This window comes from Grampus griseus (assembly GCF_964374135.1).
Source record: "Grampus griseus genome assembly, chromosome: 3".
In the NCBI taxonomy this organism is placed as follows: domain Eukaryota; kingdom Metazoa; phylum Chordata; class Mammalia; order Artiodactyla; family Delphinidae; genus Grampus; species Grampus griseus.
In genome coordinates this window covers 62,943,796-63,087,974 of record NC_139019.1, presented here as the reverse complement: position 1 = coordinate 63,087,974, position 144,179 = coordinate 62,943,796, and the positions used below count along the sequence as shown (strand labels likewise).

Sequence of the window (144,179 nt, the reverse complement as noted above, 5' to 3'; positions counted from 1 at the left end):
CACCCACAGAACGACATCCAAGGAACCACCCCTGGAAGCATCATCCACAACAGGACCTGACTTAGTTCTAAGCCCCACCTTCTGGGTCATCCTTCTTTTTACTTAAAAAAAGGCCTGGGGCTTCCCTGGTGGTGCAGTGGTTGAGAGTCCGCCTGCCGATGCAGGGGACGCGGGTTCGTGCCCTGGTCCGGGAAGATCCCACATGCCGCAGAGCGGCTGGCCCTGTGAGCCATGGCCGCTGAGCCTGCACGTCCGGAGCCTGTGCTCCGCAATGGGAGAGGCCACAACAGTGAGAGGCCCACATAACGCAAAAAAAAAAAAAAAAAGGCCTGATTTGTAGCTGAATAGTTTGCTCAGCCTGCTTCCTGCCCGTAAGTGGTTGGGAGCCCAGTGGCTTCAGTTTGAACCGTCTCTGTCCCTGTCCCTATTGGTACAAGCTGGTGGTGCTTTTGTTAGTTCAATTCTCTTAAAAACATTGTGTGACTCTTACTGGGATTCACTATGTTAGGTAAAACCATCCCCACCAATCTTTTCCAGATACACTCCCCTCTACTTTGGGCTACAGGTCAGAGTGCTGTGTGACAATACCCTTATTCTTACAGAAGCCCTTTTATCTAGCTGAGATTAGGAGACGCACTAGCCAGGAGGATTTGAGACGCACCTCCTTAAATCTTTGAGGTCATAATAAGAGGCTTTATCTTGACCTTGAGGCTACACTTTATTTGTGGCATCTTAGAAATGATGAGTAGTTAAAAAAATAGTGTTGTTGAAAAAATATTTCATTGAATGTGTTTCAGTGTGTTGTTAAATGAAAAGTAATTTAGAAAACCATATATACAGTGTGATCCAAATCCTGCCTGTGTGAACTCTTAAAGAGAAAATTATTCTCATACTTGTTAAAACAGTAATACTTGGGAATTCCTTGGCAGTCCAGTTGTTAGGACTCGGTGCTTTCACTGCGGGAGCCTGGATTCAATTCCTGGTCGGGGAACTAAGATCCTGCATGCCCCATGGTGTGGCCAAAAAAAAAACCAAAAAACAAAAAACAATGACAACAACAACAACACAGTAAGACTTTATTCAAGTCCATTCAATAGGAGTTTTGCAATAGGGCAGAGAGATCAGGCTAACTCAATACAAGGACAGTGGGGATTGATAACCAACAAGCAGAGGGAGGGGGTCCAGTAGATGGAAAATTATAAGAGGAGACCTCAGGGGGTGGAGAGATTCTTGCTAAAGGTAGGCCAAGTGTAAGCAGGTAGGGTAGGGGGCCCCCAGAGGAAGAACCAGACTTAGCTTTATTAACATAAGAAGCCATTTTAGGCCTCAGCCGTTTTGTGATCTAAGCCTGGCCACAGTGCTTGCCCTTGCAGAGGGATAGGTCTCAGTAGTCAGTGATATTAAGGGAAAAAAAGAAGGTAAAAACAGTTACTACCAGGACAAGGAGATAACCTAACTTTATCAGAGACAATATATCAGTTGTAAAGACTACCAGTTCTGTTTGAAAGGTAAAGATTACCCTGAAGCACGTTCTTGAGTTGTTTTGCAGAATTCAAACCCCTGGAGTCCTCAACCATCAGATTAACTGGAACCTGAGGGATGATAATGTTGACATTTTCTGACCCTCATGACTTCTGTCAACTAGGGCCTGGACTCTTGTCAACGTTTGTCCCAAGTCTATGCTGAATTCTCTGCTCACACCCCTTAATGAATATGCATATACCACACAAGCCCTTTCATGAATATGCAGGAACCCTTAGCTTAAAGCTTCCCCAAGTTTGCTATTCAGGGAGACACTGCTTTGAGAAAGATCCCTGGTGTTCTCCTTACTGGCTGCAAGTAATAATCAATCCTTCCTTCTCTCAATCTTTGGCTTGGTTGTGTCTTTTGGCTCAACACCCATGAAGAGGCGAACCCAGTTTTTGGGTAACACAAGGACTTATACATCAAAGGTAGAGGGGATGAAGAACTTGGTCAGATATCAAGGGTGGGGAGTTTTGCTAAGACTAGGCTGTGCCACCTGGCAAGGACAGGCTGGATGTGGAAGACTAAGGTTGAGGTCTAGTCAAGAAGAGAGCTCAGAGGAGCCTGACTATTTGGTCAAGGAGAGGGACTTGGTTAGAACACACATGCATGCTTGCGCGCTCAGAGAAAATGCACCCAAAGTGTTCACACTGTTTTGTCTTCATAGCAGCACCTCCGCCCTGTGTTTCCCTCTCCACATTTTGGGAACTGTTCTCATGCCTGTAGCAGGAGCAGCTATTTTCTTTCCACATAATTGTCATAGCTACAGTTAATTGATTGAGGAATGGACTTCCCATTTAAGTTGGGCAATCAGCCTCTCTGGAAATTTGGACTTGAAACAAGGAGTTGGGAAACTTAAAAGATGTTGCTAGTGACTAGTTAGAACACAGGGAGAAAGCCAATTTGCAGGAAGATCTAGGATTAAAATGGATGTGTAGAGGGGTAGTTGTGAAAGAGAGAAGGAGTGGGGCAGAGAGAGAGAATGGACTTCTGGATTTCTTAGGGTGTTCTTAATGTTCCCCACTTGAATTCTGTTCTGGAACCCCAGCTTGAAATAATAATGATAGCTCTTATTCACTGAGCACTTGATGTATGCCTGGTACAATTCTCACAATGATCCTGTGGAAGTTACTGTTCTAATTCTCATTTTACACGTGAAGGAAAAAGGCGAACTTTTCTTAAAATCCTTACTAAATGCAGTTGTTTTTACAGAGGTTGCCAAATCTCACCTCACCTCACCCATCTTTCCCATCTCCTTTTCTCTTTACCATTCTCCACCTCCCAAGGTTTCCTTTGTAGATCAGTTTTTCCTTTTAGCATATAGAGCTTTCTCTTGGTTTTTCTATTTGCATAAGGATTATATCAGTAAGGACTTGCATTTGAGTAGCACAGTGAACCTCAGTGTCATAAACACCTGGGATTTTGGTTCAGCATCTCAGTGTCAGGCCAAAGGCTACCGTGAATTTCTGGCTTTTCTTTTGTGGACTCCAGGGACTGCTTTGCAGATCCATCCTATCTACATTACAGACAGAAAACCAAGGAAGGGTGCAGGGCTCCCTGAAGAGAAGCACACTGCACATGTTAGGGCAGGAAATATAAAGGTCTGGAATATCTTGTTATTACCAGAAGACAAGAATAATTTTAAAGACGCTCTGATGACAAGCTAAGTTATGTCTAGCAATGAGTATTATCTAGAAATAAGGTTTGTAATCATTATAGTATGTTATGCGTTTTTCTGCCTTTTAAGGTGAGAAAGTGAGTGAAGAGACTCTGATGAATTAGACTTATAATATTAATAAAAATTCAAAAGAAGATACAGGTAGTTAAGTTTAAAGCCAATGTTTAAGTTATTATAGTTTATTAAGTTCATAAGGTTAAACTTTTTAGGTGTCATGTGTTTTAACTGTTTAGAGAGTTTTGTCTGTACTAATGTGAATCATCTTTATTGGGGTTTTGAAGGGCTTGAGAAAATCAAATGTATTAAAATTAGATTGTACTTTGAAATTTCTAAGACTTAATTTTTAAAACGTGATAAACATTTGGGTGTATGTATCACATTTATAAGCCAAGGAGACATTAATCAAAAACAAAATTGACTAATAATATTAACACAAAATTAATCAATTTGTAAATAAAATGACATGAGTTTAAAGGCTTAAAAATTATTTTAAAAATACATATAATTTATATAAAATGTAAGTTGAAACTCTTTCAATGCATAAAAGCGGTCTTCAGACATAAGAAAAATTTAGTTGATACTTTGGGTGTGTCAGTCAGTATAGGCTAAGATATGCTGTGGTAACAAGCAAGTCTAAAATTCTCAGCGGTTTACAATGACTAAAGTTCAGTTCTCGCTCACATGACATTTCAGTTGTGGGCTGTCTGCAGCTCTGCTCCAAGTTCTCTTCACTCTGAGAGCCAGGCTGATACAGCAGCCCCTATTTGGGACATTGCTGATGAAGGTGGGTGAATTTGCCACTCCAAAATATGCTACTTTGTAAGAAGAATTCTTCTGAGCTGAACACAATTGAGAAGATACAAGAAAACTTTTTTGCCCTCCCCCATTTGCCTAAGAGCAGAACATAAATTTAGAAAAGCATCCTTCCTCCCCTCTCTACCGGTAAGGACAAACATTAATACCTGGGGACAACTTTGGACCCTTATCAATGGAGAAGACATTGACTTAAATCTGCATAATAAAACTTACTCTAGTTTACCATGCTTTTCCTGGTCACCTCCTCATACTTGGCTTCTCCCATACTTTTCCCTTGTCTTTAGCTAAAGATGGTATATAAGCCTGAGTTCTAAGCTACTTCTGAGAACTACTAATTTTTCCAGTATATCTCCCATGTATACATGTGGTATAGAATGAAGGGTAGCAAAACGTGCCACCACAGAATATGCCACTTTGGCATACTGATTGTTTTGAGCTATAGCAAGTAGGGAGAAGCTTTCTCTGAATGCCCCTTGCCTGCCTACAGACAGATCCTCCAAAAGAAGCTCAGTAGTCATAGATCCCTTCCCTGGGAATTTCATCAACCAGAGGAGACTAGAAGTTGACACCACACCCAGACAGACTTCAACATAAACTCCCATCTGTTCTTCTAAAGGTCCATTCATCTTTCCTAAAAATCATTACTCTCCCCTAAAAGGCCTACATCCTCTTTCTTCTTTCCCTATTAAGATGGTATTTAAGTGAGTTCTAAGCCACTTTGGGGAGCCATTTTTCCCTTGGGTATCTCTCATGTATACATGAGGTATGCATGCTAATAAATGTCTTTGTCTTTTGTTAACTGTTTTATTACAGAGGTCTCAGCTAAGAACTTAGAAGAGTAAAGGGAAAATTATTTTTCCTCCCCTACACTGGTCTCATGGAAGAAAGAGAGAACATGGCAGAATCACATGGTGACTCCCAAAGCTTCTTCCTCTGGTACACATCACTTCTGTTATCACTGCATTGATCAAAGCAAGTCCTATGGCTACTCTTGAGATCCACAGGGTGGGGATATCTAATCTTCCCACAAGAAGGGGTGCCTCAAGTCATAGCCAAGGCTGATGCAATGAGGCAGGGAAGTATTACCCTCCCCCAGGGTGGGGCAGCTGATATTTTGAACAATAATACAACCTACTATAATGGGGAATAAGGATATTTTTAAAAATTCTTATAATTTACTTTTTTCTCCTGTCATACATGATGTCAATGTGTCTTAAATTACAGAAGTGATTGGTTCTGGGTATTGGAATTAGGGTGATTTTAATTTTCTTCTTCGAAAATTTCTATAATGAATATATAGTTATTTTGAAACCAAATTAAAAATTTTAAGTTTTAATTAAAATTTTCATAGCCAGATTAAAATTTATAAATTTTATTTGGACAGAAAAGGCAGTGGATAACTTGTTTTTAATATAGGAAGGGTGATGTGTGTAAAACAGTGTTTTAATATCTCACAACATAGAAGGAAAAAATGTATGTTGGAGAGCTTGTGTTTTAGGTATCTCTCTATCCAACCTGTCAGCTCAGAAAGAGTGTGGCTGTAAAATGGGATGTGTTCGTTAAATACATACCTCAGTAACTGATGAATGTTGGTTAGTTGAGTGGGGAGAGCATAGTCTCATGATGGCATAGAGGCATTTTGTATTATAAGATACGTTCTTTTGTGGTTATCTGGCTGATGTCATGAAATTCTCACTTTTGCCACCAGGGAAGATGATATTTCTCTTTGGCAGGAAACTTACAGTTAGTACAGCTTGGATCTCTTTGCATATTATCACAGCGAAGCTTTTGTGCTTAATTGACTCTTCATTTGCTTCTGATTTTTACAGTCAGTACTGATCTTACTGATGAACTAGCTTTTTGTAATCCAAATTGGATTTCTGCCTAATTGGTTGTTTCTGTCCCAAATCTACTTGGTGGTTGAGATGAAATCAGATTTTCAGTTCTCCCCTCTACCCCACCACTTTGGTTTTTCAGTATATTTAAATGAATTTTCATAATTATAATCCTAAAGTGTTCTTCTCTTCCTTTTTTGTCTCTTGGAGACAAGAAAGCTCACAAGACCACATTGACAGGTGACTGACTCATTAGCTCCTCCTTGCTCAGATAGAATCTCTGAACTGAACAAACTTTAGATTAGGTTGCAGGAAGGCTCATGATTCAGCCTGTGATCCTGCCGAATAAATGGTGATAGAATCAATCTCTCTCAAACTTTCCTCCATTATTTCAAGTAATAACTTTATTTATATATCTTCCCCCCACCACCTCATCCACTACATGGCCTTTTCTTGATCCATGTGGTAACATCTCTTGAATCAGTTTGCCTTCTGTCTTAGTTCACCTTAGAACCCCAAGGTTACTGCACAAGTTGCCCACCTGGCTCTCTCCATTTTCAGGTACACCTAATCCTTTACCAGCCGTGGTGACCTTTCAGGAATGTAAATCTAGTAATCTAGGTCACTCCTGTGTAAGGGGGCCCATTGCCTTCGTCATATATTTATGGCATTCAAGTCCCTTTGAAACAGGAGGGAAGGAGGCAGGGCACAACTTTTGAAAGAATAACATAGCCTGAGGACATGACATAAACTGATTAGAACCAAATGGGTCCAAGATGGCAGACAAGTCGACTTTTTCCACTAGAACTTGAGCTTCAGTATATGCTCACATCAGCAAGCTAAATGACACACCCACAGGCGCCATGACAGTTCCAAGGCCGACCATAAGGATCAAAAAGTGAGCCCTGGCCCAATTCCTGGAAATCCCCGCCCCTTCCTGAAATAGCTGGAATACTCCTCCCACTCATTAGCCTGGGAAATAACCCACTTGTATAAAAACTGACATCTCCTTACCCTCGTGCCTTTCTCACATTCTGAGATGACCCACACTCTGTCTGTGGAGTATGTTTCTCTCTAAATAAATCTGCTTCTTACCTATCACTTTGTCTCTCACTGAATTCTTTCTGCAATGAGACATCAGGAACCTGAGCTTCATTAAGTCCTGAAACCGGGTGTGCAGTATCAGTTGGAAGACTGTGGGTTTTGGCCAGGTTTGAGTCCCAGCATGTGGCTTCAAGTCCCAGTCTGGGTTTTGGCCAGGTTTGAGTCCCGGCAGTGTGGCTTCAAGTCCCAATCTGAGGGTCATGGTTTCACCTTTAGACTTGGTCTCTGACCCCCTCTCTAGTCTACCTCCCCAGTGCTCTCACCCGAACACTCCTCGTGTCAGCCTTACTATTACTACTTTCAGTGTTCCTAAATGCCCTTCCTTGACAGTGAAACTTGCTTCTGCCTGGAACATTCATCCTTCTTTTATTTCTACCAACCTCCCTAATTTTCAAGATTTCCTTTCAGATATCATATTCTTTTTTTTTTTTTTTTTTGCGGTATGTGGGCCTCTCACTGTTGTGGCCTCTCCTGTTGCAGAGCACAGACTCCGGACGCGCAGGCTCAGCAGCCATGGCTCATGGGCCCAGCCGCTCCACGGCATGTGGGATCTTCCCGGACCGGGGCACGAACCCATGTCCCCTGCATCGGCAGGCAGACTCTCAACCACTGCACCACCAGGGAAGCCCCAGATATCATATTCTTTAAGAAAGCATTTCTTGAAACAGCTCCCTCCTCAGCCCCACCCGGATCAGATTTGGGTTATAATTTGAGCATAATACTCTTCACCGTATTTAATTTTCCATTTATGTGGTGATATCCTCCTCTCCATGAGGGCAGAGATGATGGGTTTTTTCACCATTGTACACCTAGCACCTAGCGTAATGCTGGGATATGTGCACTTGCTGTCTGTTAAATGGATGGATGAATCTCTTCCCAAGGAAAATCAGTGACTAGACCATGTCAGTTAGTGATACTGGGAGGCACAGAATCTAGCACCACATAACTACTCTCTCCCTGTGCCATCAGGAATGGAGTGAACCCCTACTGGGTTGTCTGCCCCTGTACATTTTCTCTGGGAACTGTCCCCATCCCCCGCTTCCCCTCAAACAGTTACAGTGATGGATTCCTGATTGCAGTGGTCATAAACAAGACCACCCACTGACCACCTGGGTTCGGGGTTGGGGACTATTCTAGGATGAATTATTTTATCCTAGAATATAGAATTATAATAGTTGGTGAACTGTTCTAAGATGGCCCTAGACCCAGTGGCCTGGTCTGTGTCCCTTACCCTGGAGCTTGCAATTAGGACCGAGACAGAGAAAAGAGAAGAGAAAAAAGAGGAGGAGGGAGGGGAGGGGAGGGGAGGGGAGTTCTCTCTGCAGATAACTCCCCCTTGGCTGGACAAGAACCATTAAACACAGGCCCTGTTCATGGTCACGTTTTCTGCCCTGTGGGCCAGAAAAGCAGAGATTTCTGTTTGCAACAAGATAAGGTAGCGGAAACTTTCTGAGATAAGATGCAAGATAGAGAGCTCTGATGGCTTTTCCAGACTATGGTTCTAGGTCTTCCTGTGGCCCAGATGCTCTCTTGACCCTGAGTTTCCAGTAAACACTCCTGTAGCCTACTGTGAAATTTTCCTTTTATTATTGGAATTAGTGTGAATAACATAACACTACTAAAAACAATCAGTATGTCACTTTATGTCTCAAAGCTCTAAATCTGCTTGAAAAATAAGTACATAAATGAAGACTACCTAAAAGAGAACAAGCAAAGGCTCTCCAGATCTTGCTGTATCGCAGGGGAGTGAGCCACCGTCAACAGTGCTTGGCAGGCTCAAAAAACAAAGGAGTGGGAAAGCTTTGTAGTGGAGAAAAGAGAAGACTTCAGTGATGCTCTTATTGGAAGCTGCTGCCGTGAGGAAACTGTTTGCAGGCTAACGGGCTAACTAGATGCAGGCATCCTGTGTGATTGGTGAAGGTGACTATTTAGCTTTCTCTGGTTAGTCCTAAATTGGAAGTGGGGGCAAAAATTAGGGAAGCTATCAGTTATTAATCAAGTCCTGGCCATTTTGAGTCATTTGCTACAAGGGTTGTTTGGGTTCCTGGTCTGGTTGCTGCATGTTGTGTGTCAGAGTTCCTTTGTTTGTTTGTTTTTTGGGGTCTTTTTTTGCCACACCACACGGTTTGTGGGATCTTAGTTCCCTGACCAGGGATCGAACCCAGGGCCCCTGCAGTGAGAATGCTGAGTCCTAACCACAGGACTGCCAGGGAATTCCCCAGAGTTCTATTTTTATATATAGTCTGGCCATTGTCCGTTTGTATATTCAGTATCTCATGATGATACTTGTATGTATTGAACTCCTTTACTTCAAAAAAAACTTCTTAAATTCATCTTGGTCAAGGGCATAATATGTGCGGGAACACTTTCTGCTTTTGGAGGGTGTTTTAGGGTAAGAGACATGGAAATAAGATATATGCATCAGGCTAGGAGGGTTCCAGGAGATGTGATCAGAATAAGCCACCTTCCCCGTTCATGACACCCAGAGCTGGAGAACAGTGGTAAAGGCTGGATCCTCCACCTTCATCAGGCTTGGAGATCTGCTGGGAGATTGAAGGTCAGCACAGTAGGCTTTGGAATCACTTTGCCCAACTTTGTTTCCTTTGACAGCAGTGCTACTTTTAAGATTTGGATTTGGGGGCTGGTGAAGTGGGAGTGGATCATCTGCTCATAAAGCTACAACTAATACCCAGACTGTGCCATGTTCACACCAGATTCCAAGTGCCGTAGGGCCATGGGGCTCCCTAATATACAATGGAGACATGGAACTGAACAAATGTAAAGCTAAAAGGTTGCCTGGATATCACCTAACCTACTCTCTACCACCACCCCACAGAATTCTTAAAGACATAGGTGAGGAAACAGATTTAGAAAATGTATTGGTTTTCTGTGGCAGCTGTAACAAATTATCACAAATTTAGTGGTTTGAGACAACACAACTGAATTCATTCACAGTTCTGGAGGTCAGAAGTCTGGGTGGGCTTGGCTAAGTTCTTTTCTCAGGGTATCACAAGGCCAGAAAGCAAGCGTTGGCTAGACGGGGCTCTTATCTGCAGCCTCCGGGAAGAATCTGCTTCCAAGCTCTTTCAAGTTATTGGCAGAATCCAGTTCTTTGTGGCTGTAGGTCTGAGGTCTCTGTTTTCTTGCTGCCTGCCAGCTAGGGGCCACCCTCAGTTCCTTCTCAAATGGTGCTCTATCTCCAAAGCAGCAAGGACATATGGAGTCTTCTCACACTCCAATCTCTCTGACTTCCGTATCTGTCCTTTAAAGGACTCCTGTGACTGGATCAGGCCCACCCAGATAATCTCCTTATTTTGAGGTCAGTTGACTTGGAACTTCAATTATATCTGAAGAATTCCTTCACAGAAGTCTCTAGATTAGTGTTTAATTGAATGAATAAGGGGGGGGAGTGGGGGGACAGGAATCTCAGAGAGGCCGTCTTTAGAATTTGCCTACTACGAAGAAATTCCGAGTGGAGATAAACTCTTGAACCAGTTCTGGGTAACGTGTAATTATTATCTGAAGGCCGAGAAAGAAGATGAACATCTTCTGACCACCTATACATTAGTTGTAAAAAATAGATTCCCGAAGTATAGGAACTTAGTTCTCATTTGCAAAAAAAAAAGTCCAAGGCAGGTATTCTGGTTGGTGGGTAGCTTTCCTCTACCCAGTGATTCAGAGACCCAGGCTCCTTCCATATTGTATCTCCTTCCATATTGTAGCTCCTCACTTCCCTAGGGCCGTCACCTACATCCAGTTGGTGCAAGATGAAAGAACACGAGGGAGATGCATCTGTCCCTCAAGCCTTTGTCTAGTGGAAGTACACATCACTTAACAGTCTTCCCTTGGTGACAGCTAGTCACATGGCCATGTCTAGCTGTCAGGGTGCTTGGAGATATAGTCTAGCTGTATATTAATGAAGAAGAAATGGATTGGTGAACAGTAGCAGTCTCTGCTTCAACCTACTGTGTACTGGCACCTTACATAATTTTCATTTAATTAACACCAGAGCCCTGAGAGGTATATTGGTCTGCTTTACAGAACTGGGAGCTGAGAGCCAGAGAAATAATTTTCCCAGGGTCCCACAGCTGTTATGTGAAGCACCTCAGTTAGGATCTCAATCCTATTTGACTCCCAAACTCTTACTCTTTCCAGTTTGACATATAATAGTTCTTCAGTAGAACGTTTGGAGATCAAGCCCATGTTTAGGGATGTGTTGGTTGGATTATAATTTGATTATCGTGGCTGGCTTTCTCCAAATGAATCAGAATTACCTAAGTGGTTTGTTTGAAATGTTTAGTTCCTAGCCCCACTCCACTAAAGTTTTATTCAGCCAGTCTGGGGTCGGGGAGGGGGTAGGAATCTGCATTAACTAAGCACCCTGGGTTATTCAGATGTGTTGAAATGAACATGAGTAGGTGAATTCCCAGTTCTGGTCTGGAAAAGTGCTCCTTGCTAGGAATTGGGGTTCTGATCTGTTTATGAAATTCTGGGGCTTCTCCAGAGTAGCTTCCCCCGCCCCACTCCAAGGAATCATGTCACTGGGGAGGGATTTTTTTTTTAATGGTAACAACAGAGGTGAGTGAGGCCAGTTGCATGCCTGCCAAATGGTCCTATTCTCTGCCTAAAGCCCACCCATCTTGGCCCTGCAATGCTCAGGTTCGGGTGACTGTTGGACTCCTCTAACAGCCTCCTTCCGATGTGGAGAACATGAACCCAACTCCCTATCATCTGTAGAATCACATGTCATTGGTGATGTTGGTTGCCTGGGTTGCTTATTCAGCCAATTTCTCACCCTGTCTTTACTGAGGATGGACTGCTTGCAGACTTGTGCTAGAAGGACCCATGAACGAAGCAAAGCAAGATGTTGCCTGGTCTTATAAGCTTTTAGCCTGGTAAGGTAAACCTACCATTAATGAGAGGCAGTACCATTTACAGAGGGAGTTTACATATTAGCTTATTTAATTCTCACAAAAAACACTGAGGAGTTGGCATTGTTTCCAAAAACTGAAGCTCAAAGATGTTAAATAATTTAATCAAGGTGACTCAACTAGCTAGTGGTTGTGGATCTGGTATTTGAATCCAGGTCAGTTTGATTCTAAAGCTCATGTTCTTAGTTTCTCTGAGCAGCTGAAAGAATATGTCCATATCCTAATCCCCCAGAACCTGTGAATGTGACCTTTGCAGAAGTAATGAAGGTACAGATCTTGAGTGAGAAGGTCATCCTGAACTATCCAGGTGGGTAACAAGTGTCCTTATAAGAGACACACAGAGGAGAAAACAGACACAGAAGAGGAGATGTGACGTCTAGACAGAGATTGGAGTGATACAGCTACAGCCAAGGAATGCTGATGGTCACCAGAAGCTGGAAGATGAAAGAAATGGATTGTCCCCGAGAGTATGGAGAGTATGGAAAACACCTTGATTTCAGATTTCTGTCCTCCAGAACTGCAAGAAAATAAATTTCTGTGTTCTAAGCCACCAGTCTATGGCTGTTTTGTTTTTGTGTTTTTAACAGCAGTCACAGGAAACTAATACACCCTATTTGTTTTAAGCAAAATCCTCAGGGAGCATATAATTCAAGGATGAATTATGTTGTGTGCTGACAGATGGAAAATCAGAGACAGACATCACTGAAATTGGGGGTCAGTTAGCCCTATGTAATTATCTGTTAGTACCTGCCTGTCTCTTTCTCTGTGTTGGACTTACATCATCATCACCATCATCACCTTCATCATTTCTGATATTGTTGACTGCTTAATATGTGCTAGGTACCAGACTAAGTGCTTTACTTGCATTACCTCATTTAAAACTCCCATCAATTCTATGAGGTAAGTACTAGTATTATCCTATTTTGCAGATGAGGAAACTGAGGCTCAGAAAGGTGATTTCCCACCTGTGGTTGTACAGTGAATAAGTGCCAGTGGGAGGCCTGGAACTCAGGTCTGTCTTGCTCCTGAGTCTTGGCTTAAGCAGTTCCCTACACCATCTTCCCTTTTAGTAAATTCTTACATCCTTCGTCATTTGTAGTTAAGGGCTCCACCATTTTGGGTGACCAGAGCCAGAGGGGTGGACGGAGCAATGGGCTCCATGAGCCTGAGTCCTCTAGTGTATGGCATGCCCCTCCAGGCCACAGCAGGCGTGCCTCCGCAGATGTTCGTTAATGAGTGAGATGTAATAGGATGGGATGCCAGCTGATCTCTGGCTGCTACAGGGCCATTGGAGAAGTGTATGGCATCCTCTTGGAGGTGAGCCACCGGTTTCTGCATTCAGTTACGGAGCTGCTGCACACAGGGGTGGGGAGAAAGCAGGTGAGTGCTGCCTCTCACTGCCTGGAGGGAGGTATAGCATGCAAATCCCAGTGAAGGAAATAGGGAATATGGACTGAAGTTTCCTCTGGGCTGGTGGTGATCTGGACTGACTGGGCCTGTCCCACCCTCTGTTCAGTTGAGGAGAGGGACACGAGGCTGGATTTTCATTTCTATTCCTTTCTCAGAAGCTCTCAATGTTATGGACTTAAGACCCAGGTAAAATACCCTCAGTGCAAGAGGGAATGGAAAATTCCTGGGCCTGATTCTGACAGGAAAGCCTGGTTTTAGAATTTGAAAAGGTGATTGAATACAGTTTGCTTTTCTCCAAGTAGCGGAGAGACAAGACGGAGTGCTGTGCTGGAGGGGCCAAAGGTAAGGGGCCTGATTTTGCATTTTGCTGCAGCCAAGAAATGGCTTTCTGCTCTGCCCCTACACTCCTCCCCCATCTGCCCCCGCCTTCCCCAGCATGGGTTTCCATGACGCCAGACTGTTGATTTCTTCTACATTTGTGTGGAATTGACATCTTCTATCCTTCCAATGTTGAATTAACTTTGTGAATAATCTGTTAAGCATCCCAATCAAAAAGACTTCCCTCCTTTCTAGAATTTTCCCCATTTGTCAGTGGAGGTAGGAATCCCACTGAAGGTTTGTTAAAGAGCCATAGAAGAGTTCTAGATGGCCCTGCTCGCAGATGGTAAGTGCACTTTATATTTTTTGTAATACTCGTCCCTAGCCTTCAGGGATTCAAGTGGGATTGAAATTATATTTACCAAATTTCAGCATATTGATACCTTAAAAGAAGTAAATGTAAGACAGCAAAAATGTATAGACTTTTATGCGGTAAACATAAACTCAGGAAAGTTTCGTTTATTCAACAAAGTGTTGTTGCGTACCTATTGTTTGTCAAATTCTAGGAATATGGAAAAAAACAAGTTTGCCTTCAACTTGCTCAAGGTCTATTTGGGGAAACTATTATGCAGCTATTGAAAATCATTCTTTCTGGTGAGATTACTTAATGGTTTCTCCAAAGTGGAGAAAAGGTATTAAAAGAATGACAGTAGAAAAAGGTAAGGAAGCTAGAAAGTAGCTGGATTTACTGCACGATATGCAATAGCCAATATTATTTTGAACTAAATTCCAAGAGAACGGTGTGATCTCTGTTCTCTTGGAATTTAGTTCTCTGATCTCTGTATACCTAATGTATACAGGTCTATCTATGAAAATACTGTGGAATAAGCCCAGGAAGGATGGATAGTGTTCCAGCCCTTCTGTAAGTATAAACAATCAGAACACAGGCTTTAAATTGTCAAAGTGTGATGGGAAGCTTTTATCGAGTACTAATCAGTAGAAAGTTAAGCAACTGTCTTAGTGACTTATTCAATGCCACTTCTTGCCATCATTTTGAAATTGATAAACTGGGCATAGTTCAGAAAGTAAACCTGATGCCTTTATGGGGGTTGGAGCCACATTCATGCTCTGGGTGGGATCAGCTCTGCGGGAGAACATTACATTTTTTCTTGAAGGCAAACTGCTTATAGGTTTTTTGCCTCTTTATTGTGTATTTACTTTTAATGTTGCACTTGTTCACCTACCAGTGTTTACAAAATCCTGTATTTGGGATGCTTTTTCTATAATAAAATGTTAATCATTTGAAAAAAAAAAAACGCTTTCAAAGAATTTGGGGAGCCCAGTGCGTAACTGTATGCCGATGACATTTAAGCACATAAAGAACTGGAAGGACATTTTTCAAAATGTTAAAATGGATTATTTTAGAATTGTAGAATTGCAGGCTTATTCCTTCTATTTTCAATGTTTTCTAAATTTTCTAAAGTGAGTTGCTGCATGATCTTGATAATTAGAGGGAAAAAGATGTCATTAAAAAAATGATTGCACCTGAGTAGCTGCAACCCATGCTCTCTGTTGCCAGCTGATCCTCTGCCTTTGGCAAGAGATAAATTTCATGAGCCTGGAAGCCCTGCCAGGAATAGTGCAATTACCCAGAACGAATCCACCCTAGGGCCTGGCCAGCCCCCACTGGAGGGAGGGAAGGTGCAGAGAAGCCCATCTGGAGAGGGGCTGCGTCGTTTCTCAGGGACACCCCAAAACTGAGCTGCGCCCGCCTATTGATTCCCAGGTTCCTAACTTAAAGATGAATTGCTGGTGCTGGACTGCCAGCTGGCTAGACGCTGCTTTGACTTGGGGGCTATGTGCCCACCTGGAAGTGCGATGAAAAGCGGCTGGGCAGAAGCCTGTGTGGATTTGCATCCCCCTCGGAGCTGCGGGGGAGAGCATCACGTTTCCCTCCTAACAGTGGTCAAGCTTCTTGACTGGGAGTGCTGGCCTCTGCCAGAATGCGTTGGAGACTATAATTCCCTCCTGCTGTATTGTCTAGCGCTATTCCACTCTGACCAGTGACATCTGCATCACCAGGGGGAAAGGCAGAAGCTCAGGGCCTTGGGGCAGATTTGCTGAATCAGACTCTGCATTCTAACAAATCTGCAGGTGACTCAAGAGCACAGCTGCCTTTGCATAGCTCTGCCCCAGTCACCTCTCAGGTGGCTGAATCTCAGACAGGCTGCAGGGGAAGAGGGGTAGGAAGAGGACACCCCTGAGGAGCGGAGCCGGTGGGAAGCCTCGCCTTCAATCGGGTGGCCTCCGAGCAGAAGCGGTTCCAGAGGCCAGGCCAGGGCAGCTGGCGAGAGCCCTGATGAGCGTCTTACTTCTGCTATTTAGGGCGAAGGAGGTTGGGCAAGAGCCCATTCCAGGGCCACCTTCTCCAGGAATGTGGGGGGCTTAGTGGATAATCTCTCCCTGTCTCTCGCAGAGTCTCTGGAGCCTGGTAGGAAGCAGAAGCATTATTTTCATTTTCCAGATGGTTTGTGGGTGGTGGGGAGGAGGCAGGCGGGGATGCTGCCAGCTACTGAGGAAGCTCAGAGCTCTCTCCTCAGCCTAGCAGTGCCAGCTGGCTCTCGGGCCAGATATGAAGGCTGTGTCCAGACACATCATCCTTCCAGATCTCCAGAGAGTTGCTGTTTGGGCTGCTGGATTCTCTCAGGGGCTGCCTAGAGCTACAGACTCCTGGGCCGCTTTCATTTTTTGAAGAGGGGTGGTGGTAGTTTCCAATACATTAAAAATGCTGGGGAAAAACAGGTTAAATGTTATAGTGTTTAAAAAATATATTTACATTAAAAAAATTAATGTTTAAGACTTCCCTGGTGGCGCAGTGGATAAGAATCCACCTGCGGGGCTTCCCTGGTGGCGCAGTGGTTGAGAGTCAGCCTGCTAATGCAGGGGACACGGGTTTGAGCCCTGGTCTGGGAGGATCCCACATGCCACGGAGCAACTATGCCCGTGAGCCACAACTACTGAGCCTGCGCGTCTGGAGCCTGTGCTTCGCAACAAGAGAGGCCGCGATGGTGAGAGGCCCGTGCACTGTGATGAAGAGTGGCCCCCGCTTGCCACAACTAGAGAAAGCCCACGCACAGAAATGAAGACCCAACACAGCCAAAAATAAATTAATTTTTAAAAATGTTATTTAAAAAAAAAAAAGAATCTACCTGCCAATGCAGGGGACACGGGTTCGAGCTCTGGTCCGGGAAGATCCCACATGCTGCGGAGCAACTAAGCCCGTGTGCCACAACTACTGAGCCTGCGCTCTAGAGCCCATGAGCCACAACTACTGAGCCCACGTGCCACAACTACTGAAGCCCATGCCCCTAAAGCCCGTGCTCCGCAACGAGAGAAGCCACCACAATGAGAAGCCCCCGCTTGCCGCAACTAGAGAAAGACTGCCTGCAGCAATGAAGACCCAACACAGCCAAAAATAAAAATGAATAAATTAAAAAAAGAAAAGTACACTGGAAATAAAATTTTTAAAAAAGTTAATGTTTAAAAACACAGACAATGTGAATATAGATTTAACACTGTATTAGTTTGCAAGGGCTGCCGGAACGAAGTACCACTAAGTTAGTGGCTTAAACAGCGGAAATTGTCTCACAGTTTTGGAGGCTGGAAGTCTGAGATCAAGGTGTCTGTCTACAGGGTTGCCTTCTTTGAGGGCTCTCTGTTTGGCTTGTAGATTAGCCGTCTGCTCTCCATGTTGTTATGTGGTCTTCTCTCTGTGTTTGTGTGCAGTTGTCCTTTTCTTATAAGGACACCAGTCATATTGGATTAGGGCCCACCCTGATGGCCTCATTTTAACTTAACTTCTTTAAAGACCCTATTTCTAAATACAGTTACATTCTGAAGTCCTGGGTGTTAGGAATTTTTGGAGAATACAACTCAGCTCATAACAAACATTTGGAAATAACATCGAAAGTCTAGAATAAAGCCCTTTCATGAATGTAAGACCCAGGCCCGGTGGCCCTCCTTCCTCCACCCTGTCTGTGTCCTGGACCCATAAACCATCCAAGTGGGCAGCAGGAGGTGTCTGACTTTTCCTGTGTTTGTATGCGGGGGTGGAAACAGGGAGAAAGGTTCTTCCCTCCCCCTTGGCCTACTCTGGCTGCTTGCTGCCCTGTAAACCAGTCTCCACTGTGGTCCTCGTGTGGATCCCAGAAGATTTCCCCTTTGGTGGGAAAATCTAAAGGCTTGGCTTCAACCATTGCACACAGCTGGGGCCAGGATTCTGTTGCCCCCAGACTCAGGACCTGCGTGAAGAAAGCCTGCCCAACCTGGTGTCCTCTGGTCCTGATGTTCCTACAGGATTTCAGTTCCAAATCCTGAAAGTACTTCCCTGTGGGATTGTTCAGTAATCGTAACATTCTCACCCATGCTGGGGGACCTGATCCTTCAAATGGGCAAATTTTTTGAGTCTTTTAAGTCCTCCCTGAAGCCATCTATTTTGGGTTGAATTGTGTCCCCTAAAAAAGACATATCGGTGTCCCAACCTCAGGTACATCAGAATGTGACCCTATTAGAGATAGGATCTTTACAGAGTTCATCAAGTTAAAATGAAGTTATAAGGGTGGGCCCTAATCTGATATGACTCATGTCCTTATAAAAAGGGGAAATTTGGACACAGATGTGCATAGAGGGAAGATGATGTGAAGAGACAGAGGTAGAAGATGGCCATTGACAAGCCAAGGAGAGAGGCTTGGAATAGATCCTTTTCTCAAAGCCCTCGGAAGGATCCTTGATTTCCAAACCCAATTCTCCAGAACTGGGAGACATCAAACGTCTGTTGTTTAAGGCAGCCAGTTGACAGTACTTTGTTACAGGAGCCCTAGCAAATGATTCACCACCTGTGGGAACTCCTACCCGCTACCTCTCCTCTCTCCTTATTTGCTCAGCTCACTTTCCATTACACACAGACTTGACTTGGCCAAGGCCTTGTTCCGCCCCCCAACGGTGTCTGGCCTAATTTACTTATGGACAGTCTTGGTTCTCTTCAGTAATCATAAGCTTCCTGAGGGCAAAGACCAGGATTATGTTCCTTTAAAAAATTCCACTGGTCCTTGCCCAGTGCTGGTCAGAAGATCAATAAAACCATGTTGATCTGAAGAACTTTCCTCCCTTCCTGTTCCCTTCTGCCCGTAGACTTTCTGGCATGGTTAGGGTGAGAGGCTGAGCCTCATGTGGTCCTTCCAGGTGGGTCTGGGCACAGCATTGCATTCATCGAGGCTGCAGGTTCTTGTGACCTCATCTCTCTGCCCTTCCAATCTGATCCTGAGAACAAGCCCTCTTGGTTGTGGAGTGCGTTGCCATGACCTTGAAAGGATATCCAAGAAGCCCTTGGCTCTGGAGAAGGCCTCTATGGGTGTTGAGTGGGGTGGGGAGAGCAATGGCCTGGTTGGTTTGCAGGGCCTTTTGCTGCCCCCTCCTGGAAACCATCTCTAGGTCCTGGAGCCTGAGCTGTCACAGAAGCCCAGTTCTGCTCCAGTGTCCATGGGCACCCTGGGTCTCCCTGCAGGCCCTTCTAGGAGTGTGTCTGGTTTGAACTATGATGATGGCATCCTCGGAGTCTGGAGTGCCAGCCTCTGCTCCATCCTTAGGGGCAGCCCTTGCAGCTGTGCATTGTGTTGGGGGGAGCCGAGTGGGACAGCCAGAGCCTCAGGAGTCCGGGGTGGGAGGCAGGGAGACACTCAGGGGACCAAAGAGGATGAGGAGCCCCTAAAGGAAGCGGTGGTGGCATTTCTGAGGTAGAGACGGGCTGAGAGTTGTAATCCCGGTGGAGGGAGTTGTAATCCCGGTGGAGGGAGTCTGCTCCGAGGTTGCTGCTTGGTTGGTTTTGATTTAACCCAGGCCGAACCCCCTGGCTGTGTGGTCAAAAACAAGTCAAAGAGCTTTGGGAGCCCAGAGTAGGGAGTGCTTACACTTACCTGAAGGGAAGGAGAGGCCGCACAGAGAGGTGACCTCTGAATTAGGCTCCAAAGAGTGAACAAAAAAGACAAGAAGGTGCAGGCCTCAAAGCTGCCCACAGCCCCTCCTGGCCCGGCACAGCCTGAGGCTGGGGAGACGCTGGCTCCAGCTTAGTCCCGCAGGATGGACTCCTGTGATGGGCCGCATGCCAAGGGCATTTTAAAGAACAGGCCAGGTCAGGAGAGTGGCGGGAAAACATGTTTGAAATATTAACTCAAGTATTTCCCTGCTTTGCCGTCCCTCTCCCTCCCTTCGCCTCCTACCCCGGCAACTTGAACTTTAAAGCAGCCATCTTCCAGCCCCTTGGCCCCAGGTGAGGAATGTAACAGAGAGGAAAGCAGGACTGGACCTCCGGTTCTAAAAGCCTAAAGCCGCTCCTGAATGGACAGGACTCTGGATGTAGCCAAAGCATTTGGGATTTGGGGGGTTTGGTGAGAGGATGATTTCACTTAAACACGAGAAAAGATTCCTCTGGGATGGGGGAAGGGAGGAAGAAGGAAAGCCATGACAGTACAGAAATGGGGGTTCCTATGGTGGGGGGGATGTCCTATGTCCTGTGAACTAGAAAGAGCCCTGGGAGACCCCAAAAAGGAAGTGGCTTGTACAGTGTGTTCAGGCAGAAGTGACACCTTGGCCCCCAGAGCTTCCCGTCCCAGTGTGGTTCAGAGCATAGCAAGTTCCTTCCTGAGATGGCCATGAGAGTAGCAGCGAAGCATCAGCCTTAAGAGGACCATGACCTTGAAAGGAGGTCTTGTGTTCCAGGGGCTGTGGGCTGAGGGGGCAGGTGATGTCTCAGTGGCCATGCAGGGTGGCCACACTGCATCCCTCCCCAGGTGCCCTCACAGGGTTTGTGTGGTAGGTGGAATTGCAAAGATACCTTTGCCTTCCCTGAGCCATTCTCCCATCCCCTGGTTAGTCAATCAAGCATCAATTTAGTACAGCTGGGAAGGGACTCGGCAGGTGAATTAAGGTAACTAATCAGCTGACCTAAAATAGGGACATCAGCCTGGATTAGCCAGGTGGGCCCAATGGAATCAAGCAGGAGAGGAAGTCAGAGCTGGTCAGAGAGGTGCAGAGGACGCCAAGTCAGAGAAGATCTTCCAAGGGTGAGGAGTGTTTGCTGCCTCTTTGCTGGTGCTGAGGGGCCCATGTGCAAGGCCCAGAGAGAGACTTTTAGGAACTAGGGGTACCCTGGTGGACAGCCAGCAAGGGAATGGGGATCTCAGTCCCTTGACTACAAAGGACTGAGCTGGGCCAAAAACCTGGATGCACTTGGAAGTGATTCTTCCCTAAGATCTCCAATAGAAGCCCGGCTTTGGCCAACACCTGATTTTAGCCCTGAGAAACCCGTGTTGGACTTCTGACCTACAGAAACTGTGAGTTAATATATATTTGTGTTGTTTTAAGCTGCTAAATTTGCGGGAATTTGTTCCAGCAGCAATAGGAAATGTTTGGATGGTGAGCCTGCAATTGTGCAGGCCACAAAGTGACAATATGTGACAACATCCAGACACACGGACAACCAGAACATTGAAGACCCCATCCCTCAAAGCTTAGGGGGACTTTGACAAGATCTTAGGTTCAGGCAGGGGGTAAATGCCAAACTGAGATTATGTTTTTGCCACATTGGTGGGATGGGGATCAAAACAAATTAAATTCAGTAATAGAAAAAATGTGTGTATTCTGCACACCTGGACTTGTGGCCTGAGATTGGGAGCCACTTCAGGAACTTTTATAGAGAGCTCACATTTGATGGAGTTAGAGTGAACGTTTCCTAAGTGCTGAGAGCTTCTCTGTCCAGGTCAGCATTTTAAAGAAAAGGAACACGGAAGAGTAAGGCAAAAATAAGGCAAGTGCTCCAAGGCGGGTCTCCACCTGACCCACAGCCTGTGCCCATGGAAGCTTCCACCGGCTCAGACAAGGACATCAGTGTGCTCTTTGCGTAGCCGCTCTCATGCTGGTGGAGCACTGGGGCCTTGTGTGTTGCAGCTTGGGAGGAGGTGTCAGCCGTCTGGGGGCTCTCAAAACTGCCCGAGCTTCTTTCTGCTTTGTCTGGCTTCCCAGCTGGGAAGGAACAGGCGTTCCTGTTCCATAGCCTGAGCAAAGCCGCAGGCAGAGCCCCTGAGTGAGACCTGAGATGAGAAGGAGGGGTGAGACTGGGGGTTACCAGAGGCGGGGGTGGGAGTGTGGTGAAAGGTGTGAGAGACGTCCAAAGGTACAAACTTCCAGTTATGAAATAACTAAGTCATGGGGATGTAACGTACAGCATGGTGACTATAGTTCTTTTTTTTTCCAGATTTATTGATATAATTGACATACAGCACTGTATAAGTTTAAGGTGTACAGCACAGTGATTTGACTTACATACATCATGAAGTGATTATCACAATAAGCTTAGTAAAACATCCATCATCTCATATAGATAGAACATTAAAGAAATAGAAAAAAAATTTTTCTTGTGATTAAAGACTCTTAGGATTTACTCTTTACCAACTTTCATATATAACATACAGCAGTGTTAATTGTCTTTATAATGTTGTACATGACAGCCCTAGTACTTATTTACCTTATAAGGGGAAGTTTGTACCTTTTGACTGCTTTCATCCAATTCTCCTTCCCTCCAACCCTCTGCACCGCCCTGCCCCCCACCCCGACCCCGCACTGCCTCTGGTAACCACAAATCTGTTCTCTTTTTCCTATGAGTTCATTTGTGTGTTTGTTTATGAAGTATAATTGACCTACAACACTGTTAGTTCCTGTTATACAACATAGTGGCTTGATATTTCTATATGTATCAAAGTGATCACCATGATAAGTTTAGTTACTCTCTGTTATCATACAAAGATATTACATAATTATTGACTATATTCCCCACAATGTACATTTCATGCCTGTGACTCATTTATTTTGAAACTGAAAGTTCATACCTTTTAATTTCCTCACCTGTTTCTTTACCCTGCCCCCCTCTGGCAACCACCTGTTTGGTCCCTGTATCTATAACTCTGTTTCTGTTTTGTTACTTTGTTTGTTTGTTTTTAGATTCCACATATAAGTGAAATCATATAATATTTGTCTTGCTCTGTTTGAGTAATTTCACTTAGCATAATACCCTCTAGGTCCATCCATGTTGTCACAAATGGCAAGATTTCAATTTTTTTTTAATGCTGAGCAATATTCCATTGTGTATATATATATATACCATATCTTCTTTATTCATTCATCTATCAGTGGGCACTTAGGTTGCTTCCATATCTTGGCTATTGTAAATAATGCTGCATTGAACATAGGGATGCATATATCTTTTCTAATTAGTGTTTTTGTTTTCTTCAGATAAATACCCAGGAGTAGAATTGCTGGACCATATTGTAGTCCTATTTTTAATTTTTTGAGGAATACTGTTTTCCACAATGGCTGCACCAATTTACATTTTCACCAACAGTGCACGAGGTTCCCTTTTCTCCACATTTTTGCAACACTTGTTATTTGTTGTCTTTTTAATAATAGCCATTCTGAGAGGTGTGAGGTGATATCTCACTGTGGTTTTGATTTGCATTTCCCTGATGATTAGTGATGTTGAGCATCTTTTCATGTACCCATTGGCCATCTGTATGTCTTGGGAAAATGTCTATTCAGATCCTCTGCCCATTTTTAAATTGGGTTGTTTGTGTTTTTTTGCTGATGAGTTGTATGAGTACTTTGTATATTTTGGATATTAACCCCTTATTGTATATATCACTTGCAAATACCTTCTCCCATTCAGTAGGTGGCTTTTTCACTTTGTTGATAGTTTCATTCACTTGGCAAAAGCTTGTTAGTTTGATGTAGTCTCATTTGTTTATTTTTGCTTTTGTTTCCCTTGCCTGAGGAGACATATCTGAAAAAATATTACTAAGACTGTCAAAGAACATACTGCCTGTGTTTTCTTCTAGAAGTTTTATGGTTTCATGTCTTACATTTAAGTCTTTAATTCATTTTGAATTTATTTTTGTGCATGGTGTGAGAGAATAGTACAGTCTGACTCTTTTGCATGTAGCTGTCCAGTTTTCCCAACATCATTTATTGAAGAGGCTGTCTTTTCCCCATTTTATGTTCTTGTCTCCTTTGCTGTCGATTAATTGCCCTTATAAGTATGAGCTCATTTCTGGTCTCTGTATTCTGTTGATTCATTGATCTACCTGTCTGTTTTTTGCTAATACTGTTACTTTGTAGTGTAGTCTTTTTTTTTTTTTTTGCAGCACGTGGGCCTCTCACTGCTGGGGCCCCTCCCGTTGCGGAGCACAGGCTCCGGATGGGCAGCCTCAGCGGCCATGGCTCATGGGCCCAGCCGCTCCACGGCACGTGGGATCCTCCCGGACCGGGGCACGAACCCGTGTCCCCTGCATCAGCAGGCGGACTCTCAACCACTGCGCCACCAGGGAAGCCCCTGTAGTGTAGTCTTAAATCAGGGTACGTGATATCTCCAGCTCTGTTCTTTCTCAAAATTGTTTTGGCTATTTTGGGTCTTTTATGTTGCCCTATAAATTTTAGAATTATTTGCTCTAGTTCTGTGAAAAATGCCATGGATATTTTGATAGGGATTGCACTGAATCTGTAGATTGCCTTGAGTAGTATGCTCATTTTAACAATATTAATTATTGCAATCCATCAGCATGGTATATCCTTCCATCTGTTTGTGTGGTCTTTAATTTCTTTCAGGAGTATCTTACAGTTTTCTGAGTACAGGTCTTTTACCTCCTTAGTTAGATTTATTCCAAGGTATTTTGTTCTTTTTGACGTAAATGGGATTGTTTTTTTAATTCCTCTTTCTGATAGTTTGATGTTAGTGTATACAAATGAAAACAGATTTCTGTATATTAATTTTGCAAGTTTACTGACTTCATTGATGAGTTCCAGTAGTTTTTTGCAGGCACTTTTAGGATCTTATATATATAGTATCATGCCATCTGCAAACAGTGACAGTTTTACTTCTTCCTTTCCAATTTGGATGCTTTTATTTCTTCTTATCTGATTGCTGTGGTTAGGATTTTCAATACTAAGAATAGTATTGGAATGTTGAATAAAAGTGGTGAGAGTGGACATCCTTGTCTTGTTCCTGATCTTACAGGAAATACTTTCAGCTTTTCACTGTTGAGTATGATCTTAGCTGTGGGCTTACCATATTTGGCCTTTATTATGTTGGGGTATATTCCTTTTGTACCTACTTTGTTGAGAGTTTTAATCATAAATGGATGTTGAATTTTGTCAAAAGGTTTTTCTGCATCTATTGAGATGATTATATGATTTTTATCCTTTAGTTTTTTAATGTGGTGTATCACATTGACTGATTTGTGGATATCAAAACACTGGGATAAATCCCACTTGATCATGGTGTATGATCCTTTTAATATATGGTTGAATTTGTTTGCTAATATGTTGTTGAGGATTTTTGCATCTGTTTATCAGGGATGTTGGCCTGTGATTTTCTTCGTGATATATTTTTTGTCTGGTTTTGGTATCAGGGTGATGCTGGCCTTGTAGAATGAACTCAGAAGCATTCCTTCATCTGCAATTTTTTGGAATAGTTTGAGAAGGATAGGTGTTGACTCTTCTCTAAATGTTTGGTGGAATTCATCTATGAAGCCATCTGGTCCTGGACTTTTGTTTGTTGGGAGTTTTTGTTTTGTTTTGTTTTGTTGTTAATAAAAGCCAGCATTTATTGAGCTTTGCTTCATGCCAGGCATTGTTCTAAGCATGATCCATGTGTTAATTCATGTAATCCTCAAAATGATCCCATGAGGTGGGCACAGAGAAGTTGTGCCCAGATTACATAGCAGAGCTCACATCCAGACCCAGCCTGTCTGACTCCTAAAACTGCATTCTTTTTTTCTTTCTTTTTTTTTTTTTTCCAGTACGCGGGTCTCTCACTGTTGTGGCCTCTCCCGTTGTGGAGCACAGGCTCTGGATGCGCAGGCTCAGCGGCCATGGCTCACGGGCCCAGCCGTTCTGCGGCATGGGGGATCTTCCCGGACCGGGGCACGAACCTGCATCGCCTGCATCGGCAGGCGGACTCTCAACCCCTGCGCCACCAGGGAAGCCCTAAAACTGCATGCTTAACCATGATGCTTAAGGTTATCAGATGAGTAGCCCAGGAGAGACTGGGGACTGGGAAAGCCTGCCACAGTAAGTGGTGGTGGGTAGGGCTTTCCTCTTCCTGAGGTGCAGCTGTGTGGGCCTGGGAAGGCCCCTCGGGGTGCCTCTGAAGCCTGGAGAGGCACACTGGCCACCTTTCTCCTGGGAGGCCTGGGTGAGGCCCCCAGGCCAAGTCTGCAGAGCCAAGAGCCCTCCCTACCCCTAAATACAAAGCACAATGATGACAGTAGTCCTCGTCATTCATGATGATCATTCTTATTAAAATACACATAGGAGCCTCTGGGAGGCTGATGGGATTTTTGTTGTTGTTGTTGTTTGGTTGGTTGGTTGGTTTATTTTTTTTTTATTCAAACATTCACAAAAATTATAATCATCCTCATCACTTCACTCAGTCCCATGTAATTTTTTTTTTATCTTGATCTTTTGTTAGCACTTTTATGAATTCATAAGTTTTCCATTAGAGTTCTGAAAATGCTTATTCATTCAGTTCAGCAGTATAGTCAGTTACCAGAAACCTGTACTTGTCAGAGTCTTTTCCATGAATTCCTTGAAGATGAAACTCTTTTATAGGAGCATTTTTGCAAAAGCATCAGAGTACACCCAGAACTGTCTGTAAATGACAAAAGACATAAAAATGACCATGGCTAGGGCTTCCCCGGTGGCGCAGTGGTTGAGAGTCTGCCTACCGATGCAGAGGACACGGGTTCATGCCCCGGTCCGGGAGGATCCCACATGACGCAGAGTGGCTGGGCCCATGAGCCACGTCCGCTGAGCCTGCGGGCCCGGAGCCTGTGCTCTGCAACGGGAGAGGCCACAACGGTGAGAGGCCCACGTACCGCAAAAAAAAAAAAAAAAAAAGACCACAGTTAAAGATTTGATGAAAGTTCATAATAATGCAATTGACAAGGAAATTTAGTTATTTCTGAGACATACATTTTAAAGGAATAACTAGAATTATGACTAATTATACCAGAACATATAAGATTTTTAGAAGTTTCATGTAATGTCTGAAACATTTATGTTAACATATTTCCATACAAATAACCCAAAGAAAGTTTAGTATTAGTTGCTTTTTTGTTGTTGTTTGTTTGTTTTTTTATACTGCAGGTTCTTATTAGTCATCAATTTTATACACATTAGTGTATACATATATATCCCACTCGCCCAATTCAGCACACCACCATCCCCACCCCTCCGCGGTTTTCCCCCCTTGGTGTCCATACGTTTGTTCACTACATCTGTGTCTCAACTTCTGCCCTGCAAACCGGTTCATCTGTACCATTTTTCTAGGTTCCACATACATGCGTTAATATACGATATTTGTTTTTCTCTTTCTGACTTACTTCACTCTGTATGACAGTCTCTAGATCCATCCACATCTCAAAAAATGACTCAATTTCATCCCTTTTTATGGCTAATATTCCATTGTATATATGTACCACATCTTCTTTATCCATTCGTCTGTCGATGGGCATCTAGGTTGCTTCCATGCCCTGGCTATTGTAAATAGTGCTGCAATGAACATTGGGGTGCATGTGTCTTTTTGAATTATGGTTTTTCTCTGGGTATATGCCCAGTAGTGGGATTGCTGGATCATATGGTAATTCTATTTTTAGTTTTTTAAGGCACCTCCATACTGTTCTCCATAGTGGCTATATCAATTTACATTCCCACCAACAGTGCAAGAGGGTTCCCTTTTCTCCACACCCTCTCCAGCATTTGTTGTTTGTAGATTTTCTGATGATGCCCATTCTAACTGGTGTGAGGTGATACCTCACTGTAGTTTTGATTTGCATTTCTCTAATAATTAGTGATGTTGAGCAGCTTTTCATGTGCTTCTTGGCCATCTGTATGTCTTCTTTGGAGAAATGTCTATTTAGGTCTTCTGCCAATTTTTGGATTGGGTTGTTTGTTCCTTTAATATTGAGCTGCATGAGCTGTTTATATATTTTGGAGATTAATCCTATGTCCGTTGATTCATTTGCGAATATTTTCTCTCATTCTGAGGGTTGTCTTTTTGTCTTGTTTATGGTTTCCTTTGCTGTGCAAAACTTTTGAAGTTTCATTAGGTCCCATTTGTTTATTTTTGTTTTAATTTCCATTACTCTAGGAGGTGGATCAAAAAGGATCTTGCTGTGATTTGTGTCAGAGTGTTCTTCCTTTATTTTCCTCTAAGAGTTTTATAGTGTCCAGTCTTACATTTAGGTCTTGAAACCATTTTGAGTTTATTTTTGTGTATGGTGTTAGGGAGTGTTCTAATGTCATTCTTTTACATGTAGCTGTCCAGTTTTCCCAGCCCCACTTATTGAAGACACTGTCTTTTCTCCACTGTATATCTTTGCCTCCTTTGTCATAGATTAGTTGACCATAGGTGTGTGGGTTTATCTCTGGGCTTTCTATCTTGTTCCATTGATCTATGTTTCTGTTTTTGTGCCAGTACCATATTATCTTGATTACTGTAGCTTTGTAGTATAGTCTGAAGTCAGGGAGTTTGATTCCTCCAGGTCCGTTTTTCTCCCTCAAGACTGCTTTAGCTATTCAGGGTCTTTTGTGTCTCCATACAAATTTTAAGATGATTTGTTCTAGTTCTGTAAAAAAATGCCATTGGTAATTTGATAGAGATTGCATTGAATCTGTAGATTGCTTTGGGTAGTATAGTCATTTTCACGATATTGATTCTTCCACTCCAAGAACATGGTATATCTCTCCATCTGTTGGTATCATCTTTAATTTCTTTCATCAGTGTCTTACAGTTTTCTGCATACAGGTCTTTTGTCTCCCTAGGTAGCTTTATTCCTAGGTATTTTATTCTTTTTGTTGCAATGGTAAATGGGAGTGTTTCCTTAATTTCTCTTTCAGATTTTTCATCACTAGTGTATAGGAATGCAGGAGATTTCTGTGCATTAATTTTGTATCCTGCAACTTTACCAAATTCATTGATTAGCTCTAGTAGTTTTCTGGTGGCATTTTTAGGATTCTCTATGTATAGTATCATGTTATCTGCAAACAGTGACAGTTTTACTTCTTCTTTTCCAATTTGTATTCCTTTTATTTCTTTCTCTTCTCTGATTGCTGTGGCTAGGACTTCCGAAACTATGTTGAATAATAGTGGTTAGAATGGATAACCTTGTCTTTTTCCTGATCTTAGAGGAAATGCTTTCAGTTTTAAACCATTGAGAATGATGTTGGCTATGGGTGTGTCATATATGGTCTTTATTATGTTGAGGTAGGTTCCCTCTATGCCCACTTTCTGGAGAGTTTTTATCATAAATGGGTGTTGAATTTTGTCAAAAGCTTTTTCTGCCTCTAGTGAGATCAGCATATGGTTTTTATTCTTCAATTTGTTAATCTAGTGTATCACATTGATTGATTTGCGTATATTGAAGAATCCTTGCATCCCTGGGATTAATCCCATTTGGTCATGGTGTATGATCCTTTTAATGTGTTGTTGGATTCTGTTTGCTAGTATTTTGTTGAGGATTTTTGCATCTATATTCATCAGTGATATTGGTCTGCAATTTTCTTTTTTTGTAGTATCTTTGTCTGGTTTTGGTATCAGGGTGATGGTGGCCTCATAGAATGACTTTGGGAGTGTTCCTTCCTCTGCAATTTTTTGGAAGAGTTTGAGAAGGATGGGTGTTAGCTCTTCTCTAAATGTTTGATAGAATTCACCTGTGAAGCCATCTGGTCCTGGACTTTTGTTTGTTGGAACATTTTTAATCACAGTTTCAATTTCAGTCCTTGTGATTCATCTGTTCATATTTTCTGTTTCTTCCTGGTTCAGTCTTGGAAGGTTATACCTTTCTAAGAATTTGTCCATATCTTCCAGGTTGTCCATTTTATTGGCATAGAGTTGCTTGTAGTAGTCCCTTAGGATGCTTTGTATTTCTGCGGTGTCTATTGTAACTTCTCCTTTTTCATTTCTAATTTTATTGATTTGAGTCCTCTCCCTCTTTTTCTTGATGAGTCTGGCTAATGATGTATCAATTTTGTTTTTCTTCTCAAAGAACTAGCTTTTAGTTTTATTGATATTTGCTATTGTTTTCTTTGTTTCTATTTCATTTATTTCTGCTCTGATCTTTACTATTTCTTTCCTTCTGCTAATTTTGGGTTTTGTTTGTTCTTCTTTCTCTAGTTCCTTTAGGTGTAAGGTTAGACTGTTTACTTGAGATTTTTCTTGTTTCTTGAGGTAGGCTTGTATAGCTGTAAACTTCCCTCTTAGAATTGCTTTTGCTGCATCCCATAGGTTTTGGATCGTCGTGTTTTCATTGTCATTTGTCTCTAGGTGTCTTTTGATTTCCTCTTTGATTTCTTAAATGATCTCTTGATTATTTAGTGACGTAGTTTTTAGCCTCCATGTGTTTGTGTTTTTTACGTTTTTTCCCCTGTAATTGATTTTTAATCTCATAGCATTGTGGTCAGAAAAGATGCTTGATATGATTTCAATTTTCTTAAATTTACTGAGGCTTGATTTGTGACCCAAGATGTGATCTATCCAGGAGAATGTTCCATGCGCACTTGAGAAGGAAGTGTAATCTGCTGTTTTGGGATGGAATGTCCTATAAATATCAATTAAATCTATCTGGTCTATTGTGTCACTTAAAGCTTGTGTTTCCTTATTTATTTTCATTTTGGATGATCTGTCCATTGGTGTAAGTGAGGTGTTAACGTCCCCACTATTATTGTGTTACTGTCGATTTCTTCTTTTATAGCTGTTAGCAGTTGCCTTATGTATTGAGGTGCTCCTATGCTGGGTGCATGTATATTTATAATTGTTATATCTTTTTCTTGGATTGATCCCTTGATCATTACGTAGTGTCCTTCCTTTTCTCTTGTAACATTATTTATTTTAAAGTCTATTTTATCTGATATGAGTATTGCTACTCCAGCTTTCTTTTGATTTCCATTTGCATGGAATATCTTTTTCCATGCCCTCACTTTCAGTCTGAATGTGTCCCTAGGTCTGAAGTGGGTCTCTTGTAGACAGCATATAGATGGGTCTTGTTTTTGTATCCATTCAGAAAGCCTGTGTCTTTTGGTTGGAGCATTCAATCCATTCACATTTAAGGTAATTATCGATAAGTATTTTCCTATGACCATTTTCTTAATTGTTTGGGGTTTGTTTTTGTAGGTCCTTTTCTTCTCTTGTGTTTCCCACTTAGCGAAGTTCCTTTAGCATTTGTTGTAGAGCTGGTTTGGTGGTGCTGAATTCTCTTAGCTTTTGCTTGTCTGTAAAGCTTTTGATTTCTCCTTCAAATCTGAATGTGATCCTTGCTGGGTACAGTAATCTTGGTTATAGGTTCTTCCCTTTCATCACTTTAAGTATATCATGCCACTCCCTTCTGGCTTGTAGAGTTTCTGCTGAGAAATCAGCTGTTACCTTATGGGAGTTCCCTTGTGTGTTATTTTTCATTTTTCCCTTGCTGCTTACAATTATTTTTCTTTGTCTTTAATTTTTGCCAATTTGATTACTGTGTGTCTCGGCGTGTTTCTCCTTGGGTTTACGCTGTATGGAACTCACTGGGCTTCCTGGACTTGGGTGGCTATTTCCTTTCCCACGTTAGGGAAGTTTTCGACTATAATCTCTTCAGATATTTTCTCGGGTCCTTTCTCTCTCTCTTCTCCTTCTGGGACCCCTGTAATGCAAATGTTGTTGTGTTTAATGTTGTCCCAGAGGTCTCTTAGGCTGTCTTCATTTCTTTTCATTTTTTTTTCTTTCTTCTGTTCTGCAGCAGTGAATTCCACCATTCTGTCTTACAGGTCATTGATCGGTTCTTAGCGTCAGTTATTCTGCTATTGATTCCTTCTAGTGTAGTTTTCATTTCAGTTATTGTATTGTTCATCTCTGTTTGTTTGTTCTTTAATTCTTCTAGGTCTTTGTTAAATATTTCTTGCATCTTCTTGATCTTTTCCTCCATTGTTTTTCTGAGGTCCTGGATCATCTTCACTATCATTACTCTGAATTCTTTTTCTGGAAGGTTGCCTATATCCACTTCATTTAGTGTTTTTTCTGGGGTTTTATCTTGTTCCTTCATCTGGTACATAGCCCTCTGCCTTTTCATCTTGTCTGTCTTTCTGTGAATGTGGTTTTTGTTCCACAGGCTGCAGGATTGTCGCTCTTCTTGCTTCTGCTCTCTGCCCTCTGGTGGATGAGGCTATCTAAGAGGCTTGATGGGAGGGACTGGTGGTGGGTAGAGCTGACTGTTGCTCTGGTGGGCAGAGCTCAGTAGAACATTAATCCACTTGACTGTTGATGGGTGGGGCTGTGTTCCCTCCCTGTTGGTTGTTTGGCCTGAGGCAACCCAACACTGGAGCCTACCTGGTCTCTTTGGTGGAGCTAATGACAGACTCTAGGTGGGCTCATGCCAAGGAGTACTTCCCAGAACTTCTGCTGTCAGTGTCCTTGTCCCCACGGTGAGCCACAGCCACCCCCCACCTCTGCAGGAGACCCTCCAACACTAGCAGGTGGGTCTGGTTCAGTCTCCCCTGGGGTCACTGCTCCTTCCCCTGGGTCCCGATGCACACACTACTTTGTGTGTGCCCTCCAAGAGTGGAGTCTCTGTTTCCCCCAGTCCTGTCAAAGTCCTGCAATCAGTTCCCACTAAGCTTCAAAGTCTGATTCTCTAGGAATTCCTCCTCCCGTTGCCGGACCCTCAGGTTGGGATGCCTGACATGGGGCTCAGAACCTTCACTCCAGTGGGTGGACTTCTGTGATATAAGTGTTCTCTAGTCTGTGAGTCACCCACCCAGCAGTTATGGGATTTGATTTTACTGTGATTTTGCACCCCTCCTACCATCTCATTGTGGCTTCTCCTTTGTCTTTGGATGTGTGGTGTCTTTTTTGGTGAGTTCCAGTATCTTCCTGTCGATGATTGTCCAGCAGCTAGTTGTGATTCTGGTGTTCTCGCAAGAGGGAGTAAGAGCACAGCCTTCTACTCCACCATCTTGGTTCCTCTGTGTTGGGAGTGTTTTGTTCTTTCCCTCTTTTTTTTTTTTTTTTTTTAACTGATTCAGTTTCATTACTGGTAATTGGTTTGTTTGTATTTTCTATTTCTTCCTGGTTCAGTCTTAGGAGATTGTACATTTCTAGAAATTTGTTAACTTCTTCTAGGTTGTCCATTGTATTGGTGTGTAATTGCCCATAGTAATCTCCTATGGTCCTTTGTATACCTGTGGTATCATTTGTAACTTCCTCTTTTTTATAACTGATGTTACTGATTTGGGTCCTCTTTTTTTCTTGATGAGTCTGGCTAAAGGTTTATCAATTTTGCTTATCTTTCCAAAGAACCAGTTCTTAGTTTTATTGATCTTTGCTATTGTTTTCTTTGTTTCTATTTCATTTATTTCTGCTCTGATCTCTATGATTTCTTTCCTTCTACTAACTTTGGGTTTTGTTTTTTTCTTCTTTATCTAGTTTCTTTAGGTGTAAGGTTAAATTGTTTATTTGAGATTGTCTTGTTTCGTGAGTTAGGCTTGTATCACTATAAACTTGCCTCTTGGAACTGCTTTTGCTGCATCCCATAGATTTTGGATCACTGAGTTTTCATTTATCTCCAGATATTTATTAATTTCCTCTTTGATTTCTTCACTAACCTGTTGAATGTTTAGTAGTTTATTGTTTAGCTTCCATGTGTTTGTGTTTTTTGCAGGTTTTTTTGTTGTAGTTGATTTCTAGTCTCATGGCATTGTGGTCAGAAAAGACGCTTGATATGATTTCAATTTTCTTAAATTTACTGAGATTTGTTTTGTGGCCTAGCATGTGATCTATCCTGGAAAATATTTCATGACTATAGTTAATAATAATGTAGTGCATATTGAAAGTTGCTAAGAGAGTAAATCTTAAAAGTTCTCATCACAAGAAGAAAACATTTGTCTCTGTGTGTGGTGATGGATGGTAACTAGACTTATTTTGTGATCATTTTTCAATGTATACAAATATCAATTGAATCATTATGCTGTACAACTGAAACTAAAGTAATGTTGTATGTTGTATGTCAGAAAAAAAGTGCCTGGAGAAGGCTCATGGCCCATGGATGGGTGACCATGGATGTGAAGGGCTTTCTGAGCTGAGATGCTGAGCTACATGCTCCTGGTACATGGCTCTGCTGAGGCTCTGGGCCATTTAATGAGCTGCCTTACATCCTCTTTGGAGTCCTGAGTAAGGTGGGACATCTGGGTCTCTAGGAGCACTGGGAAGCCTTTTGGGAGAGGAATATCAAGTCCTGTGGTATATGGGTAAGGGGGCATACTCCACGATCAGGTGAACTCGGTCCAAATCCTGGCTTTTCTTCTTATTAGATGGGTGAACTTGCTTCTTTTTTTTTTTTTGAATTTTACAATTTTATTTATTTTTTATACAGCAGATTTTTATTTGAACTTCTTAACCTCTCTGGGTAGTTGTTTCCTCATTTGCAAAATGGGGATATTAAGAGTATTTACCTTTTTGCTTTGTTGTAAGGCTTTAATGAGATAACTTATATGAAGCAACTGGAATGTAGGACACCACAAGAAATCTATCCTGTGATGATACACAAAAGATCTAGAATGGGAGATCTTGCATTTGATAGGATTCTAAGGCGTTCTATCAGGAGTTGGAGAAGAATGTCTGTTTTCTAGGAGTCAACGTGTGTTCCTGTGTAGTGACATTAGTAGTTTTTGAATGTCCATTATCTAAACCTCATTTCCTAATAGCACCTTATTACTTTCTCTCCTGGAGATGATACTCCTGGGTATAGTGGTGGAGGCAGTGCCCTTTCTCTAAAGAACTCAAAGAGGCCAGATCCTCCCCTCCCTGCCCAGCTGTGGGCAGGGTATATGCCTTTGCGTTGGCCAGTTAAATTCCCTGTCCTGGAAATTGTCTCTGATCTCTCTTTCTGGACTCCTATTAGGTAGATACTGAGCCTTCCAGATTAGTCACCTTTTCTCTCCCACTTTCTATTTATTGTGTTCCCTTTATTGGAGAGTTTCTCTATTTTATCTTCCAGATTTTCTGTTGAATTTGTTACGTTAGCTGTCATAATTCTATCTACCAAGAGTTCTTTTCTGTTTTCTGATTATTCCTTTCCCTCCCTAAAAATAGCATTCTGTTCTTGTTTCATGGATGCATATTGTCTTAGTCTGTTCAGGTTGCTATAACAAAAAAACACTGACTGGGTGGCTTATAAACCACAGAAATTTGTTGCTTACACTTCTGGAGGCTGGGAATTCTAAGATCAAGGTGCCAGCCTGGTTGCCTTCTGGTGAGGGCCCTTTTCCTGGCTCATACCAGCACCTTCTTGCTGTGTCCTCACATGGTGGAAGAGGCTGGGCTGTCTCTGTAGCCTTTTTATTTTTCTTCATAAGGCAGTAATCCTGTTGTTGAGGGCCCCACTCTCATGACATAAACATCTTCTAAAGACCCAGCCTCCTAATACTATCATCTTTGGAGGTTAGAATTTCAACATATGAATTTAGGGAGGACACAAATATATGGGCCATAGCACATATCTTCTCATACTTCAAGGTGGGTGGTATTATTATTATTATTAGGCTGTGCCACGCAGCTTGCGGGATCTTAGTTCCCCGACCAGGGATTGAACCCAGGCCCTCAGCAGTGAAAGCATGGAGTCCTAACCACTGGACTGCCAGGGAATTCCCAAGGAGGGTATTATTTAGTTTTTTTCTTTTACGTGTTCCTCTGGTCCTTTTATGGCCTCTTTCTCACTCCTCTGAGCTGCTTTATTGTCATTGTTTGGTCTCACATTTTAGAATGAGGCACTAAAAAGCTAATTAAAACTCTCTGGGCGTTCCTGCCCTATCACTCCATAATTAACAACAATCATGACTTTCTTTCTCTGTTACATGTTTTTTCTCTGAATATTATTATAATGCTTTCCATTGTTTGATATGTTCCATTATTAATAACTATATAACTATCCCATTGTTTTCTGGGCATTAAGTTTTTCCTTTTTTTTCTTTTTTGCTCTTAGAAGTAAGTTTGCTATGAATATCTTTCTATATGTGGCTTTTATTTCCACATAAATCATTGTCTTGGAATAGACTCTGGGAGTGGAATTGTCAGGTCAGAAGCTTGTGGGCATTTTCATCACTCCTTCCTGTGTGTTGCCAAATTTCTTTCTAAAGGTAGTGGATATAGGTCCAATGCCAGCAGCAACAAATGAGTACAACCCTCAAGCACGTGATTTTTAAGTCTTTCTTTATTGTTGCTTGTTTTAAGTACATAATAGCACTCATTCTTGTTTAATCTCATTATTTTTAAAATTTGTCTTTCTTTGGTTACTGGGGGGAGGGGTGGTTGAATATTCTTCCATAATGGAACTGGGTGAATTTAGCTTGGAGAAACATGAGGAAGCCCATTGGATACATAAAATCTCCTCAAATGACTTTCAAGTAGAGGCAAATGCAAAATATTCTGTGTTGGTGTGTTGGTAGTGGTTCTTAACCTGCGTGCCATGGGCTGGGCAGGTTGACTCCCTGAAATTATATGCAAAATGTTGTGTCCATCTACACATTAGCAAAGGGAGAGGGAGGGTCCTTGGCTTTCATCACAATTTCACAAGGATCAGGACCTACAAGGGCTTATTAGTTAATATGGTGGGAGATTTCTACCCCGAGTAAAAAAAAAAAAAAAAAAAAAACGCAATAAGGAAGACTCTGGGGTGAGATTTCCTTGATTTGAAATCTCCTTCTGCCAGTTGCCAGCTCTGTGATCGTGGGCAAGCTATGAACTTCTCTGTGCTCTGAAGTGGGGATGATAACGATAGCAGCTATTTCATGGGGTTGCTGTGGTGATTAAATGAATTCACACAGGTAAAGCACTTTTAATAGCACTTGGCATATAGTAAATGTCTAATGGATGTCTATTATTCAAAACTATTATAATTAGAACCTTCCAACAAAAGGATAGTCTACCTCATATAGCCTATCAGGTCAAAAGTTTGTAGGTAGTGAGTTCCCTGTCACTTGATGTATTCATGAAATAGCGAGATGACAACTGTCAGGGAGGCTCTTGAGAGAACCCCTGAATTGGGAGGTACTCTGAGTTTCTGTGAATTAAATTTTCCCTCTGGGCAGGTGGCATGGGTGAGACCAGCAGGAACGACAGTTGCGCTTGCTAAAATGGAAATGTACTTATGAACAAGCAGGCTGTTTCATGAGCATGTTCCTGGCACATGCTTCTGAAGATGCAGAAGAATAGTTTGAAAAAACCAAGTACAGTTTCTGCACCGCTATGTGCGGAGAGAGTAGGGGTGGGGGAATTATCCTTGGTGCCCAGAGAGATGAGATAGTTGGGCATTGGAGGTGGGCTGTTGTGCAACAGAAGCTGCCTGTTTCTAACTGCTTCTCTAATGAACAGATATTTAATGAGCATTTACCAAAGTCTGTGGGCTGGATGTGATGGTGGACCGCGGGTATGATTAAAAAGATGAATGAGATCCAGTATCACTATGCCCTCATTGTTCTAGTTTTCCTTTTATTTACTGGACCTCAGGGCTATTCATGGAGGGACAGTGAAGCCCAGCTAAGTGGCTGAGACACATGGATGTCTTTGGGATGACTGCTCCAGAGGGGAGTTGGACATTTCTACGTGTGTATGTGTGCGCATGTTCGTGAGCACTGGGTATCAATTCAAGCCTCAGTTTCCCTAAATCTGGATCAAGTAAAATCTAAGTGGGCTAGTAGAGAGGGAGGTTTACTTCTGGTTGGTTTATCCAGAAGCAGACGCTGAGTTAAGGATTTGAGTACAGCTTGTTTATTTGGAGGTGAAGGAACCCCAGGTAGGGGAGTGGAGAGTGAGGCAGGGAGGGGAAGGCATTTACCATGGAGGCAACTGGAGCTTCATCGTGCTGGGGGTGACAGAGAACACACACTGTTGCCGAAATATCGGCTTCCCTGTGCACCAGTGCCGAGCAAAAATACGGCGACAGGGAATTTGGAGGAAGAGAGAGATGGCTTTATTTTTCTGCCGGGCAGAAGGGAAGACACAGCAGGCTAGTGCCTCAAGAACTGTGCTCCCCCATCCCTTGGAAATCAGGGAAGATTTTACATGTGGGTCTCGCAGTCCGGGGTATATGATAAGGATCAAAGTAGTGAAGGTCTTGCGTTCTTCCTTTCCTTTACATTATTTCAAAACAGTCATAGCTGGTGTCAGGCCGCCGGGTAATTGCCTCCTTTGCCTCTGGTTTATCGGATGTAACTCACGGAGAGTTGGGGGTGATAGGTGCCAAATGTAAATTACATAGTGTCAGGGAGTGAGGTTAGCTTTGTAAAGTACAAATCTATTTACTACAAATTAGTGACAGAGTAAAACAAGGAGTGATTAACTCTTTCAGGCCAGGTTATGTTTCTTCTCTGGCCTGTTCGCGGTTCCCTTTGCCTTCCTTGCCCTCAGGAGAAGAAAGAAAACTCTCACTTCTATGTACGTTGCAACAATACCTCAGGGGCATCCCCCCGCAAGGTGAGGGGCTAGTTGGAGCCTGTTCCCGGGACTCTTAATTCCCTTGTACTCCCTGCCTGTGACATGGGTAGAAAAGTTGTCTCAGCACCAGAGAACTTTCTGGAACAAACGGCTGGCAGTTTGACATCAGTGAGTGAGAAGTGCTGAGAGAGATGGACACCAAACGCATCTGCCACAGTGTTTTTCAGCAGGAACATAAGTTCCCCTGATGGAAGCAAGGCCAAGCGTGCTTTGGGAAGCAAGATGGATGCCAGTGAGCTCTTTCTCAAGCCTGAGGCTGACCAGGGCCGCTGTACAGTTGACCCTTGAACAACATGGAGGCTGGGGATGCTGACCCTCTCGCACAGTGGAAAATCCAGTATAACTTTACAGTCGACCCTACGTATTATGTGTTTCTTCACCTGCAGGTTCAACCAGCTGCAGACCGTGTAGTACCACAGTACGTATTTGTTGAAAAAAAGCCCACTTCTAAGTGGACTCCCCACAGTTTAAACCTGTGTTTTTCAAGGGTCAGCTGTATAAAGTTGCTGGTTTTGTGCGTTTCATAAAGGCAGCTGGCCAAGGAGGCACAGGCGGGGCTCAAGTCCGGCCTGGGTTCTGCTCAATATGCACCATATGGGTCAGAGGCACTCCCAGTAGCCTCGGGTTCGAACTCCAAGGATAGATGGAGGCATGAAGTCTGGTGAGGGTGACAAGAAGGTGTGGAGAAGAAAAGCTGGGGCCTCCAAAGTCCCAGGACGTGCTCACCTTCCACTGCTGGGTCTTCCCCATCAAAACAGGAGGTGTGGTGGCCTCCAGGGAGACTCCTGGAATTTTGTCTCGTACCTTCTATTAGCACTTTCTGTTGGAGCCCTCTGGAGGGGAGCAGCGTCTCAGACCTCACCTCTGACCTGGCCTAGCTGAGGTGGTTCTCACAGCAGAAGGAGAAGCTTGAGCCTGCAGGTTCCCACACCTGGGATCTAGTCTCAGCCTCGCTCCTAACTAGCTATGGGACCCTGACAAATCAGAGATGACCGGGTCTCCGTTTCTCCAATTGTAAAATGGGGAGGTTGAAAAAGATGGTCCCTAATCACCATTCAGATACAAAATCTGGTGATTTTATGGTTTTGGATACATAACTTTGCAAACACTTGCCCATCCTGAGTATCTTCTGTATTAGGGAGAATTAAATTCAACTGGGAATAACAGAAAAAGCCCAAATACGCTGATAAAAAATTCTCATTTTCAAAAAGCCGAGATGTAGAAATATTAGGGCCAGTGTGTGACTTCACAGTACCAATTCTGTCCTGTTCTGTGCTATGACACTTCCATTCCCGAAGTTTTCTCCTCTGTCGAAGATGGCTTCTGGACCTCTGGCCGTTCCATCCATATTCCAGAGTAGGAGGAGGGAGAAAAGGATAGAGAGGAAACATCAACTGTCTTTAAAAGAAGAGTCCCAGAGCTACCATAATTTTTTTGCTTACATGCCATTGGCTGGAACTTAGTCATATGACCACACCCAACTACAAGGAAACCTGGGAGATGTAGACTTATTCCAGCATCTATGTTCCAGGTAAAATTGTGGGCTCTATGCCTATGAAAGAAGGATAGAGCAGCTATTGGGAGTCGTAGCCTCTACCTGAAATTCCTCCAGGTGCAGGACTAGCCGAATAAGCCACACCATTTGGTCTCTGTCCCTGGTCATTCGTGTCTCACCTCAGTGGTCTCCACTGTGAGTCTTCTCCTCTGGTCCCACAGGGCGTTTGTAGTTATTAGCCTTAGCTTTTACCTTTGCGTCCCTCTTTATTTCCTCATGAATGATGCAGAAATAGCCCTTCATTTCGTCTTTGCACTCGACAAGCCCCACGACCTCACTCAGCTGCTAGCGAGAGGTGCCTGATGTTTCAGGGGTGCGCTAGACCACCTCCCATACAGTGACTTGCTAGGGGACTCCCAGGACTCAGCATACAGACAAGCTCATGGTGATGATTTATTACAGCAAAGGATACAAAGCAGAATCAGCAAAGGAAAAAAGGGGCACGGGGCAAAATCTTAAGGAAACCAGGTGCATGTGTCCAAGATTCCTCTCCCAGAGGAACGTGTTTAATCCCCTCCAGCAAGGAGTTGTCACAGCACATGTGAGATGTCCACCAGGGAAGCTCATTAAAGACTCAGCAGCCAGGTTGTTACTGGGGGCTGGGCATGCAAGCACACTCTGCCTAGCACGTACCAAAGTTCCAGACGCCCGGCAGGGAAGCAGGTGTTCAGCATAAGCCACATGGTACAATATGGGCCACACTTATCAGTTCTGGGAATGGAGGGAGCCCTCCCCGAACCCAGGCTCTCAGGTGCCAGCCAGAGGCCAACTTGGCAAGCAGGCTTTTTTTTTTTTTTTTAAGGAATGGTTTAATATTAAAAGACACCTAGAAATGTAATTCACTGTATAAACAGAATAAAGCAGAATAACCAAACAGTCCCTGTAGTAGAGGAGGAAAAACCAATTTTGTCATTCGACATCTCTTCATGATCAAAACTGCAAGCAGGCTTTTAGGATAGAAATCTCAGGCCTGCTTTGTTAACTCTTCTCCGCACCATTGATGCATATTTTCTATAACTATATAGTAATTTCAGGTTATGGAGCCAGGGACACCGGGTTTGAATCTTGTCTCTGCCATTTATAAAGTAGGTGTCCTTTGCCAAGTCCCTTTCCCAATCTGTGCCTCGGTTTCTTCAGTTACAAGGAGGGAATCCTCTCCCTCCTCCTCCCTTGCAGGTTGTTGTCAGGATTAGATGTAATGTGTACAGGGTGTCTGGAATGCTCTCTGAGTCGAGCTGTTACTGTCAGTCTTTTTTTTTTTTTTTTTTTTTTGCGGTACGCAGGCCTCTCACTGTTGGGGCCCCTCCCGTTGCGGAGCACAGGCTCCGGACGCGCAGGCTCAGCGGCCATGGCTCACGGGCCCAGCCGCTTCGCGACATGTGGGATCTTCCCGGACCGGGGCACGAACCCGTGTCCCCTGCATCAGCAGGCGGACTCTCAACCGCTGCGCCACCAGGGAAGCCCACTGTTAGTCTTTTTCCTCCCTGTCTGTGTTGGTGTGTGATATTTTGGTCCAATGCCCGGGGCAGAGGGCAGTGTGGTGGAGCTGAATTAAGGTGGAGTAGAAGTAGGGGGTCTTCTCTTTGTCCTGGGTCAAAAGGGGGGCCCACTCCCCACCTGCCCTTCCTCTGCTTTCTGTCTGGAGGGGCTGGCATCGGCGTTCTGCATCAGTGGACCCCCCGGCACATTGGCTCTGGTTGAGTCTGAGTGATCAGGGAGGGGGAGGAGACTGAGGATGGGCTGCTTGTTTCCTTGGCTCCTTCGTGGGGTTTTGCACATGTGGGGTGTGGCTGTGCCCCTCTACCCAAGGTCCTGTTGGCTGCACTCTCTGCCCTCACCCTCTCCAGAAGTGGTGACAACTCTTGCCTCTAGTTCTGTCAAGGGAGGTGGGGAGGGGTGGGAACAGCGCCCCTCTCTTGCTTGGTGGGTGGAGTGGGGCGGGAGCAGAGGAAGGGATACTGTACTCTCGCTTTTGGTTTCCCGAAACCTGCCCCTACCTTCTGCATTAGCCCCTTTATTAATCTCTTCTCAGTTACGAATCTGACAGCCTTCTGTTTCTTGCGGAGTCCTGCTAGGACGAGGACTTGGGACACTTGGATTAGAGCCCAGGCTGAGCCATTCAGTAGCTGTGGGACTGGGGCCAAGGTATCTAGCAGGTCATCAGCCAGAGGGCTGGTGTCTAACCCTTCTCTGTACTCCCGGCTGGCTTTGCCGAGTACCTTGGATATGGCAAGTTGAGGGTCTCAGTCAGACTCAGGCGCCCGTAGCAGCCAGGCAGGAGCCTACTGAGTGCCGAGGGTTGAATGGGGCCTGGGAGACCCGGCGGACATAGCCCTCGCTGAGGTTCCTGGTCAGGAATGCAGATGGTGTGGCCAGAGCTTTTGATTTTTTGAGGGAAGCTGGAAATCCAGATTTTTATGTGAACTCTTCCGTGTTTTAAATGTTTGCTCAGGTTAACAAAACCAACAAACTACCAAACGACAACGAAAACACCCTGCAGGCCAAACAGTTTTTGCCTCAATCAGTTTCTGTCAAGCCACCTGTCCTGGCCTGGGACTCTGCCCTCTGCTCCCTGGAAAATCCTTCCTGGTGGGACATTGAGGACAAGGCTCTTTTGACCCAGCTAAGAACTCTCAGGATTAAGTAAGTAGGGGTTCTTCCAACAGACGAATGTGTTATAGATAGTCTAAGAGCAAGTGAATCTAGAGATTGGCTTTAAGGTTCATCTCATTCTAAAATAAATTATACTTTTGCAATTATGATCAGTACTAGAATGAAAATGACTTTCACTCATACAGAGGCCTGGACTGAAGCCAACTGCATTTGTGTACCTTTTTTTGTAGCCCTCACAGTGCCTAGCACAGTGTCTGGCACATGGTAATTGCTTATTGGGTGTTTGATGAATGAATGAGTGAGTGAGTGAATGAATAATGAACGGATGGAGAATGGCTCTTTGCTTGGCTCACAGAGAAGGCTATCATGTGAATTTAGGTTGAGGGACATGGAAAAAGGCTTCTCTAGGCAATTCCTGGAAGAGAGCAAAGGCAATGAGGCTTCAGTGATCATTCAGAGCCTAATCTGCAATCATTCCAATTTAGGATGTTTCACGTATGGTGCTTGTATTTTGTTTAGTTGTTATGTTTTGGTAAATAAGAGTTCTTAAGCACTGAACTATTAGTAGTTAACAGTGCTAGGGGTAGAGTAAGTTTTTAATAAACTGTAGTAGTTGTTATTTTACTTTTAATGAACTTTAGGAGTTGTCTTTTAACTAAAAAAAAAAGCAGCAGTCTGTTCAGAATAGGGCTATTTTTAGAGGATTGCCGCCACCTAGTGGATTCTCTGGAGAAAGACAGGAAGTTGAAGCCGACTGCTCTTGGGCTTGATGCAGTTGGCTTTTCCAGTTCAACACTTTAATAAGCGCGGGGGTGGGGGGTTGGAGAGGGGAGGGATGGAGATGAAAATTGCACAGTCCTCATCCTCCAGGAGCTCACAGAAACCACAGGGTGAGAAGGGACTTGCGAGATGTTGGTTCTCGAACTCTCATCCTCAGAATTCTGGTGGGAGAGGGTTGGGGAACAGGATAACTCATTAAAAATAAACTAACGGAGAAATTTCGATAAGAATTTTCCTTCCATAAATTTTCCTTAGACTTTAGATGTCTGCTACTGCTTACTCTAGCGGATGCTATAAAATAAGCATTAATGAACAAGTATTTAGTTAAGAACCTGAAACGTGGCAACAGATGTTCACGCTTAGTTGGACAAGTCTTTTTTGTGGGCACACATGCTCCCGACAGGGATTCCTGTTGTGCTTCATCATGTATAAATTTGGTAGTACTTAGCAAGTTAAACTTCACGGAGGCGAAACTTGTGTGTTAGTTCACCACTTGGATCAAGGACTGAAACGAATCCTTTTCTCAGAGCACTTTGAGCTGAAGCTATGACTTCTGAGGGCTACCCTTCAGGGCAGGGTTGGGACCCGGCTCCACCACCCAGCCACCCATCTGGACCCCTCGTCTCAGGAGCTATTTTGTGGAATTTCTAAGGTGAAGGATGTGGCCTGGTTTAAACACAGGCAGCTTTTAATTTTAAGAACAACTTTAGTCAGTAGGAGCTGAATAATGCAAGTCTGATTTGTAGTGGCTCAAGAAACCGACTTGGGGTCCAGCCTTGGTGGTGCGAGCTAGGAGCTGAAATCAAGGCTGTTTTGTTTGTATTTTAATTGCTCTCATTTTATATCATTTATTCATCTATACTTCTCTTAGGCAATATTTTGCTGAACCCACTTAAACTGCTCATTGGTCTGTTTTTTTTTTTTTTTTTTGCGGTACGCGGGCCTCTCACTGTTGTGGCCTCTCCCGTTGCGGAGCACGTGTTCCGGACGCACAGGCTCAGCGGCCATGGCTCACGGGCCCAGCCGCTCTGCGGCATGTGGGATCCTCCTGGACCGGGGCACGAACCCGTGTCCCCTGCATCGGCAGGCGGACCCTCAACCACTGGGCCACCAGGGAAGCCCTCATTGGTCTGTTTGACACTTTCTTAACTTGTATTCCATTCTTTCTTATAGAAACAACACATGGTCAGGAGTTTTATCTTAGAACAGTACACGTGCTTTGCAGGCTCCCCATTTCTGCATGTGGGTCTGGGGCTGCCTGCTTCTGCCTCTGGTGAACGGAGCTGGATGGACAGTGTCTCCAGAAACACCTTCTGGCGTTGGGAGTGTGGGTCGTGGAGGTGGTCCCGCTCTCGCTGTGGCCCAGTTCACTTCTCCGAGTGCAGATCCCTTTGGCGCTGCCCCTCATGTCCTCCCTTCCTTGACTTTCCTTCTGTTTGCTCCACTCCGTTGGGACTCAGCAGATGCCCCTGCTCTCACTCTGGCCTCCTGCCCACTCATCCGGCCGACCTCCATTGTCAGTTCTTCCTGGGGCTCCTCCCTCACCCCCATGCCCCCATTCAGTATCCCTGGGCTTCTATGGCTTCAGAATATGAGATTGGGAGCTTTATCTTTGGTGGTCACCCACTCTACCATTGCTCTTCGGCCACTGGATGTTCCTGCGGGCGTCTGGTCCTCCTCCACACGGGGGCGCCATTTCTTGGTGGCTGCAGTGATGCTGCTTATAATGGGCCTGTCTGCCCCTGCAGTCTTGGCTACCCAGAGCCCTCACCTCTGCTCTCAGCGTGCAGGCTAAGTGTCCAGTCCACAGTCACCCACGGGTGCCCCACTGGAGGCTCCTCCACCTTCTCCTGCTGTGTGGGAGTGGGGCAGACCCCGCCACTCCAGACCCCACCACCCCTCTGCTCCACCAGCCTTGGGGAATCCCTTTCTCTCTTCTAAGGGCCACCCCCCTCTGCCTCTAGACCAACTCCAGTTTCATTCCTTCATTAAGTCCTACTTTTCCAAACCGTATCCCTGGTGGCTATTCTGTTTTTTCAGGTAGGCCCCAGAAACCCAAAGATGATCCTACCCTTTAGATCACCAACATTTGAGGTCATTCAGAATGCGGTAGGGTAGCACCTTGAGACACAGACCCACCTCCTGCTCATATCTCCCTTTCCCCCAATTCTTCCGTTCAGGCAGAAGGTGGACCCTGAGCTCATTGCCTCGGAGGGTTTGTGGCAGGATCGCCAGGCTGTTCAGTGATGCTGCAGCCTGCTGTGTGTTGATGGCCTTGGAGCCAGGGAGGGCTGCACCAAGGTACAGCGACAGTCCCCTCTGTAGAGTGACAATCCCCATGGTAGAAATGGGCTGTGCTCTAGAACAACTGTCAGCCACTTATTTGGAGTTGAGGATGCATTTCCCAGACTCCTCCAAAATTAAAAAAAAAAAAAAATTCTATCAATGTTGTCACTTAGCTGTTTTTTGTTGATTTTGCTTTTTTCCTTATGAAGGAAGCTTTTGTACCCAGAAAACACAATTATGACTACTGTAGATTCTTCCAGCACAAAAAGAATCTGGTCTAGAGGTGAGGAAACTTGAGAACTAGGTCATTTATACATGAATCTAGGGGAGTGGGATATGAGCCACCCCTGTTTGGAGGGCATACACTTGAAATCCCTAATAACATTGGGACTATAGGAGAGCCCAGCTTTCCCTTTGGGGTCATGAGAAAAATCCCCTTCAGTGTCCAGAGCCCCAAAACTTTGGCTAATAAACAACCTCAGTCCACTGAGTTCACCCCAAATGTCTTGAAACAGTATAGTTTCCTTATTGGGTAAGGGTCTTTTATTCCTAAGAAAACTTAAATATAGAGATGCTGAACCAGTCATCCCAATATTTTTGTGTGGTGTTTGGGAATTATCTTTGACTATGTGGTGTGTAAAGTACTTGAAATATTTAAGAGAATTTGGCATATTCGAGAATTTAATAAACTGAACTTGAGTATTTGATTTTAGTCTTGTAATTTTAAGTTAAAAGGTGTGGGAGGGTTTGGTTGAATATATAAATAGGTGGTTAAGATACCTTATGAGCCACAATATTCATGTTTGTTATATTTGTAAGAGTCACGTAAGTATGTAAGTAGGTTTTGTCAGACAAATGACAGAAAAGTTTATAAGTGAAATTGAAACATAGTAAATTTATAGTATATCACAAATTACTGTAGTATTATGTTATAGATTAATGTATTAAGTTTATAAATGCAATTTTAAATGCTTAGGGAGATTTAATTAAGTTTGCAAATGGGACGAAACAATCAAAAGCTTAAAAGTGGTTATAAATTTTGCTATAGAGTACTAAGTAGATTTGCATATTGATAGAGTATAGTAGAATAGTAAGATTTTAAAAAAATTGAAGTACAGTTGATTTACAGTGTTGTGTTAGTTTCAGGTGTATAGCACAGTGATTCTGTTATACATATATGTGTATATATGTATATATCTATTCTTTTTCAGATTCTTTTCCCTTGTAGATTATCACAGAATATTGAGCAGAGTTCCCTGTGCTATACAGTAGGTCCTTGTTGCTTATCTATTATACATATAGTAGTGTGTATATGTTAATCCCAAACTCCTAATTTATCCTCCCTGCCCTTTCCCCGAGTATAGTAAGAGTTTTAAGTTGAACTTATAAACTTCAGATTTTGTAGTTTGTATCTTTAGTTAATTCTGAGATCCTGGAATAATAACCTGGGAGGGGAGAGGGAAGAGCTTCCTTTCTTTCTTGGGTGGAGGCAAAATGTGCTCTACCTCCCTCTTTGCACCTGCTCCCAGGCCCTGGGGCTGTCTCCTGATGCCCTCTGCACCCTCCTCCTGCCCCAAGAACTCTCCCCACACCTGGTGGGAGTCTACCCAGGCACGGTCTTTTCCCCACAGTGATGAGCCTCTTCTCTCGGCCAGTCACACCTCCCACGCCCCCAGGACCCTTGATCTCAGTCAGAATTGAGGAGGTGGATAGGCAACAGGATGACTTTATCCTCGTTGGTGAGTGAGTGATGGCTGCTCAGACTCCTAGGGGTGTTACTAAAACTCAAAGGAGGACCTTACTAACCTGAATGAAACTCTAATAGGAATTTGAGTCACTGAGATAAAGTTGAGTGTAAACATTCAAAAGTCCCAGGTTGTGACTTGGGGAAGAGGGTACCACACCTGCTAGTCTGTTCCTATGGTGTGTATCTGGCCTTTGTCTAGCTTCTCTCAAGTGCTTCCCAATTTTCACAGTTTTTCCACTTCTTTGCTTTTTTAAATTGAATATATTTGATATATAACATTGTGTGAATTTAGGGTATACAACATGTTAATCTGATATATTTACATGTTGTAATGTGATTGCTGTTGCAGTGATATTTGGCGCCTCTATCATATTACATAATTATCATTTCTTTTTAGTGGTTGGGATAATTAAGTTTTAGTCTCAGCAAGTTTGATGATTGTAGTACAATATTGTCGTGTGTATTCACCGTATCGTGCATTGGCTCTCTATGACGTATTTACTTCTCATTGCAAGTTTGTACCCTTAAACAACAGCAGTCTTATCCCCTCACTCCCCATCCTCTGGCAACCACCATTTTACTCTGTTTTTCAAAAGTTTGACTTTTTTAGATTCCACATATAAGTGATATCACACAGTATTTGTCATTCTGTATCTGACTTATCTCAGCATACTATACTCAAGGTCCATCCACGTTGTTGCAAATGGCAGGAGATCCTCCTTTCTCATGCCTGAATAATATTCCATTGTGTGTGTATACTACATCTTTTTTTTAAAATCCATTCATCCATTGGGCATTTAGGTTGTTTCCATATCTTGGCTATTGTGAATAATGCTGCAATAAACATGGGAGTGTATGTATTGCTTTGCAATCCTATTTTCATTTCTTTTGGTATATACTGATCTTATGGTAGATCTATTTTTAATTTTATGAGGAAACTCCATACTGTTTTCCACAGTGGCTGGACCAATTTACATTCAGACAGTGTATAAGGGTTCTCTTTTCAACACCTCACCAGCACTTGTTGTCTCTTGTCTTCTTGATGATAGCCATTCTAATAGATGAGATGAATCCCATTGTTTTTTTGTTTGTTTGTTTGTTTTTTTGCGGTACGGGCCTCTCACTGTTGTGGCCTCTCCCGTTGCGGAGCACAGGCTCCGGACGCGCAGGCTCAGCGGCCATGGCTCACGGGCCCAGCCGCTCTGCGGCATGTGGGATCCTCCTGGACCGGGGCACGAACCCGCGTCCCCTGCATCGGCAGGCGGACTCTCAACCACTGCGCCACTAGGGAAGCCCCCCCCCACATTGTGGTTTTGATTTCCATTTCCTTGATGCTTAGTGATGGTGAGCATCTTTTCATGTGCCTGTTGGCCATTTTGATGTCTTCTTTGGAAAACTGTTTAGTTCTCTGTCCATCTAAAAATTGGATTGTTTTTTGTTATTGAGTTGTATGGGTTTTTAAAAATATATATTTCAGTTTGGCATGTACTTCAGTGATTAGAATGAAATCCCCCAAGAACAATATCTGTAGCCTTCATCACATATTGCTAGTAAAGTGCCAAGGACTCCAGAGAAAGCGCACTAAAATTTTGTAGTATGAAATACCTTTTATACCTATAAAGGTAAGACGTAACTCTACCATAGAGTGGGTGTGGACCAGGAGGGCCAGAGAGCTCCTGGAGGCCCTCGGGGCTCAGGAAATAACCTTTCAGTGGGATACAAAAAGCAAGGAAAGCGGGGAAGATTGACAGGTGACAATCTCCAACCGTATGAATTTACTTCTCCTTCCTGGGCTTTTTGGAATTGGGAAAGATTTGTAGATGTAGAACCACAGGTGCCACAACAATATGGCCCAGAGATCCTGGGAAGGCAGCTCCTGTAGCAGGATCTGCCTGCGAGACTAGATTCCCTCTGTGTCAGCAGAGGGAATAATTGGTAGACAGGTCTAAGTTTTGTCCACTCACTGAAGACCCTGATTGAAGGTCTAAGTCCTGACTTTTGAGGCAATCTCCATCTGTAGGCTTTACATGTGAGAGGTGGCCCGAAATCCTGCACATCTCATATTGGTCATGCATATGCCACTGTGTTTTCTGACTACTGAAATATAATAAAACAGTGGTCACGGTGTTTACCCTTCATTTATGATTTAAAATATTTCCAGGAATTTTAGAATTTGGAGAATATATTACTGCCCAGCAATATTCCTTGAAACAAAAATCTAAGGGAATTTATAAAAATTTGCCTGGATCTTTGCCTAACAAATGCAATGGGAGAAAGGCTAGTGCAAAAATCAGGCAAGTTTCTGTCCCATACACACAGAGAGGCTGCCGATACCACCGCACATAGAGTGTATGTTGTGAGCAGCGTTCTGAGTTGTAGGAGGGCTTATATGATCCATATACGCTATTGTCCTTATTACTTAAGAGGCATTCGTGCATCCAGCCAGCCAGAAATTTACTGGATATCTACTCCATGTCGGGCACTCAGATTATACAGATTGTTGTTAAGACATGGTCCTTTATTCTCAATTAGCTGATATTCCACTAGAGGGAGCCAAATATATAAATAAGCACAATAACTGTGTTGAAAGTGCTGGCATAGGAGTCTGGGCAGAAAGTGTGTGTGTGTGAGGTGGGGAGGGTAACAGAAGAAACTGGACAAATCTGCCCCAGGATGGGTCAGGAAAAGTCTTCATAGGAAAGGTGTCCCTGAGCAGTGTTTCTGAGGCTTCTTACCCAGAATAAGGAGGCTGCTGAGGTGAGCACGGAACTGTGAGGCTTCTGTGTGAAGCTAACTGGAGAGACGGAAGATGAGACCTCTGGCCTGAGCCTTTTGACTGTTGCACGTGGACACCACAGAGAACGGCACACACATCATCAAAGCCTGAGCCACGTGCAAGCGATGTCTGGGTAACACAGTTTTTAGAAATTCTCTTCTTTATTGCTACATTCATATAAAAAGTTTGGTATATTTGGGTGGGCAAAAGAAAGCCACAGTGTATATAAAGAAAGTTGTAGGAGGTTAAAAAAATATGTGGTTTCAGTGTTTGGAAAAGCAGTCACGGATTGTTTCTTTGGTTTAGTTATCCAGGCGATCGAAATTCTGGGTTTGAAATTCTTGGAAGTCCTCTGGGATGGTGTCTGCAAAGGAGAACAGGCACAGCGGGATTAGGAAGGCTCCCTCCAGCCCGCATCCTGGTGCATCTCACGCTGGGAGGCATCCTGTAGGGGTTGCTGTCAGCCCACCCAGCAGGCCCCCAAAGACACCACTTCATGCCACACCCCCGGCCGCCATTTTCTACCGCCGGCTGCTTTGCAAATTGTTGGCTTAAAGCCCAGGAGTGCTCATTCACAGGCCTAAAGAAAAAATGGATTTTGAGTTTATGATTCTGTGTGAGCTGTATAAAAATGAAGGCTGCCTGTCAATTAAACCTGCCTGAATCTCTCACTGAACCCACGTTCTAAGCCGAGCAGTTTAATTCTCTGGGGCTCAATTTCCTCATCTATCAAATAGGAGAAATGAGATCTGCCTTTTACTTGGATGACACAGGGATTCTCAGGTTTCGGGAATATGTGGCGTGAGCTTGTGGCTTCTGGAAGGGATGTGTGCTATACGATAGGGTGGCATTATTGGATTTTTTTTCTAGTAGTGATAGTATGCAGCGACAAGAATGTACGTTACCATTGCAGCGATACTTGAGGTTGGACCAAATGATGTTTTCCTGGGAGAAGCAGAACACGCCGAGCCGGCCTCCACGCATGGTGGTGTCTATGGTGACCCCCGAGTCAGCCACCAACTCGGAGCCTTCGTAAAACTGCACCCTGCGGACAACACAGCCAGAGCGGGTCTCCGTGAGTAGGTCTCCAACCAAGGTTGGGGGAAGCGCCTGTCGTAAGACCTAGGGGTCCCACTTCTTATCCACCTGCATCTTTGCTCTGTTTCATACTTCACTTTTCACAGACCTGGATCGTGCTCCCGCTGCTGTGTTCCCCTTTCCCTACGAGACTGGAACCTCCATGAGGTCAGGGACCACCCGTCCACATCTCCCCTCTTCCGTCTCTCCAAAGGCCTAGCATGATGCTGGGCACCGAGTTCAACTCGCTGGGTACTCGCTGATGAGTTAAAGAGAAATCACAATACGACTAAGGACCAAGAGGCTTTGTGACTTCACTGTCCAGTGAGTTACCTTGTCCAGACCTCATGCTTGAAAACCACTGCTTTTCTCTAGGTCGAACTGATAACATTTGGTGGAATCCCAGAGCAATGATTCTCCTCGGGAGGGACGGCACTCCCTAAGCAGGGTTTGAGACATTTGTGGGAGCATTTTGAGCTGTCACCGTGGCATTTAGTGACAGAGGCCAGTGGTGCTGGGTAGCTTACAAGGCCCTGGAGAGGAAAATCAAAACTTGTCCTGCATCCAGACACTTTTGGGGTGCTCCTCCAGACCCTTGGGTAGGTGAAGAGACTGTTTATCTGGGCTTAGAACCTAACTCTCTCTCACTTGTGAACATCAAGTAGTTTTTGCACTGGTATTAACTGATTTTCCAGGGTAAATCGAGAAACTGAGTACAGTCGACCCTGAAACAACATAGGCTTGAACTGCATGCGTCCACTTATATGTGGATTTTTTCCAAATACTACTTTACTATGTGATCTACAGGTGGTTGACTCTGCAGATACTGAGCTGCTGATACGGAAGGCCGACTATGGGACTGGAGCATCTGCAGATCTTTATCCCTGGCGGGGTCCTGGAACAGATCCCCTGCATTGCTCAAAGGTCAGCTGTACTTTGTTTTGTTTAACAATTAAGCTGTTTACTATTTACTTATTTTATTGGAGTATAGTTGACTTACAATGTTGTGTTACTTTCTGCTGTACAGCAAAGTGAATCAGTTATACATCTACATATATCCACTGTTTTAGATTCTATTCCCACATGGGCCATTACAGAATATTGAGTTCCCTGTGCTATACAGTAGGTCCTTATTAGTTATGCATTTTATATACAGTAGTGTGTATATGTCAATCCCAACCTCCTAATTTTTCCCTTCCCCGCCCCCCGTAACCATATTGTTTTCTACATCTGTGACTCTACTTCTGTTTTGTAAATCAGTTCATTTGTACCTTTTAGGTTCCACATGTAAGCGATGTCATACAATATTTGTCCTTCTCTGTAGCTGTTCACCATTTTAGAAAGTCACATTACCACTGTTGTGTCTACAACACACCAATCTGTGGTAGGACATCGCCTCTGCCGTGATTCTAGGCACAGGTGCCAGTGTCTGTCTCATTTTGTGTTGGGTGTGGTTGTGTCCAAGCATTTACACGATTTTGTTATAAATTATTTCTCTATTAGGGATCAGATTGACTCTCTAAAATAACATGTGCAGGTAGGTTATATTTTCTATGATTTCATTTTGGGACACAGAGGGGGCATCTCAAAATATGTCATAAAAAAGGGGCATTAAGCTTAATAGGGCTGAGAAGATGATCATCTTACTGTGAGACAGATTACATTTGATGTAATGGCTCAAAGAAGGACAAAATATGAACTAGCCCTCATGATTCGCTTTTTTCCCACTCAGCAGCTTCCTTGCCCCCGGTCAGCAGAAAGCAATCAGCACCCTTCCTAAAAGTGCTACATAAGCTGGCATGGGTGTTGATCTGTAAGTTTGAGGAATGAGAGAGAAAAGTACACCGACTGAATTTCAAAGATGTAGTGCTAAGGCATCCTAGCTTCTGAGAACAGTTGTTTTTTAAATAGTCCTACAGGGAAATAAGGCAGATTACATCGGCTCACATGAAGGTCAGTTCATGCCGAGGGTGGGATGTGCCGTCACTGTGTCAGGCACTGGGGGAGACCAAGATAAAATGAGACATGGGTGCTGCCCTCGTGGAGTTTATCAGACCGTGAGGGACTCACTGCAGCGTGAAATGTTTGTGGGTAAGTGATGATACAGGGCCCAGAGGGACCACGTGGGGATGCGGATGGGAGAGTCAGTGCACGTCTCACCTCACACGGGGAATCACCGTTCTGGTGCCCCGGTGCCAAGGCCTCCCCCACAGAAGGTCCTTCTACCCCCAGTTTGGCCCTACCATCCAGGCGGTCAGTCTGAGCCGGGTGTCGTCCTCCCACCTCTTTTCTGGGAGCCTGAGGTCCCAGCATGTCCTCGGGGACCCTCGGCTCAGGGAAGCAGAGGCTCTGCGATGCAGAAGGAGGATGCGCTTTCCTTCAAGTGCACGGGGAGGAGGGGGCGCTGCACCTACCTGATGTAGCCCACCTGGGGCCGGTGCTGCAGGAACCAGCGGTAGGACACCTTGTCCTTCCAGCCCACGTTCCTGGAGTCCTTCCACAGCAGCCTGACCTGGTCGCTGGTGTCCCCGGTGTGCCACAGGGAGTTGCGGAGATGCTCCCCTGGACCCGTCTTAGACTTAACGGCCTGGACAACGACACGAGTGAGGTCTTAGAACAGAACGCACAGACCACCCTTCCTGCACCCTCCATCCCTGGGGTGGTGACGGGGTGGGAATTCACGGTTACAATCTGGTGGCTTTGGATCTGGACACAAAGCATCAACACTTAAGTGCCATTTCTACTGCGATGCTCCCCCCAGCCTTTCAGTAATCCGCACTGGCCAGTATTCCACTAACCCAGCCCATATTTTTCCTGCTGAAAATCCATTGCTCCCCACATTTGGCCAATGAGGGCTCTGAAGTGTGCCTTTCTTCCCAGCAGGAGTGACAGAGGTAGCCTCCCAGCCCTCCTGTACAAAGCTGGCCCCATCGAGGAAACACAATACCAGTTTCCAGAAGAGTGTGCCTGAAGCTGCACCCCAAATCCTCCCCCCCTCTTAGGCCCCTACTGGGGCTGACATTCTCACCATCAGTCACCCAGAGGGAAGCACGTAGCTTGTACGCAGGAGTGAAGGCAAGGCCCTGGATGGGCTCCAGTGTTCCCTAACTTGAATGCTGGCACGAATGCATCAATTCCTTAGATGGATAAATGCCATATGGGAGAACACAGAATTTAAAAGGTGGGTGAAGGGCCCAGAGGAAAGGGAGATGAGTACCTTGAGCTGAATGCCAGGTTCTGCAACAGCTCGGAACGGGGTGGCCTGCCAGTACGTCTGCTCCGTCTGCTTCCACATGACCACATAGAAGCTGGAACTGTCTTGGTAACCAAAGATAAAGCCAGCATAGTCATCGTCCGTCTGGGTGTTGACGTGGAAGGTCCCTTCGAAGTCCACTCCATTAAAAGCCGTGTACCCTGTAACGATCAAAATAGATGAGAAAAACAGACAAGCCACACCAGCTCGAAAGAGTGAATTCTGTACCAGTGGTGATGAGGCCCTGGACGTACCCACTGCCAGGCCTGGATCGCTGTTCATGGTCTGCACGATCTCCATGCCCTGCAGAGAGAGTTGAAGGGGTTAAGATTAACCTTGGAGGGGGTAGAATAATCTCAGAGAAGCCCAGAACCTCAGACCTCCATGTAAAGATTTCATTATCTGAGGAACTGCTCTACCTTGTTATGTGCTCAAAGAAAGCGTACCCTTAGAAAAAAACAAAAACCCTCAAAGCTAAGTAGAAATAGTTTTGCTAAAACTGTCACTTAAGCTGAGTCAATAAACCCTTAATTAGAGAACATATGCTTCTAATGAATGTGACCTCCTGGGTGACACTGGAAAACCGACGAAGCCACTCTGTGCCTGTCTTCTTTAGGTCCACAGGGAGGAGGACACACCGGAGCATCTACTGCAGAGATTAGAAGCATGGCTCTAGGGTCAGACTGCCTAGGTCCCAAATCCAGCAATCTTAGCTGCTTAACTGCAGTGCTACCATGAGTAATCATTCAAGCTTTGTAACACTTGAGCTCATCATCTGTAAAACGAGGCTAATGAAAGAGCTCTGTCACAGGGCTGTTGAGAGGAACAAACACGACGTGGAACAGTACCTGGCTGGAGGTCGGCACCCTCAAAATTTACCCACTACTCTCAGAAGGGCCTGTGTTGAGAGGCAACGCTGAGCCGGTGCCGACCGCATGACACTCACCTTGTTCAGGACCACCCAATTGGGATCGATCTGGGCGTCCCCTTCAGGGTCCAGGACCACCGTCTGATAGGCCCTGAAGTCGGTCAGGGTGACCTCTGCGTTCTCCGGGCACACGTCGATCCGATCGATGACCTGGTCGTGGTCGAAGTCTGTCTCGCAGATGTCCCCCACGCCGTCGCCTGTGGGGGTGGAGGAGGAGGGGATCAGTTCAGTAATGCCTACTACCCACAAGCCTCCGTGACAGAGGGGGCTGGGCAAGGAGCAGAGAGAGCCCAAGACCCAGGTCCACGTGGAGCGGGGAGTCCTGGAATCAGGCGTGTCTGAGCCGGCCCCACGGTCCTCGTGGTGGGTTGGTGAACCCCACTGCAGGTGAGTGAACCCCACTGCAGGTGAGTGAACCCCACTGCAGGTGATCAAAAGGACTTCCTAGGGACAGAGTGGAGGGCAACTGTCCAAAGATGACCTGACAAGGGACTTCCCTGGTGGTCCCGTGGTTAAGACTACATCTTCCAATGCAGGGCGTGTGGGTTCGATCCCTGGTTGGGGAGCTAGGATCCCACATGCCTCGCAGGCAAAAAACCAAAACGAAAAACAGAAGCAGTATTGTAACAAATTCAATAAAGACTTTAAAAATGGTCCACATCAAAAAAAAAAAATCTTAATACAAAAGTACACTTCAAAGTTGACCTGACAGGAAACCCTGGCTGTCCTCTAGGACAGGGGTTTCACCAACTGGTGGCTTTTTTTTTTTTTGCGGTACGCGGGCCTCCCACTATTGTGGCCTCTCCCGTTGCGGAGCACAGGCTCCGATGCACAGGCCCAGCGGCCATGGCTCACGGGCCCAGCCGCTCCGCAGCATGTGGGATCTTCCGGGACCCGGGCACGAACCCGCGTCCCCTGCATCGGCAGGCGGACACTCAACCACTGCGCCACCAGGGAAGCCCCAACTGGTGGATCTTAAGCCTGACCTTACGTAAGCAAACGTCTACAGTACTTTCTGGACTATGACGCATAAAAAGCAGGGAAATTATGGTCACCAAAATCTAAGAAGAATTTACAGTGATCCTTAGGCTGAATATAGCCCAGTGCCTTTTGTCCAGCTGACAGATGGTATTAAAATTTGAATTTGCATACTGGGATGGGCATGCCCTCACCAACGCACCACCACGTGTCCTCACCACTCTGCTGTCTCATTTCTGGCTCTGTGCATACCTTTCCTTAACAGCTTGGCCCCTGCAGGCATCAGGCATCACGCAGCACTGCGGTGCCCTCCCCTCCATCCCGCTCCTGCCCTGTCACTCTGGTGAAAGGCACGAGCAAGATGGTGGAGCAGTTCTCCAAGCCCCGAGCAGCACGTGGCTGCTTCCCTGCCCTGTGTGGTCTCATGCTAGGGCTGTGCAGAAGCAGCTCTTCTCTGACAGTTGGAGACTGGTGTCTAGCAGATGTCTACTGTCCACACAAGCTGTGGCTGCTCAGAGAAGCTGGGGCCCTGGCAGAGGGGGGCCACCATGGGCCTGGCTGAAGGGAGCCTGGGGCTGAGCCCACTTACTGTTGCTGTCCTCCTGGGCAGGGTTGGGGACCAGCCGGCAGTTGTCTGGTCCAGGGGGCACCATGTCTGGGATGCCGTCATTGTCATCATCATCATCACACTCGTCACCAATTCCATCCTTATCAGTGTCCAGCTGGGCACTGTTTATGACAGTGGGGCAGTTGTCTGTACTGTCCTGGTGCCCGTCTCCATCACTGTGGGAGAAAGGAGAGGGGGTTTGCGTCCCAGTTCAGCAGAGAACACGAAGAGTCCAGTTCTCAGGAGGGAGAGTTTGGGTTTGGGGTCTTAACCAGGCTTGGTCTTTTATCACCCCCACAGGTCCTTAGATGAGGCTGCCTTATGGGCCTCAGAGACCATTTCCCACTTCTCCAACCTGTTGAAACAAGTAGATCATTTTCTATTCAAAATAAGGGCCTATTTCTGTGATTTGGTGACCAGATGCTCCTTTCAGTCCCCGGGCACGACTGTGACCCCCGAGAGAGAAAGTGGGAGGGGAACAAAGTGAGGGGCAGTGGACTCACTGCCTGCCGCGAGTCCTGGCTCAGCTGCGTACCAGCATGGGTCCCCGGACGTGACCCTTACCCCTCTACGGCTCAGCATCCTCCCCTGTACCATGGGAATAATAACAGCCTACCTCACAGGGTTGTTGGGAAGATTGAATGATTAAGTGATTAGAATTTTGCATGTTACGTTTTAATATAAGAAAAACACTTCTAAGTGCCTGGCTCTTGGGAAGCCCTAAGGTGTTTCCTTTTCTATGACTCTTCACCATGCCCGGCCAGTAAGCCTGAGAAGCGTCAGACGGGAATGCACAGGGAGAAGGGCAGGAAGGGCAGGAACAGCAGGGCCGCCCTTCCCAAGAACTGAGCACGTAGGCCGGGCTCGGCCCTGGGCTAACGCGCTTCTCAGAACCCTCGTTCTCTGCCCACCTGACATTCCTTCTTTCCAGGCCTAACGGCCACCTGAGGATGAGTCTGCCCTGTCCCCAGGCTTCCCTGAGTTGATGGAGGCCTCCCACGGCTACCCTGGATTAGAGCAGATACTCCTTTCACGGGCGCCACCCACAGCTCGTCCTGGACCAGCAACTGCCCCACGCTGTCCACAGTGGGACAAGGAAGGGAAGCCAGGGGCCAGTCCATGCCCTTCAGGCCAATGCTTCCCAGATGGGTCCCAGAGAAAGTGAGGTCAACCCCGACAGGCAGAAGGTGACACAACTCCAACAGTGGAATTCCTGGGCATGTGGCAGGGCTGCTTTCCAAATCATAAGATTGAGCTATTTCCATTAGCAGCCATTCTATATAGCCCAGAACATTTTTATGCAAAACCAAGCAGTTTCTGTCCTCAAGTTTGTGGGAATTAAAATGTAGTGGAATGAGTTATTTTAGGCAGAAAATCTAGAGGCTGGTGGGACAGGATATTTTAGAAATCACTTAGATGGCACTGAGAGCACAGGATGACCTACAACAGGGAACATTCTTGATGTACATTATCGAGGGAAGTTGTCAGGGTACCAGCCGCATCTTAACCTCAAAAACGGAGACATCCTATGTCAAACTGTCTCCGACTTGCCTCTCCTTTCCTCATGCTGTGATAACACTAGTACCTCAGTTACCATTTTCTGCAGGTTATCTGAGGGCCAGCACTGTAGGTAGGAGCTTTACCTACATTATCTTTCTTTTTTACCATCACTTGGCATTTAATTCTCTCTACTTTGCAGATGAAGAAATTGAGACTCAGAGACTGAGAAGTCTGTTGACGTTCACTTAGCTGGCATGTACTGTGCTTCAAGGACACGGAGCACAAGGACTTGATAGGAGCTGTCCTTCAGCAAGGTTGGGCTTGGGAGCTGCTGCCTGTAGGGAAGCCTCTGAGAAGAGGTTGAGAAGGGCAGCTATGTTTCTTCCTGCTTTGCCTTTTAGACTCCTTTCCCTCTCTCACCCCTGTCCTGCTGCCCCTATGATTCCCTACAGAGATGAAAGGGTTTAGAGTCTTGGACGGCAGGTACCTCTAGGGCAGAGCTGGCCATGCCTACATTTTTGATGTTCCTATAGCATCTGATCCAGCCCCGTGTCTTAACGTAGGACTCCATCCATGTGGGGCTAGAAGGGCTGACAACATTCATTTGCATAGAACAACTCCACCCAAATAAAGAAGACTGAAAGAAAAAATTCCAAGGACAATGAAATAACAGTGATTCCCTCAGCACACTGACAGCTCTCTGTTTTGGGATGATGATGAAGCTTTCCTGAGCTGAAAGAATATAACAGCAAAAGAGCTAACATCGATGCAACAGAAACTGTAATATGTCCTTTCCATAAATTAACTCAACTTTCACAAGAGTCCTAAGAGCTACATTCCATTTCCATCCCCATTTTACAGATGAGAAAATGGAGGCACAGAGAGATGAGGTAACTTGCCTAAGGTAAGCTGCTGTGCAAGTGGAGGAGCTGGGATTTATATCTAGCTGTGTCGCTCCAGAGCCCATCTTTAAAGCATGATGCTACACCGCCTCTCCTGTGATAGAGTCTCAGTTGCTTGAGTGCCTAGTGGCCCCTCCTGGTACCGTCAAGTCCCCCATTCATGGAGGTGCAGTGACCCTGACCAAAGACAGGGCTATGGTCCCTCCAGCAACTCAATCTGCCCAGAGAGATCCCAAAGCATGGCAGCAACGGAGAGCTCTGAAAGAGAAAACTTCCTCTGGAATTTTCATCAGCCCTATGCAGCTGGGAAACATGCCATACCTGTCCTGATTGGTGTCACAGGAGTCCCCAACCAGATCGTTATCCACATCAGACTGCAAAGAGAACAAAACGTGTCATTTACCCCTGGGCCTGCACAGAATGTTCCAGAGAAGGCAGACCCAGCGCATCATCACTGGATCTCAGGAATTATTCCTCTGGAATTGGGGTGGTGCAAACTGCAAAAGGACAACACCATATTGGTGTAGGCACAATGCTGAAGTTTCAAAAAAGCCTTCCAAAATATCAAGCTCCAAGGATGGGCTGCCTACACACCAGATGAGCTGATTGGAGAAGGGCGCTGGGGCAGCGTGGTGGCAGGTGGAGACGTGGCACTCTGGCACGGGTCGGAAGGGAGCCAGCCACAGGCACGGGGACAAGGCAAACAGATTTTGCTTTGCTTCTGCATTTTGGAATTGAGCCAGGATGGGAGTGAGTCAGAGGGCAATAATGACGCCCCTCTCTCAGGGCTTTAAAAATAAGTGACACGTCATATCCAATTATCCAGACAGGAAGGAGGAGAGAGAAGGCAAACAGCACATCGCTGACTGATCCCAATCTGAAATGTCCATACATAGGCTGTTGTTGGGATTTGGGGATGAAAGGGACATGAGGCTCCCCATGGTTAATTTCCACATTGCATTTTCCTTTCAGCCAAAAAAAAAAACAACTTGTTTTGGGCATCATTAAACTATTACTGGGACTTCCCCGGTGGTCCAGCAGTTAAGACTGTGTGCTCCCAATGCAGGGAGCCCGGGTTCGATCCCTGGTCAGGGAACTAGATCCTGCATGCCGCAACTAAAGATCCCGCACACAGCAACGAAGAGCCCACGTGCTGCAACTAAGACCCGGCGCAGCCAGATAAATTTTAAGAAACCCCAAAAACTCCTATTCCTAACCCCACAGGGACTTCACAGCCTGTGAGATTAGTCCCGAAGGCCTCAGATCTCCTGTAATGTTCTTCCCATCACCTCCAGGCTTAAGTATACAATTTCACCACCTCTGCTGTTAGGTATAAGGCAACAGCAAAGAACTGGGCTGGCGGGCTCGGCTGGGTTCTTCCAGACACGTGTCTTACGTGAGTCTCTGCATTGGGCAGTTCAGCCTAGAGTTTGGATGCCCCTGGATCCTACTAACCTGGTTAGGGTTGCTGACATCAGGACAGCTGTCACAGGCATCCCCCACGCCATCACCATCTTTGTCCTGTTGATCACGGTTGGGAACTTTCTGGCAGTTGTCCAGGATGTTTTTTATTCCTATGAGAAAGGAATGCTTCCCTGAGTCAGGTGAACATCACAGAAAGGTCTGGAGCACAGACTTCCAGGTGCTGTAGAGATCAGGTCAGCACATGGCACACAGTAGGTAATGTCTGCCTGGGCCATCCTCAGAGAACCATACCTATTCCAGCAGTTACCTGGAGGTAATGTCAAAGGATGGATTCTGGGAGACTTAAAAGAAGAACGACCTGAGGCATTTATCCACTGAGTTAGAATTTGTTGAAGATATCAAGGGCTATCACTGCAACCAGATGAGGGGGTCATGAGGGCTAGGTGGGCCGACCCTGGAGAGGGAGGACCTCACGGGTGTGTGAGCTATGACAAGGGCCCCGGGGCTCAGGCAGTGGTGTGCTGGAGTCAGGCCAGTCGTACCCATTCTCCCCAGCTTCCCGTTCAATCATGTCATCTCCTCTTAGTACCTTGGAACCAGTGATGGTGGGAGTGGTATCTACATAATGGAAACCGGCAAATGCTACAACTCGGTGCGTTTTTTGTTTGTTTCGCTGAGCGGGTTTACCATCAGTCAGGCTTATAGAAGGTGGGATCGTGCTTTAGAGACATGGGAATAGTCTGGAGTGCCGGGTGTGTGTTGGTTAGTGGTGGGTGTAGTGTATTTCTAAAAGGAAATTCCTTCAAGGTCCTGTGTTGTGATGTGTTTTTCAGAAACTATCGGATCCAGCCTATACTTTGATGATAGTCACCTATATGTTCCGGAAGCTATACAGGAACAAACGTCCTCCCTCACGGCCTGTGAGGCTCCAGAGTTGTGCTCCAGAGGTGCTATGCACACAGACCACAATACGAGGCCCCTTCAGTGGCCCCTGGAGCTGGGTGATGTAGCCGCCCTGCCTGACAGCTCTTCCCAGGCTCCTGGGAAATGCCCGAGTCTCTGCAGGAGGAGCCTGACCCAGAGCTGCAGCCCATGACCCTGCTCAGCCCTTCTACCTCAATCCTCCACTTCCAGGACCCTTATGCATGAGAAGGATGGTGGGGAGGGAGGAAAGCTGCAGTCTGGGAAGACAGATGCCCTACAGAGTCACATCCCTGACAAGACACTGCTCGAAGGGATTCCTGCAAAGTTTCTGGCAATGATATAGAGTTCCCAGAACACCAGGGTTCTTCTTCCACAGAAACAAGTGGGCCTTGGGGCCACCAGGCACAGGCCATGTGGAACCCCCTGGAGCGGAAAGGCCCTCAGAGTCAGTCATTCTATTCCTGCTCCTAAGAGAGAACAAGGGGAAAAAGGACAAATGAGTCCCAAGTAAAAGACTAAGCAAGACACACCCACCATCTCCATCCATGTCGTCATCGCAGGCATCTCCTTTTCCATCCCCGTCCGTGTCCTTCTGGTCATTATTTAGGACATTCCGGCAGTTATCACAGGCATCCCCAAACATATCTTTGTCACTGTTCCTCTGGTCCACATTGTGAGTCAGGACACAGTTGTCCTAAAGGATCAAAAGACCGACATTAACTCTGACTTTTACTGAATCCCCACTGTGTGCCTGGTCCTGCGGTGGATGCCAGCCAACCTTCCCCTGACTGGCATGAGATGTCGCAACTCAGGAGGCCCAAGTTCATCAGTTTTATAAACATTTCATAATCTTAGAATAAAAAACTGCAGTGCCATGGGAACGCAGGCATGGGAACAGACAATCGGGATGATTAATATAAATAGTTGACTTCACGGCCTTTCTTCCACCATCCCTGGTAAGTGGCAATTCATAGGCCCTCCCAGCAAAGCAGGTACTTACCTGCTCATTCAGGATCCCATCTCCATCAGCATCCTCGTCACAAGCATCTCCAAGGCCATCTCCGTCTGCATCCTCTTGGCCGGAATTTGGCACATACTTGCAGTTGTCCTAAGTTGGAGAAACACAGCTCAGAGACATATCTACATTTGTATTTTTTCAGCTTTATTGAGGTATAACTGACAAATAAAATTGCAAGACATTTAAAGTGTATAATGTGACGATTTGATATATGTTGATATTGTGAAGGGATTCCCCCATTGAGTTAATTAACATATGCATCACCTCACATGTTTATCTCCCCATTTTGTTTTGCTGAGAACATTTAAGTTCTACACTCTTAGCAAATTTCAACTATACAGTACAGTGTTTTCAACTATAGTCACCATGTTATACATTAGATCCTCAGATCTTATTCACCTCATGGCAGAAAGTTTGCACCCTTTCATCAACTTCTCCCCATTTCCCCCATCCCCATCTCCATCTGTCTTAAGTCAAAAACTATTTCTGCCTGTACCTGTCTGGCTTTTTTTTAAAAAATAAATTTATTTGTTTTTGGCTGCGTTGGGTCTTCATTGCTGCGTGCTTTCTCTAGTTGTGGTGAGCGGGGGCTACTCTTTGTTGCGGAGTAGGGCTCTAGGCACACGGGCTCAAGGGCTTCAGTAGTTGTGGCACGTGGGCTCAGCAGTTGTGGCTCACGGGCTCTAGAGTGCAGGCTCAGTAGTTGTGGTGCACGGGCTTAGTTGCTCCACGGCATGCGGGATCTTCCCAGACTAGGGCTCGAACCTGTGTCTCCGCCTGCATTGGCAGGCGGATTCTTAACCACTGTGCCACCAGGGAAGTCCCTACCTGTCTGGCTTTATTGTTGATGGCTGTTTTGCTACATTTGAGATGCAGCTACTTCAAAAATACAGTTTTAAATGGAAGCCACAGAACCTCTGCCCCATATAAGATGTGGCTTTGGAAAGCCACAGAGTGAGTGCGCGTGCACGTGCGTGTGCGTGTTTTTTTCTCCTGCTCGACCCCCTTACCTTTTTGCAGTTGCTGGCAGAGCACAGCAATTCTTCGTCAGGGTAGCTGTCAATGTCCACGTCCTTTCCGCAGATGTAGCCGTCACCAGCCCAGCCAACCCCACACTGTGAAGGAAAAACCCGTCAGGAGTCCAGGAGCTGAGCCTGGTGGGAGGCCAGGGTCCGACAGGGGCCTCTGCTCCTGTGTGTGCATCCCCAGAGGGAGGGCCAGAAAGCTTTGTTCGCAGGATTTTAAAACTATTAAACTGTGTTTTGAATAGTCTAATGCTTCAAAATTCAAAAAGTACAAAGGGAGAGTGAAAACTCCTTCCTGCTCTTGCACCTTGGCTCAGGAATCAAGGCAATCTGTTCTCATGAATACTTTCAGAGACATGCTGGGCAGAGATCAGCAAACACACATACGTCCTTTTTCTCTTTTTGTCGTTCAGCACAATTGGTAGCACACATATAAACACTGCTCTGTACCTTGAATTTTTAAAAAATTAACATTATATCTTAGAGCTCTTTTCATATTACCACACGTAGATTAGTGTCTTCCTTTCTAATGGGCACAGAGATAACATACATAAAGTGGAATGCATGCACCTCAATGAATTCAACCAGTCCCCTACTGGTCGGTGTCAAGTCGTTAAAACCTTTTTCTGTCGCAAACAATGCTGCCACAAAGAATTTGAGGACGTTTATCATTCTGCACATGTACTGGCTTCTTAGCATGAAATTCTTGGTTCAAAGGGTATTTGTACTTTTGAATTATCGTCAAAATGTTCTCCATGTGACTATCCAGTTTCTTCTCCCAATGTGAATGAATGCACACAGGGTGGAGCGGCCGCTGTGGCACCTTCCTTAGCATTCTGGAGCCACAGTCGTGTCTCTGAACCTAATGGTCTTCTAGATCAATTTCTACCACAGCAGGAACCTTCCAAAGTGCTTTACCTCCACTCATATCTTTTAACAGGTGAAGATTCCCACAGGGGTAGTGCTGGGTCTGCATGTTCTCTACGTTTCTGGAAAAGTCTACCCAAGTTCCGTGCCACCACCAGCTGCTGAGAGCAAGCCTTCATTGTCAGCAGAAGAGGCATTAAAATAACAGTTATTCTATACCGGACTCTATAAGCATTATCTCCAGTCCTTACAATGATGCTGCAAGGTCATCACTATCCCATTTTACAAAAGAGTCGACTCAGCTCAGAGTGGCTAAGTCCCTTGCCCAAGGTCTCAGAGCTGGGACTTGAACTCAAGACTGTCCCAGTTCAATGTTTTCTGCCACATGTATTTGGTTAACATGCACTTTGAGTTCTCCCTCTGATATTCCATATAGTTGGCCTGGCTAAAGGATGAATGATAAACCCAAGAGAAAGGAAATCCTTCTATAAGAGGTGTCCTGGGTATGAGGTGGTACCTGGGAGCTCAGCTCAGGAGCAGGATAGGTGCCCGAGGAGGGGCAGGCAGAACCGCAGAAGGAACAGGAGACAAGGGGGCCTGGAAAATGACAGGGAACCAGCAAGGCAGGGGCAGGTAAGAGCCGGGGGAACAGGGCCAAGGAAAAAGAAACTTTACATGAGTAAATGTTAAATTTCCTGCCCTCATTAATCAAAATAACGTGATTTAAGACCAGCGACTCCCTAAGCTGCAGCCTGGCTGTTCTTAATCGTGTGCACCCCGCTTCTGCAACCAGAGATGTGGAAGGCAGAATCCAAAGACACCCCTCCCAGTAACTACCCCTATTTCTGTTCAATTGCTTCAGCAGGGCCTTCAGAGGGCCTGGAGAGCTCAGCCGTGGGGTATGGTCCTTGACTCATTTTAATGAAGAAAAGATTTCCTCTAGGAACAAGGTTGTTTTTAATGAGCCATTTTCTGGCAGATTAAATTATTTTAGTAGTCACACCAAGTGTATTAATCCTTTACCATCTGTCATTGTGCCTCACCACAAATTCAAAAACACATTAAGGGAAAAAAAACAAAACACATGAAGAGCCTCATCACCCACCATCCCAGGGGAATCGTTAATTTGTTCACAGAAAATGAGGATTTAAACATAGATACACGCTTGCCTCTCAATGGGAATAAACATGCCCCATCAACAGGAATTAGAGGAACCCCTTGAACCCAGCCCATTCCTTCATCAGTATCTTGTTACAAATTATCTGTGTTGATGGAGAGAGCTGGTGCCATTACAGTTATTTCTCTAACTTAGTTTTGATTCTTCTCATTTTTCCTATTTGAAAGTGATATGCCCATTGTAGAAAATTCTGAGAACATGAAGGTAAGGGAGTCTGAGTTTGAGGTATAAAGAAGAGAGAAAAAGTCTCCCAGGGTCCATCCTGCCGCTCAGGGTGATCGCCATGAACCTATGAGCCCCCAACTCTAAAGGGCCTGGCTCCCTGGGGAGGTGAGTGGCTGAAGACGGCTGATTGAGCAGCACCTAGAATCCCCCAGGACTCCAGGGCAGGATGGATGGCAGGCATGAACCTCATTCCTCGCCAAGGGCCCACTACACACCTGCCTGGTGGGAGACCCTTGCAAGGCTGCAACTGCCCTGCCCTCTACCCACCTCCTCCTCCCCAGGCTGGCTCCCGGGTGGGGAACCGCATGGGAAGGAGAGTGAGCACCCACTGAGCTACTCCTGAACCCGGCCGAGGTGGACACAGAGAACAGAGGGTGCTGCGGAAGATGGGAGGTTTCCTCCCAGGGTTTATAAGAGCAGCCCACCACCCCTCCACTGTGGCTCACCTCCTGGAGTATGAGGCCAGATTTTGAAACTGGATGCCCTCAGGGTGAGGACAGTAAGGAAGGGCAGCAGTCGGAAGGGAGGGAAGGAGGCTCCTTCCGCTCCGGCTGCTCACTTCTTGGGCCTTCCAGAGGGGGTGGCTGGGAGCTGGGGCTCCACCACCGAGGTGCCCAAGGGGATGGTGCCGACCCACGGCCAAGAGGGAGAGAAAGAGGGTGGCTGATGGTCAGGTGGACTTCAGATTGCTCCCCACAAACTCAGCTGACTCTGTTATTACTACATCCTTTGTTTCCTTTGATGGAATTGTTTTCATTCTTGAGTACTTTTACCCTGAAGCAAGTAGAAACTGGAGAGGCATGGTGTTTCAAATGGAAGGGGGAAAATGATAAAGCAAGTAGCAAACAACTTACCACGCATGTCACATCCCCCTGCCTCTCTTCAATGCACTGTGCGTTCACGCTGCAAGGGTTCAGTTCTGGATTCCTGCAGTTTCTTTCCATTTTGCATCCCCTCGTCTGATCACCAATGTACCCTGGTTTACAAGGCCCACAGCGATAAGATCCCTGTAAGGAGCAGAGCAAGACGGTGAGCCAGGGCCTCAGACCTGTGAGCAAAGGTACGGCGCTTGTGTCTATTTTTACATGTACTCGATGATGCCAGGATGAAGCGAGCCCCATGCCTGCCTCTGCTTATGTGTATGTCTTCTAACACTGTGTGAGTATTGGGGGAGACACTACCAGACTGGAAGCCACAGCAGGCCATGGAGACATGAAGGAACACAATCGAAGGGAGAAGGCTGGCCAGTGAGCCACTTTGACTTGCCGGCTCCACTGTGGAGGGCAAGGAGGAAAGGGCTGAAAACTCCAGTGAAGTCCTGGGAGGTGGAGTGAGAAAATTTACTCTGGGGATGAAGAACACAGTTTGGTAAAAAAGCAAATGAGAAAATTGTTTTTAATGTTCATTTGGCTTTTTTTTTTTTAAACAATCAAGTGACAAAGGAACAGAGAAATGTCGTCGGCCTTGCGCTGAGAATTCTTGATGAGGTGGGGTGCTGTGAAAGCAACCTGGCAAGTGAGCTGTCAGCTCCATTGCGGTGGCGCTTCCGGGACAAGCTTGACTTCTTTTTTTTTCTTTTTTACTGAGATAGACTTTACATATCATGAAAGACATCCACATAAACTACACAATTCAATGATTTTGGTCACTCACAACCCGTGACTCACTGAATCCAAAAGATGCTTTCCAAGTATTATTATTTTATTTTGCCCACACTGCAGGGCTTGTGGGATCTTAGTTCCCCAACCAGGGATTGAACTCAGGCCCTGGGAGAATCCTAACCACTGGACCGCCAGGGAATTCTCTCCAATGATCTTTCTTGATCTGTCAGCCTCATTGGAAGACTCCCTTTGGTCAGTTCTTTCCTTTTCTTTGTTTCTCTGCTCTTTTTCCTTTGCCTACTCCTTCATTTTTGAGGTTTTCTAGAGTTCTATTTTGTAGACAGTTCCACTGTCTACTTTTCCTCTCCCTGAATGACTTTAGTTATTACATTCATGTCAGTGTCTCCCAAATCCATTTCTGCAGACTAGCTTTGTCCCGGTAAAAAGCTAAGAAGCTAAAAAGCTAATAAGTCCCAGTATATTCCTAGACAGCACTGTGGATAAGAACAGGGCTCTGCAGCCAGACTGGATGTCTTATGAGATGTGTGGCCTTCGCCTAATTATTTAACTTTCCTGTGCCTCAGTTTCTTCAACTGTAAAATGGGGATAATAATAGTGCCTATTGACAGGTTTGTTGTGAGGATTAAAATAAGTGACTTGATATTTATAAAATGCTTTGACATATAAGGAAGCTAGGGACCTAGAGATTAAAAACCTTTCCCAGGAACATACAGTAAATGAGAAGCAGTCATACCTGGAGCCAATAGTTCCTTCATTGACAGTCTACTGTGCTACACCTATCACCTTGGAAAGAGTCAACAGGAACTTTCAGGAATAAAAGCCAAATCTGATTAGTTAAAATTTCAACCCAAATGGAATATTATTCAGCCATAAAAAGAAATGAAATTGAGCTATTTGTAATGAGGTGGATAGACCTAGAGTCTGTCATACAGAGTGAAGTAAGTCAGAAAGAGAAATACAAATACCATATGCTAACACATATATATGGAATTTAAGAAAAAAAAATGTCATGAAGAACCTAGGGGTAAGACAGGAATAAAGACACAAACCTACTAGAGAACAAACTTGAGGATATGGGGAGGGGGAAGGGTGAGCTGTGACAAAGCGAGAGAGAGGCATGGACATATATACACTACAAAACGTAAGGTAGATAGCTAGTGGGAAGCAGCCACATAGCACAGGGAATCAGCTCGGTGCTTTGTGACCGCCTGGAGGGGTGGGATAGGGAGGGTGGGAGGGAGGGAGACGCAAGAGGGAAGAGATATGGGAACATATGTATATGTATAACTGATTCACTTTGTTATAAAGCAGAAACTAACACACCATTGTAAAGCAATTATACCCCAATAAAGATGTTAAAAAAAAAATTCAACCCACTAAGCGTTAGGCATTTTAATTTAATACAAATGTCTTTCGAGAAGTCCTATGAAAATAATGAATACCATTTGGGAATTGTGTTGTCACGAGTAAAATGCATATTTTGGAATACTGAACTATTAATACAAACTAAAAAGCTCTTCCTATTTAAAAAATACTAGAATGATAATATTTTATTCAATAAACATTAATTCAAAAGCCCAACACTGATCAGGAAACTTGCATAAGCCTCTGAGATAGCCTCATCCACCAGAGGGCAGACAGCAGAAGCAAGAAGAACTACAATCCTGCAGCTTGTGGAACAAAAACCACATTCACAGAAAGATAGACAAGATGAAAAGGCAGAGGGCTATGTACCAGATGAAGGAACAAGATAAAACCCCAGAAAAACAACTAAATGAAGTGGAGATAGGCAACCTTCCAGAAAAAGAATTCAGAGTAATGATAGTGAAGATGATCCAGGACCTCGGGAAAAGAATGGAGGCAAAGATCGAGAAGATGCAAGAAATGTTTAACAAAGACCTAGAAGAATTAAAGAACAAACAAACAGAGATGAACAATACAATAACTGAAATGAAAACTACACTAGAAGGAATCAATAGCAGAGTAACCAAGGCAGAAGAACAGACAAGTGACCTGTAAGACAGAATGGTGGAATTCACTGCTGTGGAACAGAAGAAAGAAAAAAGAATGAAAAGAAATGAAGACAACCTCTGGGAGGTTGAAGAGACCTCTGGGACAACATTAAATGCAACAACATTCGCATTATAGGGGTCCCAGAAGGAGAAGAGAGAGAGAAAGGACCAGAGAAAATATTTGAAGAGATTATAGTCGAAAACTTCCCTAACATGGGAAAGGAAATAGCCACCCAAGTCCAGGAAGCGCAGAGAGTCCAATACAGGATAAATCCAAGGAGAAACACACCGAGACATATAGTAATCAAATAGGCAAAAATTAAAGACAAAGAAAAATTATTAAAAGCAGCAAGAGAAAAACAACAAATAACACACAAGGGAGCTCCCATAAGGTTAACAGCTGATTTCTCAGCAGAAACTCTACAAGCCAGAAGAGAGTGGCATGATATACTTAAAGTGATGAAGGGAAGAACCTACAACCAAGATTACTCTACCCAGCAAGGATCTCATTCAGATTCGATGGAGAAATCAAAGCTTTACAGACAAGCAAAAGCTAAGAGAATTCAGTGCCACCAAACCAGCTCTACAACAAATGCTAAAGGAACTTCTCTAAGTGGGAAACACAAAAGAAGAAAAGGACCTACAAAAACAAACCCAAAACAATTAAGAAAATGGTCATAGGAACATATATATTGATAACTACCCTAAACGTGAATGGATTAAACACTCCAACCAAAAGACACAGGCTTTCCGAACGGATACAAAAACAAGACCCATCTATATGCTGTCTACAAGACACCCACTTAAAACCTAGGGACACATTCAGACTGAAAGTGAGGGCATGGAAAAAGATATTCCATGCAAATGGAAATCAAAAGAAAGCTGGAGTAGCAATACTCATATCAGATAAAATAGACTTTAAAATAAACAATGTTACAAGAGACAAGGAAGGACACTACATAATGATCAGGGGATCAATCCAAGAAGAAGATATAACAATTATAAATATACATGCACCCAGCATAGGAGCACCTCAATACATAAGGCAACTGCTAACAGCTATAAAAGAAGAAATTGACAGCAACACAATAATAGTGGGGGACATTAACACCTCACTTACACCAATGGACAGATCATCCAAAATGAAAATAAATAAGGAAACACAAACTTTAAATGACACAATAGACCAGATAGATTTAATTGATATTTATAGGACATTCCATCCCAAAACAGCAGATTACACTTTCTTCTCAAGTGCGCATGGAACATTCTCCAGGATAGATCACATCTTGGGTCACTAATCAAGCCTCAGTAAACTTAAGAAAATTGAAATCATATCAAGCATCTTTTCTGACCACAACGTTGAGATTAGAAATCATTACAGGGGAAAAAATGTAAAAACCACAAAAACATGGAGGCTAAACAATATGTTACTAAATAACCAAGAGATCACTGAAGAAATCAAAGAGGAAATCAAAAAACACCTAGAGACAAATGACAATGAAAACACGACGATCCAAAACCTATGGGTTGCAGCAAAAGCAGTTCTAAGAGGGAAGTTTATGGCTATACAAGCCTACCTCAAGAAACAAGAAAAATCTCAAATAAACAATCTAACCTTACACCTAAAGGAACTAGAGAAAGAAGAACAAACAAAACCCAAAGTTAGCAGAAGGAAAGAAATAGTAAAGATCAGATCAGAAATAAATGAAAATGAAGGAAATGATAGCAAAGATCAATAAAACTAAAAGCTGGTTCTTTGAGAAGATAAACAAAATTGATAAACCATTAGCCAGACTCATCAAGAAAAAGAGGGAGAGGACTCAAATCAATAAAATTAGAAATGAAAAAGAAGAGTTACAACAGACACCGCAGAAACACAAAGCATCCTAAGAGACTACTACAAGCAACTGTATGCCAATAAAATGGACAATCTGGAAGAAATGGACACATTCGTAGAAAGGTATAACCTTCCAAGACTGAACCAGGAAGAAATAGAAAATATGAACAGACCAATCACAAGCAATGAAATTGAAACTGTGATTAAAAATCTTCCAACAAACAAAAGTCCAGGACCAGATGGCTTCACAGGTGAATTCTATCAAACATTTAGAGAAGAGCTAAACCCATCCTTCTCAAACTCTTCCAAAATATTGCAGAGGAAGGAACACTCCCAAACTCACTCTGTGAGGCCACCATCACACAAAACCAGACATACCAAAACCAGACAAAGATACTACAAAAAAATAAAATTATAGACCAATATCACTGATGAATATAGATGCAAAAATCCTCAACAAAATACTAGCAAACAGAATCCAACAACACATTAAAAGGATCATACCCAATGACCAAGTGGGATTTATCCCAGGGATGCAAGGATTCTTCAATATACGCAAATCAATCAATGTGATACAGCATATTAACAAACTGAAGAATAAAAACCATATGATCATCTCAATATATGCAGAAAAAGCTTAGGACAAAATTCAACACCCATTTATGATTAAAAACTCTCCAGAAAGTGGGCATAGAGGGAACCTACCTCAACATAATAAAGGCCACATATGACAAACCCACAGCAAACATCATTCTCAATAGTGAAAAACTGAAAGCACTTCCTCTAAGATCAGGAAAAAGACAAGGATGTCCACTCTTGCCACTATTATTCAACATAGTTTTGGAAGTCCTAGCCACAGCAATCAGAGAAGAAAAAGAAATAAAAGGAATACAAATTGGAAAAGAAGAAGTAAAACTTCACTGTTTGCAGATGACATGATACTATACATAGAGAATCCTAAAGATGCCACCAGAAAACTACTAGAGCTAATCAATGAATTTGGTAAAGTTGCCGGATACAAAATTAATGCACAGAAATCTCTTGCATTCCTATACACTAATGATGAAAAATCTGAAAGAGAAATTAAGGAAACACTCCCATTTACCATTGCAACAAAAAGAATAAAATACCTAGGAATAAACCTACCTAGGGAGACAAAACACCTGTATGCAGAAAACTCTAAGACACTGATGAAAGAAATTAAAGATGATACCAACAGATGGATACACCATGTTCTTGGAGTGGAAGAATCAATGTTGTGAAAATGACTACACTACCCAAAGCAATCTACAGATTCAGTGCAATCCCTATCAAATTACCAATGGTCTTTCTTACAGAACTAGAACAAATCATCTTAAAATTTGTATGGAGACAAAAAAGACCCCGAATAGCCAAAGCAGTCTTGAGGGAAAAAAACGGAGCTGGAGGAATCAGACTCCCTGACTTCAGAGTATAATATAAATCTACACTAATAAGACAATATGGTACTGGCACAATAACAGAAACATAGATCAATGGAACAAGATAGAAAGTCCAGAGATAAAGGCACGCACCTATGGTCAACTAATCTATGACAAAGGAGGCAAGGATATACAATGGAGAAAAGAGAGTCTCTTCAGTAAGTGCTGCTGGGAAAACTGGACAGCTACATGTAAAAGAATGACATTAGAACACTCCCCAACACCACACACAAAAATAAACTCAAAATGGATTAGAGATCTAAATGTAAGACTGGACACTATAAAACTCTTAGAGGAAAACATAGGAAGAACACTCTTTGACATAAATCACAGCAAGATCTTTTTTGATCCACCTCCTAGAGTAATGGAAATAAAAACAAAAATAAACAAATGGGAACTAATGAAACTTAAAAGCTTTTGCACAGCAAAGGAAACCATAAACAAGACGAAAAGACAACCCTCAGAATGAGAGAAAATATTTGCAAACGAATCAATGGACAAAGGATTAATCTCCAAAATATATAAATAGCTCATGCAGCTCAATATGAAAAAAACAAGCAACCCAATCCAAAAATTGGCAGAAGACCTAAATAGACATTTCTCCAAAGAAGACATACAGATGGCCAAGAAGCACATGAAAAGCTGCTCAACATCACTAATTATTAGAGAAATGCAAATCAAAACTACAATGAGGTATCATCTCACACCAGTTAGAATGGGCATCATCAGACAATCTACAAACAACAAATGCTGGAGAGGGTGTGGAGAAAAGGGAACCTTCTTGCACTGTTGGTGGGAATGTAAATTGATACAGCCACTATGGAGAACAGTATGGAGGTTCCTTAAAAAACTAAAAATAGAATTTTTTTAGTTTTTAGTGGGATACAGCAATCCCACTACTGGGCATATACCCAGAGAAAACCATAATTCCAAAAGACACATGCACCCCAATGTTCATAGCAGCGCTGTTTACAATAGCCAGGTCATGGAAACAACCTAAATGCCCACTGACAGACGAATGGATAAAGATGTGGCACACATATACAATGGAATATTACTCAGCCATAGAAAGGAACGAAATTGGGTCATTTGTTTGAGACGTGGATGGACCTGCAGACTGTCATACAGAGTGAAGTAAGTCAGAAATATAAACACAAATATCGTACATTAACGCATGTATGTGGAACCTAGAAAAATGGTACAGATGAACTGGTTTGCAGGGCAGAAATAGATACACAGATGTAGAGAAGAAACGTATGGACACCAAGGGGGGAAAGCCATGGCAGGGGGTGGTGGTGGTGTGATGAACTGGGAGATTGGGATTGACATGTATACACTGATGTGTATAAAAGTGATGACTAATGAGAACTGCTGTATAAAAAAAAGAAAATAACCCCAAAGCCCAACACTGCAACTTTGAGAGAAGATATAGAACAAATTTGGCATTTATAAAATTATTATTAATTTTTTGGCCATGCCACACAGCTTGCAGGATCTTAGTTCCCCGACCAGGGATTGAACCCCAGCCCTCGTCAGTGACAGCACAGAGTCCTAACCACTGGACCACAAGGGAATTCCCATATAAAATCATTCTTATATAGAAAATTACTTATAAATTACTCTTACATTAAAAACTGTTTTTCAGCACAAATTTTATCCTCACTTGCAAGTCAAATATATTATGCCCATATGTTCTCCATGTGTTTTGGGGTTATGATTTACGTACACATACTTGTTTTAATAACTAGTCTTCGATAACAAGAGCCATGAAAAATACTCACCAAAGTGTTAACACAGATAGAATTGAGAACACACGCTCCACTTCGACACTCATCGATGTCAGTGCAGACCTAGTGCAGAGAAGTTTAAAGGGACACTGTTTAAGTAGAAAGACAAATACATTTTGCTTTGTTTTGACATCTTTGTGTGAAGCGAGGACGTGCAATTTCAGGTAGGCTGGTGATCAGAATATATCCTTAGTGGCCCTGCTTTTGCTTGAGGGTGTCCCACTTGCCCTGAGTTTTGGAGTCTCTTCACAAAGTGATATTAGCCAGGGTCCTGGGGATTTTACTGCTCTAGGGCTGGTTTTGATGTCAATTTTGGGGCTCCTGTTTCTGCATTCTATGTGTAACATAGGTTTGGAGCTCATGACTATGTGTTTTATAAGCTTGGAGCTTTGATTTGTTGTGGGCAACTGTCATTTCTGTCAACCATGTCCCAAAGCTGACATCAAGCTTCCTGTTGATTTTTGGGGGCTAAGAAAGTTTTCTCATCTCCTTGTAATAAGTAGGGTAGCTCTCTAAGACTTCTGGCTTTTTTCAGGGGTATTAGGTCTTTCTAAAGGTTCAAGACTACATCTGCTATACCCACACAGTGCTTGAACCCCAGTTTCCCACTTGGAGGACCTAAAACCATCTCCCACCTCCCATGAGCTGCTGTGACATCAGTTTCCACCCACAGCTCTGCCTCTGAGTTCCCTCTTTGTTTCTCGAACCTGCACATTTCCTCTTATTTCTTTTGATATTGGTCATGCATTAAAATTTGTTGTTTAATTTCAGCAAGTTGGTTCCCTTTGACCTGAGTTCATTCTGCCATATTCTGGAAATCCACTGGAAGGGCTCCTTCCTAGCTTACATAAAGCACCTTCTGTTTCTTTTTGTCTATTTTCCTTAGCTTAGTCTTGGCGATTCTGTCTTTAGAGAAGAGGAAGAAAAACTTAGGTCATTACTCCAATGGCTTGTCATTCGTGTGTGTCGAGCTTGGCTCCTTTTTCTAGACTAAAAAATGATGCCCTCTAGAATCCTTTGATAGGCTGCTAGGAAATAATGAACCTCTGCCCTTCTTTAAAGCTAATAATTTCCGTAAGGTAGTAAAATATATTTATAGACCAACCATTTTTAGGGGCTGAAAACATCAAAAAGAATTTCACGGTCAGTCAGTTAAATAATGGTCAGGATATAGTAGAACATTTGGAAATAAACGGAGACTGTCACAAAGTGCTTGAGTGCTCTATAGCAATTTACGGCTTATATAAGAAGAAAGGCAGGTTTCCTCAGGGGATTATTTCTACTCTTGAAATCCTCTCATCTCTAAAACAGCTTCTGATCAGCAACAATGACTCTATGAAAGTGACCTAATTTTTCAAAGCTTTTATTTGTTTCCCCAGTTCTTAAGTTATTTGGTGGGACAAAATGTTCAAAAGGCTACCAACAAAATAAGGCTGAAACATGTCACATATCCAGGATTACCCCCTTCACTGCTTTCCTAGTGCTACTCGATTATCCCAGCTGACTAGCTTCCTCCTCACTAGCCTTGATGAAATGAGTTGGAAAACTTCCTAATGTGCCCGCAGTGCATGAGGACATTCTGCACACCCTTGGCCGCTCCGGGAGGTAAAGGGTCATATGGAAAGAGGTGGGAACCAACCAAAGGTTTTCTGTTGGTAATTAGAGATTAAAAGGCCACAACTTCAGCCCACCTGCTTGTTTGTCTTGGCAAAATTGATCCCAACACCCTGCACCGTGGACCCTGTGAAGCCCACCGGGCAGGTGTCACATCTGAAGCCAGGAGCCAAGTTCACACAGCGCACGCCTGGGTAGCAGGGATGGTATTTGCACTAGAGAGAAAGAAAAATTCACTCTTTAGCCGCATGGAGAAAACACCCTCAAACTTCCATTCATCTATTTGTGCAGACTTGGGGATTCATTTAACTATCATTTTTTGGTGCTCGACATGATCAAAGGCAATAAAGGCTTCCAATTTCATAGTTACTCACAGAATCCCTGACCCACATGGTCTGGAGGTTTCCTTGTAGTGGGCTTTTGCTATATTACAGAATCACGCACAGCCAAGTGGAAAGAGTCCTTAATGTTAACCAGTCTACCTCCCAGCGCAAATTCCCTGATACTCTAACTTGGAGTTTTAAAACCTCTGTGAGAGGACAGTGCTCCTGGACCACTTGTCAGCTAGCTATTAGTTGAGTCCAAAGGAACCAACTACTCAAAGAAAAAGACCTTGAGAAGACAAAACCAGGGCAGTTGTTGTTTCTTGAGTAAGATGTGATTCATCAGGGTCTGTGCCTGCCTTTGTGCCCTACCAAGTCCATGACTGTTCCTAGGCTCTCACAGTCTAGGAGGTTCATTCTGATTTTGTTTTGTTTCGTTTTTAACCAGTTCAACTAATGTAAAAAACATGACCACTTCCTGCCCTTTCAAAAGGAGGAAAATTCCAGCTCACAGATAAAAACCAGATGCAGTTCTGTGAAACATATGCAGATGTTCTTCCAGTGGAGGGATGACTAAAGACCATCTTAATTGCTTACTACCTGGGGAGGTCATCAGCTACCACAAGCCTGCAGGATGCATGTGTGTGAAAGCTCCTTCCAGCCTTCCTCTGGCCAAAGGCACATGGGGGCAGCCTTGCTACCCACTGCGAACACTGTTTTGGGACTGGACCAGTGACTGGCTAACAATGGTCCTTCAGGGCTTTGCCAGCTGGCCAAACAGCCCGTATTTGCTGTATGTCCTTCTGGCTCCATCTCTGGGCACTTTTGGTTACTCACAGATAATGGGGCCTCTTCAAAAGGTCTTATTGGTTTGAGATTCCTGTCTGCTCCTCTGTTTTAGGAAGCCTGAGCAATCAGTTGCAACCCCTGAAATATACTCTTACCCAGATCTTTCCCCTCCCATGTTTGCAAATGTGTGGAAAAATCACAATTGTCACAGAGACTGCTTAAGAGAAAGAATCAATGATAGAGTTGAAGGCTGAAATCTCAGCATTGTAGTAACACAGACTGGAAGAGTGGGAACCACGGAGGGGAGACGCAATGATCACGGCCACAACTGCGTGTCATGCCTCCTCCTTCCACCATCACAGATCTCTAAGAATTCCTGAGGGAGTACTTTTTTTTTTTTTTTTGGTACGCGGGCCTCTCACTGTTGTGGCCTCTCCCGCTGCGGAGCACAGGCTCCGGACGCGCAGGCTCAGCGGCCATGGCTCACGGGCCCAGCTGCTCCACGGCATGTGGGATCCTCCCAGACCGGGGCACGAACCCGTGTCCCCTGCATCAGCAGGCGGACTCTCAACCACTGCGCCACCAGGGAAGCCCCTGAGGGAGTACTTTTTATGTAGCCTGGAGGACAACCCAAGTCATCCCTTAGTCATCCACATGGCTTCTTTTTCCATAAGCTGTCGGATGTACAAGATACTGAGGGAGCCCCATCCTATCTAGTTGAACTTTTACCTCATCAACGTCAGAACAGGTGATCCCATTTCCTGTGTAGCCCTCAGGGCAGGGCCCACAGTGAAAGCCATCTCTGGTGTTGGTACATCGGACGCCACGGAAACACGGGTTGGAATCGCACCGGCGCACTGGGGGTATCAGGGATGCTGGGAGCACGGGGGGCACCACGGTGTTGGGAGTTGGAGACTGAAAGCTGAGAGGACCTAGAGGAAAACCATCATCCACAGGCTTATAAACCACCAAGAAAACAGAGCTGATACAGAATCAAGCTTAGTTTCGCAGTGAACTTCTTTTCCCTTCCCTCTGCCTCTGTGCCAAACCTCCAGAAACCAGCGCCAGTGGAGCCTCACCCACCCAGGCCCATCATCAGTTGGCATTTGCTGGTCCAACTCAGAATGCACCAGTTACTAGAAAAGCACTTACCGCAAGCCTGGCATTCAGCTATGGTGTTTCGCAAAAATGATGTTTCCTTGACCTTTAGAAATGGGAAGGGAGAAAAAAAAAGTTGGAAAAGGAGTTCCTGATGTATAATCCAGGAGTGAAAGAATCCATGAGTAGCAAACTATTAAGCAGTACTTAAAGGAGTGTTAAAGGAGCTCTTGGTAGTTCCCACTCTGCATGGAGCCCTGGTGTGTTTATCACAGGCTGGTCCCCCATTTTCAGAGCCCCAGGGCAGCGGGCCGCACGGGGCCACTTGGGCTCAGGCTCCAGGTCCCCTCCCTGCCTCTGCAGGACTGCAGATCCATTAACTCCAACACAGAGCTTCTCTGATAAGACTGGGCCTTCTCTGATGGTATGTCCTACTTGTTACCTGCTGTCTCAGAAGATCCTTCACCTCTCCCAGTAGCTGGTTTAGTTGTGACATCTGCCCCAAGAACTGCCGATTGAAGTCTCCTGTAGGAACAGCAGAAGATAAGGCGCGTTCGGTCAGTGACAGCGATTTCTACAGTGACTCAAAAACAAATGATTTCCCAGAGACCATCAAGACAAAGAACCTAAGATACAGGAATTTAGTTTAGGGTCAAACTCATTTAATTCATCTACAACATAACGATAATGATGCCACTGGGCTGGTTACATCAAATTCCTATGAATTATACTAATAAAAGTGCAATGAAAACGTTCCTTGCCCTGGACTTGGCACAAGAGCCTCATCTCTGTAGGTACATGATCCTGTAGGGCTGCTCTGCCCACAGCCCACCTTTCTGGGATGGGACCCAGTCCAGCCGGGGGCCTGGGGGTTTGTGTTGATGGAGGTGTGCAAACTGCCCAAGAGCCCACACCTGTGCTTGTGGCAGCCAGCGGCTCGCTCTGCTGCAGGAAGCAGTCTTGCAGGCTGGCCACCTGGAACAGCGAGCCTCTCACCGCCAACTTCAGCTCTTCCAAGGAGTCCTGGAAGAGATCGGATTCACACCATACATTGCTGATGTCATTCAAAAGCCAGTGAGCTTGCAGACGCACACGATTTTCATAACACAGTAGGCCTGAATACCTGGACTCTGACACTTTCCATAATTTTGTGGGTTTGCATTTTTTCCTGAAGCCTGCCAGCCCTATCCTTTTGACTGTAGCAAATATGGAAGAAACCAGTAGCTTAGGAGAGTGCTGGAGTCCAGCATGGTCTGAGGGCTCATGAAGGTGACTAGGAGAAGAGAAAAGGCAGTTTTCCTTCATGGTAAACAAGCTCTTTTGTGGCAGGAGCCTCTTAAGAGTTGTCTGTTTATGGAGTTTAGACTGTAATGAATAAGACATTGACCCCAATTTTAAACACTGTTGTTCTTAGGGTGCCTGGGATCCAGGTTTTAGCAAAGTCTCCGGTTTCCTTGGATTATGAAGATGAATAAACGGTATATTCTTTTTTGTGTGTGTATATTCTTTTTCTTTCTTTTTTATTGGGGTATAGTTGATTTACAATGTTGTGTTAGTTTCTGCTGTACAGCGAAGTGAATCAGCTATACGTATACACATACACCCTCTTTTTTGGATTTCCTTCCCATTTAGGTCACCACAGAGCACTGAGTAGAGTTCCTTGTGCTATACAGCAGGTTCTCATTAGTTATCTATTTTATACATATTAGTGTATATATGTCAATCCCTATCTCCCAATTCATCCCACCCCGCCTTTCCCCTCTTGGTGTCCATACATTTTTTCTCTACATCTGTGTCTATTTCTGCCTTACAAACAGGTTCATCTGTACCATTTTTCTAGATTCCACAAATATATGTTAATATACGGTATTTGTTTTTCTCTTTCTGACTTACTTCACTCTGTATGACACTCTCTAGGTCCATCCAGGTCTCTACAAATGACCCAGTTTCGTTCCTTTTTATGGCTGAGTTATATTCCATCGTATATACGTACCACATGTTCTTTATCCGTTCCTCTGTTGATGGATATTTAGGTTGCTTCCATGACCTGACTATTGTAAATAGTGCTGCAATAAATACTGGGGTGCATGTGTCTTTTTGAATTATGGTTTTCTCAGGGTATATGCCCAGTAGTGGGATTGCTGGGTCATAGGGTAGTTCTATTTTTAGTTTTTTAAGGAACCTCCATACTGTTCTCCATAGTGGCTGTACCAATCTACATTCCCACCAACAGTACAAGAGAGTTCCCTTTTCTCCACACCCACTCCAGCATTTATTATTTGTAGACCTTTTGATGATGGCCATTCTGACTGGTGGGAGGTGATACCTCATTGTGATTTTGATTTACATTTCTTTAATAATTAGTGATATTAAACTGTATATTCTGTGATGTATATTTTCACACTACTGGTTTATATCCATCATTCATTGTTAGTCATAGTCAATTTTCTCACCCCTTAATTTTGTAGCTTTTACTGTACTCATTATTTTATATATGTATGATAGAAAATGTTTATGTTAACTGTGGCAACATAAAGTCATCATTCTTATTTTAGAAATGAGCATGCTAAGGATTTTCAGAGGGACTCTGCTTTTTCATTTAGCTAAGTTAAGATGTATGCGACACGTGCTACATAATAGGTATTTTGTTGGAATCAGACCATAAGCTCTATGGAGGCAGAGCCATGACTGTTTGGCCTAATGCCTAGAACGTGCCTACTGACTGACTAATTGACTGACTGACTGACTGAGAAGGTGACTATGAAGACAGAGCACTGTGGTCCTTGTTGATAGTCTAAGGAGGTAGAACTTTTGGACAAAATTCCAAAAAATTCCATCTGTTTCTGATGACCTTGGTTTTTAGAAATGGACTTATTTGGTGGAGACTAATTTCTGAAATGTCAGTGACACAATTTCTGACTGTCATTCTGACTATTTGGGCTACTCTGGGGATTCAGAAATAAAGTTTGGCATATCTCTCCATTAATTTTTTTCTCTCTCTATAAATCTACACTAAATATATATACAACTCTTTCTCCCTCTCTCTAAACTTGGATTTTAGCTTTCTTGAAGCTTCTGCTTGAAAATGCTTCCTGTTTCAAGCACAAATTCTAGTCTCTGATTCATAGTCTTTACATTATTATCTAAAACTCCTCAGCATTCCTAGTTACAATGGAAATTACTGTTTACACCCTGCTTCTTTACACAAAGGGCTCAGAATAACTTGGTAAGAGCACATATAGTTTAGTTAAAGCATATAATAATGAAATAGAAGTGGAAAATAGTGATTGCAATATATAAAACAATGGGCCACAGTGGATGAACGTAGTTACTGATTTTGGGATTGACTTCCGTATCAGATGAAATTCTGGAACGATGAGCAGTTATAGTAATAATTGGAAAAGACAAAGAATACTACTAGTTATTTATAGGAAACAAAGTATTTCCTAGCACAAAATTCTTTTTTTTTTAAATAAATTTATTTTTTTTTTATATTTATTTTTGGCTGCATTGGGTCTTCATTGCTGCACATGGGCTTTTCTCTAGTTGCGGCGAGCAGGGCCTACTCTTCGTTGTGGTGCATGGGCTTTTCATTGTGGTGGCTTCTCTTGTTGTGGAGCACGGGCTCTAGGAGCACGGGCTTCAGTGGTTGTGGCACGTGGGCTCAGTAGTTGTGGCACATGGGATCTTCCCGGGCCAGGGCTCGAACCCATGTCTCCTGCATTGGCAGGCAGATTCTTAACCACTGTGCCACCAGGGAAGTCCCCCTAGCGCAAAATTCTAAGAGAAGCATATGTGGCAATTTCTAGAGTAGGTGCAATGATATGATGAAAAAAAATACCATCAACAGGGCATAAAACGGAAGACAGAAGTGATGTGATTTGTAAGGCCTCATGGAATTAAGTTGGCAATAAGGGTCTTTTTGTTAGGGATGCTCTAGTGAGACCTGTGAAAAATGTTGTTCCTGGTGCTTGGCAATTTCCAATCATTCTTTTTTACTTTCATTAAAAATATAATAACGTTATAGAAAGATTACAAGTAGATCATCCTATTGCCCTAAGAAAGTTTAAAAATGTTTGCTATTCTTTTTGCTGTTCCTTTCCTGCTTTACAATTATATTGCCAAAGTCTCCACTTATCATCTAAAAGAGCAGCTCTCAATTTTGACTTCACATTAGAATCAGTATTTTAAAAATACTGATGCTGAGGCACCACCGCTATAGATTCTGATTTAACTTGTCTGGAGGGTGGGCCCTCTAGCAGTCGGTTTTTAAGTTCCACGGGTGTTTCTAACATGCAGCCAAAATTAGATCCACTCTTGACCTCAGCCCACTCTTCTGCATTCAGCAGAAGCTTCAGAAACTCATCTTTCCAGTTTGGAGAATGGTTTGTGGGTTCTTACCTGTGCCTTCCTCTGGAAAGTCCTCAATTCAACAGCCTCAGGACTCTGGGCGAGGCCAGAAAAGGCTCTGGGGAGATTGTGAATGGAATCCACTTGCGAGCAGTCCACGTAGAGCTCTACAGAGCCAGCTCCCCGGTGCAGATTGTTCAGTCTCAGGAGGACCCTGTGCCACCTGCCGTCGGCCAGCTGCAGGTTGTTGAAAACCACCAAATGAATCTTCCCATCATTCTTCAGGTAACGGAGGATGGCTAGAACCAAGCACGGGTCAGTGAATAATGAGATAAAGGGAAAGGGCGTGATTCTGTGCTGCACAGCCTCCAGGTGACAATGGCAAGGCTGGGTCATTGGAAAGACGCAAGTAAGTCAGCACCATAAATTTTCAACATTCTGTGTGCCAGGCATTTTTCTAGGCATTGGCCACCACTCTGTTGCTAAGAATGTTTTGTGCTCATGAAGAGAGACGATAAGTAGTAAATTTGAAAATAAACAGAATAATTTCAGATAATGATGAGTACAGTGAGCAAGGAGAACCCATCCAAGTAAGCTCCTGAGGGCATGAATTCACTAATTCGCAAACATCTACTGAGCACTACTACAGGGCTGGGTGCTGCCCTTCGTTGCTGTAAACACTTAATTTCTCCTCACTGCAACCCTATGAAACTGGAATGACTACAGGTGAGGAAAGGGAAGCTCAGATAAGCGAAGGAACTTGCACAAGGACACAGTAAGTGACAGGACTAGAATTTGAAACTGAGTGTGGTTTATTCCATGACTAAAAGAATGCTAGGCCTGGACAGGCCTTTGTAAGGACTTCATGGGAGATCCACTACCTTACACAAAAAGACATTCCCAGTATTACGTTGAGTGAAAAAAAGGTTATGAGTCAGTACAGGTTCATTCCGAAAAAACTATGTAGGTATGTACATAGACTTATATACACATATACAGAAAATTAGAAGGAAATATTAATACGGTCATTGCTGGACGACGTGGTTTTTTCCTTTTCTTCATTTTCATTGCCTGATTTTTCTACAAGAAACATGCATTACTTATGTAATACAAAAAAGTAAAAGAAAAAAATGAATTCCACACATAAACCCAGAGTGTGCTACAGTCAGTCTATATGATTCATAACAAGTAACTGGGACCATCTTTCCTCAGATACCTCTTCTGTGAAGTGTAAATGCCAACTTGGTGCTGCCCCATGGAGTAGCCAGCCAGGAATATCTGTTTATGTTGCAATACTGCCAGAAAAAATAATCCCTACTATGAAATTTTAAAGATGTTTTTGAAGACTTCCTCCAAATACATTAGACTTTCTAGGTTGACTTCCCCACCCTTCTAAACCCTGACTAGATTTGCTTTCCCATTTGACCATGGCTGGAGGGGGCCAGTTGGCATCAGGGTCTGTGGTATAGACAGATGCCCTGAGGAGTCAGGAGATCTTCTCTCGTGCCCACGTGGTCGCCGCCACTTGCTTACCGAGAGAGAAGAATTAGTAAGACCTGACAGAACAGACTGGTTAGAAGGCCTTTCTATGGCTGTAGTACATTACTACGTTTCCTGAAGCAAAGTATTGGTAAGACTTAAGTAAATGTGGTATGAGGAGAAAGAAAACAGACATGAGTAGAAATTCTTGAGGTATTTTAAACATGGGATACAACAGAGTTTTTTACCTCTTTATTTAATATTGTTGAGAATTTATAATAGTAACAGCATGGCTGGAAATTGGAGGCATAAGGTACACAAAAGAGGGGGAAAATGAACCCAAATATATGCACTAATTCAATATTTTAAGACGTCTATTTCTTTACTTTTTTGAATAGTTTTGCAAATCCCTGGCGTTTTTACAGGCCAGTGAAAACACCACTTGGACTACCAGACTTCAACCAGGTCACAGACACATATACTCAGGATCTCCTCATTTTCATTATGGCCACAACCTCTGTTCCTCATAGTAACAGTTTAAGAGAATACACAGAGCAGCTTAAAACAAATACCCTTGGTCTTTCTCTCCTGGGATTTCTGTGTAATTCAAAGGAAACATATTTTCATGGGCCCTTGCCTGCTTTTAGCAGGCCTTCCAGGCCATGTGGGCCATGATTTATTTTCATAACTGAATTGCTAAGTTTAATTTTATAAATAGTACCTAGTGGAGTACGTTATGTATAACACTTGCACATTAATGTTGTGAATATAAACTTTCAATGAATAATTAAATGATTGCATTGAAAGCTTTTCACATATAAATTTAAAAGTTTAGAGAGTAGCAATTTAACAGCTATTGCAGGCAGCCAAACCTGCCATTGTGTTCATGCTGTCATTTAAGGGCACGCTAGACTTCTGCCTTGCTTTGTGTTGCAGTGCAGCACTGAAATGAGATTCCTCATGCTCACAGATCTTGCGACAAGAGCAAGAGGAAAAAAAGGAAAAGAAGACTTATGGAAACTTCCATCTTCACAAGGTCTGTTAGCAGAAAATTATCAAGTGCTTTGACATTTACCATTCTTCATACTTGATCCAATAATTTTCATTTTGCTTATGGCTTCCATTTTTTCATTTTTCTTTTTTATTGCAAACTCCTTACTTCAGTGCTTCTATACTTATTTTATCTTCAGAGCAGTAAGACTACCCCAGAGGGTCAACAGGCACCTGCTCAGAAAACTCAGCATTCTCCCATCAGTCACAATGAGTCTAGAAACAGCCTCAACAACCCAGGAGCCTGCAGCCTGGGAGATTCCCTGACCTTCTGCAGAAGCAGCACCACTGGAGGGGAGAGAGCAGACATGGTTCCCTTCCTCTCTCTGGTCCCCCTTTCCCAGTGCTCACCTTGCCCAATCCTAGCCCAACATACACACAGAACAGAGGGGAGCAAAACAGAGGGGAAAATACAAGTGAGCCAGTAAGACATCACTTCTGCCTCCAGAAGGAGTGAAAAATCAGGCCTGGAAGCCGGAAGGAGCAGTCTTCTCCTGGCTCCAGCCCACTTCTGCCCCTTAGCACCCCAGGGAGCAACGCACTCAGGAAAACGGTCACTGGGTACAGCTCTGCTTCTTCAGCTGAGGCACATTCCATTCTCTTGCTTGCGTCCCACTGAAACAAGTTTGCTTGGTGATTTCAGTCTTGTTCTCTCTCAGGGGGAGTACGAAGAACTCCTCTGATTAGAACTGAATGCTGCAGGTCTTCAAAAGGTGTTTCTGCCTCTACCTTGTTCTATCTCTGGGTTTCTCTGTCAGATTCCTGACTTACCTTCCTGCTGAGGGTCTCTTTCTATGCAGTTTTTCTGGACTGAAAGCTTGAGATTCTTACAGGACCGTTTTGACCAAATGATTGCCTTTTCAATGCAACACACAACCGAGCCAATGGAATCATTCACTAGCTCCCTAGCGGTCCCTAATTAACGTGTAACTTATCCCAGGACTGGCCCAACCTTCCTGCCACCTTCCATTCTGCTGATCACCATCCAAGCTGAACGACCAGTTCTAACAACCCATTTTCACCCCTCTCTAGCGTTCTCCAGCCTCCCTCATCCTTTTCTTCCTGTGCGAATGTTCTCTTCTCCATTCCTCTCCTTCCTGCTCCATCATTGCCACAAATCTGAAGCCAAGATCCAGCTCAAATGCACCAGACTCCCTCTGGTCTTCCATCTTCCCCATGGTTGGAAGTCACTGCCTCATTCACCTTCCCTAACACTTTCTCGGTGCTTTGCTAGGTATACTTTTTCAGGACTCAGGTTCCAGTCATGGCTCGGACACTTAATCCCTATGTGACCCTGGGCCTGAAGGGTCCACTTCTTCAACTATTAAAAGGAGTCAATAAAAGCTGTCCTTCCTGTTTCATTTTGTTTTCAGTGGTGGTCAAATAAGAAAATGCAAAAATATAAGCTGCTGTACAAACGTAGGTACTAGTATATTTGTTTATTTCTTATCTTCTCTATTAAAGCATAAACTCTTGGGATAAGCAGTCTATTTCTTACTGATTTTCCCATACACCACAGCATCTGAGAACACCAAATACAACTATCTGTTGAATGAAAAAATAGATAAAATAGACTGTATCTACTTTGAGACATGTATCTACTCTGATTTTTTTTTTTTTTTTTTTTTGCGGTACGCGGGCCTCTCACCGCTGTGGCCTCTCCCGTTGCGGAGCACAGGCTCCGGACGCGCAGGCTCACGGGCCATGGCTCATGGGCCCAGCCGCTCTGCAGCATAACCCGTGTCCCCCGCATCAGCAGGCGGACTCCCAACCACTGCACCACCAGGGAAGCCCCCTACTCTGATTTTTTTAATCCACAATCTTTTGAAAAATGTGGGGAGCAGTTTCTATTAGTTTACTTACATAAATCCTTTCCTTCTAAACTAAGCATCTTTGTGTACTTGAGAGTTTGGAGCCCCGTTTTATGGCTGCATTTCCATGTCTGGGTACCAGCCTGACAGAGGAGCCACGCAGCCCGGCCTGATTAAAATCATCTCAGTGACTGGCGGGGGATGAAGACGAAGAAGCAAACTCAAGCAATGAAGATTTGAAATATTGCTATCTTGGGAAAACTTTCAAAAGGTGCTTTTTGAAAAGTGGATGGACTTGGTGGTCAAAAATATTATGATGTGTTGAATGTCAAAGCTATGAGGCAGGCTACCAGCTTTAAAGAACTGGAAATGATAATATTTTGTCTGCTTGGGCAAAGAAATTCAGAGTGACCTGGCCTGCAGGCAGCAAACTCAGCCAGGTAGTCCAGGGCTTTCTGCTTTGCTTGGCGAATGGCTTTGCTTGGCGAATGGCTTTGCTTGGCGAATGGCTTTGCTCTTTGGCACTTTTAAATATATGATGAAAGCAATTGCTGTCAACCTTTCCTCTTCTTCTCTAAATAACTGTACATTAAAAAAAGACTTCTTGCCATTAATGTTTCTTGTGACGGATATCCTTGTTTGCCTTGACTCATTTATCTTTATGCCCTACACGCGAAGGTCTTTGTAACTTGAGTGCTTTGGAAATACATAAAAGATAAATCATCAAACTGCTTTTCCTAGAAGTACTCTGGGTGACTCCCAGGTGTGATAAATGCAGTATGTGTGTTTTGAAATTTTTTTGTAGCAGTTTAAACCAATGTAAAGCTTACAGAATACACACACACGCACACACATGCACGCACACACACACACACACACGGAGCAAAGAAACCATCCAGTGAAAGGAAGCACAGCAGTTATACTGAACATCTGCAAAAGGCTTTATATTTTGCTAAGTTATGAGGCATCACTGTAAACAAGTATCAGGTAGGTAACAGAGCTGTAAATGTGCACAGGATCCCAAGGTCACCTTATAGGAGAGAGGCGCACAGCAACTTCATAAATGCCCATGGAATGCTCTCGAGCCTTAGCAGAGCCACAGAATATTAGCATTATAAGTCATCCAGCTTAATATCTCATTTCACAAATCCCTTCAGTAAAAGTGCAGCCTCTACCAGCACATTTCCAGTAACAAAGAACTTTACTTTGCAGAAAAACCCGTTTCACTTTTGGATTGCTCCCCAAGCTTTTCCTAATTCAGAGCCAATATCTGTTTCCTCCGACTTCCACCGGTGTGTCCTAATTTTACTCTTCAGAACTATAGACAGATATAATCTTATCCTCAATCGAAATGACATTCTTCAAATATTTTAAGGCAACTTTCACTTCTCTCATGTCTTCTGTCTGGCTCCTTGATTTCTCCAGTTCCTTTAACTTTTTGACTTGTGATGTGGTTAAAAAGAACGGGATCCAGAAGGATGCTGGCTTGGTGACTCTCCTTAAGGTAGTCTCTGACTTGACAGTGTCCCTGTGAAATGTGCTCACAACTAGACACAGTATTCTAGATGTGGCTGGACAATGAAGTGTGCAGTGGGACTATCAGTGCCCTTAATCTGGCCACATGTGTGTATTAATGAAGCCTAAAATTTGAAAAGCTTTAAAAAGAAGTTGCATCACTGTATCTGTTCATTCATTCATTCAGCAAACATTTCTGAGCAACTACTAAGTGCCAGGCACTGTGCTCAACATTGCTTGGTTCTTAACGTTGTTGACTGGAATGCTTAGGATGGGTCTTCCACATCCTGGGCGTCTACAGTTTACTTTTCATTCCTAGAGGATGGATTTGCATTTATTATTGTTAAATTGAATCTGATGGTGGCCTATTGTGTGTCAGCCAGAGGACCTTGCAAATCTTGATAATGGCATCTGACATGTTCAACTGTTTTTTCCAGCCCTGTGCCAACTGCAAACATGTTAAAATACTATGTTTCCACCTAAGTCACTGATATGTTGAAAAGTTCAATGCCCAAGACAGAGCCTTGTCAAAACCACTAGATACTTTGCTATAAGGCAATTTACCAACTCCTAACGGTACTATTTATCTAGCTTATTCTTTTTTTATATTATTCAGAAAGGTATAATGAGTGACTTCATAAAATTCATTAAAAAATTTGGCAGGATTTATTTTTAGTAAACCTATTTGCCTTCAAATAATCCCAGCTTTCTTTTCCAGGAAATCCCCAAATGCATGAATAAAACAGTACAACCCTCTGAAGGTTTGTCCTAAAGTTCACGAAAATTCTTTCCACTTTCTGGATATCATCATTTTAAAACTGAGTTCATTCAAGGGTACCTCATAAGAGTACTGTGAAAGTTAAAAGGGAAAATGAGCGTTGAGCCTTTAGCATGGCCCTGGTTCATTGTAATGGCTCCATAAATAAATATTATTATAAGCGTTTGAGGCACCTCATTTTTTCCCCTTCATTATTTGGTTTAGAATTCTAACTTTTTTTTTTTTTTTGGCCTCTCCACGCAGCTTGCGACATCTTAGTTCCCCCATCACGGACTGAACCCGGGCCCTTGGCAGTGAAAGCTCAGAGTCCTAACCACTGGCCAGCCAGGAAATTCCAGAATTCTAACTTTTAAACTCTTCCATCTCTTTCAAGCTGTATCTCTCATTAGCCTGTAGGTTTCAGAACAACTACTCTGAACCGTTTGACTTCTCCTGTCATAGGCTGAGGAGCCTGACTCTTTCCAGTCATTACTGCTAATTCTTGGAGTTCCCTTCATTTCCACAGCATCAGGTTGTTTTTTTGTGGCTCTCAAATTAAGGCTAAAGAAGAGGTCCTCTCATGCTTTTTCTGAAAGGTGAAGCTTTCACTAAGGTAAGCCAAGAGTTCACCAACTCATCATTTTTGGAAGACAGTTGCCTAAATAATAGAAAGGTGTCTCTGTCTCTATCTATCTAATCTATCTAATACGGTAACCTGAAGTTTTTATTGAGCTTCAGAGTCTAAGTTATTATACTTTATGTAAGTCAGTTCTTGCAATCAACCTGGGAGGTAGCTGTTATCATCCTCACTTTAGAGATAGTAAATCGATGCTCAGAGGGGTTCAGAGATGTATTCATGGTGACACAGCTCCTGAGACTTTTAACTGTGACTCAAACTCAGGATACTAACTGGGAAGTTGTCTCTATGTCAGATTCAAGAAAATCACCAACCATATCTTCTACCCAGCTAGGTGGTTTCCATAGAATGCTTATTTCTATACCACTGTATTACTAATAATCTGATAGAGCATTTCTATCAGAAATACTACCTGTATCACTTTTACATCCTCAACCAAATGGTCTTCAACATTCATTCATTCAAAAAGTGATTCCGAGCCAGGCCTACTGTGTGACATTGTATACATCTAGAATTTCCACAACAATGTCTTTTTTTTTTTTTTTTTTAAACAAAGATACTCTTCTCAGCCTCCATTTATTCTATCCAGTCTCTTCATGAGCCACTTCTATGTACAGGGCACTGTGCTATGTGCTGCAGTATACACAAAGGTGAGTTAAGGGATGCTCAGTCCCTGCCTTAGGGGAGCTTATAACCTACTGGAGAAAAGACCTCTAAGTAATTCAAATACAAGGCAAGCGAACAGTAGCACCTTCTGTGGAGGTACAAAGTCATATAAAGAAAGGTGTCAGGAGGAGCTGGAGATGTGTCTTACGTGTGTAGGATTTCAGTCACTTGAGATGGTGCAGGGCATGCACCAGGGGGAGCAGAGGGCAAGAGCAAAAGGACAGAGAAGGAGCGACAGTGTGGGTGCGTCCAGGGAACAGTAGTTAGTCCATCCAGCTGAAGCACAGGCTGCACGGACAGTTGGAAGGACAGATAAACTGGAAAGGCTGGTTGGGAGTCGGGCAATAGAAAGCCCTAAAAGCCCAGCCTGGGCAATTGCACCTTATTCAGTTTGGGATCGGAAGCCACTACAGGTCTCTGCAGTCAGGCATAACTAGATCCAAGTTATGCTTTGCGAACAGTAATGAGGCGACCATGGTAGGATGACTTGGAGAGTGAGAGGGTAGAAACAGAAAGCTCAGTGGCAAACTCATTCTTTGCAGTCTTCATGGAATACACTTTAGTTTCTCGTAGGAGCTCGTCAAAGGCCCAGACAACCAAATCCTCTCTTCGATTCCATCTGTGCAGTCACCCTCTCCCAAACCATAACCTTTAATAGAGGGAAAGATGTGTCCTATTTCCTACTCTGGTGCTTTAAGTCATGAGAGATACATCTTGATTTCTTGTTTCGCTGTTTTCCATGCAAAGCAACAGAAGACAAGATCAGCTGAGGCTTGTCAGTTGAATAACGGACTGGGGTTCACCTTTCAGGAAGATGCTTTCCCCCCACCCTCCACAAATCATGGCAGGTGTGCATGGCCCCCTCAACGGTCAGGTCACTGAAGATGGTCTCTTGCTCTTTGTAACTCCCCTGCTCGACCAGTCCCTGCTTCACCTACTCCCTACTCACATGAAAGTGTTTGCCCCCTGCTCCGGCAAGTGCTTATTCTAATCCTTAGGCCAGAACGCCTCCACCTGCTAGTTTATTAAAGGGAAACTTCTGCCCTCATGATGGCGGTTAACCTGAGGGGCTGTGAGGGATGTGCCCCAGCTGCCGGTTTCCCTGGTAACTGACGAGCCAACCTGACGTCAATTCCCCCATACATGGTAGCCTCCTTCTCCTCCGAGTAGCAAAGATCGCTGCCATGTCCCGCCCGCTGTCTGCTCTATACAGTGGGATGTCGCTCCAGGACCTTTTGCTGCAGACATGTAAGATCCCCTGTCCAATAAACTGTTGATGTCTCTGTCACTGTTCTGGGCTCTTCTTTTGGTCTCGAGGCCTGCAGGGTGCAGCCCAGCACCACCACTGAACACCTCAATGGGGAGTCACAAACACATGCTGCATCTTTTTCTGGACCTGATGGACCCAGTGACTTCTTTCTTGTTCCAGTCACAATGGGCTGCTGCTCCTCCCTAGAACTTTCAGATTCACAAGGGATGGCAAATCTCTGTCCTTTTTCCTATTGCTCCAGGGAATCTTCTCTGTGTCAAATTCTTCAACTCTAATACTGTTATAAATTCCTCTTTGTTTTCTGAGAATTGTCATCTCTGGATTCTTTTACGACTCCTTTTAAAAAATATTTTTTCTACGAGCTTTTTATCTCTTCTAGTAGGTTGGCAGGTGGAAAGGTGTTCAATCCTTTCCTCTTTTTTTCTCCTTTAACATGGAGATCAGCTGGTATTAACAGCTGACTCACATGACTGGTGATTCTTCAAAGGAAACACACTTAACAACCCCCTTCCCTATCCATCTACCTGCCCATGTATCTAGCTTTACCCTGGCTTCTATAGAGTGAACAGAAAGAATCAGCTCGGGGGAAGTTGCTTGTTTTTCCACAACGGCCAATTTAGAAATAGAGGGTGAGATTCAGAGAGAGTGAAAAGCTAGAAGCAGAGTTTTTGGCTCTATAGAGGGCCTTTTAGCCACTAAGCTGAGCGAGCTAAAAGAAAAACCTTCCAGTGCATCTAAAATAATTTAGTGAGAAGCTACTGCCCTTTAGATGAAGAAGGGTGGCTTTTATAGATGACAAACTGAGTAGCTGGGTTCTTAGACAATGAGATGTTCCTTCAAGAGACGTGAGGCAAAATGGGGTTGTCAGAATCAAGGCAGAGAGATGGGTGAAATTACCTCCCATCAGGGCTGAAAGCGGGGCAAAGGGAGCAGGAATGGTTGAAACATCTGCTAAATCATGAATCATGTCCCCACCTCCCTTCATTGTCTGAAACCGCACCTCAGCCCCTGAGAGGCCAGAGGAACAGAGAAAGCAGACTTGTGAGTGAGATGGAAGGAGGGAGGGAGGATATTGGAACTTGACATAAAAGGAGGGGTTAAAAGCCCATTCCTTCTTGCTTTTAACTCTATAGCCCTATGAATGCTAAGAATTAGGAATTTCTTCCAGCTCCCAACACCTGCAGCTTTAAGTGTTCAATCACAATTAGAATCTCAGAGAGTTTGAAGCACTAGAAGTATCTACTTTGTAGAGCAAACTGAAATAAAAAATCTTGCCGGAAGGACCAGTCCTCCTTTTTTAAAAGCATGAGGCAGCATGGACACGTATCTGTCACATTCCTCAATAAGCAGGAACAGGTGTTGTCCGCAGGGCACGGGTGGAAGAGAAGGAGATGAAAAAATAGTGACCTTTTCCTTGGAAGTCATTTCTTAGTACATGTAGGAACTCAATTTGACAGTGAAACATTTGACAGCAGAGGGAACAAACAAGTGACAGACTTGTGTAAATTGGCACAAAGCAGGTAGAAAAGAGAGCTGTTCATTTCGTTCTACCACTGAGATATATTCTCTCCATCAGGTCCGGGAGGTGCTTGCAGAGCTAGGAGTTAGGTCTGCTAAGCCACATGCTTCTAAGGGAGCACAAGAATGGTGCGAGTGGCTATTACAGGGTGAATGTGTGTGTTCCCCTCAAATTCATATGTTGAAGCCCGAACCCTCAATATGGTGGTATTAGAAAGTGGGCCTTTGGGAGGTAATTAGGTTTAGATTAGGTCATGAGGGTGGGACCCCCATGATGGCATTAGTGTCCTTACAAGAAAAGGAAGACAGAGCTCACTCTCTCTCTCTGCACCAGCACACCCTGAGGAAAGGCCATATGAGGACACAGTGAGAAGGTGGCTGTCTACAAGCCAGGACCCAGGCTCTCATCAGGAACCAAATCTGCTGGCACCTTGACCTTGGACTTACCAGCCTCCAGTACTGTGGGAAATAAACATCTGTTGCTTAAGCCACCCAGTCTATGCTATTTGTTATAGCAGCTCAAGCTGACTAACAGAGTGGCCAAACGGTCCTGGGTCCTGTCCCTTCCAGGACTGGATGCAGAATAACATGAGGATTGGACAATGTCAAAGGGCATTTTTGCCGCAAGCTATTCTTCCTTCTTTCTCCCGATATCAACTCACCCTCCCTATACAGGTAAGTGCACAATCAGAGGAATTTGGTATTGAAAACTGAAATCAATGGTGGATGGAACCATCTGAAGGAAAGTAGACCCCAAATCCTGGAATAGGCAGAGAGGATTTTTAAGAAAATAATTTCTATAAATCTCCTTACCTTTGTTCAAGCGTCCCATCACAGTAAACTCAAAATACTTGCTGTTGTCAGCTGAAGAGTAAAGTCCGAAGATGGTGGCTGAACTTTTCGTCTGCAGCTTGAAGGTGGAGATCACATAGAGCTCGTTCAGGGTGGGGTCTGTCAGGACTGGCTGCAGGGCACCTGGGTTCAGCCTCTGGCTGGCGGATGGGAGGAGGTCAAAGACTGCGGAGAATGGGGAGAAAGGAACAATCAGTGAAAGGTTTAACTTTGGGGCAAACACGTTTTTAGAGGGGAGACAATTTGACAGTAAGCTATGAATTAAACTGATACTGTAATCATTTTTCCACATTGTCAAACTCGCCAGTTCTTCCTCATCACTCTTACAGTGGCTGGACATTTGAACCAGAAGAAATAGAGCACAGTATTCATCACAAGGTTATAGCCCCCAAGAGAAGACAAACTTTGCAAACCCAAAATTGCATTTTGGCTGAAGAAGTGGCTCTGAAAATGTCCACTAGGGAGAGGCTAGTATAAAGGCTAAAAGCCTTTATACTAAAGGCTTAACGTATAAGATGTGGGGGACGCAGGTAACAGCGACCAAGTCATTGTTTTTCTTATGGCCCCTAGTAGTGAATTTCTGCCTTGGGGTCCCTCATGTGCCTCTTGGACCGGAGCCAGTTGTCTTTTCCTGGTCAGTGATAAGTGACACAGGAAATATGCAGCAGAAAGCAGGGGTGTGGTAGGAGATACACTGTCAACAAAACAGTTTGCTACCTTGGTGAGACCAAAGTGTTCGCTTTGTGCATTTACAGTGCCCCAGTGTTTCTCTGCTAAGAAATCCCGATGTGGAAACAAAACAAAACCATACAACGTGGTGTCTATTTCTTGATTGTAACCTCACTGATAGAGTTGGTCTACAAAAACTAGAACCTGCATGTATATTTGTGTAAGTTGCTTTTGATCGAGTCAGCAGCACCTTCTCTCAAACTTTATGAAAGTTATGAGAGAGTCTGTCCAGTTAATTTAAAAGGCAAAGGCCAAATGTGGGTAATACTCACTAGAAGTTACTTAGTATTTTTCTTGGTTTACGCAAATATCGTTTGGACAATTCCATAGCCTGCAGGAACTTCAGGCTCCAGAGCTGTCTCCTGGATACAATAATCTGGTTACTAAAAAGGGTCATAGTATCCGTAATTTATAAAGAGCTCCTACAAATCAATAATAAGCATTCTAATAGAAAAATGGGTAAATAACGTGAAAAGGCAACTTACAGAAAGAGTTACAATGGCACATAAGTACATATATAAGTGTTCATATGCTTAACTAATGATGAAGGAATTGCTAACTTAAACAACGAGGTATTATTTTCACCATCAAATTGGAAAAACAATAAATACAATAATACCCAACTGTTGGTGAGGATTCAGGAAGATGGGTACTCCTATACTGGTGGGTAAGATTTAAACTGGTATAAACACTTTGAAGCCAGTTTAAATAGCAATATCAAAGGCCCTAAGACACATATGCTCTTTGATTTAGCATTGCTACAAAAGGAATTTATCTTAAGAAAATAATGGATGACACGGTCATTTATTTAGGAGATTCACCACCAGTGTTCATTCTAGAATTTCTGTTTAGGAAGGAGTTATGTGAAAATCTAATTGGAAGAGGTGGGAAACCTGAATCTTTGCTGGCAGAGCACTTTGTCTCTTCTTAACAGAGACAGAAAGGCTTGACAGGGATTACAGGGATTTCAGCCCTCTGAAGCCATCCTGTGGCACTGCAAATGTTCAACAAATTATTTATAGTATAAAAACACTGGAAACTAAGTGTCCTGCATTAGAGTCCTGGATAAATAAATTTTGGTCCACCCAAAAAGAGAAATACTATATATTAAATTACTATATATTAAAAAGGGTAATGCAGCTGAATACTTAGATATGGGAAAAAGCTCAGGATACATTAAGTGGAGACAGATGATAAAATTACATGTATAACATGATCCCATTTGAAATATGTATTTGCCCAGAAAAAGATTTGAAAAACAATATGACAAAATGCTAACAAGAATAGTAGCTATCTCTGGGTTGAATAATTATACATTTTTAATTTCATTTGATTTTACTTATCCAATTTTCTTTTCTTTTCTTTTTTTTTTTACAATGAACAGGTGTTGCTTTCGTCAGAAAAAATAAAGTTATAAAACAAACAGGCAAAAGCCTAGTTATTAATGAATGTCTACTCCTTTTGAAAGACGATATGTCTTCAGATTGGATCTGTATTGTTTCTTTCATGTGTATCAAGAACCTTATACAATAATGATTTTAATACTAGCAGTGCTGGAAAGCAGAATATCTATTATGTTCTTTCTAGCATCCCACATTCCCCAAACATGAGGACTGCTGCCAACTGTACTTCAAAAGGGGCATAGAATTTTTAAATTTCTAGAGAACTGGAAACTTTACATTTCCATCAGTGGGAGCAAAGGGAAATAAGGCAATATATTTAAAAGTTCCATTCAGGACAAGACATCTTCAGGAAAGAGATGTGTGTTTAAAAGTATGGGAACTGCATGCAAAACTAAACTCTTGGTATTCCTGATTTTTGCTTTGACCATGATTACGTCATAATTCAGCTGAAACTAAATTTACCGCATTTCAATCTGTACGGTTCCTCTAATCCACTGGCTTCACTCTCAAGAGGCCAAGTTGGGATTAGTTAGTAATGAGTTTGGAGAGTGTTTTGAAAAGGAAATGAGACACCACAAATTTCTACTAATGTTATGACGCTTTAGTAATAGCGCCAGGATCTAAGCACAACCTTCTAGTGTTACAGGTGAAATTACTGCTACCAATGAGCCCAACCATCACTGTATGAAAATTGAATACTTACCAATAAGACTAGCAAGGCAGCTCAGAGGAAAAAGGAGATAAATTATTCAGCTGAGCTGATAATTGCAAACTAATCAACTCAATAAAGAATCTATCAGAAACTTGACTTAATCAGATCATCTACAGCAATTAAATTAACCAGATAATTTAGGTATAGCCTGATTTCAAGTCTCCATAAAACAGGCAGCTCTGTCCAAGGAGAAGCAAAATCCATACCTGCAACACACCATGAAGTTGTGTGTTCAAACGTCAAGAATTCATATAACACAAAATATTACACCCATGAATTCAAACCTGTTAAATAATGTTTGCAATAAGAAAACTTTTGAACTGTGTCAAAAAGCTTCCTTTCTGACACCAAAAGCAAAGGCAACAAAAGCAAAAGTAAACAAGTGGAACTACATCAAACTAAAAAGCTTCTGCACAGCAAAGGAAACCAACGAAATGAAAAGGCAACCTATGGAATGGGAGACGACATCTGCAAATCACATCTCTGAAAAGGGGTTAATATCCAAAAAACTCATACAACTCAATAGCAAAAACAAACAAAACAACAAAAAATCACAACCAAACATATTTAAAAGTGGGCAGAAAATCTGAATAAACATTTTTCCAAAGGATATAGATAGATGGCCAACATATACATGAAAAGATGCCCAACATCACTAATCATGAGGGAAACGCAAATCGAAACCACAATGAGATATCACCTGACACCAGTTAGAATGGCTATTAGCAAAAAGACAGGAAACAGCAAGTGTTGGTGAGGAGGTGGGAAAAAGGGAACCCTTGTACACCATTGGTGGAAATGTAAGTTGGGGCAGCTACTATGGAAAACGGTATGAAGGTTCCTCAAAAAATTAAAAATAGAACTACCTTATATGATCCAGCAATCCCACTCCTGGGTATTTAGCCAAAGAAAACAAAACCATTAACTCTGAAAGATATATGGAGTTATTCATCACAGCACTATTTACAATAGCCAAGATATGAAAACAACCTGTGTCCATCAACGGATAAATGAATAAAGAAAATGTGATACACACACACAACAGAATATTATTCAGTCATAAAAAGGAAGGAAATCTTGCCCTTTATGACAATATGGATGGATTTTGAGGGCATTATGTAAGTGTAATTAAGACAAAGACAAATACTGTATGGTCTCACTTATATGTGGAATCTTAAAAACAAAAACAAACAAACAAGAAAGGACAAGCTCATAGACACAGAGAACAGACTGATGGTTGCCAGAAGTGGGGTAGTAGTGGTGGGGGTGAAATGGGTGGAGGACGTCAAAAGGTACAAGCTTCCAGTTATAAAATAAATAAGCCATGGGGATGTAATGTACAGCATGGTGACTATAGTTAATAGTACTGTATTGCACATTTGAAAGTTGCTAAGAGAATAGATGTTAAAAGTTCTCATCACAAGAAAAAAATCTGTAGTCATGTGTGGCAATGGATGTTAACTGGACTTACTGTGGTGATCATTTTGCAATGTATACAATGATCAAATCATTATGTTGTACACCTGAAACTAATATAACATTATATGCCAATTATACATTAATTTTTTAAAAAGGCTTCCTTTCTTACCTTCTTAGAAGCAAGGTCACAATGAATAAATACTATAAAGTACAGCATTTTAAACATTTCAACCCAAACTAAAAGCAGTTTCACTACCCCCTGAAAACACAATTCTGGTTGCCTGGTCTGGAATCAAAATGAGTTATCTGGTGAAATGCAAAGTTTAAATGGGTAGTTACTGCAGTGGGAGGGGAAGGGAATGGCGAGCACTAGCACAGGCTTTCTTCATTCTGCCTTCCTTGAATTAGCAATTTTTACTTCAAGTTGCGTGTCTCTTCCAGCTTTATTTCCTTAGTCAGTAAAAATTAACCCCAGGCATCAATTCAAACAGATGAAGATCATCACTGGATAGCCAGTTAAAGCTCTAAGATGTTTTCTTGCTTAAATAGTATCTTCCTTTTGGTCTCTCCAAAATTCTGGTTAAGCTTAAGTGCTTTCTGCCCAACAGTTCTTCTCACCCCATCTCACAAAGGGGTTTGAAGACTGATCATCCAGGTGGCTTTTCAAATTATTAATCAACTTATTAACCTCTTTGTAGAGAAAGACCCACTTCTCAGCCTTCCAGTTCAATTTACCTCAAGAATCAAGAGACCAAGCCAACTCCCAAAGGAGGTTTTGGGGTCCCAACAAAGTTGGAGCAGAAAAAGGCGAGTGGCAGGGCAATACAGCCATACTGCACCTTTCTTGGGGATATCAGCCTCAGACCGCCTGGTGGGAACATCGCTCCTGCCGCGTCGAAGGATTTAGGATGCTGGGCTGAGTGGAGGGCCGGCCAGAGAGAGCCGCGGAGGACGGAATGCGGATTTCGCCCTACTTCAAACAGAACGTGTTCGAGGTCTAGGGCCGCGCCATAAGCTTGGAAACCCCACGTCTTTGCCTAGCCTGAAAATAAGTTTTGCATCCCCTGAACTATTGTATAGGGAATTGGTCTCATCGCTGGATAATCGAATCTCCGAAAACGCTAATCTGTATCGTTTCCAATCACAATAAAAAACAGAGGTGCCGAGCGAGGCCCCAGGAGCCAGGGGCCGATCCGTTCGCCCAAGTGGACCGCGGAACGGCGGGCTCCGTGACCGAGGGACCCTGGCCCGTGGCTCCCGCCCCGGCTCGCTCCCACTTACCCTGGGGGGTGGCCTGGGCGCCGGCCCCCAGCCACGGCTGCAGGGCCAGGTGCAGCAGGAGCAAGGCGGCTCCGCGCGGGGCCAGCATGTTGGCTTTTCCTTCTCCCCGCGGGCGCTCGGGACTCACGGCTCCGCGGGCCCTGCCTGGGAGTGCTGACGGCGCGCAGCCCCTCGGTCGGGCTTCCAACGCGCAGCGCAGGTGAGGTGAGCGCGGCGTCCGGGCTGCCGTCGGGGGCGGTGCTCGCGTCCTGGCGCCGCGGAGCTGAGTGCGCTGGCTGCTGGGCAGGGCGCTTTATGGTCTGGCTGGCCGGGGTGGGGGAGGGCCGAGGCCGGGGCGGCCTACTTGGCTGGGATCCCCTTTGGCCGGGAAGTATGGGGGCGGCCGGAGCGGGGAGCGTGGGCGGCAGAGAGAGAGGCGTGAGCTTCGGGACTGGGGACGGGAAGGAGCCCTGGGCCGACCCAGTCCTGGGTGGGTGGGCGTAGTCGCCGGGCCCGCACGGACGAGGGGGTTAGGAGGATGCGAAGTGCAAGGATGAGCAGTCGCGGGGCTGGTGAGAAAGTGAGGACACGCAGGACAGAGAAGAAGGAGAAGAGCGGGGCAAAGGAGGAAGAAAGTGACACTGACCCGCTAGCTTTGGGCACCATCCATCCCCCACCTCTTCTTTTCTAAACAGAAGAACATCGTTTGGTCAGGCTCATAACGCCCATCTTGGGTTCCCTTCCCAACGAGCCCTGAAGGCTCTCCGGGAACTTCTGCCTCCTAAGGTGGTCCGGAGAACAACTGGTTTCTTTTATTTCTTCAAGCTTTTCTTGAATACTTTAAATGATGACTATTTTCCTCATCAAGTTTTGAGACGTGAACGGTGAATGTTTCAAAGTTTTTGAGTTTTCAATGGAAATAAAACACATCTCAAGGAATCCATCCAGACAGAACCATTTATAGGATGGCAGTGTTTTATGGAGAATTTTTCAGTCCGGTTTCCAAACACTCTGCCCACTTCTGTTCCGCCTTCCCAAAAGATTCCAAGTGACAGTTTAAAGCTATGGGAGTAGGACCTAAAAGAGAGGGAAGGAACATAAGGAATTAGTCTTCCTCCTAGGCAAAGCTCCCTAAAAATAATGTGGATTAATTAGAGGAAAAAATATTTCAGAACAATGGCAAACTTTTTCCTCTTAAACAGTCTTGACTAACGGAGAAAATCCAGCAAAGTATTTATATCCCTATCATTAAATCTCAAAGAATTCCATTTCAAAGTTTGAGAAGCTATCTGCCATAAACTGGAAGATTAACTCATCTTCTTATTCCCAAATGGTGCTAGAATAACCCCTCACCAATTATGATTCCATTTACAGCTAATGACCTGAAAATTCGTGAGCTATATTCAGAGCTCCTTTCTATTTGGGGTCTAACATAGTTCTAACCCAGGCTTCATTTAAGGCCACATTACACTAAATCTCTGTATGGAGTGGGTCACCATATGTCTACATATAAGAGAGCACTGAAGAGACAAAGGGCACATGTTTCCAGCAATGTGACTGTACACTAGTGAGATGGATTAGACTCGAGAATCTTCAAGTCACCAAACGGTGTCCTCAGGAGTGGCCTGGGAAGGAGGGAGCTCCAGGCACCCAACTTCTACTTTAAGCACAATGGCTCTGCTTGTATATGTTTTATGCAACGGACTTCGGAGTAAGTAGGACTAAGTTATTTGGAAGGCAGATACCTTTTTTTTAAGTCATCTTTGTTTAGTCATCTTTGCCAGGCATCCCCAAACCCTAGCAAATTCCCAAAAAACAGCTTGCACAGGTAGGCACACAATAAATTTTGGTTGAAACTGGATGACTACTAAGTGTACCTGAGCAACAAAAGAATCAAATGACTTTCTGCTAGCCTAATAGAACTTACAATTTAGTTTTGTTTTTAAAGAGACTGCATATTTATGAGGCTATTCTTTGGGGAACCTCAGTCAGCTTTTTCTTCATGTTCTCAGAATCAAGAGGAAATTTGATTCCAATAAAATTCATTAAATTGGCTGTGAAATATATGGTAAAGGAGGTGAAAGAGTTAATATGTGTCTTTTCTGTGCCACCTCATTAAAATATCTGTTGTTAACACTTACACTGAATTTTAATTTATTTTAATAATTTACTAATTTATTTAAATTTTCCCCAATATCAGACTGAGCTCTTTAGCACTATCTCATTTATTTTCATAGTCCTAATTCCAAGTACAGTGCTGACACTTGATAGTAAGTAGCTCATTGAATTTACTTTCCTTCTCTTGGACTGTAAAGCAGGATAAGAGGTTGTGACATGTTAGTAATCCATTCGTGCCGTAGATTGCAAAAATGGCCCCAAAGCTTCACTGTTGACTATATGTCTTTTGCTTTCCAGCTGTAGCTCTAGGCTTGGCCATGTAGTTTTCTTGGTCAATAAGAAGTTAGCAAAACTCCTACAAGCAGAAGTAAAAAACATACGTGTGTGATTGGATTTGCTTACTTTTCCACCTCTGCCTTTGCCATGATAGTGTGGCTGTGCTAGCCTGTTGGAGGACGAGACATGGAGCAGAGCTGAGGCACCACAGTCACCCTAAGTAAAGCCAGCTGAGATCTGCTCACAGCTGACTCACACAGGTGAATAGGTTCAGGCAAGATCAGCAGAGCTGTCTTGTTGACTCTAGCCATGAGAGGAACAAACGTTTATTTTTTAAAATGTATTTATTTAATAAATGTATGTATGTATGTACGTATTTATTTATGGCTGCATTGGGTCTTTGCTGCTGCACGTGGGCTTTCTCTAGTTGCGGCGAGCGGGGGCTACTCTTCATTGCGGTGCGGGGGCTTCTCATTGCGGGGGCTTCTCTCGTTGCAGAGCATGGGCTTCAGTAGTTGTGGTGCATGGGCTCAGTAGTTGTGGCTCGTGGGCTCTAGAGCGCAGGCTCAGTAGTTGTGGTGCACAGGCTTGTTGCTCTGCGGCATGTGGGATCTTCCCGGACCAGGGATCGAACTCATGTCCCCTGCATTGGCAGGCGGATTCTTAACCACTGTGCCACCAGGGGAGTCCCTATTTATTTATTTTAAACATTTATTTTTGTATGCCATTAAGATTTGGGGGTTGTTTACTATGTAACATTATTGTCACATTACGATCTTATTGTAGCAAATTATATACTAGGTTCTGTGCCATTTCTAATTATTGTAACACAGAGTATGCCCCATTTTTGATGTTTGCTGACAGATTTCAAGCTACAGCACTCCCCTTCCTCTTGGTCCCACATCTGAGCAACTGGATAAGAAAGCCTGGGTGCTCCTTCCTTTGGTGCTGTGCAAGCCCTACATCATGCATGGGAACACTCTCCCCAGCCCCACCCGCTAATCATCATGAACACCCCAAAGCCAGCCTTCTTTCCCTTCTCTCTCAAGCCATCTGCAGACCAGCTTGGGAGCCCAACCTGCTCTCACCAGAAAGCCTTCCTATGTGAGTAATAAACCTTTTCAAAATCTTTTGCAGCTGGGCGTGGGGATACCCATCCTGCTTCTGCTCCTCCTGTTCTTCAGAAGGGGGAGAAGTTACTCGTATTACACGCTACTATTTGGCACAGCTAAGTAGAAGCTATATACATATTTGTTAATTGATATTTGAATAAAGCTATCATTAGTTATGTCAAGTTTTCCACTTGAATTTCTTTTTTAACATTTTATTGCAGTATAATTTCTTTACAGTGGTGTGTTAGTTTCTCCTTTATAACAAAGTGAATCACCTATACATATGCATATATCATCATATGTCCTCCCTCTTGTGTCTCCCTCCCACCCTCCCTATCCCACCCCTCTACGTGGTCACAAAGCACCAAGCTGATCTCCCTGTGCTATGCAGCTGCTTCCCACTAGCTATCTATTTTACATTTGGTAGTGTATATATGTCCACGCCACTCTCTCACTTCATCCCAGCTTACCCTTCCCCCACACCATGTCCTCAAGTCAATTCTCTACATCTGTGTCTTTATTCCTGTCCTGCCCCGAGGTTCCTCAGAACCTTTTCTTTTTAGATTCTATATATATGTGTTAGCAAACAGTATTTGTTTTCCTCTTTCTGACTTACTTCACTATGTATGACAGACTCTAGGTCCATCTACCTTACTACAAAAAAACTCAATTCCGTTTCTTTTTATGGCTGAGTAATATGCCATTGTATATATATGCTACATCTTCTTTATCCATTCATCTGTCAATGGACACTTAGGTTGCTTCCATGTCCTGGCTATTGTAAATAGAGCTGCAATGAACTTTGTGGTACATGACTCTTTATGAATTATGGTCTTCTCAGGGTATATGCCCAGTAGTGGGATTGCTGGGTCATATAGTAGTTATATTTTTAGTTTTTTAAGGAACCTCCATGCTGTTCTCCATAGTGGCTGTATCAATTTACAGTCCCAGCAACAGTGCAGGAGGGTTCCCTTTTCTCCACACCCTCTCCAGCATTTATTGTTTGTAGATATTTTGATGATGGCCATTCTGACTGCTATGAGGTGATACCTCATTGTAGTTTTGATTTGCATATCTCTACTGATTAGTGATGTTGAGCATCCTTTCATGTGTTTGTTGGCAATCTGTATATCTTCTTTGGAGAAATGTCTATTTAGGTCTTCTGCCCATTTTTGGATTGGGTTGTTTGTTTTTTTGATATTGAGCTACATGAGCTGCTTGTAAATTTTGGAGATTAATCCTTTGTCAGTTGCTTCATTTGCAAATATTTTCTCCCATTCTGAGGGTTGTCTTTTAGTCTTGTTTATGGTTTCCTTTGCTGGGCAAAAGCTTTGAAGTTTCATTAGTTCCCATTTGTTTATTTTTGTTTTTATTTCCATTTCTCTAGGAGGTGGGTCAAAAAGGATTTTGCTGTGATTTATGTCATAGAGTGTTCTGCCTATGTTTTCTTATAAAAGTTTTACAGAGTCTGGTCTTATATTTAGGTCTTTAATCCATTTTGAGTTTATTTTTGTATATGGTGTTAGGAAGTGTTCTAATTTCATTCTTTTACATGTAGCTGTCCAGTTTTCCCAGCACCACTTATTGAAGAGGCTGTCTTTTCTCCATTGTATATTCTTGCCTCCTTTATCAGAGATAAGGTGACCATAGGTGGGTGGGTTTATCTCTGGGCTTTCTATCCTGTTCCATTGATCTATATTTCTGTTTTTGTGCCAGTACCATACTTTCATGATTACTGTAGCTTTGTAGTTTAGTCTGAAATCAGGGAGCCTGATTCTTCCAGCTCCATTTTTCTTTCTGAAGATTGCTTTGGCTATTCGGGGTCTTTCTGTTTCCATGCAAATTGTGAAGTTTTTTATTCTTGTTCTGTGAAAGATGCCATTGATAGCTTGATAGGAATTGCACTGAATCTGTAGATTGCTTTGGGCAGTACAGTCATTTTCACAATGTTGATTCTTCCAATCCAAGAACATGGTATATCTCTCAATCTGTTTGTATCATCTTTAAAACTCTGCAAGCAAGAAGGGAGTAGCAGGACATATTTAAAGTGATGAAAGGTAAAACCCTACAACCAAGATTACTCTACCCAGCAAGGATCTCATTCAGATTCAATGGAGAAATTAAAACCTTCACAGACAAACAAAAGCTAAGAGAATTCAGCACCACCAAACCAGCTTTACAACAAATGCTAAAGGAACTTCTCTAGGCAGGAAACACAAGAGAAAGTAAAGACCTACAATAACAAACCCAAAAGAATTAAGAAAATGGTAATAGGAACACACATACCGATAACTACCTAAAATGTAAATGGATTAAATACTCCAACCAAAAGACATAGACTGGCTGAATGGATACAAAAGCCATACCTGTATATATGCTGTCTACAAGAGACCCACTTCAGACCTAGGGACACATACAGACTGAAAGTGAGGGCATGGAAAAAGATATTCCATGCAAATGGAAATCAAAAGAGAGCTGGAGTAGCAATTCTCATATCAGACAAAATAGACTTTAAAATAAAGACTATTACAAGAAACAAAGAGGGACACTACATAATGACCAAGGGATCAATCCAAGAAGAAGATATAACACTTGTAAATATTTATGCACCCAACATAGGAGCACCTCAATACATAAGGCAAATGCTAACATCCATAAAAGGGGAAATCGACAGTAACACATTCATAGTAGGGGACTTTAACACCCCACTTTCACCAATGGATAGATCATCCAAAACAAAAATAAATAAGGAGACATAAGCTTTACATGATACATTAAACAAGATGGACTTAATTGATATTTATACGACATTCCATCCAAAAACAACAGAATACACTTTCTTCTCAAGTGCTCATGGAATATTTTCCAGGATAGATCATATCTTGGGTTCACAAATCAAGCCTTGGTAAATTTAAGAAAGTTGAAATCGTATCAAGTATCTTTTCTGACCACAGTGCTATGAGACTAGATATCAATTACAGGGAAAAATCTGTTAAAAATAGAAACACATGGAGGCTAAATAATACACTACTAATTAACCAAGAGATCACTGAAGAAATCAAAAAGGAAATCAAAAAATACCTAGAAACAAATGACAATGAAAACACGATGACCCAAAACCTATGGGATGCAACAAAAGCAGTTCTAAGAGGGAAGTTTTTAGCAATACAGTCCTACCTCAAGAAACAAGAAATGGGACTTCCCTAGTGGTGCAGTGGTTGAGGATCTTCCTGCCAGTGCAGGGGACATGGGTTCAAGCCCTGGTCTGGGAAGATCCCACGTGCCCTGGAGCAAATAAGCCCATATGCCACAACTACTGAGCCTGCGCTCTAGAGCCCACGAGTCACAACTGCTGAGCCCACGTGCCACAACTCCTGAAGCCTGTGCACCTATAGCCTGTGCTCTGCAAGAAGAAAAGCCACCACAATGAGAAGCCCACGCACCACAATAAAGAGTAGCCCCCACTCGCTGCAACTAGAGAAAGCCTACACGCAGCAACGGAGACCCAACATGGCCAAAAATAAATAAATAAATAAATTTATTTTAAAAAAAGAAAAGAAAAAAGAAACAAGAAATGTCTCAAGTAAACAACCTAACCTCACACCTAAAGCAATTAGAGATAGAAGATCAAAAAAGCACCAAAGTTAGCAGAAGGAGAGAAATCATAAAAATCAGATCACAAATAAATGAAAAAGAAAGGAAGGAAACTATAGCAAAGATCAACAAAACTAAAAGCTGGTTCTTTGAGAAGATAAACAAAATTGATAAACCATTAGCCAGCCTCATCAAGAAAAAAAGGGAGAAGACTCAAATCAGTAGAATCAGACATGTAAAAGGAGAAGTAACAACTGACACTGCAGAAATACAAAGGATCATGAGAGATTACTACAAGCAAGTGTATGCCAATAAAATACACAACCTGGAAGAAATGGACACATTCTTAGAAAAGCACAACTTTCCAAGACTGAACCAGGAAGAAATAGAAGATATAAACAGACCAATCACAAGCACTGAAATTGAGATTGTGATTAAAAATCTTCCAACAAGCAAAAGCCCAGGACCAGATGGCTTGACAGGCAAATTCTATCAAACATTTAGAAAAGAACTAACACCTATCCTTCTCAAACTCTTCCAAAATATAGCAGAGGAAGGAACACTCCCAAACTCATACTACGAGACCACCATCACCCTGATAACAAAACCAGACAAAGATGCCACAAAGAAAACTACAGGCCAATATCACTGATGAACATAGATGCAAAAATCCTCAACAAAATACTAGCCAACAGAATCCAACAGCACATTAAAAGCATCATACACCATGGCCAAGTGGGGTTTATCCCAGGAATGCAAGGATTCTTCAATATATGCAAATCAATCAATGTGATAAACCATATTAACAAATTGAAGGAGAAAAACCATATGATCATTTCAATAGATGCAGAAACAGCTTTTGACAAAATTCAACACCCATTTATGATAAAAACTCTCCAGAAAGTAGGCATAGAGGGAACTTACCTCAACATAATAAAGGCTATATATGACAAGCCCACAGCCAACATTGTTCTCAATGACAAAAAACTGAAAGCATTTCCTCTAAGATCAGGAGCAAGACAAGGTTGTCCACTCTCACCACTAATATTCAACATAGTTTTTGAAGTTTTAGCCACAGCAGTCAGAGAAGAAAAAGAAATAAAAGGAATCCAAATCAGAAAAGAAGTAAAGCTGTCACTGTTTGCAAATGACATGATCCTATATATAGAGATTCCTAAAGATGCTACCAGAAAACTATAAGAGCTAATCAATGAATTTGGTAAAGTAGGATACAAAATTAATGCACAGAATCTCTTGATTTCTTCAGTGATCTCTTGGTTAATTAGTAGTGTATTATTTAGCCTCCATGTGTTTCTATTTTTAACAGATTTTTCCCTGTAATTGATATCTAGTCTCATAGCACTGTGGTCAGAAAAGATACTTGATACGATTTCAACTTTCTTAAATTTACCAAGGCTTGATTTGTGAACCCAAGATATGATCTATCCTGGAAAATATTCCATGAGCACTTGAGAAGAAAGTGTATTCTGTTGTTTTTGGATGGAATGTCATATAAATATCAATTAAGTCCATCTTGTTTAATGTATCATGTAAAGCTTATGTCTCCTTATTTATTTTCGTTTTGGATGATCTATCCATTGGTGAAAGTGGGGTGTTAAAGTCCCCTACTATGAATGTGTTACTGTCGATTTCCCCTTTTATGGATGTTAGCATTTGCCTTATGTATTGAGGTGCTCCTATGTTGGGTGCATAAATATTTACAAGTGTTATATCTTCTTCTTGGATTGATCCCTTGGTCATTATGTAGTGTCCCTCTTTGTTTCTTGTAATAGTCTTTATTTTAAAGTCTATTTTGTCTGATATGAGAATTGCTACTCCAGCTCTCTTTTGATTTCCATTTGCATGGAATATCTTTTTCCATGCCCTCACTTTCAGTCTGTATGTGTCCCTAGGTCTGAAGTGGGTCTCTTGTAGACAGCATATATACAGGTATGGCTTTTGTATCCATTCAGCCAGTCTATGTCTTTTGGTTGGAGTATTTAATCCATTTACATTTTAGGTAGTTATCGGTATGTGTGTTCCTATTACCATTTTCTTAATTCTTTTGGGTTTGTTATTGTAGGTCTTTACTTTCTCTTGTGTTTCCTGCCTAGAGAAGTTCCTTTAGCATTTGTTGTAAAGCTGGTTTGGTGGTGCTGAATTCTCTTAGCTTTTGTTTGTCTGTGAAGGTTTTAATTTCTCCATTGAATCTGAATGAGATCCTTGCTGGGTAGAGTAATCTTGGTTGTAGGGTTTTCCCTTTCATCACTTTAAATATGTCCTGCCACTCCCTTCTGGCTTGCAGAATTTCTGCTGAAAGATCGGCTGTTAAACTTATGGGGATTCCCTTGTATGTTATTTGTCATTTTTCCCTTGCTGCTTTTAATATTTTTCTTTGTATTTAATTTTTGATAGTTTGATTAATATTAATATGTGTCTTGGCATGTTTCTTATTGGGTTTATCCTGGATGCAACTCTCTGCGCTTCCTGGACTTGATTGACTATTTCCTTTCCCATATTAGGGAAGTTTTCAACTATAATCTCTTCAAATATTTTCTCAGTCCCTTTCTTTTTCTCTTCCTCTTCTGGGACCCCTATAATTCGAATGTTGGTGTGTTTAATGTTGTGCCAGAGGTCTCTGAGACTGTCCTTAATTCTTTTCATTCTTTTTCCTTTATTCTGCTCTGCAGTAGTTATTTCCAGTATTTTATCTTCCAGGTCACTTATCCATTCTTTTGCCTCAGTTATTCTGCTATTGATTCCTTCTAGAGAATTTTTAATTTCATTTATTGTGTTTTTCATCATTGTTTGCTTTTTAGTTCTTCTAGTTCCTTTTTAAATGTTTCTTGTATTTTCTCCATTCTATTTCCAAGATTTTGGATCATCTTTACTCTCATTATTCTGAATTCTTTTTCAGGTAGACTGCCTATTTCCTCTTCCTTTATTTGGTCTGGTGGGTTTTTGCCTTGCTCCTTCATCTGCTGTGTGTTTCTCTGTCTTCTCATTTTGCTTAACTTACTGTGTTTGGGGTCTCCTTTTTGCAGGCTGCAGGTTCATAGTTCCTGTTGTTTTTTGTGTCTGCTCCCAGTGGCTAAGGTTGCTTCAGTGGTTTGTGTAGGCTTCCTACACAGTGGAAGGGACTGGTGCCTGTGTTCTGGTGGATGAGGCTGGATCTTGTCTTTCTGGTGGGCAGGACCGCATCCGGTGGTGTGTTTTGGGGTTTCTGTGACCTTATTATGATTTTAGGCAGCCTCTCTGCTAATGAGTGGGGTTGTGTTCCTGTCTTGCTAGTTGTTTGCCCTAGGGTGTCCAGCACTGTAGCTTGCTGGTCATTGAGTGGAGCTGGGTCTTAGGCGTTGAGATGGAGACCTCTGGGAGAGCTTTCACTGTTTGATATTATGTGGACCTGGGAGGTCTCTGGTGGAGCAATGTGCTGAACTTGGCTCTCCCACCTCAGAGGCACAGGCCTGAAATTCAGCCAGAGCACCAAGGCTCTGTCAGCCACACAGCTGAGAAGAAAAGGGAGAAAAAAAGAAAGAAAGAAAGAAAAAATAAAATAAATTTATTAAAATAATAAATTAAACAAAATTATTAAAAATTAAAAAATTTAAAAGTAATAAAAAAGAAAGAAAAAGAGAGCAACCAAACCAAAAAACAAATCCACCAATGATAACAAGCGCTAAAAACTATACTAAAAAAAAAAAAAAAAGACAGAACCCTAGGACAAATGGTAAAAGCAAAGCTATACAGACAAAATCACACAAAGAGGCAAGTACATACACACTCACAAAAAGAGAAAAAGGAAAAAAATATATATCTATATATTTTAAAAAAAGGAAGAGAGCAAGCAAATTAATAAACAAATCTACCAATGATAATAAACTCTAAATAGTAAACTAAGATAAACATAAAACCAGAAACAAATTAGATGCAGAAAGCAAACCCCAAGTCTACAGGTGCTCCCAACGTCCACTTCCTCAATTTGGGATGATTCATTGTCTATTCAGGTATTCCACAGATGCAGGTACGTTAAGTTGTTTGTGGAGATTTAATCCGCTGCTCCTGAGGATGCTGGGAGAGGTTTCCCTTTCTCTTCTTTGTTTGCACAGCTCCTGGGGTTCAGCTTTGGATTTGGCCCCGCCTCTGCATGAAGGTCGCCTGAGGGCATCTGTTCTTCTCTCAGACAGGACGGGGTTAAAGGAGCAGCTGATTTGGGGTCTCTGGCTCACTCAGGCCGGGGCGAGGGAGGGGTATGGGTGCGGGGCGAGCCTGTGGCGGCAGAGGCCGGCGGGACGTTGCACCAGCCTGAGGTGTGCCGTGCATTCTCCCGGGGAAGTTGTCCCTGGATCATGGGACCCTGATAGTGGCGGGCTGCACAGGCTCCTGGGAGGGGCGATGTGGACAGTGACATGTGCTCGCACACAGGTTTCCTGGTGGCAACAGCAGCAGCCTTAGTGTCTCATGCCCGTCTCTGGGGTCCGCCCTGGTAGCCGTGGCTCACGACCGTCTCTGGAGCTCGTTTAGGCAGTGTTCTGCATCCCCTCTCCTCGTGCACCCCGAAACAATGGTCTCTTGCCTCTTTGGCAGGTCCAGACTTCTTCCTGGACTCCCTCCCAGATATCTGTGGTGCACTAGCCCCCTTCAGGCTGTGTTCACACAGCCAACCCCAGTCCTCTCTCTGGGATCTAAGCTCCCAAGCCTGAGCCTCAGCTCCCAGCCCCGCCCGCCCCAGCGGGTGAGCAGACAAGCCTCTCGGGCTGGTGAGTACCGGTCGGCACCAATCCTCTGTGCGGGAATCTCTCCACTTTGCCCTCCGCACCCCTGTGGCTGCGCTGTCCTCCGTGGCTCCGAAGCTTCCCCCTCTCCACCACCCGCAGTCTCCGCCAGTGAAGGGGCTTCCTAGTGTGTGGAAACTTTTCCTCCTTCATAGCTCCCTCCCAGAGGCGCAGGTCCTGTCCCTATTCTTTTGTCTCTGTTTTCTCTTTTTTCTTTTGCCCTACCCAGGTACATGGGGAGTTTCTTGCCTTTTGGGAGGTCTGAGGTCTTCTGCCAGCGTTCAGTAGGTGTTCTGTAGGAGTTGTTCCACACGTACATGTATTTCTGATGTATTTGTGGGGAGGAAGGTGATCTCCATGTCTTATCCTCCATCATCTTGAAGGTCTCCCCCTTCTCCACTAGAATTCTTGAAGGGAATAGAAATGGAAGATAATTACTAACATTTAAAGATGGTTTGAAGGGAGTATGGTTTACACTGTAATATGTGATGACATTTATGCCACAGCACTGGAAAATGTAGACTTTGGACTACTGTTTAGTTTAGTGTTAATAACAAAGAAAGTTTCTTTTTTTTTAAATTGGGGTATAGTTGTTTTACAATGTTGAGTTAGTTTCAACAAAGGAAGTTTCTTGATTAAGTGACAGGAAAATAGCTTCTCTAGAAACGAGTCAACACCAATAAGGGCCTAGTAAACGAAGCAGGGGACATTTGATTAGTGTACAATTAAAAGTAAAAAACTTTTTCGCGGAACTCATAAAAAGATAGTTTGCCTTAGCAATTAGGCACTGAAGATTAATGAAGCAAGGAAAGAAGTGTGTACAATCACTCATTTTCAATCTCACTAAGGGTCTAAGTAGACTATTTTAAAAATTCTTATTACGCTTCTTTAATATACTTTACTAAATACTGTGTAAAGATTCCTTAGAAAAATAGCCAGAGTTGCCATTGTGAGGACATTTATTACCAGTAACTATGTCTACTCAGCTTGAAGTCCAGAGAGAGTTTTGACAACTAGCATTTCTTAAAGTAACTGCACTGCTTCATTAAACAATACATTAATCCATCCAAATGGTGGTTTCTGCAAAGTCTAGTGATAAGAATGATTATTGTTCCAGGGAAATCCCAAACTTAGTGCCAGATGTCTAAATGTATTTGCTAAGAAAATATGATGCAAGCTGCAATGAAATAATAGGACATAAAGCAAACTTGCAAACTACGCTAAAATTATATTCATTTGGATGTGAGGAGTTTAGAATTGGGGATGATTTGATTTGAATTGGATTGAAATTCATCTATGGGGAAAAAATGTTTGTAAGCAAGTGAATAGTATTACTCAAATTCCTGGGGGCATGTTTAACTTTACTAAAATAACTAACACATGAAGGATTTTAGTAGTTAACTGTCAACTGGAAACTTGGTACTGCTAATGAAAAATGAGCCCTAACAAGTTTGTAAAGAAGCTGGACCATATATATAAATATTTTTTCCAACTCTAAATTATAAAATTCTGTAGGTGTTGCTATCCAATCATTGACAAAAGTGTTGAGTTAGAAAGAATATTTGCCTATCAATCATGAAATCTGAATTAGAGTTTCTTCTCTTTAATATAATCAGCTATCCAACAAATAATTATTTTGTGCCTCTTCATTACTTCACTCAACGAATATTTCTCAACAGTCTTCAAGAATGTGCCCACTACTGTGTTAGACAATGGCCATACAAAGATGAATGACACACAGTTCTTGTTCTCCAGCTCAGAGTCTGCTGTGAGAAATACAGAGGATATAAATAATATGATAAAGGCTATAACAGATATGTGTCCTAAGAAATAAGGAAATGCTGAGGAGAAAGCAACTTATAGTTAGAGAGAATTGGAAGAGTCTTCCTAGAAGACATTCTCCATGTGGCAAAGTAAGGGAAGAACATTGCAGGCAGAGTGAATGCGTGATGTACAAGCCCATGGAGGGAGATGTCAAGATGATGTCTGGGGTCCTGACCTGGGCCACGTGGCAGACTGTAGTGCCATCCCCTGAGATATGAGGGGTAGATGATGGTTTGGCTTGGCCATGTTGAGGTTAAGGCACCTTTAAGACATTCAAGTGGAGCTGTCCATTAGGAGCTTAGTTACGTGGGTCTGTAACTCAAGAGAGAGGTCGATAGGTGTGGCCTCATTAATTTACAGGTAGCAGCTAAAGCTGTAGGTGTAGATGAGACTGCGTAAGAAGTGTGCGTCAGATGAGGAAAAAACACCGAGGAACACTAATGTTCAGAACCAGTAGAGGAGAAGGCAGAGATAAAGATGGAGAGAAGTAAAAGAAAACTGGGAAAGTGTGGTATCAGGGAGGCATGGTGAATAGTATCAATACCTTGGAGAGGTCAAGCAAGATAAGAACTGAAAACTGTGCTTCAGCTTATCAACATGGAAGTCATTGGTGACTCTGCTGGAAGCATTTGGTGGAGTAGTGTGGGTGAAGGAAAAACAGGGGACCGCCATTTGAGGAGTGAGGATGACAGAATAGGAAGTGGAGAATAAAGATAATGATAAAAGTAAGGTAACTTTCAAGAAGCTTGCCCGGGATGTGGAAGGTGGAGATAGGGCAGTAATTATTGGGAGAGATAGGAACATATTTTGACGTAGATGCAACAGAGCTGCCAGGGAGGGAGTTGATGATATGTGATTTTTCTTAATCAGGAGGCATTAAAAGTATAACTAGTGTCATGTGGTGGTCTATTAAATGTGATATTTTATGTTTTCTTATAATAGTTTTTCATTTTCTGTATCACAACAGAAGCTTCACAAGAATGAAGGCTGTCTGTAACAGACAGTAACAGAATTCCCATCCCAGTTCATTACCTCCTATACCTCCTATAACATGAAGTCCAGAGGGAGAGAGTTGCAGGGATGATTCAGTGAATTAACAACCTTATGCCTCTGGGTCAGCTCTTGAACTTCTCTCGTGGTTATTGCAGCTCCTAACGTCATGTCTTTACATGACATCATCCAAGAGTAGGAAGCAAGGGGACGGTGAGGCTTCTACTCTTGTATCTCTCTCAATCTCCAACCACTGCTCATTTTTCCATGAGGAAGACCTTTCCCAGCAGCACCCAAATAGACTTCTTTCTCTTCAAGTCTTATTGTCCAGGAATGGGTCACAAACATACCCATGTCTTTTCTGTCAGGAAGGGTGGGAAAGGGACGACTGGTGTCTTCAGCCTCCATTGTGGGAGTGGGCTCGACCAGGAAGGAAGAGGGAGAGGTGGGTGGATTACAGACCAGGCCAACATGGTCACCACAGGCTCTGTGTCTCTCATTCTGCTAGTGCCCCCTGCAGGGCTGGGTGCTTACAAGTGGGTCTTTGGCAAATGGTCCTTATTCTCTTTTGAGGTTCATAGCTCAAATAGGCGAAGCTAGAAGAGAAGTGGTGAACTGGTAAATGAGAATAGGAGGGAGGGAGTGGGGAAAAATAATGGACTTAGGGAAAAGAGGATGGGCAAAAAGAGACGAAATAACTTCAGTTTCCATGGGTTTAATGTGAAGAATACTCTTAATATCTAAGAAGTTCTAGACCAGGGATTGGCAAACTGTGACCCACAGGCCAAATCTGGCTTACCACCTGTTTCTGTAGGGTCGACAAGTTAAGGGGAGTTTTGACATTTTTAAGTGGCTGCAGAAAAAAAATTATAAAGAAGAGTGTTATTTATGACATGTGAAAATTATGTAAATTTCAGATTTCAAGGTCTATACATAAAATTGTGTTGGAACACAGCCATGTTCGCTTGTCTACGGCTGCTTTTGTGACACAACCACAGAGCTGGGGAGTGGCAACCACGTCCATGTGGATTACAAAGCCCCAAAGTCTTTACTCTCTGGTGCTTCACGGGAAAAGTGACTGGCCCCTCTTCTAGGCCATACGTTTTCTGAAATCCTATCCATTATGTTAGACTTAATTATTAAGCAGAAGAAAGAAAGGGAAGGAAGAGGAAGCAAATATTAGCAGACTCCTGTTGCTGACCCCATTCCTTACTCTCCTGTCTTCTATTAAGACCTAGGAGTTGAGGGGCACGGGGCATGAGCATCACATCTTACTTCCTAGTACCACAAACTAATAAGTATTAAATCTACCCTTCCTCTCCTTCCTCTCTCTAGGTACAGTATTCTGCCAGTGGTATTAACATGGACCAGCTTTACATCAGTCTCAGGGGAAACGGGAGGGAGTTAGTTGGTCATTGACTTGAAAAATCTGTCTAATGAAAATATGCTTCCTTTTATGGGTCTAGGGAAATGTGAACTGCAGACCTTTTATATTGCCACTTGAGCATTCAATGTCATTGGTAGATAGCATGTGTTTCCTCATACGTGTCAGTTAAAAATGAGATTCTGCCTTGCATAATTCTCAGAAAGAGATTTCCTTCTGGTGTTCTGGCATGTCTCTCCACAGAACTAATTCTGAGTATGGATGTAATTGCTAGTGATATTGATGACTTTGGCTGCCGCATTTAAAAAGTGACCAGTGGGAAGGCAAAGTAGACGTGACAAATCCAATAAAGGAAAAGTTTCAGCAGGAAAAGCAGAAGTGAGCAAAGGTAGCAGAGGAACTGGGGGAAGAAGGAGAGAAAAAGGGGAAGGCAAGGTGAGGAGGCAGCCAAGAGTCCCTCAAAAACAAGCTCATTGTATGCAGGGGTGTTGAGTGCTGGTTCTTTTTTTTTTTTTTTTTTTTTTTTTTGTGGTACGCGGGCCTCTCACTGTTGTGGCCTCTCCCGTTGCGGAGCACAGGCTTCGGACACGCAGGCTCAGTGGCCATGGCTCACGGGCCCAGCCGCTCCGCGGCATGTGGGATCTTCCCAGACCGGGGCACGAACCCGTGTCCCCTGAATCGGCAGACGGACTCTCAACCACTGCGCCACCAGGGAAGCCCCAAGTGCTGCTTCTTTTTAAAGGACCCGTCAAAGAGTCCCATGTTCCATTTGATACCTTCATTTTTCTTCCTTACACACATACTCTCTCTCTCTCTCTCTCTCTCTCTCTCTCTCTCTCTCTCTCTGTCCAGAATGTAAGCGCTCCTTTCCCAGTGACCTCTGGTTGGAACACGCTGTTCAGTGAGGCTCCCGGAAGTCACCAGTGAGAGCACAGACTTTGGTACTAGTCCTCTGAGGATTACTATCCCTCTTATCTTGGTCGCAGCAGCAGTCTTTCAACACTATCTGCATATCTCATAAGCAGCTTAGTTAAGCAGCTAAAATCAAGGCCTGCAGGCTTGCCGCAGCACATCCGAACAGGGCTTTTCCTGTGACATTATGACTAATTTTTTATCTTCATTTGCACAACACAACTTACTTATACATATGTACTTATATGCATATTCATGCATGCATATATATGCATGTATATGCATAAGTACACACACACACACACACACACACACACACTCCATCCTTATCTCTTTTCTGTGGAAGAGTCTTAGTAACTCACATAATAATAGTAATCAACTTTATCTCATTCAGATACAGAGCCCTGTCATATCTTTGATCTCATTTAATCTTCATGACACTGAAGTGAGATAGATAAGATGGTTAAAATTCCCACTGTACAGACTAGAAAACTAAAGGTCAGGGAGGTTGAACAACCTACCCAAGGGAATGCTGAAGCTTGGCCTCAAACTCAAGTCTCTGACCCCGGGCCCAGCGCCTTTCTACTCTACTGCACTGGCTTCTAGAGAACGAATGATCAATGCAAAAACCCCTGCTTCCTGGGCAGGCTAAGGGAAGGGAAGCCATAAGAATGAATTTCTTGCTGTTAATTTAATTTATTTTCTTCTAATATATTATGTGAAACCAAAAACTCAGTTTTCCAGTATTAGCTTTTCTTTCTCTACACGTTTTAAAGACCATTGCCATAATGGTTGTGGTCACCAGCACAGTGTATCCTGACCTAGCCCTGCCCTGTCCTGTGAAGGAATGCTGTGTCTGATCCGGAGAGGTGGCACATGGAGTCACACCTGGGTTTGAAACCCCGCTCATCACTCTCTAGATGTATGGCCTTAGAAGGTGTATGGTCTCTTAAAACTTTTTTTGGGGGAGGGGGTGGTGTCTTCATTTCCTCACTGGGAAATGGGAATGATACCTACCTTGTGAGTTGTATGAGAACCAGCTCCAGGATGGTGTCTGACATACTGTAACTTTCAATTAACAGTGGTTGTTTATTCCTACGTTGAGACTGTGACTTCAGGGACTTGAAGACTCCCAGGATGTGTGAATCTGAAACATTTCTGAGAAGGGCTGCTGAAAATAAGCAGGGGTATTGTGCTGGTTAGGAATGCAGTAGACTCTGCAGCCATAATGGCTTTGATCCTGATTCCATGCTGTGTGCCCTTAGGAAGGCCTTTAATGGCTCTGTTCCTCAGACTGAAGTGTCATTCAAAAGATGGAGATGCTAATGGTACCCATTATAAGATGAGTGGAGATGCCAATAGCACTTTTTGGGTGAGAGAATAAATATAAGCATTTAACCTAGTGCCTGACACAAAGTGGTTTCATTATTACTTTCATTTTGGGGGGATGAGGTTCAGGTATTTCCATTTTAAACTGAGTTTGTTAATCTATTATTCTCCGGAGCCTAAATGAGAGGAAATGGGGAAAGAGTAGGTTGCCTTGACAATTTTAAACAAGTAGAGCATATTCTCTTAGAGAAAGAACACCCGACCCTCTTGTAAAAAGAAGGGAAAGACAGCAGGACTTAGAGGAAATTTTAATTACTCTGACTACAAGCAGAATTAATGCTTTTGCTGCCTTGGTTACCTAGGGCAAAAATTGAGCTCAAAATCAAGGAGGAGGCTGTGCTATTATATATAGAAACTCTGTAATCTCACTCCTGGGTAACTCTGTGTGTGCAGGTACAGTTAGATATGTTGGCCAACATACAGATCAGAAAAATAGAGAGTTTTGGAGGCTGGTAAAGGCTAAGGAAAGTCCCAGGCTAAAAATATCCTCAATCCACAACTGTAATTGACTCTGGGGAATAATTATTCTGCTATAATCAGGGTCTGTGGGACATCATGGAATGTTATGATTCTGAGATTTGCTTGTTGCAGAATAGATATTTGTTTACTTTCCTTCATTTCTCTATGTTTCTTTAATAAATATTCTTGTTCCATTAAGGCTGGTGTTCATCCAACTGAGGACATCAATGGTAACCTACACAGCTATCTTGGGGAAAGGTTTGCCCTGTGCTTCGGTGGAGCCTTGTGTTGAGAGAACTGTGACATCCTCATAGAGTAGTTTGGTCCAGGGCATCCCAAGTCCAGTACCGTAAAAAGAAAATGGGAGAGATGTGGGCTTTGTAGTCTGATCCTTATCTAAGCAAATAAATAAAGCATGAAAAGAAGGATGTATCAGACTTGTCAACAGGGCTGTTTCCACTGTTGTTATGAAAGGAACTTATGACTCTGAGAAGGTGTTCTTTCATGATCTAGCCTCTCTTTATGTACATTTTGGGTACATAAGGTAGATTATGACTTTCCAACAATTTGAGTAAATGAGCTTCATAAATCAGGAGAAAAGATTGGCTTGATAGTGTACTTTTTTGTCTATTGAGACAACTATATTTTCACCTAGGTATCTGAAAGGTAAATGTACTGGATTTATGTATTAAGACCAGAGGCTTTTTAATAATGATATGAGAAGGAATATTTTTTGGAAACTTGCTTGTGGTTATAACTGCTATTTAAATCTCTACAAACATTGGAAGAAAAATAATTGTGATTGAATTTTTATTTAAAATGTTGTTGCATGAAGACTTTTGTGTCTGGTAGTATATTAGAACAAGATGCCCTGGATGATCCTCCTAGTAAAAACAATGAACATTTCAGAGTAGAAAATATTTTAAAAATTAGATTGATTACCGAGCTGTAAGAAAGCAAGAAATTCATAGAGGCCAAATATAAAGTTAGAGCCTGAATCCTAACAGGCAGTGAGCACTGAAGTCAGCTTTTACACTGAGAGTATCTGATAAACCTTGGGAAATTAAACTTCTGTTATATCAACTTCACAGGTTGAAGGGATAAAAAAAAGCCTAAGACCCTCCTAGGATGAAGAAACTAATAGGAGGACGCCCTCCCCCATGTAAAGCTAAGACCTGAAGGAGTCACACCCTCAGTATAAGAGTGGACTAGAAATAAACCCTCTGTTCGGAAGGGGAGAACAAGAAATCTTGCCTGTCTTGAGTTTAGCTCTGGTGTAGGGGAGAAAATCTTCCCCCTGAGCAGTTGTACCTATAGCTATCCTTCATGTGGTTTTTGTTTGTTTGTTTTTGCCTTTTCTTACAAAGTTAAAAAACTTAATGTTTTAAAACTTACAGAGAAGTCAAGAGAGAAGTACAATGAACAGTTCTAGCGTCACCAGTTTCTCTAGACATACGCCAATATCTATACCTACACACGTGTGTGTGCACATGCGTGCACGTGTGCATATCGATAAATACCTGTTTTTTTGGTTTGAACCAATCGAAATTAACTTATAATCACTGGTCACTTTATCCTTAAATACTTCAACACGCATTTCCTAGAATAAGGACATCTTCCTATAGAATCATAATATTACCTCATCTCAGAAAAGTAATGATAAAATGTCATTTACTATATGGTCCGTATTCTAATATTCTTAATTGTCTTCCAAATATATTTTATGACTTAAGAAAAACAGAAGCTGCCCAAGGTACATTGAACTTGATTGGTCTGTTTCTTAACCTTCTTTTAATTAAGAAGAGTATCCTGCCTTTTATGTGTGAGTATGACAATGACTTTTGTAGAATTCCAGCCAACTGTCATGTAGAATGTCCTATATTCTGAATCATTATTAGATTCAAGTTAAATATTTTTGTCAAGAATGCTTCAGGGACTTCCCTGGTGGCACAGTGGTTAAGAATCCACCTGCCAATTCAGGGGACACAGGTTCGATCCTTGGTCCGGGAAGATCGTACATGCCACGGAGCAACTAAGCCCGTGCACCACAACTACTGAGCCTGTGCTCTAGAGCCCGCAAGCCACAACTACTGAGGCCCCCGTGCCTAGAGCCCATGCTCCACAACAAGAGAAGCCACCGCAATGAGAAGCCCACACACTGCAACAAAGAGTAGCCCCCTCTCACTGCAACTAGAGAAAGCCTGCACGCAGCAACGAAGACCCAGTGCAGCCAAAAATAAATAAATAGATAAATTAAAAAAAAAATTTTTTAAAGGAAGAATCCTTCATAGTTGATGTTGCTTCCTGTGGTTTTGTAGTGCTAAATTCATGCTACTGTATGGCGTGAAAAAATATCATAGAGATCTGGTAGTGTCTCCAGGCAACTAAAGTCCAAAAAAATCCTCTCTGGAGGACAAAAACTGTAACCCAGTTCTCAAAGAATTCCTACAGATAATGTTCCAAATAATAAAAAAAAATTACAAAACATTCAAGGAAATAAGGCACCATAGGTGAGAGCCAACAGAAACAACTGAAACAGAATCACACTTTCACAGACTTTCAAGCTATACAATAAGTATATTTAATATGCTTCAAGAAATAAAAGAGAAGCCTGAAAATAAGGACAAGAAACAAAAAATGTTTTAAAGTATATTTGAAATAAAACTTCTAGGAAAGGAAAATAGAATTGAAATGAAAAACAATGTATGAATTATATGGTAGATTGGACAAAATTAAGAGATAATTAGTGAAGTAGAAGATAAATCTAAAGAACTTGTACAAAATATAGCACAGAGAAACAAGATTAAAAAGGAATATGAGAAGTTAAAAGTAAAGGAGGATAGAGTAAGAAGTCCATATGTCTAATTGAGTTCCAGATGGAGATATTAGAAAGAATGGAAAAGAGACAATATTTAAAGAGAGAATGGCTGAGAATTTTTCAGAATTGTTGACAGACACCAAACTACAGAATCCCCCAAAATCTCAAACAGGATAAATAATAATTAATGGAAGCCAGAAGACAGGGAATATTATTTTTAATGTGCTGAGGAAAAAAAAAACTATCAATCCCAAACTCTATAATTAATGAAAAGAATAAGGGTAAAATAAGGACATTTAAAGACAAATAAAACTCAGTATAAGATCCTCACAAAATGAATTCCTAAGGTATATACTTCAGACTCAGAGAAAAATGAACTCAAATTGGAAGTCTGAAATACAAGAAGAAATGATGAGCAAAGGTTTTATAAATAAAGAGACTTAAACATTGGTCATATAAAACAATAACAATGATGCTTAATTTGTAGAATTAAAAAGCAAGATAGAACTAAAGTACTATAAACAATAAAGTTGGGAGGGAAGCAATTAGATAGAGTCTTATAATGATCTTGTATTTTTCAGGAGCAGGTAAAATGATTGATAAGTTTAGATTTTATTAAATATTAAAATATTTATGCTTACCTCTGGGAGAGTAGAAAATGTATTGCTCAGAAACTAGTAGAAGGAAGAAATTAACAAAGAAAAAATCCTCCCCCCCCACCAATACATAAAATTCTTTTGGTTTGCATGTTGCCAAACTATATTGCGGGATTGTGCCATCCATATCACTGAGTTTTTCTTATATAAAGCTATAAATAAGAAATTTCCTTCAGATCCAAGTGCCAACAAAAAGCTTTGTTTATTTCAGGAGATTTCTTTATGGCTAATAGGTAATTTTGTATCTATTATATTTTCATTTTTGCTTTTGCCACCTGGAAGCCCCGCCCAAACATTGACCTCCACTTTAATAATTAGGTAGGAGCTACTATCCTACAGATCTTTTAACTCTTCCCTCCCACTTTGATTATCTAACATTTATTTTTATTTTTTATGATCCTTATTTTCATCTTGTGTTCGTGTCTTAAATGCTCTGTAGGACAAATTAGGTAGGAATAAATAAATATCTACTTGAATGGATCAATAAGTAAAAATGAAATGATTAAAGCAAATAAAAAATTGAAATCTGGAAAGTGGTAACTATTTTACTTGCTCTTTAGTCTTCTTCATTAGTGGCTGCACAGGAAGAGTGGTATGAATTAGTCTACCCTGTTTGAATCAATTCATCCAGGGCTGGAATTCCAAGCAGCTTGTCTATGCTTGGGGTTTTTAGTAGCAGTTAGTGGTGCAAAACACTAACATGACAAGCAAAATCTATTATGAAGAAAAGAAATGAGAACTTATTACTGACCAACTTTTAGAGGTAGTAGTACTTTAAACATGATATTATACATATATATGTTTCATCATTTGTGAACACAGTTTTGTCTCTCAGGTAGAAATAGTAATGGAGAAAGAAGCTGCCCTACTTTGATATAATGAAGCTGATTATGGCAGTTGAATTTGTTATACGAGTTCATCGCACTTGATTCAATTTATGCTAAAAATAACATTCTTTCTCAGAGCAATCCCACTCAAAAAAAAAAAATCAGTGGAGACCTTCAAAAGAACACAGAAAATAAAAATGAAATGAAATAACAAAATGACATTTTAAGACTACAGTGTAGTTGTTATATGGGAGGAGGCCAACAATGGGGTGACCCCAAGAATTAGGCTATGCAAAGAAATAGCTCTTTGCCAGCTGACCACAGGTAACGGGTAAACCCAGTATACAGCCACATCTTGTAGAATACAGAGACGTGACTTTAACCTGTCCCAATGAAAAATTTTAACACGTTTAAGGAGAGACTGTGGCAGTCAGAAAGGGAACTGGTCAGACATTGAAGTTTTAGAAATGGGTGGTATGGGCAGAGTTAGTGAGGCAAAAGTTGGCAGTGGACACATGAGTTGTCCTGGCCGCTGATACAACGCTTCTGGGCCAAGCGGCAGACAGGCCACATGGTAGAAATGGATGCATCAGGTAATTATAGGCTGACCCCATTCAACCTCACCCTTGTTGCTTGCCAAGCAAATTTCTGTTAAACTGGCTTCCCGGCAGTTTGTCTAAGAATGTACTTGCCAGGTATACACTGATGTGTATAAAATTGATGACTAATAAGAACCTGCAGTATAAACAAACAAACAAAACAAATACTAAACTTTCATTGCGTTATTTGTATGGAAATATGTTAATATAAATGTTTCAGACATTACATGAAATTTCTAAAAATCTTATACGTTCTGGTATAATGTTATAAGTCATAATTCTAGTTATTACTTTAAAATGTATATCTCAGAAATAACTAAATTTCCTTGTCAATTGCATTATTATGAACTTTCATCAAATCTTTAACCGTGGTCATCTTTAAGTCTTTTGTCATTTACAGACAGTTCTGGGTGTACTCTGATGCTTTTGCAAATATGTTCCTATAAAAGGGTTTCATCTTCAAGGAATTCACGGAAAAGACTTGACAAGTACAGGTTTCTGGTAACTGACTATACTGCTGACTGAATGAATAAGCATTTTCAGAACTCTAATGGAAAACTGATGAACTCATAAAACTGCTAACAAAAGATCAAGATTGAAAAGAAATTTAATTACATGGGACTGAGTGAACGGATGAGGATGATCATAATTTTTGTGACTTTCCGTTTGAATAAAAAAAAAAAAAGGAATGTACTTGCCAGGCTGAAGCTAATGCCAGCCCTGTTAAAGACACTTTGCCTTTTAATGAAAATAAGGGCAGTCAGCTTATTATCCTTCAGCCTCCCTCCACAATGACAAGACAAGAGCCTCTGCATCTCTATGACTGAATCCCCAACCCAGGTCTATGGTACTTTTACCACGGAAAGGAACATTCCCCTTGGAAGCCAGTCTGGCCGTCTTCCCCATGACACCTGGCCTCCCCAGGGACCTTCTAAATGTTGACAGTCAGCCATCATTTTACATTAGTAGATGAGGGTAATGTTCCAATGAGACATGTGATTACCAGAGGTTCCTTATCAGAAGAAGGAACGTGCCAGAAGGCAAAGAGATGAGCTTCAAAACATGGGTTCAGGGGCTTCCCTGGTGGCGCAGAGGTTGAGAGTCCGCCTGCCGATGCAGGGGACACGGGTTCGTGCCCCGGTCCGGGAAGATCCCACGTGCCACGGAGCGGCTGGGCCCGTGAGCCATGGCTGCTGAGCCTGCGCGTCCGGAGCCTGTGCTCCGCAACGGGAGAGGGCACAACAGTGAGAGGCCCGCGTACCGCAAAAAAAAAAATAATAATAATAATAATAATAACATGGGTTCACCTCTCCCAGTACAGCTCGTAGGGGTCCTGGCTAACTCCTCCACCTACCCACCCAAGGTGAGGCCCTTTAGAATGTACTCTCCTATGTTCCCAGGGTCTTTTAGACCTTTATAGAAGGTCTCTCACTTGTGGCCAGGCCATGTAAGCCCCAGAGGACATCACTCACCTTGGCTGCACCTTCCCCTAGGTACCTGGGTCACCTAGGGCAAGTCTATCCCTGAGATAGTCAAATCCCACTTGGCTTTTGCTGCCACCAACTCAGTACTAAAGAAATGAAAACTTTCCTCATCCCCTAATTGTCTTTTTTTTTTAATGCCAAAAAAATAAAAGTATGATAAGGTAACACCTTTTTCATTGCTTCATCTTTTCTCATCTAAGTTTGGATAATGTTCTAAGATTGGGTACTGAATGTTAATTATCTTAAAGGATGTAAAATTTCCATTACAAGATTACTTACAGGAATGGTAACATCTCCAAGTTCTTGGGAGTTAAACACATTTCAATGTGGAAGGAGTGTTAGGGAGACCTTGGCTATATCTGAATCTGGGAGTGATGACATAAAACTATCACAGAAAGGGCCTCAGTTATTGAGTACAACCCTCTTTTCTCTTTTCTGTATGAGGATAAGCCGGGGTTCAAGGAGGTTAACTTATTTCCCCAGAGACAGTCAGTAGCAGACCAGAATGAACAGCCAGTTCTCCAGGCTCCTGGTACAGTGTTCTCTCCAAGTCTGCATTGGAATACGGTGCTATAAGTAAAGCCCTTTGTTTGACTCTTATGGGAATGCCAGACAATAGAAGTGTACTCCATAGCTGCCTGCCTATTTTCTTCAGTCTGGTTCAAATCAGAGTCTCTTCTCCACTTCCCTCATACCCCAAATTTCTGTACCTTGGGCTATAATCCACACATGTTCACAAATAAATACTAGCAGCTACTTCATGGTGTCAGTCATTTTCTTGCTCTCTTCCCCCGACCTTAGACAATATCACACCCTTGAGCTCCAGCACCTCTCTTGATATCCATCAGCTTAAGTCTGTTGCTGCTTCCAAGGGTCCTGCTGCATCCACAGAGCACCATTCTGCTTCTGGAGCTACCACCACATCTGCTGGGGAGCATTGTCATCTCTGCTAGAGATCATTGTTACATCTGTTGGGAACCATATTCTGGTCTACTAGATACTATTGTCACATCAGCTGGAGACCACAGTCATGTCTGCTGTGTACCATTATCACATCTGGCAGTGACCACATTCATGTCTGCTGGAAACCACTGTCACATCTACTGAGTACCACCTCTGGTGCTTTGGATCCTGTGAGATTCCAAAGCTGTGCAGCATTTTGAAGTGAAGTTTGAGAGATTACTTCTTTCCTGGTTAGGAGGAACACATGTATTATAGGAAGTTGTGGTGATGCCAAAGCAACACTGCCTCATACACCAAAGCTTTAACCAGTTTTCAATGAAAAACTCTTTTCTTAATTTACTATAATCCTACCTCTATGGGATTTGATGATGAATCACTGGGAAGCTGGACCAGGAGACAGAGCTAAGAGCTGGGCACCAAGTTATAGCCAGAATCTCTCTTCTGAGACTTTGTTTCTGGGTCAAATTGACTTTCTTCATATCTTAGGGTAATTTTCCTCCAAGGAGGCTTATTTATGGAGTAACTACTATTACAGCTGATTTATTGGGTGCTTACTACATTCTATGCCCTGTGCCAAGAGCCAGTTTTACCTCACTTAACTTTTACAAAAGCCCTGTGAAGCAGATACTATTATTATGTCCCTATTTTACAGAAGAGGAGATGGATCCTTACAGAGGATATAAGACTTTTCCAAGGCCACACAGCTAATATGTGGCAGATCTAAGATTAAAACCCAGATCTGTGGAATTCTGGAACCTGTTTTCTTAAGCTTTATCCTATACTGACTGGTACAAATACACTCTGGGCAGCCCACGATTACCACCTGTCACATGTGCCTGGCTATGGCTAAAACCCAGAGGTGGACACAAGGCTCAAAGTAGGGCCCTTCATGTTACCACTTTATTCTTAAAATATCAGTATGCAGGATCCTGGTAAGACACCTCTGGGGTTAAGAAATTAAACACTTTTGTGTGTGTGTGTGTGTGTGTGGGAGGGTAGAAACTTGCTCCATTTTGAGGATCCCCATGGCCCTGCCTTTTTGCAGCTAAGAAGTTCCCTGTATTCCAGCACTGGGTGTATGGGAAAGAATGGGGATGAGGGCAGGGAGAGAGGAGAGAGGAATACTTCTGGGAGCCTATCAGCCATTCTAGAAAGCAGACAGCTTATGGTTCCTCATCCTCCCTCTGCTTTGTTCTCTCTAGTTTCACTGTTAGTGCATACTGGCTCCTCTCTCTGCCTTGTGCCAAATGCCTAAGAGGATCTGTTGGTTGCTTAGTCCCACACTATCCAATACAGTGCCACTCTTGGTAAGAGTTTTATTGCCGTGCTTCTTCAGAAGCTGATCTCCTTATGTTCAGCCTATAGATGGCTTTTATGTCAGGTTCCAATCCCTGGTCCAGTCAGTGGCAGGAACTGGTCTAGCTGCTTTGTTCAGATAGAGGGGGGCAGGCACATAAGCTTTTCTTAGCCTCCTTCCTTTTCACACACCGTTATTTTGCAGAAAGTCCCATTACCACTAAAAGAAAGTGATACATTAGTGCTGTCTGATTTGGGTCTGATTTAGGTCAACATAATTACTGGGGGGGGGGTTCTTTGGCAGAAACAACCATGTTTCAGTATTTTTATCCTCTACACAAAGCAACTGGTTCTGATATGTAACAGGTCTGAGAAAAGCATCCAATCCCAGAGGTGGGCATAGAGCTCAAAGTAGGACACTTTAAGGAGAGGCTTTTCATTCAGTTCTCCTGTGGCTTGGGTTTAGGGGAGCAGATTGGAAGTGTGCCCTGGGAACCTCTTCCTGCAGAGCTCCGGGGAGCCAGCCCTGGATCATTCCAAAATTTAGCCAAAGTTTTATTCCAAAGTTTGGTGTTGTCATTATTCCTCGAGGGACATCACTGGATATGATCACCTCTCAGTTGTTCTCGCCCCACTTTTACCTCTCTTTCTGCCTCTGTGCTTTGTGGGCAGCTTCCTTGATGTAGTAGTTTTTGATCTAAAAGAGTCAACAAGCTGAACAAACTCAAACAATGATTTTCCTTTCCTCCTGTGATCATTCCCCAATATCCATTCACCCCTTCTTCCTTTTAGTCAAGGATAGGCATAGGTTCTCTTAGCTAAAGACTGTATTTCCCAGCCTCTTTTGCAGCTGTGGTGGCCATTCTAGACATTCTAGATAAGGAGATGTAAGTACAAGGGGTTTGTACAACTTCCGGGTCATATCCCATCATGGGTGCTGTGCTGTGCTGCCCTCTAGCCATTGGGGCATGCGGGGTAGGGTGTGGTTGTTGGTTGACGGCCCTCTTTGTAAAAAGAGCTCAAAAGAGCCATCTCATCCAAGGTCATGCCCTCTTCCTGGAGCAGCTCACAGCCAATAACTGGTCAAGGGATATAAAGGCCCAACTCCCCATCCCAACTCTGAAGGGCCATCTCTCCTTCACAGTTAACTATAGGGTCAGTTGAGGCCTGGCTGTGATTGTCCTGCAGCCTAACTTCTCTCTCTGCACAATTCTGCCTCCTTCCTTTCCCCCTGCAGAGGTTGATCCCAAGAGCACTGCCTAACGAACCTCTTACATGCTAATCCCCATCTCAGATTTCCTAGGAAACCCACCCTGCAGCACATCTTTAAAAGAAAGTTATTTGCCTTTCTTTCTGCCTACTTTTCTACTGGTTGGAACACAGAGAGGGCGGTGGTGAATGAGCTTTGACCATATGAATGAGGAAATGCCTTACAGGGTAGAGGAGCAACAAGATAGAAGGTAGGTGGGCCACTGGATGATGTCATGGGTCAAGCTCCCCATGAACACTGGACCACTGACAACCTTCATCCTTCTAGTCTGTTATGTGAGAGAATAATCAACGGTGATCTTATCTGAGCCACTCTATTGTTGGGTTTCTATGTTAGAGCAGCTTAGCGTATACAATAGGAGTTGGAGAAAGTGTGATCAACTCTAGTCAGATAATTTAAGACCTTGTTAACCACAGTAAGGATTCCAGACTTTATCTTAAGGACAGTGCGCCTTTTCTACATCTTTAAGCATTGTGTATATTGTCTGTCTAAGAAAAAACTCTGGAACTGAGTTGCTTCACTCTTAGAGTAGAATTGCCTTGACATACTTTTTTTTTTTTTTTTTTTTTTGCGGTACGCGGGCCTCTCACTGCTGTGGTCTCTCCCGCTGCGGAGCACAGGCCCCAGATGCGCAGGCCCAGCGGCCACGGCTCACGGGCCCAGCCGCTCCACGGCATGTGGGATCTTCCCAAACCGGGGCACGAACCCGTGTCCCCTGCATTGGCAGGCGGACTCTCAACCATTGCGCCACCAGGGAAGCCCGACATACGTTTTTTTAAAAAGTAACATTAGTAGGACTATTTGCCTAAATTTAGTTAGAATGACTCAATTACTAGAAAAAAAAATTTTGTATTATCCTCACAAAATTGTAGATTTCACATTAATAAAAGTAGAATAAGAAGCTGATTATTCTCTTTGGCATTTTATTTGAACCACTGTTCTTTTGAGTCTCTCTTTACTGGAAGTAGATTTGATTCTTTTCACTGCAATCTGGCAATCCTGTAGAACTTGAGTGGAAAATAGGATTATGCTGAAAATTTCTTGCAGGAGGAATGATTAGTGACTCTGTATGACTAAAGAATAGTAATTAGAGGCACAAAGACTTGAAAGGTCAATTCTTTAAAAACTTCTCCATAGTATGTGTAACCACATTACTTTCTTGGTTTAGACAGAAAACTAAATTCATATGTTTTCTTGGGGAAAATAGAAGCAACAGCCTCGTAGCAAAACTCCCTGTCGAATTGTTTTCTGAACATCAAATAGTAAATAGTTTTCCCCACTCTGGTTCACAACACATCTCTTGGCAATTTGGTTTTTTTGGACACACATACGTGATTATTCACCTAGGTGGTCTAGGTTGGAATTTCAGTTATTGCTACCCAAATAAAACACTCCTTTTCCAGGAATCAGCAGACTCCGTATTAACTGTTCTCTCAGAGCCTGGATGAAGGCCATGTTGGGAACCTGAGGCTTCTCTTGAGTACTTTCTACCATCTTTTCCTCTCAAAGAGGAAACAGAAGCTTCTTTAATAAAGTCTCAGGTTGTAAAACAATCCCACGTCTACCCACTCAACTCCTCAACCATCTCCCATCAGTCCTCCATTGGTATCTCTCCCAAGACGCTTTAAAATGAAAACTACGTAAAATATGGTTTTTCCCTTCTTTCTTCAAGACCAGGACAGGCTAGTTTTCTTCCAAGATACATGTACCACACTTACGTATAAATAAGCTTCTTTCCTCAGAACAATGGTCCTCAACCAGGGACGATTTTGCCCCCTCACCCCACCCCGGGGACATTTGGCAATGTCTGGAAACATTTCTGGCTGTCGCAGCTGGGGGGATGCTACTTGAATCTAGTGATAGAGGCCAGGGATGCTGCTAAACACCCTGCCATGCACAGGACGGCCCCCCACAACAAAGAACTATCCAGCCCAGAGTGTCAGTAGTGCCGGTTCTGAGAAGCCCTACCTAAATAAGATTTGAAATTGTATTTATTTTCCAAATTAACTGGCTATCATATACTTTGGATTTTATTCAGAAGCAGTATTTGGAAACAAAATTTGCCCCTTAGATTATAGTTACCAGATTTAGCAAATAAAAATACAGGAAGCTGAGTGAAATTTGAAGTTGTTACTTATATGAAAAAATTATCCATTATTCATATGAAATTCAAATTTAACTGGGCATCTTGTATTTTATCTGGCAACTTTATCTTAGATGGAGATATTTGCCATAGTTTTCACTGGTAGAACCACTTTTATATTTTAATTTAAACCACTGATTTTAGTTAGAAGATGCTCACTGTTTAAAAAAATTTTTTATGTTAATGTGGTACGTAAACAAACTGATTAACTTTCAGAAAGACTGTATTATTATGAACACAGCTTGAGAGTATCTTTTGTTTCTTCTCTGAAAATCATATCAATCTGATTTTTGTTAAATAGCTGTGATGTGATAATAGACTTTCTAATGTTCTTCTGCTCTGCTAGGAATGGTCCTCGTTTATTCTGGACCTGGGCCCAGGTTGTTCTAAGACCTTACCCCAAATACACAAATCAGGGTCTTTCATTTTCTTTTTTTGCAGGACCATCTATTGCTTTGTTCACTCTCAAAATAAAACTAAACGGTTACAATTTGAGAAGAATGTGAATAATTAATATTGATAATCTCAGACAAAATCCAATACACCATCCACATCACTAGAAGAAAAGTGACTGTAAGATCCAAAACAATAATATTTGTCTTTCATAAAAATATGTGACATGTGTATGAACCCAGGGCTGGGGTCAGAAGACCTGCATTCTGGTTGAGGTTCTGTCACTGGCTCACTCTGGATCTCTTATCTAGTGCTCAACCCTCTACACTCGGCTCTCTCTTTACCAAGTTTAAGATGCTCTGTGACTTAGGTATATTAAAATATATGAGAAATGACTTAATGTTATCACAAAATCGTCACATTTGCTAAATTAAATTTTAAAGAATAGTTAATTCAGATAACTGCAAATTTACTAATTAATTTAAACTTTAACTATACTTATTTATATTATACATGGAATTACAAGCTGCTAAACTTTAAGAAATCCATAATCTATTATCTTTTGCCAATATAGGAAGAGCTGGGGAATATTACAGTAAAAATGAATACATTTACACTATTTTCTGTGTAGTAGCACTGAAGCACTAAAATAGTCCCAAAAGGAGCTAAGAAAAAGAACAAGGAAAAACCACCTTGTTCCAAAATGTATTGAATGCAACTTTTCCACATGATCTTAGTCTAATTACTGTCATTTCTGAGCTCTCGTTATTATTTTAATGTTTGAAATTGGCTTTCATTTTACTTTTTTCATTTACCCCAGTTGCAGAATGCTAAAAGTTGCCCCTTTGCCCCAATGGGTAAACAATTCTCTAATCTTTCATCTGTTTGTCCATTTCTAAAACTTTTCTGAATTTCTAAATCAAATCCACAAGCCTCAGAGAAGGGAAGACTCTAGCAGGTAAGAAGCAAGAAGGATCCAACCCAATGTCATCAAAGGTCCAGCCTGCAGGATGTGTCTGGCAGGACCTCAGATCTGCATCTCAGGAGCAAACACCAAGAGATGCTGCGTCACCAGCATTTGAAAGCACCTGCCTAGAAGGCACAGACAGAGTCCTGACTTCTCCAGGCCAGTCGGATGCAGCGCCGATCCCACTAACAGAATGAACAATATCATTTACACATTTTAGTTATCACTCTAAAATGGATAATCTAAAACTTTTCTACTTTCTCCATTTGGGGAAAAAAATAAACCCTTGAGGCAACCCTGAATAATACTTCAGAAAAGGTAGCCTCCAGTTTCAGCTCAGCTGTTGCAGCTAGGATTCCTTGTGAAAGTGACCAGCCACGGGTAGAATATCAGGAAGCTGAACCGGAAGGTTTTCAAAGTCCTTTTAGCTCTAAATTTTAGTTCCCTTTATCTTCACCTCTCTGGCTCTGATTCATTTATGCCGCATTGGGAGAGCCCCAAGTATGAATGACCCATCCCCCCACTTGCTATCACCTATTTCCCTGTGCTCAGCTGCACTTTTAACTTTTAAAGAAACAGACTTGTAGAGGAATGTTTAAAACCCAAAATATATGAAGAGCTTCTCCAGAATCTCGCACCAGTTTGTTTCTGATGATAAATACCAGATGCTAGAGAGGAAGATTAACTATGCAGGCAACTTGCATATAAATTATACAGTAATGGCAAGAAAGGGGTCTGGAGGGATATGGGATTTCATTTTGAACTTGGCTACGGCATCGGCTTCTGTCCCCAAAGGGGAGCAGTTTTGAGTTGCTGTACATTCATTCATACATATATGTTCATTGTTTTTTCTTTTCTTTTTTTCTTGCATTTGCTCTCAGTTTTTTTCTTTTCTTTCTTTCTTTCGCCCTTTTTCCGTTGGAAGAACTGCTGTTATGTCTGGTTTGTAGAGATCAGAATGCCATGGGCAGTTCTTGAGTCTCGTGTGGTGGGAAGGGGTTAGAGAGCTTACTCAATCAGGACAAATTGTTAGCAAACAGCATGTGTGACCACTAACCTAACCCTTCAGAAGGAGCTCACATGCTGCAACTAAAGGATCCCGCACGCTGCAACAAAAATCCCGAGTGCCGCAACTAAGACCCGGCGCAGCTAAATAAATAAGTAGGTAAGTAAGTAAGTAAGTAAATAAATAAATATTTTAAAAAAGAAAGAAAGCTCTCTAGGTTCAAAACCATGCCTTCACCTATTTTTCTATCTCTCCCTGCTTAATCCTCCTCTTTGTCTAATCCCCTTCCCCTCTGCTCCCTTTCTTGATCCCTCTCTCCTTTCCCTAAGTATTTCCTGAATCTCTAATTTGGTTTTTAAAAGTCTATGAAATGCTTCAGGCATATATAAAAGTATAAGGAATAATATAACAATATTCGTTCCTACTACTCAGCTAAGTTTGTTATTGCAAATTATTGAAGCCCATTCTATATCACCCTCCTGATATATCTACCCTCCATTCTCCACGCCAGGAGTTAAACACAATGCTTAACTTGCTACTCATTCACCTATAACAGATTATAAAATGGAACTTAAAAAAAAACTTGTTCTCTCTGAAAAAAATTACATTCTTTTTTCTTATGATAATAATCAGGGCATTTAAAATGATTATATATACAATGGATAAACAACAAGATTCTACTGTATAGCACAGGGAACTATATTCAATATCCTGTGATAAACCACAATGGAAAAGAATAGGGAAAAGAATATGTGTGTGTGTGTGTGTATGTGTGTATATATATATATATATATATATATATATATATATGTATATCTGAATCACTTTGCTGTACAGCAGAAACTAATACAACATTGTAAATCAACTATACTTCAATAAAATAAATTACAAAAAAGAATCAGGGCACTTAATTAAATTTTAAAAGAGAAAGATGAAACAAAGTTTTTCAAGTGAACGTACATTGAAATAATTGTTCCTCCAGCTACCTCCTGCTGAAGGGGCATGCACTAAAGTTTCCCAACACCATCAATACAATTGTGTTCAGAAGTCTTTTTCTGAATCCCTGTAATTTTAATACTCTTTTGTTTAGTTCTCAGTCTTTCCTCTTTTCTTTCTCCTGGAGTTTCCCCAACTGTCTAATTGTTCTCTCCTGTCTCATTACAGGATTCACCCCAATGACATTTACTGCTTGGACAATTTATTCTTGAACATAAAATGTTCTCTCTCTGCTCTGTACCAAATGAATATAGTTGACTTTCTTGGCACCTTTTCTAAATGATTTGGTGAAAAAGGATGAAAACCATTCACATCAGGATGGAGCATGAGGTCACTGAGAGAGGTGCTTCCAGCCCTTCGGAGGCAGGATGACTATTAAACATGGCAGAGAGCATGGTCCTTGGGCTGCTGTTCCTCTTTGGAAAATGTTAATGGTTTAGGGGCAGTGGAGTCATCCTTAGTAACAGGGCCTTCCTGACATCCAATGAGGGGATGTCAGACCCTGAAGCCAGGACTGAAAGAGACCTCTGCTCCCATCAGGCCCAGCAGATGTGCCTTGGTAGAGGTGCCCTTGATGTAAAGGTCTGGTGTCAGATCCACATCTATGTCAGGCAGCTACTAAAGGCAGTAACTGGATGTCCAAAGAGCAGAGTGCTTGCTGTGGAGCACCACCAAGTGGTGCACTACCAAGTAAGCCCGGAATTAGGTGCTGGTCAGTTTGCTGTTTTAATATTGATGACAGTTAACAAAAATAGAATGCATGGTATGGTATAAAATATGAGAGTAAAAGATGTCTAATCAATAAACTTGAAGTACAAAGCATGTTGGAAGTAGGGTTGTATAACAGTGGCTTTTTCCAAATAATGCTATTTAACTATTTTCCAAATTGTTCTTTTTCTCATTCTTACAATATGATTTATTTACATCTTTGGTAAATAGTTAATGTCAAGAATGCCTATGAAGTAAATATTATTTAGTGTAAAAAGCTCAGGCTTTGGAGACAAACAGAACTGGGTAAAAATCCTCAGGTAATCACTTTTCAGGACAAGATATCTACCCTTGGTGTCTCCAAGTCCAAATTCCTTAGCATGACTACACAGGCCTCTGGCTATGACTGTAGTCTTATTTCTCATTATTATCTACTGCTCACTTTATCGTCCTAAAATGTTGAATTACACGTTCTCAGACCACAGCATACTATTTCTTTACTCCTTGTCTTTACTTGAGTTGTTATCTCTGCTAGGAACTCCTCCCTGGTCATGAGGGGTGCTTGCCTGACACTGCTTCATCTCCAAGCGCTCTGCAGATGGGTGAATTATCCCTCCCATATAAATTCATAATACCCTGAACTTATCCCCATCAGCACGAAGCACACAGAATGGATGTTATATGTTTATCTCCTTCAATATAAACCACTCAAAAACAAGAACCACATCTTATTTATCTTGGTAACCCTGGTGTCAGCATTTAGTAAACTCAATAAATGTTTGCTGGATTGGGAGGGATATATCTGTGAAATGAGTATAATACCATTCCTAGGATTACTGTGAGGAGGAAGTTTAAAATACTGCTGCTAATTCTGTTACCCAGCTTCCTTCTAACGTATTTCTAAAACACAGAAACAAATATATCATACATGCAAAGAAAATATATATTGACAGTCATCTCTAGATGTTGTTTTTGTACTCATAACATTTTCCATAGAAAAAAGTGTTCAACCGAATTGTAAGCATATTTACTAATTTTAAGATACCATTTGGCTTATGAAATCCAAATAGCAGAAAGACACTTATGGACCAGATGAACAGTTTCACTGAGAGTCAACTGGTCTCTCTTAATTTTTATAAACTGTTGGCCATATCTACAAGTAGAAATTATCTTGAAGAAGAATAAATGTAAAAATAGATTGGTTTTTAAACAGGTCCACATACATAATTAATACATCTACACCTAAAAAGATCAGAGAGAAAAGAATTTTTCACTTTTACCACCATAAAAAAATGAAGCACGTGAATTTGTTTCTTACCTAGTAACTTGAGTTAATGCAATGGAATAAACATAAATGAATTTATATACATATATAAATTATATATTATATATTAAATTATAATTAAAGTCCATACTTTATTCAGATTTCTTTCGATTTTTATCTAATCTGTAACTTCCCACCTCCAACAGTGAAGACGCCTATCGTCTGCCATCCATGTACTTAATTGTTCAACTCCATAGTACATATAACAGTATCAGAATTACTAACCCATACCCGTACCTGTGGACTTTATCAACTACAGTACAGTTCTTTTTGCCTTTAGTCATACAGACTACACTCATTTCAAAAGTTGCTTAGATTAGGACCACCATCCATCCCCTTCAGTGTGGTTGTTTCATGCATTTGTAAGAAAGGTTCTTTTGTCACAGTCTATATCCCATGCTGGGATCCCCTGACCTCCTAAATAATTTTTAAATTTACATATATTAAGGATCATTTTTTGTGCTGTAAAATTCTATGGTTTTAGACTAATGGATCATGTCATGTGTCCACCATTACAGTATCTTACAAAGTCGTTTCATCTCCTTAAATAACCCCCAGTGCTTTACATTCAACCTTCTCTCCCTCCTTTCAAACCCCTGGCAACCATCAGTCATTTTACTATATCTATAGTTTTGCCTATTCCAGAATGTCATGTAATTAGAATCATATGATTTTTCAGTTTAACCTTTTTCATTTAGCAATATGCACTTTAGGTTCATCCATGTCTTTGGGGGGGCTTGATGGTCATTTATTTTTATAGCTGAATGATATCCCATTGTATGTATATGCCACAGTTTATTTATCTACTCACCTATTAAAGGACATCTTGGTTGCTTCTGGTTTTGGGAATTATAAATAAAGCTGCTATGAACACTCCTGTGCAGATTTTTGTGTGGATGTAGGTTTTCAAATCAGCTGAGTAAATACTTAGAGGTACAGTTGCTAGATTGTATGATATATTAATTTCCTAGGGCTCCTGTAACAAATTATGAAAAGCTGGGTGGCTTAAAACAACATAAATTTATTCTCTCAGTTTTGGAGTTTAGAAATGAAGTGAAAATTGAGTGTCAGCAGGGCCATGTTCCCTCTGAAGACTCTAGGAAAGAACCCTTTCTTGCCTCTTCCTAGCTTCTGGTGGCTGCCAGAAATCCTTGGTATTCCTTGGCCTGTAGACACATCACTCCAATTTCTGCTTGTCTTCACATGGCCGTCTTCCCTTCTGTGTGTCTGTGCCTCTCTTTCTCTGTGTCTCTATGTCTCCTTCTTATAAGGACATCAGTTACTGGATTTGGGGTCCATCTTAATCCAGTATGATCTCATCTTAACTTGTTTACATCTGCAAAGCCCCTATTTCCAAATAAGGTCACATCACAGGTACTAGGAGTTAAGATTTCAACATAATTTTGGGGGAGGGGGAAACAATTCAACCCACAAAATATAGTAAGATAGTGTTTAGCTTTGGGAGAAATTGCCAAACTGTCTTGCAAAGTTTTGCATTCCCACCAGCAAAGAATAAGCGTTCCTGTTGCTCCACAGCCTTGCAAAGCAGTTGGGATTGTCAGTTTTTTGGATTTTAGCCATTTTAACAGGTGTGTAGTGATATCTCATTGTTGTTTTAATTTGCAATTCCCTAATGACAAATGATGTTGATCATCTTTTTATATGCTTATTTCCATCTGTATATCCTCTTTGATGAGGTGTCTGTTCACATCTTTCCCCTATTTTTATTTTATTTTATTTTTTTGGAGTATAATTGCTTTACAATGGTGTGTTACTTTCTGCTTTACAACAAAATGAATCAGTTATATATATATACATATGTTCCCATATCTCTTCCCTCTGGCATCTCCCTCCCTCCCCCCACCGTCCCTATCCCACCCCTCCAGGCAATCACAAAGCACCAAGCTGATCTCCCTGTGCTATGCGGCTGCTTCCCACTAGCTATCTACCTTACATTTGGTAGTGTATCCATGCCTCTCGCTTTGTCAGAGCTTACCCTTCCCTCTCCCCATATCCTCAAGTCCATTCTCTAGTAGGTCTGTGTCTTTATTCCTGTCTTACCCCAGGTTCTTCTTGACATTTTTTTTTCTTAAATTCCATATATATGTGTTAGCATACGGTATTTGTCTCTCTCTTTCTGACTTACTTCACTCTGTATGACAGACTCTAGGTCTATCCACCTCATTACAAATAGCACAATTTAGTTTCTTTTTATGGCTGAGTAATATTCCATTGTATATATGTGCCATATCTTCTTTATCCATTCATCCAATGATGGACATTTAGATTGTTTCCATCTCCAGGCTATTGTAAATAGAGCTGCAATGAACATTTTGGTACATGACTCGTTTTGAATTATGGTTTTCTCAGGGTATATGCCCAGTAGTGGGATTGCTGGGTCATATGGTAGTTCTATTTGTAGTTTTTTAAGGAACCTCCATACTGTTCTCCATAATGGCTGTATCAATTTACATTCCCACCAACAGTGCAAGAGGGTTCCCTTTTCTCCACACCCTCTCCAGCATTTATTGTTTCTAGATTTTTTGATGATGGCCATTCTGACTGGTGTGAGATGACATCTCATTGTAGCTTTGATTTGCATTTCTCTAATGATTAGTGATGTTGAGCTTCTTTCATGTGTTTGCTGGCAGTCTGTATATCTTCTTTGGAGAAATGTCTGTTTAGGTCTTCTGCCCATTTTTGGATTGGGTTGTTTGTTTTTTGTTATTAAGCTGCATGAGCTGCTTATAAATTTTGGAGATTAATCCTTAGTTGCTTCATTTGCAAATATTTTCTCCCATTCTCAGGGTTGTCTTTTGGTCTTGTTTATGGTTTCCTTTGCTGGGCAAAAGTTTTGAAGTTTCATTAGGTCCCATTTGTTTATTTTTGCTTTTATTTCTATTTCTCTAGGAGGTGGGTCAAAAAGGATCTTGCTGTGATTTATGTCATAGAGTGTCCTGCCTATGTTTTCCTCTAAGAGTTTGATAGTTTCTGGCCTTATATTTAGGTCTTTAATCCATTTTGAGCTTATTTTTGTGTATGGTGTTAGGTAGTGATCTAATTTCATACTTTTACATGTACCTGTCCAGTTTTCCCAGCACTACTTATTGAAGCGGCTGTCCATTCTCCACTGTACATTCCTGCCTCCTTTATCAAAGATAAGGTGACCATATGTGTGTGGGTTTATCTCTGGGCTTTCTATCCTGTTCCATTGATCTATATTTCTGTTTTTGTGCCAGTACCATACTGTCTTGATTACTGTAGCTTTGTAGTATAGTCTGAAGTCAGGGAGCCTGATTCCTCCAGCTCCGTTTTTCCTTCTCAAGATTGCTTTGGCTATTCGGGGTCTTTTGTGTTTCCATACAAATTGTGAATTTTTTTGTTCTAGTTCTGTGAAAAATGCCAGGGGTAGTTTGATAGGGATTGCATTGAATCTGTAGATTACTTTGGGTAGTAGAGCCATTTTCACAATGTTGATTCTTCCAATCCAAGAACATGGTATATCTCTCCATCTATTTGGATCATCTTTAATTTCTTTCATCAGTGTCTTATAATTTTCTGCATACAGGTCTTTTGTCTCCTTAGGTAGGTTTATTCCTAGATACTTTATTCTTTTTGTTGCAATGGTAAATGGGAGTGTTTTCTTGATTTCACTTTCAGATTTTTCATCATTAGTGTATAGGATGCCAGAGATTTCTGTGCATTAATTTTGTATCCTGCAACTTTACCAAATTCATTCATTAGTTCTAGTAGTTTTCTGGTAGCATCTTTAGGATTCTCTATGTATAGTATCATGTCATCTGCAAACAGTGACAGCTTTACTTCTTCTTTTCTGATTTGGATTCCTTTTATTTCCTTTTCTTCTCTGATTGCTGTGGCTAAAACTTCCAAAACTATGTTGAATAAGAGTGGTGAGAGTGGGCAAACTTGTCTTGGTCCTGATCTTAGTGGAAATGCTTTCAGTTTTTCACCATTGAGGACGATGTTGGCTGTGGGTTTGACATATATGGCCTTTACTATGTTGAGAAAAGTTCCCTCTTTGCCTATTTTCTGCAGGGTTTTTATCATAAATGCATGTTGAATTTTGTCAAAAGCTTTCTGTGCATCTATGGAGATGATCATATGGTTTTTCTCCTTCAATTTGTTAATATGGTGTATCACATTGATTGATTTGCGTATATTGAAGAATCCTTGCATTCCTGGAATAAACCCCACTTGATCATGATGTATGATCCGTTTAATGTGCTGTTGGATTCTGTTTGCTAGTATTTTGTTGAAGGATTTTTGCATCTATGTTCATCAGTGATATTGGCCTGTAGTTTTCTTTCTTTGTGACATCCTTCTCTGATTTGGGTATCAGGGTGATGGTGGCCTTGTAGAATGAGCTTCGGAGTGTTCCTCCCTGCTATATTTTGGAAGAGTTTGAGAAGGATAGGTGCTAGCTCTTCTCTAAACATTTGGTAGAATTCGCCTGTGAAGCCATCTGGTCCTGGGCTTTTGTTTGTTGGAAGATTTTTAATACAGTTTCAATTTCAGTGCTTGTGATTGGTCTGCTCATATTTTCTATTTCTTCCTGATTCAGTCTTGGCAGTTGTGCATTTCTAAGAATTTGTCCGTTTCTTCCAGGTTGTCCATTTTATTGGCATAGAGTTGCTTGTAGTAATCTCTCATGATCTTTTGTATTTCTGCAGTGTCAGTTGTTACTTCTCCTTTTTCATTTCTAATTCTATTGATTTGAATCTTCTCCCTTTTTTTCTTGATGAGTCTGGCTAATGATTTATCAATTTTGTTTATCTTCTCAAAGAACCAGCTTTTAGTTTTATTGATCTTTGCCATCGTTTCCTTCATTTCTTTTTCATTTATTTCTGATCTGATTTTTATGATTTCTTTCCTTCTGCTAACTTTGGGGGTTTTTTGTTCTTCTTTCTCTAATTGCTTTAGGTGCAAGGTTAGGTTGTTTATTCGAGATGTTTCCTGTTTCTTAAGGTAGGATTGTATTGCTATAAACTTCCCTCTTAGAACTGCTTTTGCTGCATCCCATAGATTTTGGGTCATTGTGTCTCCATTGTCATTTGTTTCTAGGTATTGTTTAATTTCCTCTTTGATTTCTTCAGTGACTACTTCGTTATTAAGTAGTGTATTGTTTAGCCTCCATGTGTTTGTATTTTTTGCAGATCTTTTCCTGTAATTGATATCTAGTCTCATAGCATTGTGATCAGAAAAGATACTTGATACAATTTCAATTTTCTTATATTTACCAAGGCTTGATTTTTGACCCAAGATATGATGTATCCTTGAGAATGTTCCATGAGTACTAGAGAAAAATGTGTACTCTGTTGTTTTTGGATGGAATGTCCTATAAATATCAATTAAGTACATCTTGTTTAATGTATCATTTAAAGATTGTGTTTCCTTATTTATTTTCATTTTGGATAATCTGTCTATGGGTGAAAATGTGGTGTTAAAGTTCCCTACTATGAATGTGTTACTGCCGATTTCCCCTTTTATGGCTGTTAGTATTTGCCTTATGTATTGAGGTGCTCCTATTTTGGGTGCATAAATATTTACAGTTGTTATATCTTCTTCTTGGATCGATCCCTTGATCATTATGTAGTGTCCTTCTTTGTCTCTTCTAATAGTCTTTATTTTAAAGTCTATTTTGTCTGATATGAGAATTGCTACTCCAGCTTTCTTTTGGTTTCCATTTGCATGAAATATCCTTTTCCATCCCCTTACTTTCAGTCTGTATGTGTCTCTAGGTCTGAAGTGGGTCTCTTGTAGACAGCAAATATATGGGTCTTGTTTTTGCATCCATTTAGCCAATCTGTGTCTTTTGGTGGGAGCATTTAGTCCATTTACATTTAAGGTAATTATCGATATGTATGTTCCTATTCCCATTTTCTTAATTGTTTTGGATTCGTTATTGTAGGTCTTTTCCTTATCTTGTGTTTCTTGCCTAGAGGAGTTCCTTTAGCAGTTGTTGTAGAGCTGGTTTGGTGGTGCTGAACTCTCTCAGCTTTTGCTTGTCTGTAAAAGTTTTAATTTCTCCATCAAATCTGAATGAGATCCTTGCTGGGTAGAGTAATCTTGGTTGCAGGTTTTTCTCCTTCATCACTTTGAATATGTCCTGCCAGTCCCTTCTGGCTTGCAGAGTTTCTGCTGAAAGATCAGCTGTTAACCTTATGGGGATTCCCTTGTGTGTTATTTGTTGTTTTTCCCTTGCTGCTTTTAATATGTTTTCTTTGTATTTAATTATTGACAGTTTGATTAATATGTGTCTCGGCGTATTTCTCCTTGGATTTATCGTGTATGGGACTCTCCGTGCTTCCTGGACTCGATTAACTATTTCCTTTCCCATATTAGGGAAAATTTCAACTATAATCTCTTCAAATATTTTCTCAGTCCCTTTCTTTTTCTCTTCTTCTTCTGGAACACCTATAATTCGAATGTTGGTGTGTTTAATGTTGTCCCAGAGGTCTCTGAGACTGTCCTCAGTTCTTTTCATCCTTTTTCTTTATTCTGCTCTGCAGTAGCTATTTCCACTATTTTATCTTCCAGGTCACTTATCCGTTCTTCTGCCGCAGTTATTCTGCTATTGATTCCATCTAGAGTATTTTTCATTTCATTTATTGTGTTGTTCATCATTGTTTCATCTTTAATTCTTCTAGGTCCTTGTTAAATGCTTCTTGCATTTTGTCTATTCTATTTCCAAGATTTTGGATCATCTTTACTATCATTATTCTGAATTCTTTTTCAGGCAGACTGCCTATTTCCTCTTCATTTGTTAGGTCTGGTGGGTTTTTATCTTGCTCCTTCATCTGCTGTGTGTTTTTCTGTCTTCTCATTTTGCTTATCTTACTGTGTTTGGGCTCTCCTTTTTGCAGGCTGCAGGTTCGTTGTTTTTGGAGTCTGTCCCCAGTGGCTAAGGTTGGTTCAGTGGGTTTTGTAGGTTTCCTGGTGGAGGGGACTAGTGTCTGTGTTCTGGTGGATGAGGCTGGATCTTGTCTTTCTGGTGGGCAGGTCCACATCTGGTGTTGTGTTTTGGGGTATCTGTGGACTTATTATGATTTTAGGCAGCCTCTCTGCTAATGGGTGGCGTTGTGTTTCTGTCTTGCTAGTTGTTTGGCATAGGATGTTCAGCACTGTAGCTTGCTGGTCGTTGAGTGAAGCTGGGTGCTGGTGTTGAGATGGAGATCTCTGGGAGATTTTCACCATTTGATATTACATGGAGCTGGGAGGTCTCTTGTGGACCAGTGTCCTGAAGTTCGCTCTCCCACCTCAGAGGCACAGCACTGACTCCTGGCTGTAGCACCAAGAGCCTTTCATCCACACGGCCAGGTACGTGGGGTGTTTCTTGCCTTTTGGGATGTCTGAGGTCTTCTGCCAGTGCTCAGTAGGTGTTCTGTAGGAGTTGTTCCACGTGTAGATGTATCTCTGGTGTATCTGTGGGGAGGAAGGTGATCTCTGCATCTTACTCTTCCGCCATCTTCCCGGAAGCCTAGTGATCTTTTCCTCATTTTTAAATTGGGTTCTTTGTTTTCTTGTTGAGTTTCAAGAGTTCTTTGTATATTTTGGATACAATTCCTTTAACAGATAGGTGTTTTGCAAATATTTTTTCCCTGTCTGTGGCTTATCTGTTCATTCTCCTAATAGGCTGTTTCATATTTTTATTATTCAATTGTATATATTTTTTCCTTTGAGACTTCCTCTTTGACTCATTGATTATCTAGGAGTGTCTTGTTTAATTTCCAAGAGTGTGGAGATTTTACTGTTGTCTTTCTATTTCTTATTTCCAGCTTGATTCTAGTATGGTCAAAAAATATATTCTGTATGATCTCATCAAAATTTTTTGTTGAGGTTTGCTTTATGACTCAGGATATGGTCTATCTTTGTGAATGTTCTGTGAGCTCTTGGAAAGAATGTGTGTTCTATTGTTGATTGGAGCATTGTATAAATGTCAATTAAATCTTCTGTTTAATTCATCTAGACGTTTGCTTATTTTCTGTCCAATAGTTCTATCAATTT

General features: G+C 42.6%; 1 protein-coding gene across 1 annotated transcript; it reads right to left on the bottom strand.

The window, feature by feature from the left end:
• Nucleotides 1-50,129: 50,129 nt before the first annotated feature.
• THBS4 (thrombospondin 4) lies at nt 50,130-100,146 on the bottom strand. The gene is made up of 22 exons (XM_082650980.1): nt 99,893-100,146; nt 94,310-94,513; nt 82,845-83,092; nt 79,358-79,466; nt 78,886-78,968; nt 78,498-78,549; nt 78,075-78,277; nt 76,311-76,448; nt 74,614-74,682; nt 66,753-66,905; nt 63,615-63,719; nt 62,587-62,694; nt 62,121-62,280; nt 60,693-60,811; nt 59,559-59,611; nt 56,818-57,011; nt 55,269-55,447; nt 54,577-54,625; nt 54,287-54,483; nt 53,484-53,656; nt 50,898-51,037; nt 50,130-50,356 (listed from the first exon to the last, which is right to left on the bottom strand). Exons 1-22 carry the CDS (start codon nt 99,978-99,980, stop codon nt 50,295-50,297), a joined length of 2,886 nt encoding a protein of 961 aa, XP_082507106.1. The 5' UTR covers nt 99,981-100,146; the 3' UTR covers nt 50,130-50,294.
• Between the last annotated feature and the right edge of the window lie 44,033 nt (nt 100,147-144,179).

Coding starts and splice junctions, on each gene's coding strand:
- THBS4 (XM_082650980.1), bottom strand. CDS start 99,980: ATGCTGGCCCCGCGCGGAGCCGCCTTGCTCCTGCTGCACCTGGCCCTG. Junction 78,278..78,497: donor AGCTGAATGCCAGGCTTGCG/GTAAGTGCTTTT, acceptor GTTTTCCTCTAG/GTCCTCTCAGCTTTCAGTCT. Junction 59,612..60,692: donor ATGTCAGCAACCCTAACCAG/GTTAGTAGGATC, acceptor TTCTCTTTGCAG/TCTGATGTGGATAACGATCT.